This window comes from Chiloscyllium punctatum, chromosome 5 (assembly GCF_047496795.1).
Source record: "Chiloscyllium punctatum isolate Juve2018m chromosome 5, sChiPun1.3, whole genome shotgun sequence".
Taxonomy (NCBI): Eukaryota; Metazoa; Chordata; class Chondrichthyes; order Orectolobiformes; family Hemiscylliidae; genus Chiloscyllium; species Chiloscyllium punctatum.
The window spans coordinates 44014546-44128022 of NC_092743.1; the positions used below are offsets into that span (position 1 = coordinate 44014546).

Consider the following 113477-nt stretch of genomic DNA (forward strand, 5'->3'; position numbering starts at 1 on the left):
CATTTGTTCCTCAACCGATATCACTATAACAGATGTTCTGGTCATTCTCACACTGCTGTTTGGCAGAGCTTGTTGTGTGCAGATTGGTAATTTCAAAAGCACTTCATTTGCTGTAAAGTGCTTCAGCACCATCCTGGGGTCATGAAGAGTGTTATGTAAATCTATGTTCAACCTTTCCGTAATGTGCACAGCTCACATCCTCTCTAACCACCCACTGGCTTACCACCTTCTTATGTTACCAAGAGATTGACAGGGCGCTCCAAACAACACCAGTGTGATTTAATTACAGCAGCTTTCTGCCATTTCCGGGAAATATACTATCATGAAATTAAATTTCCATCACATTTTCCTCATGACATCAAAGGGACAAAGCCAGGGATGAGCGTGTCCTTTGCTAGGGGTACCCACTTGACTGGTTTAGTTGAAGAATTCTAGTGTAGCTGTATGAAGTTAGGATCATTAACAGCTTCCCATGCAAATAAACATACCTTCAGCCATGTCTGTTAGTCTTATTGATAGAGGCATTGCCAGGTACCTACTGGAATCATGTCCAATAAAGTCAACAGAAGATTTTTGAGTACTATGTAAGATTTCCATTGCTTGCACATAAATTAATAATTTATTTCCCAACAATGGTTACTGTATTTGGGTCAGCAACTAGTTAGATGTGAAGAGGCTTGTGAAGTCCTTAAGATGTGCAAGATGCAATGTAGAACTTCCTTTATATGTATTAGGAAACTACTCAAGGAGTACCAACATTAATATATTAAAGTTATCCTAGAACAAAATAGTTGAGACAAATTCTGTCCATCAGGACATAAAGGACTGTTCCTCGAAGGAGCTAACCAGTGGCTGTTACCAATTTGGTTCCAGTGCTTAATGGTAACATGTACTTTTAATTCCAGCCTGATATCTCACAAGACACCTGTGATGCAACTCAGCTCTTAATAGCGGTTATATTACAACTATGTTATAAAAAAAAAAACTTAATCTATTGTACCAATCTCTTGTACCAATGAGTTTGTGTGGGCATCCTTCTGTAATTGTGATTAGTAACTGAGATAACTGCCAATTGGTGACAGTGAATCTACCGAAATCATTTCAGAAAGTTTCAATGCACTTGATCACATTTACCATGCTGTCAGTAGTGCAGGTTTTGTCACAAACTACAGTCAAATTTATCTTTGTACATAAAGTGAACATTTAAGAGTGCAAACCCCAACAATTGTGTGCTTATCTGCAATGGCTGTAGTCATTATTTTCTCTCCACATAATAATTTTCTTTTTTCCCCAACCCCTTGACAATTGGGGCCTACAGAGCACATTGCAAAGTTGATAAGGGTAGATTATTGCAACAATTTCCTGAGTCATAAAGTTACTATGTGATATTGCCTGGAATCTTTCACAAAACATTACACCAGTAATTAGAGTTCACATAAAATTCGATTTGGAGATAGGGTGATAAACAAGTTCAGGAAGTATTACTGATTTCTGATAGGGTAAATACTTCATTTATTATGATCAAAAATGTATTTATTACAGGTTGCTGTCCCTCCAGACCCCAACCCCATTCCCAAAATACTTTGCATCTTTAATACATCTTAACAGTATCCATAGGCTGAATGAAGTCTCCTTAAGATTAGAGACCTTTCTTACTCAGGTTTTGAGCTAACATTATCTAGGGCAAATAATTGAACTGGACATTGGGGCTTGGTTCATTCAATATTTGTGGCCAGCCCTCATGAGTTCAAACCGACTATGACTTAAATCACATTGGGCAGTATTTTATGCTGTCCTGGATTTTCCCTGCCACCTTCCTATTCAGACTCTGATTAAACACTTGGCAGGAATAGCCTGTTCCTCATGCCACATGGGAAATATGACATGATGGTGGTTTATGTTCTACCGATTGGTCTTGTATACCTCCTGTTCAGACCAGTGTTCGACATTTCCACATTTTTAGTGGTTTTATCTTATGGGAGGCATTCAGTGCCTGATCAAAGGACCTGGCATAGGGAGGTCTAAGAGCCATTCCTTACATATACTGTTGATACTCTGTCACACCCACTTTCACCCATGACCCTTACTCCACGTAAACCCTCCCACCATCACAAACACATCTGACCTAGGTCAGTCTATGATGCTGGACCTTCATTGGGCGTCCCTCTGACAGCAGCCACAAGCTTCATGATGGTACTGCTGTTCAATAGGCCACCCATTCCCACTGATTGGCTCTCGAAGTCAGAACCTCTCATCCCCAGTATCCTGATCCTAAGATACACCAGTGACTTGTCAACTGCCTGATTAGGAATGTTCAAAGGATCTTGTGCCAAAAAAATGCAGTAGGGTTTCTCACCGGCTCTCTAGCCAGTGGCCAAGATCCCTGCCATCTTCATGAAACTGCCCTCATAATCTAGATTGACACTTCTGCCAGTTTTGAGGGAGCCCTACTTGTATTCACAGATGCCATCATTTCAATCAGACAAAACGGAGGTGAAACCTCATTTGTTTTTCTCTCTACGGATGCTGTCAAATCAGCTGGGTATTTTCTGTATTATGCTAACCATGGGATTTTTTTTGTTGATAAAGGAGCTGGGTATTTCCAAAATTTAGAGTCTAGACAGCTTAAGACTTGTTAAAACACATCAGTAAAATATTAAATAATATAGCATCGGCAGAAAAGAACTGTAAGCATGCCCTTTTTTAAGGGATTCTTCTAACGTTAATCCAGTCAATCGTACTTTCTTCTTCACACAATTTCTTGTCCAAAGACTGATTTCTAAAAGCTAAAATTAGTTTCACAGACACACTTTAAGGTAATACATTCCCTTTGAAATGTCAAACACACTGGGGTCAACAGTCCTCACACCTTTGTAGATAATGGCATAGCCACCTTTATTTTCACAATGTTACCACATGACCACAGTTATAAATTGCAGTTACATCAAAAAACTTTTATCATAATGGGTTCCTTATGAAAATAATTGTGTTCTCACAGGCTTGCTCTCTATGATCTACCATCTTACATCGCAAAGTGAACAGCCTTCCTTAATGGAGTTGAAGGTCAGGTAAAATTTAAAAACAGCTTCAATTTCCACTCATGCTAACCACAACCAGCCTACTTTATTTCCATTAAAACTTTTCTTCACATCACAGATGTACCCGAACCATCAGACTGCCGGTCCATCATTCAGAACTAGATGAACAGAAATGTAATCCTGAAAACTATTGGAAGACTGAAGCCATTATTTGTCCCCACCGCAGACTCTGATCCCCAGTCACCAAATTCATCCCTCTAATAGCTATTTGATGTTCAAAAGACAACTCACAATCTTAAATATCCTATTTAGTCCTGATGACTTTGCAGCTACACAACTAATCACTCTTATTTCTGCTTACATCATATCACCCACTCTGCCTTTGTTCATCTGCTACTGAACCCCACAATCATGTCTTTGTTACTTTGACATAACTGCTCTAATGGCCTCATGAACAGTCTCTCGTTAAATGAAGAACAACCCTCAACTGTCCATGTCTTAGCGTAACAAGCTCCATTTAGTTGAAATGCCAATTCTGTTTCTCCGTCCTCAGACGATGCCAGACCTGCAGAGTTTCTCCAGCAAATGTTTTTGTTCCCAATTTCCAGCATCTCCATAACTCTTGGTTTAATTTTACCCATTTACCCATCATGGTTGTACTTGAAAAATTACATTGAGGTATTTCTTAATCAGAAGCCAATGTTTACATTAATCTATTTTCAAATCCCGCACCAATGGTCTTAATCCTCTGTCTCTCTGATGTCTCTGTAAGCCTGAAACCTCTCTGAGGCTCTTGGCTTTCCTCCAATTTCTGGCCTCTTGAGCATCCCAATTTTAATCACACCACCAATTGCAGACATATTTTCAGCGAAACCTTGTTGTACACCTACTTATTTACCTCCTTTAAAATATATCTTAGAAACTACTCTTTTGACGAATCTTGTGGTTAACTGCCCTAATGTCTGTGTTAAATCCTGTTTGCTAATGTTCATGTGAGGCATCTTGGGACATTTAGCAAAGTTAAAGGCACTACATAAATACAAATTAATATTGCTTACTCTACAATTGCAACATTCCAGCCACAACCTTAGAAAAACACATCTGATGGCCTATCTAAATAAGATCATCAATTTTATGCTGAGTTTGAAAAAGCTTTGTATCATAGACTAATAGTAGCCAGAAACTGGATTAAGGTTAGGGGTGCTCATCATGCATTGGATTCAATCAAACAATGGTGACTTTTATCCAGACAGTGTGGATTCAATCCTAATGCGGGGAGTTGAAATGCATGCACCAAATTCCTTTTAACACCAGCTCCTTTATTCATTAGGATAACATATGTTGGATTTCCAGTTTCTCGCTAAACACCCAGTTGTACTCATTGTTTGGCTAATGTGCTTTTTCTGAATAATATCATTGCAACAAGAATCAATGGAAATTTAATCTAGATGCAAGTGTGCTACACCTGACCTGAGACTGGGAAATGTTTGGCTATTCAGTGCTAAGCTTGATAAGTACTAGTCACAAAAAGTTACTTTCACAAAGGCATCAATCATAGTAGGTAATTTTAACTCTATCATGGAGTGAAAAATATGCCATAAGAAATCATCATCTAATTCGGACACAACACAATTCTCTGTATAATCTTACAGTTGTCATTTGAAGGTCTCTCCAATCTCTCAAGGTTTGACAATTTGGTGTTTTGGACTCAATAATAAGTTCTTCTGTGATGGGTTTGTAATTGACAGCATCAACTTGCAGAAATAAGAGCTTATTCCTGAGTCATTCATATGATGTTACAGCTATTTTGTGATGAAAACCATTTACTATAAGATTGCAAACAAATACATCAGATTAAAAAATATAAATTCTAAAGTTGTAGTAACACAACTACCATGTTAGGAAAATTTACAGCTTTAATGCATACTTTGTATTTTGAGGGGGTGACATGGTTTTCAATTTTTTTTTAAAGAGCTGTTTTTGTGGATTTGGTGAGGAATTTCTGTTTGATAATGTAGTTATAATATGGTTTTACAAAACCTGTAGTGAAGAAGTGGGATTTTAGCAATTTAGTGCATCAAAACGTAAAGAATTAAAACTGCTGTTACTTAGTTACAAGATCCCGGAATACATAGAGATAGAAAAATCTAGAAGTTTCAGACTATGTGCTTGTGCCAGAGACAGACTGTTGAAAATTGAGTTTAGGGAACTTACGTGTGCTCTGAAGTTAAAGCAATAGTGAGTTTAGTTCAGTTTGTTTTTGGACAGTGAAGAAGGTTACCTCAGAGTACAACGGAATCTCGATCAGATGGGCCAATGGGCTGAGGAGTGGCAGATGGAGTTTAATTTAGATAAATGCGAGGTGCTGCATTTTGGAAAAGCAAATCAGAGCAGGACTTCTATTCTTTAGGACATTACCATTAAGTGTTGCTGAACAAAGAGGCCTTGAAGTGTAGGTTCATAGTTCCTTGAAAGTAGAGTCACAGATAGATAGGACAGTAAAGACAGCATTTGATACGCTTTCCTTTATTGGTCAGAGTACTGAGAATAGTAGTTGGAAGGTCATATTGTGGCTGTACAGGACATAGGTTAGGCCACTTTTGGGATATTACGTGCAATTCTAGTCTCCTTCCTATTGGAAGGACGTTGTGAAATTTGAAAGGGTTCAGAAGAGATTTACAAGGTTGTTGCCAGGGTTGGGGGAAATGAGCAATAGGGAGAGGCTGAATAGGCTGGGGCTGTGTTCCCTGGAGCATCGGAGGCTGAGGGGTAACCTTATAGAGGTTTAATAAAATCATAAGGGTCATGGATAGGATAAATAGACAAGGTCTTTCCCTGGGTGGCGTCGTCCAGAACTAGGGGGCACAGGTTTAGGGTGAGAGGGGAAAGATATAAAAAGGATCTATGGAGGAAACTTTTCCACACAGATGGTGGTGCGTTTATGGAATGAGCTGCCAAAGCAAGTGGTGGAGGCGGAAACAATTACTACATTTAAAAGGCACCTGGATAGGTATATGAATAGGAAGGGTTGAGAGGGAAATGAGCCAAGTGCTGGCAAATGGGACTAGATTAGGTTACGATATCTGGTCGGCATGGACGTGATGGACCAAAGGGCCTGCTTCTGTGGTGTATATCTTTCTGGGTGAGATGCTCTTCAGAAGGTTTGGTGTGTTCTTGATGGGCCGAATGGCCCGTTTCCACACTTTAGGTACTCTATAAGAAAAACTTTCTAAAGTATAAAATGAATCCAATATAAACAACTATAATTATTTTTAAAATGCAAATATTAAAACACATTTGCTCAATTCACCGCTTCAATTTTATATTTTATGGTGTAATTTAGTATTTTACTAATTGCAGAATTCGATGAATAGAAAACCATTTTTCCCTCACTGAGCTACTTTAGTCATATTTCAAGGACACATTTTTAAAAATATGAAAAATTGATTAACATGTGACAAACTGTAGGTGTTACTTATACTGAACTATACAAAGCAGGCCAAAATATCCAGTTAATATATTATGTCCTTACATACATCAGCAGTTATGGTGTCACTGCACTGTAAATTCAGAGACATTTCACTACCACTCCTACATTGGAGCACATCATTTTAGTATTTGAAATATGCAGATTGCTTTCAGTTAATTTTATATAACCTCTAATAATTTGGCTCATTTGAGTTTATTGGCCCTTTAATGCAGCACATTTATCATGTTAGTGCTACATCACATTTTGTGCGCTGACTGAAAGCCTAGTAAGCTTAAACCTGGACTTCCACTATCTGCATCACAAGTATAAAAATTATATGTGTGAACAGCGACTCTTATGTATTTAAGGTATAATTTCTTCAATTCCTTGAAAGAAATCAAGAATTTGCCTTTTACAAAAAAAAATGATATCCTAAAGAGGCTCCTGATTTGAAGTGGAGTGAGTGTGGAATATAGTGTGAAATATTCAATGAAGTCCAATTAAAGCAATCAGGTTATTTGATTTACCAATGGTGACCGAGATAAACATTGGTCAGGACACCAGAGAGATTAATCCAGCTTTACAAGTGATGCAATGGAATCATTTACATCCACCTGGGTTTTGATGGGGCCCCAGATCAAGATATCACCTGACAAAGCAGCACTCCTTCAGCACTGCATTTGAGCTTTAGCTTGGATTTTATGCTCAAGTTTCAAGTCAAATTGAAATGTCAACCTCCTGATGCAAAGGCAATGGTGCTACAGATTGAGTCACAAACAGCAGCGGTAATCAGCAGTTCTGTACTTAGAATTCACAAAATGAAAACCTTGGGGAGCACTGCAATATTATGTGGAATACAAACCACTGTCAATAAAAAAAAAACTTGACCCCTTGGCCTTTTCCAGTTGCAACAAACCTAACACACTTGGAAAGAATTCTTAAAACTCTTCAATAATTTGGAATGATCGAAAGGAAATTGTGCATTTTGTTCCCAAATTCAGTGGTTACAGATCGACCAGGTGGCATTTCACCCTTTATCTTATGTATTTTTAATAATCTGGATTTTGGTATTTCACTGACAATTTTAGAACTTGTGGGGGTGACTTGAAACTTGGAAAAATTGCAAACTGTGAGGACAGTGTGGAACTCCAAAAGAACACTGACAAGTTGGTGAAGGGCAAGTGAAATTCAATATGGAGTGGGTAGGTAAGGTTCAATGTGGAGATGTGTGAAATGATGTATTTTGCAGCAAGCCAAGGAACAGACAATATAAAATAAAGGATACAATTCTTAAGAGGATACAGGAGCACAGGGACCTGGATCTACACGTTCACAGATTATTAAAAGTGGCAGGACAGGTGGAGGGTGCAGTTCGTAGACTTTAATATCCTGGACTTTGTTAACAGGTCATCAAGTACAACTGCAAGGAGGTCATCTTGATCTTGTTTAAGAGACTCATTAGACCTCAACTGGATTATCTTGTATAGTTCTAGGTGTCACATTATAAGAGGGATGGGAACACACTGATAAGTGTGTAGGGTTACAAAATAAATAATGGTTCCAAGGATGAAAACCTTTAGTTATGAGGATAAATTTGACAGGTTGGGACTGTTCTCCTTGAAGAGAAGGCTGAGGGGAGATGTGATAATGATTCTCAAAATCATGAGGTCTGAATAGAGTTGATAGGGAGTACTGCTTCTGCTCCTAAAAGGATTAAGAACAAAAGGACACAGATTTAAAGTGATTTTCAAAAGTAGCAAATATGTGAGAAACAAATTTTCACACTGGAGTGCACAGTCTGCGAACACTACAGAGGTAGGTTCAAAAGAGACATTCAAGAGGGCATTATAGGATTACCTAAATACAAACAGTGGTCAAGGGTATGGGGAAAGAGGCAGAAGAATGGCACAAACTTCTAATGCTTATTTGGGGAGTTAATGCAAACACAATGGACTGAATGGCCACATTCTGCAGCACAGCACATCTGTGATTCAGGTGTTGGGCTCATGACCAAAATTAGCCAAGACAGGGAATAAAGGAAGCTACTTTGCTAAGTAGAAAGATACTAGATCAGGTTAGGACAGAGTGAAGCTTTGTAGAACAGGCAGCCTGGTGGGAGGAAGAGATGTGGTAAAAACAGCTAATCAGATTGTCTTAATCTTAGTATCAAAGAAATCTAAGAGCTCTTTTCACTTGGTAGTGATGGTGTGGTTTTTGGGGAGATAGAGAGGTAAGTTGCAATAAAACAAAGCCAGGAGTAATGTTTATATTTGTGGAGGATCTTCAAGCAGTCAGCAATTTTAGCAGTTGACAGCAGGACCTGTTCAAAATTTATTGTGGAAGGACAACTTTATTTAAATTGTCTTTAACAAATGGTCACAAATGCACCTGCCAATGACAATATTGGTTGGGATGACCACTACACAGTTGCTGTAGAGAGGAAGTCCCATCTTTACACAGAGGAGAACCTCCATTGTGTTACATGGCGTTACCATTACTGTACTAAATGGGATAGATTTCTGAACAAACGTAGCAGTTCTAAAATAAACATCCATAAGGTGCTATGGGTTGTATTCAACCATATAACTCAGCATATCCCCCACCCTACTATTACTATCAAGCCAGACTAACTCAGGTTCAATGAAGAAATTAGCACAGCATGCTAAGAGCAGTACCAACGATGTTCAAACCATGATCCATCAACCTAGTTATGATACAAAGGACTATCTGACCATTCATGAGAATTAGCATGCTATAGACAGAGCTACATTCAGTTGTGGATAGTGATGGGCAATTAAACCACTCATCGGAAGAGGAAGCTCCAGAAATATCCCATCATCAATGGTGGAGACCTGCACATCAATGAAAAAGACAAGGCTGAAGCATTCGCAAACAACTTCAGTCAGAAGTGTTGAGTGAATGATCCAACTTCACCTTCTCCTGACATTCTCAGCATCACAGATGTCAGTCTTCAGCCACTTGATTCATGCCCAAAGGCACTGGATACTGCAAAAGTACTGGGCCCTGACAATGTTCTGGCAATAGTACTGAAGACATTTGCTCCAGAACTAGCCATGCCCCTAGCCAAGCTGTTCCAGTACAGATTCAACACTGGTATCTACTAAGTAATGTGGAAAATTGGCCAAGTATGCCCAGTTCACAAAACCAGGATAAATCCAATCTGATCAATTACTGCTCCATTATTCGACACTAGTCATCTGTAAAATGGGCAATTATTGACATTGCTGTACAGTAGAACATACTCACCAAAAATCTGCATGCTGATGCTAAGCTTGCGTTCTACCCGTTCCACTTGGCACTGATCTCATTTCAGCTTTGTCCAAACATGTACATAAGAGATGAGCTCTAGAGGGGAGTAACAATCCTTGATAGCAAGACACCATTTTACCAAGTGTGGCATCAAGGAGCCCAAGCAAAACCAAGTCTGCTCTGAGGATGAATTTAATGTTCTCACCTAAAAGCAAAATAGTCAGATGCTAGGAATCTGAAATAAAAAATGTTAGAAAAACTCAGCAAGTCTGGCAACATCTCAGATGCAGCCAGACTTAGCGAATTTCTCCAGCAGTTTCTGATTTTATTTAATCTACCCTTTGACACATCACTGAAGACTCCACTATCACCATCGGGGGCTGCTACACATTTTGCATTCAGCAAGATATTTTGAGTTACAACACAAAAATGATGTAATAATGTTGAATAAGTTTCATATCAACATCCCACTTCAGCAAGTCACAGTTAACAAATGGATATGAAGCATGTTTTTTGTGTTACTGGACCTGCTTATTAGCAGCTGCCTGGAATTTTTTAAAAAAGTTATTTTGAAGCTCTTTTCAGTAGTTGACTAATTTTGCATTATAACCAAACTGGTGAAATCTTGCAAAATATTTTAGATCCCAGAAATACACTGTAGGACAATCTGATTGCTTCTCACTGTAACAACTGAGCTCAATCTGGAATACGGATTGGAAATGTGAGCTATGGAGTAAAATCAAATGTGCACATACACTTGTCTGTTAGTCAATGTTTTCATTTATGTTGGCATATCAGACCAGAAATCATTACAAAAAAAATGTGTATCTTGGTCCCTCAAAGTCAAAGACAAGGCATCAGTTCAGGATTGTTATGTATTTTTCTGTCTCAATAACCTACATTTACAAAATATCGTTAACATAATAGGAGTGCAACAAAATAACATTTTACTGAGCCATATGAAGCAATACTAGAGAAGACAGGAAAAGTTTGACCAAAGAGGAAGGTTTTAAGGAATATTTTAAGAAGAAAGGAGGATAGGTTTAGGAAGGCAATTCCATTGTTTAGGCTCTTGACAGCTGAAGGCTTCGACAATGGTGGAGGTCAAGAAGCCACAATTACATGGGTACCGACATCTCACAGGGCTGAAAGGCTGCTGGAGATTACAGATATAGGGAACAAGCCCATTTGAAAACAAATTAGGCACCAGGTTGATGAGTGAACAGGACTTGGTATAAGAACTTGGTATAAGTTATTTTTCCAGAGCACTGTATGTAGAAGTACGCTGTTATCTCTAGCTTTGTCTATTTCAGTGTCAGAGACAACTGGGAACAGATGAGCAGAGAGAGGACACAGTTGGGACTGAAAATAGGCAGATGTGGTTGGAAACTCATCTCACTATCAAATCTGATGCCAGACTGATAAACAGTCTGTTTCAACTCAGACAGTCAAGAGGGAGATGTGTGAAGTTGATAGCTAGGTCAAAGTTTGTAACAGTTCCTGAATACAAGGTCTTCACTCCACCCAATTTTTAGTTGGATAAACTTTCTGCTCATCCAGTATCAGATTGCTTGATATCCAGTAAAGGCAAAGACTTAAATATGTACTTCAAAGATTAGTGTGGATATAATGGATAACAGTTAATGGGGCACTGGCACTAGTAGTGGGTAGAAGGGATCTGTTCTGATGAGATGGGCTTGATATGAACCATTCTGGGACCAGTGTCTTGGTGAATTGAATAATTAGAGCTATGGAGAGAGCTTTAAATTAAGTAGAGATGGAGCGAGTTTGAAAGAGGGAAAATGTAGGCTTACAAAGCAAGAATATATGGCCGCAATTTGGATAATGACACCCAGAGTTTCACGGGAAGGGAAAATATTATAAATATAGAAAAATAATTTTAAATCTGGTCAAAAAGAAGAAAAGATTTTTAAAAAGACAAAATTAATGGCTCTTTACTTGAATACATGCAGTATTCAGAACAAGATAATTATCGGCACAAATACAGCTTAATGGGTATGATCTTAAAACCATTTTAAAGACATGGCTGCATGGAAGTCAAAGCTAGCAGCTAAATATTCACAGCATGGAAAGGGTGGTGGGGTAGCATTGTTAGTACAGGATGAATCAAAAGATGCAGAATATTTACGCATGAAGGGAAGAAGTTAAAAAGTGGAAGATAACTCTGGTAGGAGTAGTGTAAAGGCCCCTAACAGTAGCTACAAAGTGAGTCAGAACATTTCCCACTTGCCTCGATGAGATCAGCTCCAATAACATTCCAAGAAACCTGAATAAGACTAAAGCAAGAGATCATGATGGCAGGTAATAAAGGCAATGCATTAATTTTAGGTGACTTTAATTTTCATATAGATTGGGAAAATCAAATTGGCAGAGGTGACCATGAGGAATAATTCATTGTGCATATTCAGGACAGTTTCCCAGAACAATTTAGAATCAGAGAATCTCTACTGTGCAGAAAGAGAGGTCATTTGTTCCATCAAGGTCAGCGCTGACCCTCCAAAGACCTTCCCAGCCAGACCCAGTTCCCCATCTTACTCCCCATAACCCTGCACATCTGTGGAGTGTGGTAGCACACCAGAGCACCGGACATAAATACACACAGATACGGGGAGAATGTACAAACTTCACAGTCAGCTAAGGCTGGCACTGTGAGCCAGCAGTGTTAACCACTGAGCTACCATGCCACCGTACCAGAAGTCAGACTATTTTGGAGGTGGTGATGTTTCATGTGGTGTACTTAATAAATGATATCAGAGTAAAAGATCTCCTTGGAAAAAGTGACCTAACATGGTAAAATTTGTGTTCAGTTCAGAGGGAATAAATAAATAAAGGCAATTATAAATGAATGAAGACAAGACTGTCTGCAGTAGAAAGGAGTTCTAGCAGCAAAGACAGTTGAAGAATAATGGCAGACATTTAAGAAAATAGTTCACTGATTACAACAAAGACAGGAAAGTGGAATCTCATTCAATGGCAGAGGAGGCTTTTACTCCTATGTCTTATGGTCTTATCACCTGACTCCCCAAAGCCTCAAGCACAAGTCAAGTATCTGATGGAATATTTCCCACTTGCCTTGATGAATGCAATTCGAATAATATCCAAAAGGCTTGACTTCATTTAGGACAAAGCAGCTTGATGGATTTACATCACATCCTCACTCACTGACAGCCTCCACCACCAATGCTCAGCAACAACAGTGTGCCATCCACAAGGCGCATTGCAGAAATTCATCAAGACCCCTTCAATAGTATCTTCCAAATGTACACTCACTTCCATCTGCATAAACAAGGGATACATGGAAACATCACCATCTATTAGTTTTCCTACAAGTCACTCACTATCCAGACTTGGAAACGTATTGCTATTCCTTCAGTGTCACTACGTTAAATCCTGGGAATTCCCCCAAAAGACACTGTGGGTCTACACGCACAAATTGGACAGCAGAGGTTCAAGGCAGCTGGACATCATCTTCTCCAAAAGCTAACTAGGGCTGGACAGTAAATACTGGTTCAGCTAGCAATGCGCACATTCCCTGAACAAAAAAAAAAATTTGAGACAAAATATTTTTGGTACAAACGTTCATGATTTCATATACAAGGTCTCCGTATTTTTCTTCAACTTGACATACAGTAGGAAAACAGGAGATTTCGCAGGTCACCATTATTCAAAGCATTATTTCTGTTGTCTGCCCTTCATCCTCTTTCAATGAAGTTTGATGTTCCTCAATTATCTTCCTATATATTTAATACTGTAATTAACTTAAGTCAGAAGACATCTGTGTTGCTCAAGATCTAAGTTTTGACTAGTCAACTATTACATCATTCTCAGTACCTAAAAACTGCAACAACAGCTTCATAACATCAGCCCTTTCACAGTTGTGTAGGTTCTGCTACAGGAACAGCAGTTGCAATGCTATCTGTTCACCTGCAGACGAAAACAAAAATGTCAACTCGACCAGGTCGACTGATATCAAAAGTGGAATAAGACTCATCCAAAGACATTTTCAGGACTGCAACATTTATCAGTGTCACTGATTCTTAATATCAGTCAATAACTCAATGCAATTAGTATATCATCCTCCTCCAGCAAACGAAGTTTCAAATGTAAGTTTTCTTTGTGATTTGACTTTTGCTATAGTGCCCCTTTAAGGGCCAGTTCTCAAGTTAATTTGTTTTCACTGGGTTTTTAAAATAGTACAGTGAACTGGATCAATAAGCTAACTGCCAACTAGGTATAAAAGATTCCAATGGTCATATCAAAGGTATGTGAGATGGTCAGCTAATTGCTAAAACATTAATAGCAAGAGTTGAGACTTAAAATAAAGAGCACATTAGAATAGTGATTAGGTTAATGGACTAGTGATGCCTGAACTAACCATTAAGAAATTGAGTTAAAATCCCATTATGGCAACTAGGGAAATATATCTCTCATGACGATCTGAAACTATTAATCATCATAAAACCCTGATTCACTAATGGTCTTCAGGAGAATACATCTGCTCTCCTTTGCGGTCTAGCCTCAACAAAACTCTCAGCAATGTGACTGATTTTTAACTTCCATCTCAAATAATCTAGCTAGTCACTCAGTTGCCTTCGAGGTATTCGCTTTCCAATACCTTCTCAAAAATGAGAGCGTAATAAACATGCAATTCTCTGGCAAGTTGGAAAAAAAACCCAGCTATTTCATAAACGCTACATTGTCTGCAAAGGATATTATAAGTGGTTAAAAGATAAAATCCTGTCTAAGAATCTCTAATGACAATTAATCCAAAAAGAAGCCAAAATATCAAGTTTAGAGTAGAAGTACTCTCTAATCAGTGTCCAAATGCAAAAGTTATATTCAGATTAGAAATTTTAAAAAGGAAAGTATGGACTAGCCTGCCATATTTTGTGTTTTTTCTCCTTTGAAAGAAGATTTATAAATTGAAACATTACACGGTGTAAAAAAGTTACCCTACATGTCCTTTAAATCTTTCTCCTTAAAAGTAAACCTAATAGTTTTGAATTCCCCCACCCTCAGGAAAAGATACCTGCCATTAACCTTATCTATACTCATCGTGATTTTATAAACCTCTATAATTTCAACCCTTAACCCCCTCCAGTCCAGTGAGAAAACTCCCGTTCTACCCAGCCTCTTCTTACTTCATACCCTCTATTCCCAGCAACATCTTAGTAAATCTTTCCTGAACCCTCTCCAGCTTAACGATATCCTTCCTACAGCAGGGCGATCAGAATTGTACACAGAATTCCAGAAGAGGCTTTGCCAATGTCCTGTACAACCTCAACATGACATCCCACTTCCTATACTCAAAGGTCTCGGCAATAAAGGGAAGCATGTTAAATGCCTTCTTAACCACCCTGTCCACGTGACACAAATTTCAAATCATTGTCGGTGCCAACACTATGCTACTTCATCAGTTTTATTTATTGTCCATTCACCTATAAACTTTTCTTTTAAGAAATAACGTTTTATAAGATATTTCACCAAGTATTATGAACTCAACTTCACTATTCCAGTTGCCTTCATATTTCATGACAATATGAAAGTCCAAGACTGAAGCGTTTTATAAACAACTTCATAGTGCTGTCCTTTTCTTTATAAACTATTAGCTATACATTCCATGCTAATAGATTTTTAGTTACAAATGATAGCAAGGAATATGAATAGCACAGGATATGGTATTGAGGAACATTATCTAGAATGGTGGAGGCGGCTCAAGGGCTGAATGGTCTACTGCTGTTCTTCTGTTCCTACACTTCAAAACCCAATCCTCACCAGACTGGCAAATCCTCCCAATACCCTCTGATTTGACTCAACTCACAGGAATCAATTACTCATCTCTGTGAGCCTGTCTGCAGTCCCAACATCACCAATTAACTAGCTACCAGCCAATCAATCAGATTGACCCTCTACAGCTATCAATCTGCTGGCCAATCTTCCTCCCAGTGAGAGGCAGAAGTCCCACTTTTAATCCGAATGGCAACTGCAGCATATTATTGCTACTGAGGAAACTTTGACTTTTTATTTGGGTGAGGATGCCCTCAGCGTTTTTTCACCTCCCCCAAAAGAGATTATAATTTACAGCCCATGGTCTTATTTCTTACACATGGAATAGTTACAAATGAAAAGGGTTCACTCTGAAACTCCAACTCTGGTCTTCATTTGCAACATAATAATGTACTTATTAGATTCATAGAGAATGAATATTGGACATTTGACAAGGTCTAAAAAGGTGAAAATATCATCTACCATACAAGTAAATTACAATTTCTATCTTTAATTAATGGTAAGAATGCCATTAAATACCTCTTTAACAGCTTTATTTGGTCCCTGACAAGACTGTGAAGGAATACCTGGAAGGTTATAAATTTTACATTCATATCAATAGGTTTGTTAACAGAATTTCCTAAAAGACACATGAATGAAGGCAATGGTAATTCATCAGTGGGCCACATAATTTATTCAGTAGTTTATGTTCCCCATCTTCCAAATTAAAACGTGTCTGTTAAACTGTAAAAACCGCAGCACTTAAATTAACTGAGCTTACAAAAGACCATACATTTGTTGATATCAACCTCAAAAAATCTGCAAGACAGCAGTAAAGGAACTAGGGAACTGTAGGCACTTAATAGGCTTATGAAAAACCTGTACCTGTTGATTTTAAGAGGTCTGGTCCAAAATCTTCATTTCCTACCCAATTAAAAACAAAATTAATACAAAAAAAACTAAAATTAACGTACATCTGTGGCTGTATAAATCTACTTAAGTCACTAGTCTTTGGGTCTGTTCAGGATTATCATTATTTTATATCAGATCTTATATACAGGAGATCTGTGAATACACACGGGCACAACTTTACAGAATGTAGCCAAAAATAAACTTTGTCCTCCATTTCAGGTATTCAATTGTTCAAGATGCTTAAAGAAATCAAGCACAGTGTAAAATAAACATTGTGACACTACCGTTCTATACAAAGTAGAGATCATGTTTACATAGCTCCCAAAGCTGAAATTACATTTACACATATTATCTGAATTATTTGAAGACAAATTGCACCATGAAAACTATAGAAAGGCATTTTAACATATCCGAAAGATAAATTAATGAACAATTTACTTGCAAGATCAATTTTATATGTATTATGACTAAACTATAGAACTCTGATAGAAAATTTAAGAAAACAGAACTAGTATGTCTCACTTTAATTCTGTCTATAGCTGTAGTTATTATGGTTTCTTCCCTCGAATTTGGTAAACAATGGAGAGTAAGCCATGTTCACTGACACAATCTTAAGCATTAAGACTAGATCAAATGGCATGTTTGAGTTTAAAAAAAAACAGGAAAATGTTTTAAATACAATAGGGTTTGTTATAAGAGAGCCTGGATGTCTTTTTCATTAAGAAAAGGTCTTCATTATCTCTATGCAAAAAGCTTTAATTAATACAGTTCAGTGATCTCGGAAACAGAGATACTTTGAAGGTTTATGCATAAAACTCCTTGGTTGGTGCCTTTTGATAGGCTGCAGTGGATGGCTTTCGTTCACCAAGGTCGTAGCTGCCTTCATCCTTCTTCCTCATGCGGTACACCAACAATAAGATAAGGAAAATGGCAAACAAAAAGCCAATGACTCCTCCAGCAATAACAGCTGTAAGACAGATATTGGAATAGTAAGATAAACATCTGCAGAAATATTAAGAGATAATCCATTATAATTTATGATGTATTGAATATAGTTAGACATTTAAAAATACTGTTATGGAGAACATACAATTGAAAGTAGCCTTTTTAAAATTACTTCATGGAAGTGGGTTTCAGTGGCTGATTGCCCTGGAGAAGATGGCAGTGCGTTGGCAGAGGTTAATATTGCTTTGGCAAAATTTCAATATTTGATTTGTAAGTAACCACCATTAATGTACATCCAAGCCTCTTAAAAATTTTGCAGAAGAATTTCTGCTAGGAGTTAACTACAAATGAATTCTTGGGGTTCTATTCCTTTAGGTCTTGAACATCATAATAGGTGCCATAAGTACCATAAGATACTAGTGCACCAACATCATTACTGTCATTTGTGTCCTATCAGTCCAAGGAAAGCCTAAGGTGTTCTGGGATGTTACAGTATAATGGAGGAAATTGCAGTTGTCGAAATAGACAGGTCCAACCCAAGCTGTGCATAACATCTTGATCCCAGAAGTAGTTAAGTGAAATTGAAACAGGCAGATATCCTCGAGGTATTAATCCAAAAGAGGGCTAATGATGCACAGTTCATTTTCAGATCAGAACCCTGAATAGTGACAAATGTTTTAATGTATGAAGAAATGGAGACTGAATCTACTTGAAAACTCAAAGTGGAAAAAGCACCAAGCCCTAATGGCTTTTTGCTCCCGGAATGCCAAAGGGAAACAGCAAAGGCTCTGCTTAGATTTTTGGATATAAAATCTGGAACAAAGAATGGGTAAGTGGTCAATGGAACATCTCTGTTCCAAACAGAGAAAGAAATAAACTATTTTAACTATAGACCAAACGGTTTAACATTAGTTATGGGCAAGTTTCTACATCCTTTAGTGCAAATAATTTTATTGCTCAGATAAAAATTCACAAAGTATAAAACACATCAGTATTCCAATAAACTGATTGGTTTGCATTCACAAAAATAACCAGCAAAATGATGCTGTTTTCAAAATCAAAATTTATTAGCCACAAGTATTCAATTTGTTTATGGTGTTCTACAATTTGTTTATGGTGTTCTACAATTTAATTATGGAAGGTTAAAAAAATACAATTTAGTTATGGAAGATTAAGTAATGCACAAAACTGCCATTTACCTGCAAGCACTTCTGTTCTCTGGAAAAGGCTTTCAGAGTGTTTTTCTGCAGACACATCATTATCATCAGTATTGATTGTTGGTTTTTCAATAACAAAGTCATCTATTACCTTTGGCTCCTCTTTAACTGGGGTATCTACAGTTGCCTGAACAGGAATAAAAAAAGCAATGAACAGAAGTTCAAGAATAGAAGTAAAATACTTCTATAATTTTGGAAGAACTACAAAATACACATGCTAAAGGCTCTTTTGTCATATAATCCAGTATAATGTACTGTGGGGTGCAGTCATTTGGGATGGAAAAGGAGTGGGGGAGTAAGAAAATAAACTAGCTAGAAATTTGTAAATACATTTCACCACAATACATAATTAGAGGATGACAAAGAAAAATTAACAGCTCTTACAAAAAGATCACTTTGAGACACCTTTGTAAAATCCATTATATATCCAAAACCATTCCTTTGAACTTAACTACATTTACTTGCCTCTGTTCGGAAAGGCTTCTTGCCTATTTTTTTCCGTGTAGTTGGTTCTACTCCTACAGTCACTGATCTTGGTGTACCACCAGTTGGTTTGATGTCTGGGTTCACATGTGCAGGATTATAGGTGACCATCTGTATCTCACTTTCAAAATGCCCTGTGGACGAGAAAAATTGTATCAACGCATGTTCAAAAAAGCTCCTTGTACATTATCATAAAAGAAACAGGAGCAGGCTATTTGGCTCCTCCAGCCAGCTCTGCCATTCAATGAGATCAGGGTTGAAGTTTTACCTCAAAACGATTTTCCTACACTATGCCTGTGTCCCGATGTTTTCAAATAATTATAAATCAATCTCAGCATTTGAATAAACTGAATAATATGACTTTTCCAGCCAGCTTTGTCAGAGAATTCTAATGAAACACCAACTGAATGAAGAAATTCCCCGTCTAAATCTGAAATGACTGTTCCTCATTCTGAGTTTGGTCCTTTGCTGGTTCTAGATCCCTAGCCGAGGAAGCATCCTTCATAGATCTATCCTACTCATCACATTAAGAATGTTATATGTTTGAATAAGACCACCCTTCATTCTTCTCATCTTCAGACAACATATTCTTAGTCAGTCTAATATTTCCTCATCGGACAATCCTCCATCCCACAAATTAGTTTATAGTGAGAAAATTCAATTTGACTCATTGAAAATGAACTACTGAGTAGTGCAACAATCACTCATACATACACAAACCAGTTATCTCTAGTAATGTTTTTGTTCACTAAGAATTTTTAATATATAAAGTAAAGCGTTCCTACTCAACATTAGTGATAAACGTAGCAGATTGATCAGCCAGAAACAAAACAAAAGAAAAATCGCTGATTATCTGATTATCTAATTAACATAGAATCAGGACAAGTACATTCCCTTCACAATTTGTTTAATGACTGCTGGTTCATATATGCTACACCAAATGGTATAACTAATACCATACTGTTTATTTCCAAAACCCATCTTGAACCTAATTGTTCACCCAAACCAAATGAAGTACAATCTAAAACAAAACTACATTTATCTGGTGTGCTGGCACATCAAGTTGTGGATTTACAAACAGGAAATTAGGATCAGACCTCCAAAACTTTTCAGTTAATGTTTTCAAATTGCTTGGGGCATTCTCAGTGGGGGTTAAGTACACAGTAATAATGTGAAAATTTTCCCACGTATTACTAAGACCTAGCTGGGGAAAAAAGTCATATGGACAACAGATATAAATTTTTAAAAAAACTGTGAATGCTGGAAATCTGAAACAAAAATAAATTGCTGGAAAAACTCAGCAGGTCTGGAAGGTTCTGTAGAGAGTGTTAACTCTTCTTCAGAGCATATATAAATTAATTTCCTAGAATTTAGCAACAGCACATGAAATGTTCAATACAAAGCAACTTGTGCTTTTAGTCTTTGCATGCCATCTCAAAGCATATGTTAACTGGAAACATTTAACATACAGTGTACAACTAAAAAGCTAGTATTCATACTTCTTCAATATTATCATCTTGCTCATTTCTGTAATTAACATTATTATTTAATGAGAATAGCCTTTTCATTCAGGACAGATTTTCATTCTGAAATCAGACTGTAATGTTTACACGCAGCTTTGGGATCAATTTGATTTATTCACACTCTTGAACTCCATTTACCTTACCCACGTCCTACAAGATTTTATAAAAGGTCACCCCCAACCTCTGACACTCCAGGGAAAATGTTAACTCTGTTTCTCTTCCTGCAAATGTTGCCGACTTTGTGAAAAAGAGGGAAACATGGAAGAAGCTGGTATTAAATAGGTTGAGGTGATTAATTAAGCTACATAGGAGAAGTATTGCATTCAAACCTACTTCAGCAGATAGTCAGTGCAGAGAAGAGGGGCATCAGGTCTACTGTATTTTGGAGTTTCATAATAAAGAAATTGTCCAACTATAAACTTCACTATCAGAATAGTAACTAACTGAAAACACATTACGTGCTCATCTTCAAAACATTCAGTGTGGTGGTTTACAGGATTTAATGATATCATGAAAATTTTCAGAGATAAGAGTTTCAGAGGGGAGGTGATGGCCTAGTAGTCACTGGACCGTTAACTCAGAGACCCATGTAATGTCCTGGGTATTTGGGTTTGAATCCCATCATGGCAGATTGTGGAATTTAAATTCAATAAAAATCTGGTAATTAAGAGTCCGATGATGACCATGAACCAATTACCGATTGTCAGAAAAAGACCATCTGGAGACTAGGGAAGGAAATGATCATCCTTTTTGGTCTACATGTGACTCCAGACCCACAGCAATGGGTCTTAACTACCATCTGGGTTGAGTAATAAACACTAACCTAGTTAGTGACAGTCTCATCAATAAATGAATAAAAGAAAAAGTCACAATAAATTGTAAACCGTGAAAACACTTATTTATATTTATTCAAAATAAAGTGAACATAGTTGAAAAGTTCCAAAAGAAAAGATGGTCCTCTTCATTTTTTGGTTTGAAAGGATTACCTTTTGCAAGTCAAACATTTCCATTACCATATGATGAATTCAGAAAGTCAAACAATTTGTTCAACTAATAAAATCAATAGTTTATGCAATGTCAAACACCACCTTTTGAAGATGTCAGGGTTAATCCAAAATTGCTTGCAGCCATTTTACTAACTTAGCTCAATTAGTCTCCAACAGTGAAGCTGGCATCCTGGTTTAAGTCTAAATGGTAGTTGACAGAGTTTCCCCAGGTCCTCCAAACAATTCTTCATTCAGCCTTCTGCTGATGTGACCTTTGCCATAACCAGCATCTCCCAGCTAACCAGCCATGCCATAACATGCAGTCAGTGTAAACACAGCCGACAATTCTCTAATCTGTAACCTACACCCTCTGGACTGTCAGGATTTGGGATTGCACCCTCCTGACTTGGCTTTCCCATCTGACAGCTGGCTGTTACTCACGAAACAGAAATACTTTAACAAGTGGCTGATTATGAGCAATATAATTTAATGTTTGAATTTAGAAATCACAGATAAAATCAGCTGTAGTTTAAGCATAATATTCCACTGAAGCCATTTCACAAACTAACACCTCTTCAGAGAAAACTTAAAAAACCCTGTAAAATTGGTGAAATCAGAATATTGAAAATAATTTTTAATTTTGCAGTTATTTTCTGACACTTAGAACAGTTATAAAATAACATTGCAAATCATAAAAGTCCACTTTCATCATATATAACTTAATGAAGGTTGGATTTCAACATCAGAAAAGAAATATTGTTTGATGACGAACATGATTTCCTTGAATTGCCCGTGAACTTAAGAATAAAATAAAAACAAGCAGGAATAGGCCATTTGGCCCCTCACATTTGCTGTGCCATTTGAGCTTCTCCTTAACTCCACTTTCCACCCAGCCTCCCAATAATCTTAAACTCCTTTATTAGGTCAAAAATCTGAACAACCCAGTCTTGAATATATTAAATGACTTGGCCTCCACTGTTCTGAGGTAAAGAGTACTCTAAGGGAATTTCTTTTCACTTCCATCTTAAATGGGAAGCTCCTGATTCTGAAACTGCACTTCCAGTTTAAGAGTGACAAAAAACATCCACTCACCATCTACCCTATCAAGCACAGTCACCTCTTTAAAATGTTTCAATTAGATCACCTTTTATTCTGAACTCTAATGAGCATAGGCTCAACATTTCAAATCCCTCTTAACAACACAACGCCTGCATTCCAGGAATCAATTCAGTGAAACTTTGATGAACTGCCTCCAAAAGTCCTTGCTTAAATTACTAGATCAAACTGTTTCACAATTGCCTAACACGTGGTGCAGTATTAGCAAGACTCTGCAACTATTATATTCCTTTCCCTGTCTCCCACGAAAAGTTAACATTTCGTTTGCTTTCCTAGTTATGTACTGCACCCAAATACTACCTTTTTGTGATTGTTGTACAAGGACATTCAGAACACTGTACTGCAACATTTATGTCCATTTAAATAATATTCTGTATGCCTATGTTTCCCACCCAAGTGGAGCTCACATTTGCTTACATAATACTTCATCTGCCAAATTTTTGTCCATTCACTTAAACCACATCTTTTTGCAGATTGCCTTTACATGTCCCTCTGACAATTTACTTTCTTAACTACTTCTGTAGCATTAGCAGATTTGATTACAATATACTTCATCCCTTCAACCAAGTCTACCAACATAGATTCTAAGTGGTTAAGATGTTAACACTCTGCAGCAGGCCCCAGCCAGATACAGGTTGGCTGCTTGAAAAAGTGACGTAGGTTTCCTGACACAGTGACTAACTAGCAGGAATCAAATCTCTAATCTGGTAGCATCTTACTCCATCACGAGTTCTTAACTTGTGTAGTAAGTTTTACATGGGACCATATCAAATAGCCTTTGGAAATCTAAATACATTACATCAAGTGCTTCTCATGTATTCATTTGCTTGTTACATGCTTAGAAGAGCTCTAATGCAGTTGCCAAGGTCAAATTTTTCTTCCTCAAAACTATGTTAACTTTGCTTATTATGATTTTCTAAGTGCCCTGCAATTATTTCCTTTCCTGTAAGTTTCACCATTTTTATGCTGACAAATATTAGGAAAGATGGTTTACAGTCCTTGGCTTTCTTCCCTCTCTTCTCTTGAGTAGAGGGATTATATTTGTAGCTTTCTGATCTAGTGGGATCTTTCTAAAATCTATGCTTTGGGAAATTAAAACCATTGCATCCACCATCTCTGTAGCTACTGTAGGGTCCAAGGATGCAGCTGATCAGATAAAGGGGACTTATCAGGGGTCAGCTACAAAGGACAAAGCATCACAGAAACAGGCCTTTCGGTCTACCAAGACTGCAATGATACATGCTGCTTTTCTAAATTAAAAATATTTTGCCTCTACTCAGTTTATGTCTCTCTATTTCCTTCTTAAATCATGTATCAGTCAAGACCCCTCTTAAATACTGCTGTTATATCTGCTTCTACACCTTCTCTGCCAGTGTGTTCCAGGCACTTAACACCCTCTGTAAAACAAAACATGCCCCTCACATCTCCTTTAAAAACTTTCCCCCTTTTATCTCAAACCTATGTCCCTTAGTAATTGACACTTCTACCTGAGGAAAAAAGACTTCGACAGTTTGCCCCTCAGCCTCCGATGCTCAAGCGAAAACAAATTAATTTTGTCCCATCTTTCCTCATAGCTAGTGCCCTTCAAACCAGGCCACATCCTGGTAAAAATTTCAGTAGCCTCTCCAACAGCCCACATCTTTCTGTGAGTATGGTGATGAGGACTGTACATGATATTCCAAATATGTCTAACTAAAGTTCTGTACAGCCACAAAATGACTTGCCAAGTTTTACACTCTATGCCCTGACCAATTAAGGCAAGCATGCCACATGCCTTTATCACACCACCTTGCTCCCTGGCCAACATCAGTTTCAGGCCTGTTGCAGAGTTTCAGCAAAGCTCAGTGCAAGTTGGAACAGCCCCTCATTTTCCACCTGGGGACTCTGCAGCCCTCTGCTCTCAATATCAAGTTCAATAATTTTAGGCCTGGTGTGTGGGGTTGTGGGTTAGGACATGAGGGAGCTCAGGCCCTTGTTATCACAGTTTGCCGTTACATATTATCTATTGTTAGCCACTAAAAGTCTTGATTAACAACTATCCACTCTCCTAGCCATTAGACTGAAAGTAGAAGTTTCGTTATTCACTCCTTTGTCAGCCAACTGTTCTTCTCTCTTTTTGGGCTTTATCCCCACCTATTGTTTACTCCCTACTCCCTCCTCCCAACCTCTCTTCTACATGGAAACCAACATTTTCCTAGTTACCATCAGTTCGGAGGAAGGATCATTCGACCCAAAACATTAAGTCTGAGTTCTCTTCACAAATGCTGCCAAACCTGCTAAGCTTTTGTTTCTGATTAACAGATCTGCAGTTCTTTCGGTTCTTACACCATATGCCTGCTTGACCATCATATCCACGTGTTGCCAGTCTCAGGGAACTGTGGCCCTGTACATCTGCATGTGTATGTTAATGCTTTTAAGGGTTCAGCCATTTACTGTATACTTTCCACCTTCCAAAATGCATCACTTTGCACATGTCCTGATTAAACTTTATCTACCATTCCTCTGTCCAACTGTCCAAGTCTCCAGTCTATCTCAGACCTGCTGTAGCCTCTGGCATTCCTCTTCACTATCTGCAGCTCCCCCATTCTTTAAGTTGCCCACAACCTTACTTATCAAGTCACATACTTTCTCCTCCAAATCATTTATATACATTACTAACAGCAGGGGTCCCAGCATTGATACCAGCAGAATACCACTAGTCACAGATCTCCTGTAAGAAAAACACTCTTCCACTTCTACTTTCAGTCTATGGCCAAGCCACTTCTATGTCTACCTTACAGCTCACCACGGATCCCAAGTCTGCATGTGCCTCCACTCCCACAGCAATGTGGCAGGCCTACTGGGCAATTAATGCTGGCCTAGCCAGTGGCATCCATATCCCATCAATTTTTCTTTTTTTAAAAGCTTCATTCATTTTCAGTGATGATTATACATTCAGCCCTCCCTTGGTCACTTGATTTTATACCTATTATTGGGATACCTCTATTCTCTTTTGACCAAGAAGTAAATCGATATATTTTAAAAAAAACTTGTGTAACAGTTTGGCCATTTTTGACAAGGAAGAACCATCAGTGCAGCAAACAGCTTACCTGAACCAGATCCAGAATTATCATAATCATCGTCATCAACAGGCCAATTTCCAGATTCAACAGGCTCATTATTGTCAAAAGATTGTTCAAGATACAATTCCTCAGGCCATGGCATTTTTGTCGCGGAGACAGACTGCCTCTGCAGAACAAAAAAATGAATTTTAAAAATGGAACCCTTTCAGCACTAAATACTGTTTGCACAATAAGTTTCCATTGTCACACATCAAGGAGCTCACTAGCCCATTATGACAGGTGTACAGACAAATAAATCACATTACATGTGTATTTATTACATTCCTACAGAATGGTAGTCGAGAAGCAAATCTCCCAGATTTTCTCTAGATGCATCAATTTTAAGCATTTTGTACAGTCTTATGTATAAATAAAAATTCAAAACAACAATATTGCATTAAACAAAGTTTTAATTTGACATCAAAATAATTTATAGGATAGAAACTTCCCAGTGTTTCAGTCAGATGATTATTTTACGGTCGCCTTGCATCCAGTCCCATCAGTGCAGGCAGCACAGAAACTTTGTCCCACTTCTTCATCTGCACAATTTTAATGTATAGCCTAGGGTAACCCTTTGCTGGTAGATGGCTGAATGCTCAGACGCACGAGCAAATGTGCTATTCAACCTGCACATCTAACACAGACATCTAAATCTCCTTAAAGCAAAGTTATTTTTGTTCAATGGGCATTAAATGTCTGTAACATGAGTAGCTACATGAAGAAACCGAACAAACAGAGCATGTGGGAAAAGAGGGAGCTTTGAGATTCTTGGATGAGGAATTGGGACCTTCGTGATGGACGTTGTCAGGAGAGCTGATGTTTCTGTCAGGCATCTGTATGGACCACCTACTGAAAGGGATGACAGTAGGTAGAGGAAGGTCACTTCTCTGAATCTGTACCTAGGGATGTGGCAGCAGGATCACGAGTTCGGTTACTTGATGGAGGTGATCAAGGTCAGTGATCATTAGATGACGTCACCGAACATCACATTAGCAACATCGCAATACTTTACTCATTGCACACACATCACTCAGACAGCAACAGTTCCTAACCTTTCAGCTATCTGCCCCAGATACACCTCTCAATTTACAAACCTCCAGATATTTAGTGTGGCAAGCACATCACCCAAGCAAGCATACCACATTCACCAAGGCAAGGTGCACACAACTAATGTAAATGAAGAGTTAGGTACATTGACATCTCTGAAAGTTATGGTTGTCCACATAAATAATCTGGCCGTAACCAAGCCAATTGCATCCAGAATTGCAGAGAACATCGAGAACAATACCATGTTCTAACTTTGCAGCCAACCTTGCAAGCTGATCGCACGATCATGGATCTCTTGCTTTCCTGTCTGGACAATCCCCTTCATTCTAACCTTCCCCTTCTGATGCCTGCTTTCAAACACCAACAACTTGCCCAGCTGAAGCAACCTAAGGAGGAAGTGCAAGAGTAATATAAAACCACTGTCAAAAAGGCACCTTCATTTGACAAGATACTTGCTTTCAAGAGGGTAGATATTAACACTGCACGTTCTTTAGGAGGTTGAAGGTTGTAGTGTTGTTAGAGCTACATTCACCTGGACAAGTGAAGAGTATTCCAACTTCTAACTTGTACCTTATAGATATTGGACAGTTTTTGGTCAGAACCCCTAATTTCTGCCTTGATCTTAAAGCCATAGTTTTTTTTGCATCTCATCCAGTAAAATTTCTGCTCAATGGTGATTACGTTTAGGATGGAGGCATTAGGGGATTCAAGTCTGTTACACTGTTACATGTTAACTGTAGGTGGTTAGATTCTCTCTTGGAGATAGTCACTGCTTGGCAGTTGTCTGATCATGTTACACATCAGCTCAAGTCTGAAAATCATCCAGTTTGTATTCTGGATTGCTTCAGTATAAGAGGAGTTAGGAATGGTATGCAACGCTGTACACTCATTAGGAAGCATCTATACTTTGTCCATAGGTTTGATAGAAAGCACTGGCATTGACCAAATTCTAAAGGTGGTTCAGTCTTGCCCACTGAGTTGAGCAATGTTTCAACATGGAAATAATTACTTATTACTGTCCAATTTCACTAATATGAATATTTTTCCATTGTATTATTCAAAAAACATGGGAGCCTTCGATGAACATTTATCCATTATCCAAAACCATTCAAAATGTGACACTTTTCATTTGATTCCAGGATGACAACATCACTGGCTAGACCAGTATTTATTGCCTTGTCCTAATTGTTTAGAATGCAGGTGAGTGTCAATCGCATCGCTGAGAGTTGGGACTCAAATGTAGGCTGATCAGGTAAAATTGGCACATTTCCTTCCCTAAATGACATTAGTGATCCAAACGGGTTTCCCCAATACAGAGGGGCATCGATTATCTGAAAATCAATTATTCGAATTTCGCTGAATGTTATCTTAGTCTTCAGATAAATAATCTATAATACTCCTATGCCATCTGTCTCCCTTAATTTGGATGTTACAATGTCTCCAATGCTCTTTGTATGACTGTGCAGTGTGTAAATTTCACTCCATTACAATTATGATAACATTTCAAAAATTTTACATCAGTGAAGAGGAGTTTTGGAGTAGTCAGAGGTTGTGAAAACTATTCTACATATGTCAGCCTTCATCCATTTGTGGAGTCAGTGATTTGAATTAGCTGGAGGTGCGAATAAACCGTGTTTAATGCAGTTTCACACTATTTAACATCCTGTACAATGCAGGAGCACCAACATAAAAAAAATCACAAGCCACAAGAACAACTCTCTAAAATGCATGTATAGTACAATCTACTCAAATCACTCAAAATCAAAGTATAATCATTTAACCAAATAATCAATAATTGTGGTTTGCTTCTGGCCGATAATACATGTGTCTTCAAAGTTTCAGCTCTATTGAATACAAAGAAAGATCCATCTGGTCTCCTTCAGTGGGTTACTTCAGTGTCATAATTGCAGCAGACTGATTCTTCCATTACTGTCTGTTTATTGGTTTAACTCAATTGAACCATCTTCTTCAGAACATAAACAATGTCCATGCTGGTCAATAATTTCAATGTCTGGACTTATTAACATTAATAACTGACTTACAGCCCTGAACTGTGACAGTCATAATAGACTGCTCATACACTCAAGAGACTGGAGTTTCAAACTTGGCATCAATATCGTTGAGACATCCTCGTGGAACAAAACAGTCAAGTGCAATCGCTGTCTCTACTGGCTGGATAATGATTTTAACAGTACTAGAGAAACAAAGTAGAATTGTTTTTGTCAACAAAACCTCAGGATGGGAAGCTCGATAACTAAGTTACAGACTGAAAGATGGAAACTTGCAACTTTTTCCTCTGCCAACTATCTTAAATTTACATTGTCTTGCAAGTGACCATAATGCTCATCACAACCAGGATGGAGAATGCACACTGAAAATCAAGCCCCACTATCCCATGACTGTCACAAATGTATAAATATCAATTTCATCACCAAGACAGCTAATTAGCTGGATTTTGCTCACTAAGTTAATGAAATTTATCAGAAAACATGCATTAACAAATATATCCTTTAACAAGTAGTGAAATTGATTACTAATTACAACATGCAAACTTAAATTCGGCTGCTAGACCAGTGAGCTCCTCCAACTCTTTGTGGTTGATATTTAATTGCCCCTAGAAATCAGAGCAAAATACCCTATCCAAGGACAATTCAGGATGGGCAACAAATGCTCCGACTGACCCCCACACCCATGAAGTATTTTATTAAATTCTGGCGACTTCCTCACAGTTCTTTTTTGTCGGAGGTGAAGATATCAGTGCTGTCAACCACAGAAATCCTCAATTTGGTAGCCCATCAGCGGAACCTCTTTTTCTTGAATTACAAATTCTGCAGTCCAGATTTCTTTCAGTGATGTGTCTTTTTCACCAAAAATAGGGCAGGGAGACAAGAGTGAGAGCAAGAACATAAGAGAAAGTGGGAGCAGGAGAGCAAGTGACAGAGACGAAGGAGAGGAATCGAAGAGCAAGTGACAGAGACGAAGGAGAGGAATCGAAGAGCAAGTGACAGAGACGAAGGAGAGAAGAGCAAGTGACAGAGACGAAGGAGAGAAGAGAAGGAGAGAAGAGCAAGTGACAGAGACGAAGGAGAGAAGAGAAGGAGAGAAGAGCAAGTGACAGAGACGAAGGAGAGAAGAGAAGGAGAGAAGAGAAGGAGAGAAGAGAAGGAGAGAAGAGAAGGAGAGAAGAGAAGGAGAGAAGAGAAGAGAAGAGAAGAGAAGGAGAGAAGAGAAGAGAAGGAGAGAAGAGAAGGAGAGAAGAGAAGGAGAGAAGAGAAGGAGAGAAGAGAAGGAGAGAAGAGAAGGAGAGAAGAGAAGGAGAGAAGAGAAGGAGAGAAGAGAAGGGAAGAGAAGAGAAGGGAAGAGAAGAGAAGGGAAGAGAAGAGAAGGAGAGAAGAGAAGGAGAGAAGAGAAGGAGAGAAGGAGAGGAGAGAAGGAGAGGAGAGAAGGAGAGGAGAGAAGGAGAGGAGAGAAGGAGAGGAGAGAAGGAGAGGAGAGAAGGAGAGGAGAGAAGGGGAGGAGAGAAGGAGAGGAGAGAAGGAGAGGAGAGAAGGGGAGGAGAGAAGGGGAGGAGAGAAGGGGAGGAGAGAAGGGGAGGAGAGAAGGAGAGAAGAGAAGGAGAGAAGAGAAGGAGAGAAGAGAAGGAGAGAAGAGAAGGAGAGAAGAGAAGGAGAGAAGAGAAGGAGAGAAGAGAAGGAGAGAAGAGAAGGAGAGAAGAGAAGGAGAGAAGAGAAGGAGAGAAGAGAAGGAGAGAAGAGAAGGAGAGGAGAGAAGGAGAGGAGAGAAGGAGAGGAGAGAAGGAGAGGAGAGAAGGAGAGGAGAGAAGGAGAGGAGAGAAGGAGAGAAGAGAAGGAGAGAAGAGAAGGAGAGAAGAGAAGGAGAGAAGAGAAGGAGAGAAGAGAAGGAGAGAAGAGAAGGAGAGAAGAGAAGGAGAGAAGAGAAGGAGAGAAGAGAAGGAGAGAAGAGAAGGAGAGAAGAGAAGGAGAGAAGAGAAGGAGAGAAGAGAAGGAGAGAAGAGAAGGAGAGAAGAGAAGGAGAGAAGAGAAGGAGAGGAGAGAAGGAGAGGAGAGAAGGAGAGGAGAGAAGGAGAGGAGAGAAGGAGAGGAGAGAAGGAGAGGAGAGAAGGAGAGGAGAGAAGGAGAGGAGAGAAGGAGAGGAGAGAAGGAAAGGAGAGGAGAGAAGGAGAGGAGAGAAGGAGAGGAGAGAAGGAGAGGAGAGAAGGAGAGGAGAGAAGGAGAGGAGAGAAGGAGAGGAGAGAAGGAGAGGAGAGAAGGAGAGGAGAGAAGGAGAGGAGAGAAGGAGAGGAGAGAAGGAGAGGAGAGAAGGAGAGGAGAGAAGGAGAGGAGAGAAGGAGAGGAGAGAAGGAGAGGAGAGAAGGAGAGGAGAGAAGGAGAGGAGAGAAGGAGAGGAGAGAAGGAGAGGAGAGAAGGAGAGGAGAGAAGGAGAGGAGAGAAGGAGAGGAGAGAAGGAGAGGAGAGAAGGAGAGGAGAGAAGGAGAGGAGAGAAGGAGAGGAGAGAAGGAGAGGAGAGAAGGAGAGGAGAGAAGGAGAGGAGAGAAGGAGAGGAGAGAAGGAGAGGAGAGAAGGAGAGGAGAGAAGGAGAGGAGAGAAGGAGAGGAGAGAAGGAGAGGAGAGAAGGAGAGGAGAGAAGGAGAGGAGAGAAGGAGAGGAGAGAAGGAGAGGAGAGAAGGAGAGGAGAGAAGGAGAGGAGAGAAGGAGAGGAGAGAAGGAGAGGAGAGAAGGAGAGGAGAGAAGGAGAGGAGAGAAGGGGAGGAGAGAAGGGGAGGAGAGAAGGGGAGGAGAGAAGGGGAGGAGAGAAGGGGAGGAGAGAAGGGGAGGAGAGAAGGGGAGGAGAGAAGGGGAGGAGAGAAGGGGAGGAGAGAAGGGGAGGAGAGAAGGGGAGGAGAGAAGGGGAGGAGAGAAGGGGAGGAGAGAAGGGGAGGAGAGAAGGGGAGGAGAGAAGGGGAGGAGAGAAGGGGAGGAGAGAAGGGGAGGAGAGAAGGGGAGGAGAGAAGGGGAGGAGAGAAGGGGAGGAGAGAAGGGGAGGAGAGAAGGGGAGGAGGAGAGAAGGAGAGAAGAGAAGGAGAGAAGAGAAGGAGAGAAGAGAAGAGAAGGGGAGAAGAGAAGGGGAGAAGAGAAGGGGAGAAGAGAAGGGGAGAAGAGAAGGGGAGAAGAGAAAAGAGAAGAGAAAAGAGAAGAGAGAAGAGTGGAGAGTTCTGAGTGCAGCTAACTATTCAAAACCTACTGCTGAGCAGTTCTACTTTTGAGCTCTTAAAAAAAAAAGTGCATTCTCTGCAACCTTTGCAACTTTTACCTCGCTTGCTTTATATTTCCAAATTAAATATATGCAGTCCTAAATATGCCTCCACTCTTCGAGGAGACGAATCATTTGGTAAGACGTATTTGAAAAATTTGTTAAAACTTTTTTGAGGATTAGTAATAAGCAGAGTTGATAAAGTGGAATTAACAGATGTACTGTATTTGGATTGTCAGATGGCATTCAATAAGGTGCCGAATAAAAGGTTACTGCACAAAATAGAAGTGCTTAGTATTCAGGGTAATGTACGAACATGGATTGAGGATTCATCATTGCACAGAAGAGAGAAGAGATAGAATTACTGGGTCTTATTCAGGTTGGAAAGACAAAGAGAATGCCAGGGCTTTGGTGAGGCAACAACTGGAATATTGTGCACAGATTTAATGTATTGGTGTTAGAGGAATTCAGAAAGATTCATTTAGCGGATTCCTGGGGTGTTAGGGTTGACTTGCCAAGAATGGCTAAACAGATGGACCTTTAATTACTACAGTTCATAAAATGGGATGGGTTTATTGAAACATGGCTTGACAGCGCAGATGCTGAGATCATGTTTCCACTGGTGAGGTAGTCTTTTGTCCTCTTCTTCTGTAACTGACATTTAAAACTAAGATGCAAAGGAATTTCTTCACCCAAAATGGTAGTCACTGTATAGCAAATATCATCTGCATTCTTTGTGAAGGCTTTAATACCTTCCTAATCTGAGACACTCAAAATTGGATCCAACAATCCTGTCATGGCAGAACCAGTGTTTTATAAATGTTTAGTACAACTTCCTTGGAGGGATTTCTTCTCATAGGATGGTTAACCTTGGAATTATCAACATGAAGCTGTGGAGGCTGGGTGGTTATATTTTCAAAATGTAATTAGAGAGATTTTAAGGTCTGCAAAAATGTTAATATTTATAGGGAGGGGTTTGGAGCAGCTGAGAAAATTAATGCCATAATCATATTGTTGTATTGGATGGCAGTGTAGGCCTGAGGGAACAAATGATCTACCTATTAGACCAAAAGCAATAGGAACAGAGTAAGCTATTCAGCCTGTCAATGTTCCACCATTCAATAGGATCGTGGCTGATCTGACATTTGTCACATCCACTTTCCTGCCCTTTCCCATAACCTTTGGTTCCCACATTGATCAAGAATCTAATTCAGCCTTCAATATATATAAGCACTCTATTGGAACAGCTCTCTGTGGCAAGGAGTTCCAAAGAGCCACACCCCTCAGAATAAATTCCTTCTCATCTCAGTCTTAAATTGGCTTGCCTTTATTCTGAGACTATGCCTCTGGTCCTAGATGCTCCCATGAGAGGGAACACCCTCTCAGCATTTACTATGTCAAGTCGCTTAAGAATCCTACATGTTCTAATGATATCACATCTCATTCTTCTAAATTCCTATGAGTAAAGTCCAAACCTGCTCATTCTAGTGAACCTTCTCTGAACTGCCTCCAATATATTTTCCTAAACAAGTGGGTCAAAATTGCGCTCAGCCCTCCCGATGTGGTCTTACAGGCATCAACTGCACTAAGATTTCCCCACTTTTACACTCCAACCCTCTTGAAATAAGGGCCAACATTCATTCTGCCTTCCTGATTACCTGCTGCATTTATGTGTAGCTTTGTATTTCATGCACATTTACCAACAAGCCCCTTCACGTTGCAGCTTACTGCACTTCAACACTCTTTAGTTCTCCCTTCCAAAATGAATAACTTCACAATTTCCCACATTGTACTCCGTTTGCCAACTTTTTGCCCACTTACTTAATCTATGTCTTCTAGCAAATTGCATTCCATCTATTTAATGGCATCTGAAAGTTTGATCACAACTCATCCACTTCCCTCCTCCAAATTAATATATACTGTAAAGATTTACTGTCCCTTCACTGATCACTGTAGAACTCCACACGTCACTAACCTGAATAAGAATTCCTTACCCCAACTCGCTATTCCTTGTCCATTAACCAATTCTCTATCCATGCCAATATACTGTCTCCAACATCATGAGCTCTTACCTTACAACAACCTTTTGTGAGGTACCTTGTTGAACATTTTCTAGAAGTTTAAATACATGTCCACTCTATCCACTCTGCACATTTCTACTTTATCGATTACATTTTTTAAAACTCTACGCCTCTACTTTACAAAACAATGTGTTCTGCTGCCAAATGATTGGGTTTGTAAAACAAAAAGCATTTTATTTTAATAAAAGCTGGTTTTTTTTCATTGAATAAAGTCCAAACCTGCTCATTCTAGTGAACCAAATGTGGATGTGGGCAGCGCTGGCTGGGCCAGCATTTACTGCCCACCCCTAATTGCCCAGAAAGCAGTTAAGAGTCAACAATATTGCTGTGGGTCTGGAGTCACATGTAGACCAAACCGGGTAAGGATGGCAGTTTCCTTCCCTAAAGGACATCAGTGAACCAAATGGGTTTTTTCTGACAATGGATTCATGGTCATCATTAGACTCTTAATTCTAGATTTTACTGAGTTTAAACTACACCATCTGCTGTGGTGGGATTCAAACCCAGGTCCCCAGAACATTACCTGGATCTCTGGATTAATAGTCTAGCGATAATATCACTGGGCCATTGCCTTCCCTTTTACATGCATTTTACGGGTTGGTTGGGACAGTAACAGTCCCAGGCTACATAAACAAAACAGGTCAATTACCTGCATTAATTAACTAGAGGTCCAGCAAGATCATCAATTAATCTGTAAATATGGTGAGTACATGACAGATATTCTAAATTCAAAATATACAAATGTGTTGTCAAGCTGCTGTAATACATTGCCATTTGGGGAACTGTTTTGACAAGGAAGATATGTATATGAGAACAGTTCAGTGCATTAGAAACATAGGTGTAAAGAGAGAGAGAGAGAGAGAGAGAGAGAGAGAGAGAGAGAGAGAGAGAGGGAGAGGGAGAGGGAGAGGGAGAGGGAGAATGTGCTTTGCCTAGCAACAAGGTGTCCTATGATACAGGAGGCAGAAACAAGTTCATCTAGAAAGGCAGAGCAGGCAGGTTTCTTTCAGATAAAAGCAGGACATTCAGAGAAAATAAAAGGCTGCAACAGCTGCAGTTTTGATTAACAGTCTCCAAATCAATTAGAACAAAAGTCAAGTCATCCTGAGTGACTTTGAATGGCATTGCAGATATGCTTACATCAAATGGACTACAATGGTTTAAGGCATCTGCCCATCATCTTAGAGGGATGGGCAATAATTACCAACCCAGCAAGAGATGCCCACATCCCAAGAGTGAACAAAAAGAAAACTGAGCGGTTGTTGAGGGCTGAATCTTTGTTCTAGTATTTTTAATATGACCATTTCAAGTAGTTCTTGTGAACTATAGAATACATAAGCTAGTTTCAGTTTTATGTACAGTAAACTTTTAATTAAAAAAAATTAAAGTATACTGGCAGCCTCTTATGAATATGTTAAATGGCTGGCCACTGTGGAAAGCAAATTATAAGAATAAACCTAGCCAGGTCTCTCACTGGGATAGATTTGTCCAGAATTACAATTAGCTGGAATCATAACTGAATAGAAAAAAAAATTACTGCAGAATTATAACTCTGCCAACTTTTGTCACGTAGCTAGGAGGTGTACCCGTGCATCAATGACACTTTTCTGCAATTGGTTTCACTGTAAATGCTAGAGATTGGCATCTATCCCTGAACAATATCCAAATGACATAACAGAACAACTCAAGCTAAGCACTGGTCCAATAAAGGTAGCAAACTAGCATTCAATAAAACGAATGCAATCAATATAAAATGTTTTCTATGTTTACAGCAATTACCTAGGAAACCTGTGATTTGGAACAGCAATTCTTTCTTTTCCCCCCAAAAGATTTTAAAAGGACCTACTTAAAATCCAACCTTCTATCTGTTTTGATGAAGTTGGATGAATGATTAAAGCTGCCTGGACTACCCCCTTTGGAATTCAGATCAATAACTCGGCAGCTAATAGGGTTTTCACTGCCTCAATGCCCTTCTCTTCTGACATCTATTGCTGCTGCTCTACATGATCACATTTCATGATAAAATCCCTGGAAACCGATTTGGAACTGCTGAAGCTTGCCCTGTAGATGTTTTTAAAACACCAATTGTGTTCTTCTGCCTCATCAAAACTGATCACAATCAATCACCCAGGATTATATAAGTGCTGCCACATTAGATGGTCTAGTTCGCAATTCTGCAATAATTTTCCCAAGTAAAACTCATTTATGAAAACTACTCAAATGCTGCTCTTTATTAGCAGCTTTCAATCTCATGTTGAAAAAAGCCACATAAATTGCTGCAATCCAACACAAGTACAGCATGCATTGCCCATTAAAGGCACAAATTCTTAAAAGAGAAATGTTTTGACCTAAACTATATCTTACAATTTTCATCCCAACTTGAATGTCACTGAGAATAGAAGATCCAACTGGACTTGCGTACAGGATCCTGCTCCCATCTCTAAGTTAGATAATGTTCAAGGTCAACACTGGGCCTGCTAAATCTCCCTACATACACAAATCAGGCATTTTTGCTTAACCCTTATCAAAGCTTCCTGGGATCTTTTATTATGCTAACAGTTAACTAAAAAGCAGTGAAGGTCCCAAGATGTCTTCAGCTAGATGATTTAGTGATGCTAAGCAGTGAATCCTGACAGGATTACAATACAGTTGCTTCCGAACTCCAAGGCCAAAGGTAATCCACTTCTTTCAGTGAACATCTGTTTTACAAAAGGTACAGTTAACATTGGGTGGAACCTGTTGGAAGCTTCAATCTGACGTCATGGCGAACAAGTCGTCTAGCTCAAGGTCCCAAAAGGGGGTGTCAGATGTATCATTCTTGATTAGCTAGTTAATTACTAAGACAATACAACTTGTATTTATTATTATATTGCAATGAACTACATCTTATCATCAAGGTAAGTACCTGTTCGTATTAAAAGCTCATGAGTGATTCAACCACTACTACTGTTAACCAACCAGGCTCTTAGTTCCAATATAGAAAGGAAAACATGTCAATATCTCAACATTTAGGGTAGTATTGTAAAATCTATGCTCTGTTCCACTGTTAATACAAGATGGCCAAATCACCCTGCATCAGGCATAAAATACTGGCAAGATGGACTTCATAGCCTTGATAACATTTTAAAACTCTTTCAGCGTAAGGTAAAATATACTATAGAGCCACACATGCTGGAGATCTGAAACAAAGAAAGCAGAAACAGAAAATACAGTTAAAGTTTTGAGTCAAATGATCTTTCTTCAGAACTGAAAAAAGGGCTACCTGTTTATTTTCTCTATAGATGCTCCCAGACATGCTGAGTTTCTCCAGTAATTTCTGTTTTTGTTTGTTTAAACTATTCCTCAATGCTCAGTTAAAACAGATCAGCAAGGAAGCCTGATAAAATTCCTTTAGGGTCAAATCCCAAGCAACTCATTGCAATGGCAATGTAATTATATTCTACTCAACAGGGGATTCATCATGGAAATTTCAACAGGTTCATTCTTACCTACTGATAAATTGAAAATGCAGGAGCTGAGAGGAGATGCTTTTAATCCTTGAGATACTAGTTGTGTTCATGTCAACAGGAAGTAACAGGATGAGCAAGGTACATTTTTTTTAAAAAACCTGGTGTCTTGGAAATCTTCCTGTGATCTTGCTCAATTTTTTCAAGCTTCCTCTTTTTATCTTTCGAGAGTACAGCAGCACAAGGTGTCGGTTAATTACCTTCAAGTGACTGGGAAGGCATTCCTAAATTTACAGTAACAGGCTAAAAGCCCAGTGCAGGGAATAAAATATAATTGTGCCTGAAGCACTATTCAAAAATTAGCTAGATGTAAGATCTATTGCTGCTTCTCTTTCAGAAGTCTGCAGAAATATTCTTCTCTCGTCTGATTTTGTGTGCTCCATAAACTTGCCTGTGTATTGATCCACAAATCCAATACTGAATACAAATACCAAGATGTTAAATACTGTTTAATCCCTTCTGTGATTCTCAAATGTTGTCATTTGAAATCTGACCTTTTTGTCCTTTTGTACATCTTAATGCAGCAAATGATAATTTGAATTAGAGTTGCTGGAGCATGCATTAAACAATGTAAAATCTGTGAACTTATTGGCAGCTCAATACAATTTCTTAAGGCTTTAGTGTTCTAAGTCACCACCAAAGTAAAATTTATGCAGCCAATCATTTCTATTAAAGTAAATGCTTTAAATATTTATAAAGAGACCAATCAGGTTAGCTCTGTAAATCAGTTTCTTTTTAAAAAGAAATTACCAAGAACTTTGTATATTCTACCTCCCTTACTAAGAGTCAGTTACACAATGACTCGACTTCTGATATTTTACATTCTTTCATGAAAAGCAATGAATAGGAAGGGTTTGGCGGGATATGGGCCAAATGCTGGCAAATGGGACTAGATTCGTTTAAGATACCTGGTTGGCATGGACAAGTTGGACTGAAGGGTCTTTTTCCATGTTGTACACCTCTGTGAGCGTTGTAGTTATTTGTTATGTAACGGTTTGTGAGCTGCAGAAGTCCACTGGGTTGTGAAATTCTTTAAGCATAGAGCTGGTCATTTATGTATGCATGTGTGTAATTATACGTACACTTGTAGATTTCCCTCCCACATTGCAACTAAGATACCTCTTTTACTTACCTTTTCTCCCCCTCATGTTTTTCGCCATCCCCTCCCTGCCATCTTTTCTCTTTGCTTGTGGCTCAGTCTTTTCTGATACTGAAAGAAAATACTTACTTTAAAGCAATAAAGAGGCACTGCTATAGATGAGCAGATTTCTTTGAGCTTTATACGTTTGGGTGGCTATAATCGTGCTAGTAGCAATATTGTGAAAATTGAAGGTGATGTTAGGTTACTATTACAGTTTGTTTTGATGCAGGATATTTTGTATACATGGCTTGATGTTTCCTTATTGCACTAATAAAAGTGAATACAACCATTTACCTGGGGCTTTCAAAACATGTACAAAGGAACAAATGAGCTATGCAAGTCAGCAATATACTGAGGTGTTCTGTCTCTGTAGCTCTAGATTTGAAATGCTTCATGTTTTGGTTGTTAGCAGCATCATGTTTCTGTTCATTTATCTGAAGATGATGCCGTAGCCTGAAAACTGAATGATTTAGTTTTTTGAACATTATCTCTCCAGTGTTGTATGTTTTAATCTTGTGCTAGTCATTTCCCTTCCACCGGAAAAAAGGTGTCACATCTCATAACTCCCAAGTTTGCATATGAACCACCAGAGTTGCTACAACTACAGAACTTGTTGGTTGTCCTGGTTGCAACAAGGGGTCATAGGAGATGGGTGGATTGGCAAAGGCGGGCTCAGTGTGGAAGGAAGGCGAAAGGTGAAGGCTGAGTGCTTTTATTACTCCTGTTACTTTTGCAAATCCCATCCCCACCAAGGAAACTCCCACCTTTTCATGCATTTTCTCCTGGAGATGGGCAGGTCAAGTGGGAAACTTCCCAATTGCAGTTACCAGTCTTTAGGAAGCATTCTGATGGAGAGATCCAAACTAAACAGGAATTCTTGAAACCTGCACTCTTTGCCATAGAATCTGCCAGATGTTCAGATATTCAAACTCTCCCAAACCCATTCCAAACCCTAGATGCCACTTATAAAATAGTGATGGAGATCAATTGATTGTTTATTTTATTGTTTGCTATATTCATACTTAGTTATTGCAAAACAAAAATAGAAATGACTTAGTACACAAAGAATAGAATGGTTTGTTGTTAGTGCTAAATGAATCACTCCTTCTCTATTACACTGTATGCAAGGGCTACAAGATATAAATCAATCAATTTAAAAGACACCATTAGTTTTTTGCACTTTATCAGGAACCACAATTTATAATTTCATTAATATTCAAAAGTGGGATTCAATTTCTTCATACCAGCAGCTTCATTTTGTAAAATATATATTTTAAGTTTTATATCCAAACATTGTTCTATTCACACCATTGGGTGCAGCTGCTTTAAGAAACTAAACTTCCAAAATAACTGAACATAAATTAAATTTAATGGGCTTCTCTCTTCCTATCTTGAGTTGGTGTGTTAGCCTCTGTTTAACTATAAATAGAATGGGCTAGATTCAGTTTTAGCACTCACCAAGCCTATTTTTAAAGGAATGTGGAGAACAGGTTTTCTGCTCCATCACCCCCAGGAGCATAGAGCATTTACAGATAATGCACAATGGCTAACCAATTATTGACAAGTCGAAAAGATAGGAAAAAACAAAAGCAGTCCAAAAAGATGTAACTTTAGCCAAACCATTCACGCTGCACCGCATGCAACAACACGGTCAATCCTCCAGACCAGTGGGCAGGAAGAGACTAAACAAAATATAGTAGACAAGAATGTTGTTGTGGTTCTGTTCACCGAGCTGGGAATTTATGTTGCAGACTTTTCGTCCCGTCTAGGTGACATCCTCAGTGCTTAGGAGCCTCCTGTGAAGCGCTTCGGTGATGTTTCCTCCGGCATTTGTAGTGGTGTGTCTCTGCCACTTCCGGTTGTCAGTTCCCGCTGTCCGCTGCAGTGGCCAGTATTCAAGCACTGAGGACGTCACCTAGACAGGGGAAGAAACGTCTGCAACACAAATTTCCAGCTCGGCGAACAGAACCACAACAACGAGCACCCGAGCTACAAATCTTCTCACAAACTTTGAAGACAAGAATGTTCTGTCAATTAATCAAATCATTTGCTGTTTCCCAGAGGATCTATGAGCTTCCTATCAAAGTTATTTCACTTTTTATTTTGATCAGTTCCGGTTTTTAATTTGAATCCCCTTGTTCTGGATTCACCCACAAAAACAGTTATACCTACCTCCAGCCTATTTCAGAATTTAAAAGGCTTGTACCAGGTCTCCTTTTCATTCATTTAAAACAAAGAATAGAGGCTCAGCCCCATTCAACCTTGTGATCGCAATACTCCCTGAATTCTGGTAAAAAACCTTGTAAATTACCTCCCTGTTTTTGTTTTCTATTCCACAAGAACTCATACACTATCACCTCATCAATTCATCTTGCAATTATTATCGTCATTTGCCTGCATTCAAATCTCTTTGCTTCTTTAATAAAAAGAGAAATATTTCGACGTCCAACATCCATGGTAAGGAGAGAAAATGCAAGAGGCAACGAGCAGGTCTGGTGACATCTGTGCAGACAGAAACTGTTAACATTTTGAGCCCATTCTGAAAATTTTGCATTTAGTTGCATTTGCCATTTCACAAACCAGTTGTTGACTCTGAATTTTGGTGTAGTTCACCATATTGAGCCACACTTCCACCAATTACTACCTTCTATTCACAGCACATAAATCATTTGGACTCCAGAGTTTGCACATGAACAGTGGTCCCTGCAGAACATTACTTAATCCTTCCTTATGTCCTACCTACTACAAAAGAAAATTGTAGCTAAATTTCAATCAAATCTTTCCATGGGTGATAAATTCACTTGCACCCACTTCTGAGGCCCCACAAGCAGAGCTCAAATGGGGAGGTTCAAGCAGCCTTTGATGTTAGTCTTTGGACCTTACCAAAGTGTCAATTACGGAGACTGAAGAACAGCGTACTCCTTGTTTGGGGTTCGATGGGGGAATCAAGTAGGTTGGTAGCAGGTCTCAGCACAGCTGCTGGTAAATATGGACCATGCAGTTAAGACTCATTGGATTGTTAGAAATGCTATTAGACAAGGGGGTCAGCAGAACCCAGCACTAGAATCAGTGACTACATGAAGCATTTACTTATATTTCTAACTTGTGTGGTGCTTAAAGGTGGTATTCCCTGAGCCAACAGTCAATTAGCTTTCTCACGGTCTTGGAGCACAAACTGGAAGCAGTTAGCTGCTTGAGTTTAATGCCTGCTTCAGAAAGGCCAATGTGTGTTTGACCTTTGCCACTACGGTACCCACTATGCTTTCTGACAGAAAAGCGTAAACATCGGAGTCTGTTTTTGATCGTTATGTGGGCATGTGGTAGCTACAGAAATGCACACTAAAGTCCATTTTAGCCATCACTCTTGATTATCTTTGTCTTGAGTTCCTTATCAAATGTTTTCTGAAAGTCTTGCCTTTGTGTATTCTTGCTGTTATTTTATCTAATAATTCAGTAAATCTGGTTAAATGTGGTCTCTCCTTTGAAATCTGAGCTAACTTAAAAATTTGATATCCAGATGTCCTTATCTTTTGGCAAAGATTACAGCATTGTTTTCTACCACCAATATTAAGGCAGCTAGCACATAACTCCCTGGATCAAAAGCAGAAAATTCTAGAAAAACACAGTATCTGTAGACTGAAAGCAGAGTTCTGAGTTCGGCGACGCTTCTTCAAAACTGTTAACAGCTAGGAGATGTGGTTTTTATGCTGAAGCTAAAGAGAGGGCAAGAGAGCAAGATACAAAAGGGCTAGGTAAACAAGGAGATTATGGATAGCAGGTCAGGGCAGAAGAAAAGCTGAAATAAGCAATAGTAAGAGCTAAGAGTAGGAGAAAACTGGTGAACTGTGTGAATGCAATCCACATATGATAATGGGCCCAGGAATGAGAATGGGTGACTGTGCTAAAAGCCACCCAGCAACTGAACACTGCAATAGGCCTGAAAACAGACATGATGGCACGTCTATAAGTGGCAGGGAACTGGAAGCTTGAGCTCATTTTGTAGACCAGAACACAGGTGTTCTACAAAGCAGTCACCTCAGTCTGCATTTCATCACACCACTGCAGGGAAGACCACTTTACGGATGCCCCTAAAGCATCCATAAGGGGGTCAAACATCCCACCAGCTCATTGGACTCCCCAACTGGCAACTGCTCATAATGACAGTGGTTGGTCTGGGAAGGCACTGCACACACCAAAATGTGTTTCAACTTTAAACATCTGTGTGATCTTGACAATCTGAGAGAGCGCTTGAACTTCCAAACACCTCATCTGCCCAACCCTTCAAGCATCTTCTGTCCTCCATGTGCCAGTCTGCAAATTGCACTTAATTTCAATTTGGTAGTTTGCAAACCTACAGATAACTAGAAAATTTGCCTTGATTTAGAAAATACTTTTAATATTAAGCGCAAGGAAAAATATAAACCTGCTTACTTTGAGCTATTGCCTAAAGTCAAATCATGAAATAGGCAACACTTGCTACTGAATCCTGTGTTATGAAAGACCACTCCAAAATAAAAGTATTTTCTCTCAGCTTTACAAATCTTCAAGATACAAACAACAGCAATGGCAATCACCATTAATTTTCCATTCATAGACAAATAATAACAGAAGTAATTATAGCCCTATCAGAAACCCACATGCAATACTGAAAATAGTGCATGAAAATCTGGAAAGGCCAATGCACAAGGACAACTCATCGGTACCAGCTATTTTATTTATGACATTTGCGGACAAGACAATGATGCAAGTCAACTATAAAACAACTAGACTCAAAATCTTATGACAATCTACTTCGCATATTTCAGTTGTTCCTTTACAGAAAATAGAACAATCCAGTTTGAATTAAAATGCAGTAATTTAACACTTGGAATCTTTGCCAGCTTAATAAAATAAGTGATGTTGAATTATGTGAAAAGGCTGGAAAACTCAGTTGAAAATTAGCTTGGAACATCATTTTGAAGAACCTTAATTACGATATTATAGTATCTGGTCCAGATACCATAAATACCCAAATAATTTGTTCTAAGTAATGCCCAAGCCTTCAAAAATCACCCTGCTGCTATATCAGTCTGCATTCATCATATGCAATATCACTGTGGAGCAGCAATAAATGTATGAATAGCTTTATTCAAAATGACATTGTGACTTAATTCAGTAACTTGCATTATACATTATTCTTGAGAAAAGCAAATTAGCAGATATTGAAGAGAATAATTCATTACATTTGCAGCAACTGGAGCAGTCTGCTTGTGATTGACCTCATACATCTGCTGAAACAAAAAGTCCTAATATCAAACTACTATGACAGTACTATTAAACTTCAGGCATGCACTAGTCTGTTCAAACTATACTTGTAACTGACACAAGCTTGGTACAGTATTTTCAAAGCACTATGGGGTATTCTATAGCATGTGCATTACTAGTCTTAGAGTGCTGTCTGCAGTCTTACCTAGAACTTGCATTCCAGATATTAGAGTGAAGGATTTTAGACCATTTAGTGAAGTAAAATGCATTGTTAGAACCAATGGAACTTAAAATTGAACCACATGCAAAGTTCAGTTGCACAACCATGTCTGAAGCATCATGTACGGCTCACCAAATTGGTGGGCAGCTGACCCTTGCAGAGTCGAAAAATCTCAGCTGGTTCTGAGTCAGCAGTACCCTCATTGCAGAAATGAAAATAAGTGTAAAGACATGAAATTCATCCAAAGGAATTAAATTAGAAGAGTAAAGTAGTTTACTTTAACTGTATTACGCCTTGGAAAGATCACATTTGGATATGGTCTATAGCTTTATTTTCCTCATCAACCAAGGAAATATATACTTGCCTGACAGAGAATGCAACAAAAAGACTACAATCAGACTACTTCAGAGAATGAAAGAGTTTGCTCATGAGGGTATTGATGGACCAATGCTATACACATTAAAATTTGAATAGATTGAAAGATCTCACTGAAACAAAAATCTTACAGGGTTTGACAGAGATGCTGGGAAGATGTGACCACTGGCTAGGAAAACATAGAACAGTTCAGTGACAGAGTGAAGAGTCTGACCAATAAGGACACAGATAAAAAGATATTTCTTCAAAGCGTTGGAATTCCCTACCCCACAGAGCTGTGGAACACAGTTGTAGAGTATATTCAATGCAGACCCCAACAAATTTATTTTTAGATACCTTTTCTTTTATTCATTCAAGGAGAGTATTTGCTTAATTCAGATTCTTTGAGAAGGTGGTATTGAGCCAACTTCTTGAACTGTTGCAGTTCAAGTGGTGTAGGCACTTTCACAGTCCTGTTAGGACCACTCAGCAACAGTGAAGGAGTCAACAGTCAAAGACCATTTAGGACTGAGATAAGGAAAGATTTCTTCACCCAGAGAGTGGTGAGCCTGAGGAATTCTTTGCCACAGAAAGCTGTTGAGGCTAAAACAGTGTGTGGAGTTAGATATAGTGCTTAGGGCCAAAGTGATTAAAGGGTATAGAGGGAAAGCAGGAGCAGGGTACTGAGTTAGATGATTAACCAGGATCATATTGAATGGTAGGGAAACCTGAAGTGCCAATGGTCAACTCCTACTCTCACTTCTTATATTTCTATGAATGGCGATATAATTTCAAGTTGCTGCAGCACATATTGTATACCATTTACAACACAATCACTTGCACTGTTGATGGAAGAAGCTGACATTCAAGTTGAGTGGATTGGGTGTCAATCGAGCTCCAGAGCCACAATATTTATACAGGTAATCAAGTTCAGTCTGGTCTACAGTAAATTCCAAGATGTTGAGAGAAGAGGAATTCAGTGATAGCAATACCACAATCTCTAAAGGGACAATGGCCAATGCCTGGCACTTGCGTGGTAGTACAATTATTCATTAAATCAACCAAAACCAAACTGCTTCCAGTCTTGATGCACACAGTCAGTCAGATTTGTCCTGTACAAGTCACCACCAATGGTACTGCACATAATGCAATCAAAAGAATGTTGAGATAGTGCAGGAAACCATGAAGGATAGAGACTCTGCCCAATCATTTTATTGAATGGCACAGCAAGATCAAGGGATAAGATATCATACTTCTAGATATTATTGGATGTCTCCTGTTAGAGTCTTCGTTGAAGTCCCCAGCTACAGGCGTAAGCAAGAAATATGCAGCAACTTTACCAATGGATACTACAACAAAATTCACTCTCAAGCTCATTGGTCTCAATGCCCCCCAGAAATAGGAACACAAAAGGATGGATATCTGGTTACTCCTATTGATCTAGTATGAGTTCACCTTAGAGTATGTATTGGATATAAGCAGGCAGGGAAAGAGTTAAGTTCTGAGTATTGTGAAACAAGAGGTTCAGCTGAGCATGACTCAGGTCAGATAAGAACTTACAGTTAATAATGGGGTGCTGCAGGCAAGGGTAATGGATTAACAAAGTGGAAAAGCAGTCATTATGTTCAGCCATTTAACAAGATGAAGTATAGCATTCAGTATGTGAGGTCAGTTTAACATGTTAAAATGTATTCATTATGTGAAGCCAGTTATTCATTGTGTAACAACAGATGGCTTAATCGTTGCTATTGACACTCGTTGATTGTAACTGTCATCAAATTAATATGTATATTGCCTTATCTGGATGCTCCTCCCTGTAAAGTGACTATACAGTTCATTCAGAAAATGCTGTTCCAGAGAAGACCGTGAACTTATGTCCTGTGCACATGGGCAATAGTTCTCTCCCCCTCCAGGGCCCGGAATAAAGACGAAGGAGGTAAAACTCCACTGTCTTTGAGCACTTTGCTTCGACTGAGGAGGGGAAAACAGGATGACGCACCTATGCAGCTTCTCCTCCCCACATGCCTAAATGCAGGAGATACTCGTGGGTTAGGCACATAATAAAGTAAGGTATTGAGATATACAGTGGAATATAACCCAACAACTCCAGAAGAAGCAGAGAAACTCACAAGACACAAGTGAATGAAGCACAAAAAATATATGCATTATCGACTCTGCTCAAAACTTAAATGATTCAAAGAACCAAACATGTTATGCAGTCAAAATAATTAAAAACTGAGCTATGACTAACATAAAAATTAAACGAACATTTAAATAATGTAAAGCGTTGTAAGGGAAAGGAGAAGAGGACTAAGAAAAGCTTTACAAAGATGTTGCCAGGGTAGGAGGATTTGAGCTATATGGACAGGCTGAGGCGGTTTTCCCTGGAGCATCGGAGGCGGAGGGGTGACCTTACAAAGGTTTATAAAATCATGAGGGATATGGATAGGATAAATCGACAAAGTCTTTTCCCTGGAGTAGGGGAGTCCAGAACTAAAGGGCATAGTTTTTGGGTGAGAGGGGTAAGATATAAAAGAGACCTAAGGGGCAACTTTTTCACACAGAGTGTGGTGAGTGTATGGAATGAGTTGCCAGAGGAAGTGGTGGAGGCTGGTACAATTGCAACATTTAAAAAGGCATCTGGATGGGTATATGAATAGGAAGGGTTTACAGCAGAGGTGGGGAACCTTTTCATGTTGGAAGGCCGCATTACATTAGTTGTAATCCAATAAGGCTGCATCCAAGAAACTTCAATTATATATTCTTCAAAATTCACATTATTTTGTAAAAATCTAACTACTATGTACTAAAAAAAAGAAAAGAAATGTTAATTCTAAAAGTTAACTAACCTTTTAATGACTTTGTTGTGACTGCTTTTTGTAGGAAAGCATTTGAACATTTGGTTCCAGCATGGACATCTGCAGTTTTAGCTGATCCTCTAGGTAGGTATCCGTCATTTGTGACCTTAAGGTCATCTTGATTTTGGTTAAGTAGAAGAATGTAGATTTGCAGCAATAAGTGGGGATTATTTCGTTGAATGTTCTTTTACTCTCTGGTATTTTAAATGCATTCATTTTAAAATAAAATTAAAATTAAAATAATAATAATAAAGGATGAAAATAAATTAATAAAAATTAAAAGATTTGTTCTGCAGAATTTAGATTCATTCAAAAGGCCACAATGGCCTAGAAGGCCGCATGCGACCTTAAGGCCGCAGGTTCCCCACCCCTGGTTTAGAGGGATACGGGCAAAGTACTGGCAAATGGGACTAGATTAGGTTGGGGTATCTGGTTGGCAAGGAGCAATGTGTGAGACACAGATGTCTCACACATTGCTCCTTGTTGATATTTAAATACAGAATCCCTAAACAGCCTTTTGCACTTCCGTTTGTGTACAAGTTTGATGCCTCCTAATCCCAAAAGAAACGTGACAATGAAATCCCTTTATCTTGCACTCAAAACATTATAATTTGGATCCTTTACTTAAAGCAAATTAATGACATTTGAATTTTAGTATGATTTGTGTGCTAAGAAACAGTTATTATAGCTGTCCAAAAGGGGTCAAAAGATTAAGACAACGATCATACTCCCACTATCACTTAGTCATAACAATATAGACAGCAGCAAACAGTTGTAGCACTGTAACAACAAGGGTAAAAAGGTTATTAACCTGCAATAGCTAATAATCCCTTTAAATTGCATAGAACACACACACACTTGAGATGACTGAGGTCTTAGGCACCAAAATGGCCCTGTATCAAATTGGTATTGTAGGAGACTGATATCATGATTTGTCTGCTGTTCATTCTTCTAGTGGCTTTGATTCTGAGCACAAGGTGAAATCTGCAATAGTAGTGGGGGGGGGGGGGGGGGGGGGGGGGGGGGGGGGGGAAGAGTCAAAAAGTGTCGCTCAAAAAGCACAGCTGGCCAGGCAGCATCCGAGGAGCAGGACAGTCAACAAGCATAACCTTCATCACATTCCTGATGAACAGCTTATGCTCGAAACGTCAACTCTCCTGCTCCTCGGATGCTGCCTGGCTGGCTGTGCTTTCCGAGCAGCACACGTTTTGACTCTGATCTCCAGCATGTGCAGTCCACACTTTCTCCTATCTGCAGTACTAGTGTCCAATGCTGACCTGATGCTATGTTAGAGGTTAAAGGACATCATAAGGGGAGCAATCAAGCCTGATTTCTCACGCTAGACTTTTGGATATACTCAATGTGATGTAAACTGCCACAGAGATTACTCTCTATTCAATAGACCCAGTTGGTTATATGTAGCTTGAAGATGAATATGCCACAAGAACACCACAAGGCGAGCAAGCAGATCTCCCTTCAAGAACTAGCACAGCTGGTATAATGATTGAATCCACAGTACTGGTTTTATTCTCGTCATCTAGTCAACTGAACGAACTGCAGCAATACAACTTACATGGAATTATTTGTTACATGGATTTCAACTCTGCATTAAAGTTAAACTAGTTTTGAAAGTGTTTGAAAAAATATTTCAGGTCCCTAGTGGATAAATAAATGCAGTAGTAAGCACTAAGCCACAGGGACATAGAAAGCCCAGTGCTGAGTTAGCTGATTCCTGCTTTGCCAATGGCAGTTAAAGCAATTTAAATGTGGTATCAAACTGATAATGTAATGGCATAATACATGAAACTACATCACTAAATATAATCTTAAGGAAATAATAAATCAAGCTTACAATTTGTGACTATAAGTGTAACATTTTCTCTGTTAAAATAGGTTTGAGGCAAAACAGACTCTCAATAACGCATTAACATGGGAATCACGAGCCATAGAATAAAGGACAAGCAGAGGTATATAAATGTTATTTTAAACTAATGCATTATTAAAAGTTCAATTTTTGGTCTAAAATTTTAACTTTGAAACATTTCTTGTTCCAGTACGCCTGTAGGGTATTAACTAGTACGCTAATACAGGATGTGGAAAATGGAGAGAAAAGAAACCTCAACTGGTTTCAAAACAAACTGTACTGACTAACATTTTCTAGGCAGGCGCCACATTCCAAGCCCTGCAGCTTCACAACAGATCACTTGTACTCATGTTTCACGTGGTCTATTCAGGAGAGGACAGATTAAACTGGACAGGAAATGTCTGCTCTGTTTCTTCCCGTTTCAGATCCCAAACATCAAAATAAAGCTGGTCTCAAGGTTCTTCAACTATGCTCTAATTAAACCAAAATATATGTAAATCCATGCGTCGTACTTAACGATACAGAAAGCCCAAGACAAAAATGATCCGACACAGGGGTACTAGACAAAATTTTCCTCCATCCCCCACTGATATATTACATTCCTTTAGTCTCTTTTACTCCATATGGTCTTTACACAATGTGATAAATTTTCTATGGACTAGTGGGAGTTGAGTAGGCTTGGTTTGCAGAAGTTGAATATTTATAATATTTTCAACCAAGTGGCACTAATAAAAAAAAAGGCAAAATTATTTCTTACATTTAAACATTTCTGCTGTCCAATCAATTCTAATGATACTGATATATTGGCAGTTTGTTCTACAGCTACCTTGCTGCTACTGGTAATACACTTCATCTATAACATTTGCCAAATGAAACAACTGATTCAAATAACCACACCTTATGCACTTCAAATTCATACCATACAATGATATAAATTTATTGCTGAAGAGGAGTTACTCTCCATAGATGCTGCAAGAACTACAGAGCTTCTCCAGCAATTTCTGTTTTTATTTCATATAGCCAAGACTGGCTTAACTGGCCATCAGATCTCACTTCGCCATAAGTTCCTCTCTAAAAGCACATCATATTATGTACTGCACAGACAGGACAAACATTTGCAAAAGAAATGGGCAAGTTGGACCAAAGGGTCTGTTTCTATGCTGTACATCTCTATGACTCTAAAGCAATTATTTCCATATAGCATCTGCCACATCCTCTTCAGGCATCACATCACAAAAGTAATAAGAAAGTCTTCAGAGAGGCTCCTTTTCTTGGGTCGCTCAATGGATTGTGTGCCAACAAGGGTGATCAAAGATCCTTTCTCGGGTGCTTAGTCTTCATCCACTGCTATCTTTTGCAAAAATCACTTGCAGGACATGGAGCCAGGAACTCCGAACTGCTGAGAAAATGTTTATTTTCTACTCTAAATCATCACATACTAACTCAGTGGTGTTCAAAGGCAATTAGGTATTGGGAACACACGTGGGGACAAGGCCTGATGGCCAGAATACATTTACATCTTCCTCTTCTTTTAAACTTCCCTCTCTTCACTCTCTTTCACCACGACCAACCGCATCCCCCCCCAACCCCCAAACGCCAAGGCTACATAACTCTGCTCCCAACTTCTGAGCAGTCTTTTAACGTTTTTGCCACATCCATTCTAAAATTTCCCTTAACCACCTTTACCTTCCTATCTTTTCCAAATCTCCCTCTCATCTTGGAAGCCTGTTAACCCCTACTTAAAACCTCTCACTCACCTTATTTCCCATTTTGACCTCTCACCCCATGACCATTCTTACTCTCTCATCTCTGAACCCCCTTCAAAAACCACTCTTCATAAATTCTCCCATTATCACCTCTGCCTAGAACCCAACCTTAGTGTACACATACATCACTACACTTAGCCTCCTTCCTTTTTAACTCTTCAAACCTTTCTACTTCTCTAAAGTCCAAGCCCCCCTTGCTTCTCCCACAAACCTACCATCATCTCTCACTATTGCTCCTATTCCCTAAATCTCTGCATAACCCCCCTCCTCACCAATTTTTCCTTACTCCCTTTATTCCCTCTCTCATTCCCCAAGTAGTCCTCTTCATAGAACGTCTCTCATCACAACCTCTTTCTCAGTCCCCTCTCTCACCACCATCCCAAATCAGACCCATTCCCCAATGCCTCTTTCATCACCCACCTCCTCCCACACTGAACCCCTCTCTGACTGTTATGATGGTCCCAGTTCATGGTATTACTGGACAAGTCAGATCTCAAACTCACCAAATACTTTACTTCCCTTGGTTCCTTATTTACTATATACACCCCTTTTCCACTTCCCCTGTAGTACCTCCTTCAACTACTGTGGACTAGATTAAACAAAACAAAACAGTTGTCTCTTCTTCAATGCCCTTCAGAGAAGTTTGGCTTAGCGCTTCATAATACAAACTGGTTTTGAAAATATAATATTCTTTAGGTGGGACAATGCGAAAGACTGTGTGCACTAATGTTCCACAAACGATAACAAGAGATAAGTAATCTGATATATGATTTGATGATGCAGAGATCAATACTAGCCAGAGTACCATGAGAACATTCTCAATCTTTTATGCGGCTAGGTAATCATTTACCTTCAACCAAACAAATAATCCATACTGAAAACAAAATATACTGGAGATCACAGGGGTTGGAGTGTGGGGGAAAAAGGATTTCTATAGTTCAGATTGCGTACACATAATCTGAACAACATCCGTTCTCCCAGCATTTGAATATCCATATTCCCACCACCACGCAACCCCCCCAACATTATCTCATAAATGCTGTCTCCTACACACTTCATTTCAGCTTTGATGAAGACTCATCTACACTTAAAACATTAGCTTGCTCGCACTCCATTAATGCTGCCTGACCTGCTGTGATCCCCAGCATTTTTTCTTTTCAGTTCAGATTCCAGCATCTGCAGTAATTTGCTCCTAAACAAACTTTTTTTAAGAAAGCCCCTTTAACAATACAATAGTCCTACACCAAAATACTAGCCTAGATCATGTGTTTATGTTCTGGCACTGGGGTTTGAACACAATCTCCTATCCCAAAGGCAAGAGCAAAATTAATTGAAACAAGAAACATCCAAAATTTCCTATTGAGTATTTTTTGAGAGAGAAACACAAGATAGGTGAAAACATACATTTCTATGTCAGCTGTGAGCATGGGTGGAGCTCGAAGTGATCAGAGAAGGTGGTGTGGTATTGGAGAGGGGGAATGTGCACAGAGGAGAGAATGAGAGATATCAGCTTCAGGTCACAGCAGTCAAGGAAGGCGTAGATCAATTGAGTAAACAAAAGGATGGAGGCGTTCTCTTCATAAAACAAATATTTGGCTGTTCCCATGTCTTCTTACTTGCAAAGCACAAGTCAGCTTTATTCAATGCCATTGCTCCATGACTCTTCTTCAAATACGATATGATTCAAGCTCACAGCTGGACACATTCCTTGGACAGTAGATCAGCCTTTTCCATCCTTCACACAGACATGCAAGCTTATACAAACTATTCCAGACAATTTATAAACCCAGAAAGATGAACTGCTCGGCTTATCTCAAGATTATTTTGCTGTAATTCAGCAACTGTAAAACACAAAAGTTTTACGTTAGGAGATTGCTACCAGTTCACTGCCAATTCTGCATGGCTCATTAAGTATCACAGCGAAATAGTCAGTGAATGTTAACTTCCGATTTCTAACACTATTTCCCTCAAAGACGAAGTTCCAGAAAGCAAGTAAAAACTATTTCAGAACTCCTAAAATCACAACTGACGAAGAAATCAGCACAAGCATTGAAACCAACTGTTCAGGACTCTCCCTAGTGACTGATCCCTGAAAAAGATGTTTTCACTACTCAGCTTTAGTCAAACCAGGAGGCAGCCTGACAGTATCTTGTTCTTTTTAACGATCAGCTGTTGTTTTTCACACTTCTCCCCTGGCCGATGACGTTCCCCTATCTTCCCCCCCCCCACCCCCAAAACCGACTGAAACACAGCATCCAGAAGCCATCCAAACATCACTGCTCACAAAAACAGATTTACCAATAGACATTAGGTCTGACCTAGTGATATGCAGAACAGTGTTGGACTTTTCACAGCCTTACATCAATCCCATTGGTTGATTGTTGCTGCAGAGGTGCCACCAGAGCAATGGTCTCCCTGACTACAATCATATTATGCAGAGAGAGAGAGAGAGAGAGAGAGAGAGAGAGAGAGAGAGAGAGGAGAGAGAGAGAGAGAGAGAGAGAGAGAGAGGTCAGAAAGAAAAAGGAAGGGAAAACATTTGCAGATTAAGTGCAGGCTATTCAATGAGAAAACTGTTGAAACATCGAAAATTGATATGCCATCAGGTTTAAAAAGTAAAGCTATAATTTGTGATACAAATCAGTATGACTGCATTAAACATAGAATTTATTCAAAATTTCATTTGGGAAATATTAATCCTACTGGAAATTAATTGCTGGATTACTTCCATTGTCAGAGGCATTCTGGATGCATTCTTGTAATGATCAAGCCAAAGTAATTTTCAGTCAAACACCAAGTCAACAAAAAGTTTCAGATTTTGTCAGGACTGTCATTTTCAGATTGTCTGTGAAAAAGCTATGGCCAGCATAGAGATCTTGTACCAAACACTCGGGAAAATCTTAAACAGAATGGCAGAAAGTCTCTGAAATAACTTCACTGTGCATTTGAGACACAGCATACATTTCAAGTAACTTCAGGTTTTCATTGCAGCCAAATCCACACTCAGTGTTGAAGGTGCAACTGAATTCAGCACACATTATTCAGTTTGATTACAATTCAGAAGTCACTGAACAGTAACGGCTCCACTCAGACAGAATAAAAGTACGCCTTCGCCTTGCTGATTCAGGGACCACCAAGGTGACTTGCAATGCCATTTACAGTCCATAATTTACTAGACCTTAAGAACAAATAACTGCAGATACTGAAAATCTGAAGCATAAAGTGCTGGAGAAACTCACTAGGTTTGGCAGACAGACAGACAGACAGACAGACAGACAGACAGAGAGAGAGAGAGAGAGAGAGAGAGAGAGAGAGAGAGAGAGAGAGAGAGAGAGAGAGAGAGAGAGAGAGAGAGGGAGAGAGAGGGAGAGAAATTAAGGTGGCCAATGTTATGTCTACAGTTCTCAATAAATATTCACAATCTTAACCTCTCTTCAAATTTACTGCTGTTCACCTCCAACCTCTCCCTCCACCTGGACCTCTCTCTGGTGTCTTACCTGCACCCAACCTGATCACGGAGTACTAAAATGTTCACTTTGTCCCAAGTTGGCCATTTACTGAATTTGCTTTAATGGAGTGCAACCTCTCTGTCAGCCAAAGAATAAGCAGAGTTTTTTCTTCATGGGATTATGGGTGTTGATGGCTAGGCCAGTGTGTATTGGCCATCTCTAATTAACCTTGAGAAGGTGGTGACTATCTGCCTTCTCGAACCACTGCAATCCACATGGTGTACAGACATGAGTGCAGTTAGCAAGGCATCCGAGGATTTTGACCCAGTAACTATGACGGAAGAGAAGCACGTGCATGGAAACACCACCACTTGCTCCTTTAAAACTAAAATGATAATTATTCATGACATGCTATCATTCCAATTTGGGAGGGGGGAGACTTTTGAATGAAGACTAAGTTAGTTAGAATACCTTTCTTCTTTTTAATTGCTTTTCTGGAATTTGATTAGCATAATACAATAAGCATTTGCCTTTTGGAGATCAACAAGGTAAAATAAACAACTTCCATCTACTGCCTTACTTTTAAAAGGGATTGTCGATTTGGCTTAGCCTCGTCAATCACCACACTAGCATATGAGCACACAAACTAGGCTGCAATGATTAATCGGCCCCTCAGGGAATTCTTTCAGTGCCCTAGCCAACAAGTAACACCGTCAAAAACAGAAAAAATAGCTACAGACTTTATATATTGAATGCGACACACCTTTTGTGCAGCTTAGTACCACTTTTACTTAAAGACGTGACTGTTTTGGAATACTTTGCAATGCTCTAAGAATGAGAGATTATATTACACAGAAGTGCACAAAGTTCTCCTTGTTTTGACATCTCATTGGGGTCTATGATTAACCGTTCTGCCATGTAGTTTTTGGTGTCACTCAAAACACAGTGACATCTCACAAACAAGCATGGTATTAACAGCTAGAAAAATCTTGTGTTCTTTGGTGATCTTGGTTGATGGAGGAATAATGTCCACTGCAATTGGACAACTTCCTTCTCTTTTCCCAAATAGTTTCAAAGAATTGGATATGTTCACAAAGCACTGGTTCGTCAAAATATCAACCCAAAGGTTAACACTTCTGATGCCGCAGCACTTGCTGGTGTGTGGTGCTACAGTAAAACTAAACCCCATAGACTTTTGATTCTATTGTAAGATTAGATTTGTTTCATGCAGAATGCATGAAAATTGAGTGAAATGCAGTCCAGAGCATTTAAATATCTAATGCTTAGCACAGCTAGACTTATACTAACTAGCTAAGGAATCTTTTATTTTGATATTTACAGACTAGCTGTGGAAAGTATTTCTAGCATTGCACTGTATGAAACAATCCATGTGTCTGGAATTTAGCTTGTAAATTTACTCCTCCAGGCTTTGTACCATACAATCTTCCAGTTGGCAGTGAGGTGGGTTAGACCATTCATTCAAGGACTCAAAACATATGTTGCTTAAACAATACTGCCTGGTTTGGCAAACATTGATGTAGTAGATTATAAAGCTTATACGTAATATACCATTTTCCAGACTACAGCTATGACTTAATCAGTGATAATGTTAACCTACCTGAATGTCCTATGTTTTAAGAAATCAAAGTTATTGACAACATTCTAGCACAGTAAGACTTATGTTTAATAGGAGCTATAAGATTACATCCTCTTGGGCATTACTTCTTTAGAAGGAAACGGAAAGGGATGGGAAAGGAAGGAAGGAAGGAATGGGAAAGGAAGGAAGGAAGGAATGAGGAAGGAAGGAAGGAATGGGAAAGGAAGGAAGGGAGAAAGGGAGAAAGGGAGAAAGGGAGAAAGGGAGAAAGGGAGAAAGGGAGAAAGGGAGAAAGGGAGAAAGGGAGAAAGGGAGAAAGGGAGAAAGGGAGAAAGGGAGAAAGGGAGAAAGGGAGAAAGGGAGAAAGGAGCGTGTAGAAACACAAAAAGAAATGGCTCAAGTTCAATTTCTGACCTTTTGATGAAGGGTCACCAGATCTGAAGCATTAAACTCTTCTTCTCTTTCTGCAGATGTTATCAAACTGCTGAGTTTCTCCAGCACTTTCTGTTTGCGTTTTCATATATCCAGAATCTGTTGTTCTTTATTTTTGTTTTAAGGTGACTGTAGGTAGACTTATCCAAAATGGCACAATGGAACTTCACTGCTCTTACAATTTTATTCAACTGAAAGCACACTACATACATAAAAGTCACACAGCATGGAAGTAGACCCTTTAATACAACTCATCCATACCAGACTAGACATCCCAATCTGACCTAGTCCCATTTGCCAGCATTTACCCATCTCCCTCTAAATCCATTTGGATACTTTTTAAGATGGTGTACCCACCTCCACTACTACTTCTTGTAGCTCATTCCATATACGCACCACCCTCTGAAAACATTACTCCTCAGGTCCTTTATAAATCCAACTCCTCTTACTTTAGACCAATGCACTCTAGTTTTGGAGTCCTCCACCCTACGAAAGAGACTTTGGCTATTCGCACTATCCATGCCCCTCATGATTTTATAATCCTCGATAAAGGTCACTCCTCAACCTTTCACGTTCCAGGGATAAAAAAGCCTCAGCCTACTCAGCCTCTCCAGTCCCAGAAAAGTTCACTTTTGAAGATTATTATAAATTCTGTTTGGACAGATCTTTTTTGCATCCAAGTGTTCAAAGATGATCAGCTTTTAAGATTGTAAATTCAGTATATTATGAAGTGCAATTTTTTTTAAAAAGGTATTATTTGTTCTTTGGATACTGATGTTGTAAAGGACATGTTTATTGCCAGAATCAAAGTTGTCAGGATAACATCCTTTTTGCACACATCCTTTAAACATTCATAAAAATGAACACAGGAGAAATCAGAATTACTTTCTAAAATTACAACTTCTAACATCACTCCTGCACCAAAACACTATATTGTTGATCGTCTTATAGCAACAGCTGTCCAGTTTCCTTGTTGAAGGAAGAGCGATAGACATGAAATCACCAGTTTAAGCGAGTATGAACAAAGAGTGCAGAGTATAGACTCTTTGTCATGTACCTGTTAGCTCATTCCATGCAACAAATAGCCTAGCTTAATCACTCATCTGTTTTTCGGCAGAAGGTGCTGTAAGAAGAGGCCATAGGCAGAAAAAAAAATGTACGAATGTGCAACTGAATAAAATGGATGAAAATCAGCACATTTACTTTAGAATTAAAAACTGTTTGAAAAACCATACTATTATTAGTTTTAATTTTGCAATTAAGAGGCAAGACAAATTGCCCAACAATTAGTTTCAAGATAGACTAACATATATACTAACCTTTGGGTAATGATCTGATTGGGCATAGTGACTTTGAAATTACCATGGGGAAGTAATGTTTCATGAACTTACACGTTTCTTTGAGGATGTTACTAGCAAAACTGAGACTTTTCAATGAACATAACATACTTGTATTTTCATAAGGCTTTTGATAAAGCACTCCCACAGCAGACAGGTTGGCAAAAGTAAAATATATGGTATGGGAGCTAACATATCGACATGGATTAAAAATTGGCTAACAGACAGAAAATGCAAAGTAGTAATAAAAAGGGGTCATTCTCATAACCACAGGCTGTAACAAATGTGGTACCACAAAGAAACAGTACTTGTGCCCCAGGTAGTCCCAACATATAAATATGAATATTATAGATATAGGGACCAAACTTAATATTTCCATATTGATGTATTATACAAAGTTAATTGAGAATGTGTTGAGAGGAAGGTATAAAGCGGCTTCAGGAGGATTTAGACAGGCTTAGATGAATGGGAAAATACATGCAGATGGAATATAATGTGGAAAACCTCAAGCCCACTTTATTCAGAGGAATGCTAAGAGGTGGGCAAAGAGTCCTAGGTACCTTTGTCAAGAAGTCACTAAAGGCAAATATGCAGGTGCAGAAAGCTATTAGGATGGCTAATGGAACGCTAGTTTTCATTGCCAGAGAATTGGATGTAGGAGTAGTGAAGTCTTGCTTCAATTGTGTAGGAGTTTGGTTAGGTTGCACCTGGAATACAGTTTGCAGGTTTGGTCTCCTTGCCTGAAGGATATTATTGCCACACAGTGAGTGCAACGAAGATCCACAAGACTTGTTCCTAGGATGATAGAACTGTCCTATGAAGAAAGAATGGGAATTCTCCAGAAGTTTCAAACAATGAGAGGTGATCTTATTGGAACATACAAAATACTTTAAGGGATAGACAAGCTCCACGGATAGGATGTAATGCTACAATAGAAGGAATGCCATTTAGAACCAAGATGTGCAGAAACTGTTTTTACCCAGTTGGTTGTGAATCTTTGGAATCCTCCACCTCACAGCACTGTGGAAGCTCAGTTATTGAGAAAGGTTTAATGTAGAGATTTACAGATTTCTGCTTACCTGTGGTTACCAGGACAATGTCAGCCAAAACAAAAATTGATCAGCCATGACCATATTAAATGGCAGAGTAGGCTCAATGGACTAAATGGCCAACTCCTATTTTTAAGCTTAATAACTGTCTGCTGCAAGCACAATCAAAAAAGTCAGTGCAATTACTTTATAAAATGGTCTTCACTGTTGAAGACAGCAACACAACTTAAAAAAAGGAACAAATTTAAGACTACCTAAGATTTTGAAACTTCCAAGTTTCCCACAGCTCTTCCATTTAAAGCACCAAGGTATGAAAGTAATCAGTTATGTTTGCACTTACTTTAATGATTTGTTATATGTAAAAATATATAAAAGGGAAGAAGCAAACTATTCTTGAAAAAGGTTTATGTCACATCCTATTTTGTGCACTTTCTGGAAGCAATTAAATAAACGTATATCAGAAGCAGCACCCTTTCTAACATTATGGAAAACTGACCATACATTAAGCAGTGTTCTCCAGAGTTTTCAAAGAAATACAGAACTTTCAAAAACAGGCTGCACTAAAAGGGATTTTGTAAACTTTGCTGAAAATGAGAAAGAGAATACAATTAGACAATACTTTGAACAAATAAAATACTACAGTTTATACTGGCTCATCAGCGCATCATAATCTCAAGCAACACATGCAACCCACCAAAAGTGGTGAGTAAAAGATTTCAGCATGCTGCATGGCCACCAATGTTTCATGCATTCAGGAATGCAACTACTCATGTGTACTATGCAATTAACTTCCTTCCACTTGACAACGATGCATCCCAGCTATGCGTGTGTGCAAAATCCAGTGAGGTGAAACAACCCTGATTGACTGTGTTTATGGTCACCACTTTGGCCATGGTCTGGAGAGATAGAATTTGTGAAGCAGTGAAATAAGCCAAAGTAATTAAGCTTCACTTCTGGAATGGTGGCTAGCTAGCATAGATGCTGATGTACAAGTCAACGACTGAAGCTTCCAAAACATATTTGAAAAATGGGGATTGCTGATAGAGTATAAAATGTGAACTGATGTGGGTATCTTCCATTTTGAAATTTTAAAAAAAGAGGAACACCAGTAATTCATAAAATCAATACTGCACAGCTTATTGAATAAATAAATTGTACAAGGATAATTTTACATCTTGCCTTTAACTCTAACAATGAAAGCATTTTAACATCCATTAAATTCATCACCTTCAATTATCCAACACCAAAGTTTAATCAAATTCTGCTGACTCACTTGGATATTGGCATCATTGCAAGGACCTCACTTTGGATCAGGTGTGGCATACTTGGTTTCAGAACCATGTCTCTTCAAATCATCGTCCTCTCTACCTAGAGGCTGCACAACCCAATGATAGTTTGTGCCTTAACAGCATCCCACAAGTTGATGATAAAAACACAATACATTACACACCAGGCAGCACACAAATTTCCACTCCTTGTGAAGGGTTTTCCTCTGTCAATCATGTACTCACTTCGTGATCATGAGGCATGACCATGATCCTTGAATGTCTTGATCAAGTACATACGAGTAGGTTGCGCAATGCAGTTAAACTCCCAAGTGTCAGCAGGGGTCTCAATCTCAGTCATATGGCAATTGAACCTATCTCATGTTTAAAAAAGTGCATTATTATGCAGATCACAGGGATGTCTATTTCACAACACCAATCTCAGCTCGTACACCATAAACCAGATGGTTGTTCTGTTATTGATGCAAAAATTGCCCAAACAAACTATATTAAAATTCACGAATTATTCATGGAGATTTTGAATGCCAGTTTTTGATTTTCACTGAAGTTATCTGCATGTCAAAAAAATTGAATTTAACACCTCAGCAAAAGGAACTAAACAGTAAGACAACACCTGCATTGTTCCATTCTATAGGGTGTTCTGAATTTCTTCTCCATTAATCATCATATTTAGTGCAGCTTTTTAATGGCAACGAAAAATGCTGGGCTTTTACTTTTTTTAAAATAAGAAATTGCATTTTCCAGCTGTTAAGTGTATTAAGGGACTGAACATCCTGCTCTAGGTGAGCCCTTCCAAGCTAAATAAATAGAATAGGCAGCTTCTCATTTTTGGGAACATTTCCTTTTTGCTAATGCTGCAAATAAATGTATGCCAAAACAAAATCTAGCTTTACAGGCTATTTCTGAACAAAGCTGGCTCTCAATCCACCTACTATGCAATATACTGAACTGTGTTTATGTACTGGCTGATACAGTCATTGAGTAAGCTTTTATAGCAGTTTATTAAAATTCTAGTCAGCAAGAGAAATGAAATTGCAGGAAGTTTTGCAAAGTGAACAGTAGAGGGAAATAAAGCAGTATGGACAGCCTCTCAAACAGTCACATGCTAAGTGACAGTACCAAATATTTCACCCTCAAACCTCTGATTCTTCATCCATGAACTTCGATGAGGAGTTGATGGACTGTTTTCTATTAGTATTGAGGTTCAGACCAAGAAAACCAGCAGAGCAATATGTACGAACTCATTTCTTACAGCTTCACTAATCAAGAGGAACTGAAGTCAAAATGTAGCATTGTCGTCATTATCAGAACCAACGCTGGCTAATACAGCAAAAATCACAAACTGAAAGATTCTCTCAATGACTACTGATCTGGAATACATTAGTGTAGCCATGTAGCAAAATGCTTAAGTTTAAGTCCATGCACTATTGAAACCCCGCTCAACATTTGTTAAAGCCCATTCAAAAAAAGGTCTCATTTTTTAAAAAAATCCCAACACTCATTATGATGATAATGGGATAGTGTAGGGGAATGGGATTAGATTAGTTCACAGGTCGGCACAACCTAGAGGCCAAAGGGCCCATTCTGTGCTGTACTGTTCATGTTTTTTTTCTAATAAGGCAAATAGCAAGTAAGGCAGAGACACCAGAACGTAAAGCCATCTTAGAATTAATATTTACACTATCTCACCTTTGTTCAGGAATATTTTTAAGCATATTCCAAATTATTCTACTTTAATTACCACTTTCAGTGCACAGGCTAAGAACACCAATCTCTTGCTAATAACTCAAATTATTTTTTTGACGGACCGTATCTTGTTTAATATTCATTACTGTACTTGGGACATTATTACGCCACTTTCGATCACTAATCAACTTTAACGCTAAATGCGGAAACTCACTCAATCGTGGATGATAATGCGGACTCCACTATATAATAAATTCAGTTTACTAGTAGAGAGTAAAGGAGGCATAAAAAATTGTGAAGCACATTCTTGTTTTGGTGTCATGAGGTCACAGTGTTCAAATATTAGAATTTAGTTCGGTTATGTAGTTAATTTTACACTCAGACACATACAGTTGCAATCAGTGTTATGGCAGAAGATACAGCTCCCACCCTCCTAGCTTGTGAAAAAGAACAGCATGCTGAGAGATAAAGCTTTTCTGATTAGAAGAACTGAGTAAAAGCTTTTCAAAGAGTTAATGATTAGAATACCACTGCCTCACTTCTCCCTTCCCCAAAGAAATCACATAGAAGTCTTAGAAACAATCATTTAGAAAAGGATCAATTGTAGCATAGGCATTAAAAACTCTGAAATCCCACGTTAATTTACAAGCAGGGAAGACATAGTACAGATCTTGCCAGCAGGGAAGAGTTTCTTATTGATTCCCATTCCTCAGAATTGTCAATTGAGGTGTTATTTCATTCAAAATCTTTGTCACACCCAGAGAAACAAAACTGACTGCTTAGTTACTGAAGTGGCTCTCAACAGTCAAATAGGGGCACAACAAAGGAATCTTGCAATGTGCATGAATACCAATGTTAAAAAAGGGAATTCAAATATTGTAACACAAATTTAGTTTCCTAAACGATTTGTATCCAGTACTAAACATTGCTCCTGAGAGCGATATCAATCAAAAGATTCAACGTTTGCTCAGTTTTCTAAATCTGCTGCCTAATTTACATATATTTGTCAGCCACAGGTTAGATTTCTGGCTTTGCACCCAGTAGTATTTGATCTAGCACTTTGGAATTGGCTACAACTGCATTGTTTCTACACCAGTTTTGTCAAGGGAGGAAGCATGCAGGAAATCTTTGTGGCTTAATATGGTGTATTTGGCATTGAGAAATCAAGAAATTAAAAAAGCACATAAGCCAGTGCTTTTCAATGCTTCCAGTGGTGCTAAAATTGCAAACACAAATCCGAAAAAAAAGACAGTCTCCGTACAAAGCACAGATAGACAATCCCAAAAATAATGCATTATATTACAGGGAAAATTTATCATTTGCAACTACCCCAAATAAAATGTTCTATATTAAACATGCTCAACAACTGAATCTGCAAAAGATAAACTCCATCTAAAAGAGGAGCGCCATAAATACATTTGGTCAAACACATGGTATTTGTGGAACACTTCACACTGGGAAAATGTTTTAAGTATTTAATGAGAAAATCCCTCACTAGCCCCAGATATTTCCCAGCAAGTGAGGTTAAAAACTTCAATTTTCTAAGTGGATTTTCTAAGTGGCATGGAATCTCTTTAATTAAAGGATAATTTTTGGGCTAGGATTAGAGAGATGCAGGAATTCTGGCATTAAGTCCAAGAATAACATCCTGAAAAGTCAATGGCAAACTTAATGGAGAACCAAACTGGGAAGAGACAAAGACACACATGGGAGTTGGATCCACAAGAAGAAACAAAAAACTACCCAATTTAAACAAAGTTTAACCACGATATAAAGTATAAAAAGCTTTCACACAGTAAGCTTACAATTGGCTACATGGCACTGAACACAGTTGAGCAACGTATCAGTTGAGATGCTTGCACTGGTTTTGAAACAGAATATCACTGCTCAAATCTATTAACACAGCAAAAACATAAAAACAAGCAAAACTAGTACTGCTGAAATGTGTAACCTCAACACAAAACAGTACCCAATCTTCAGCAGGTGTTAAACCAGTAATCATAGCACCAGCTACACAATTTACAGGTGAACATTCCGTCAGAGCATGGGCACTTCAGCAAAAGCACCAATCTTACTCACCCCAGTAATTATAGCAACACATACAGTTTTAGTTTAAAACAAGGGAATAGCAAGAAATATAAGCATTTAAAATGTCCCCTTTGGAAGCAGTTCTCCTCAATTACAACAAATAATCACTGTCCCGGTAGGAATGCACACTAAACCGCAGGAAGAATAAAAAATAGCTTAAGTTAAAAAAAAACCTCATCGCTGGTAACGCGTGTACAAGGTGGTCCAAACTATGCATGCAGTCAACATTTAAAATACATTACTAGCAGCTGGACATGGATTGAACATTATATAACTCAGGCAAATTGCTAGCTGTTTTGCACATGTCCACAGTGGCGAAAATTAATTAAAATCGATAGCAGCTATACATGTACATAAACAAAAGCACTGTATATAAGCAAAAAGGAATTATTTCCCCCTTCAATTCTTTAAAATGATGTTTAACCTGACTTTTTTTTCGAAGCATGGAAAGTTGAATGCAAGAGATGGATAGAATTAATAATCAAATAATGTTGTTAACAAATCAAGAATTAAAATATTTATTTTTCTTTGAGAGATTCTCATGTAAAATATATACAATATTGATGTACTTCTATTTTAACATAAACAGTTTGTCAGGCAGGTTGGACACAAACAGCTAGAGATTTAAATGGATGGGCAATAGATGGTGGCATACACATAGACTCCCAAATCCCACGAATGAATAAAAACAGGATTTGAGAGAGCTATTTCACAGGGTTTAAATCATTTGCTGGGAGTGTTGGAACCAGGCAATAATACTAGACAGTATTAAGGTGCAGAGAATGCAGGAAAAGGTAGATAACACTGCACTGCACACTCTAGATACTAGAGTAGGCAATACTGAAGTATTAAGTGGGATCAGCATAAAGGGGGGAATTAATAAAGTCAAAATTGAGGTTATGGTTCATGTATGTGAACATATAGACCAAGATAAGCAAATCTGGAGAGATGTAGGTGCAGAAGGCCAAATAGAAGCATGATGTTGTGGCAATAATAGAAACCTGCTTAAAGAATCTTTTAATCTATTCGGTTAGAGCAAAGGTTTTAAAAACAGGACCTCGACATTGCTTTGGAAGGTCTATAGGCTAAGCAATTAGTGGGAAAGATATGGAGGACAAAACATGTAAGAAAATTAGAGAAGTGTATAATTGATAGTTATAATGGGAGACTATATGTTGATTGGCCTAATAACGGTATGAAGTGTTGAGGGTGGCAAGATTTCCTTGAACGTGTTGAAGGGAATTTCCTGCTGATGCATGTTTCAGGCCAATGAACTAATGGTATATCTGATTCTTGAGAATGAAGTGAAGCAAAGTACAGTTGAGCTATATATAGGAGAAAGCAATTATTGTACCGTTAAAAAGTTTAGGTTGACTGTAGGAAAAGACAAGTAACAATCCAGAATGGGAATTAATTAACGTGGGGTGGGGTAGGGTAGGAGACAGAGAGAGACAGAGAGAGACAGAGAGAGACAGAGAGAGACAGAGAGAGACAGAGAGAGACAGAGAGAGACAGAGAGAGACAGAGAGAGACAGAGAGAGACAGAGAGAGACAGAGAGAGACAGAGAGAGACAGAGAGAGACAGAGAGAGACAGCGTGCAAAAGAGAGAGGGAGAGAATATGCCAACTTTAATGATGTTAGAATAGATCTGACTTTTAAACCTGCATCAGGCATTAGCAAGCAAAATTATACCTGAACAATGGACTACCTTAAAAGCAGAGATGGTTTGGACATAGTCAAGATATAGCTCCATGCAGGGCAAACATACATAGTTGTCATCAGATGACAAAGAGATAGACAAGTCAAAAAAAGAATAAAACCAGAAACAGTGGCATACTTAGCCCTGAAAATCTGCAGTCCTCGCTAACATCTGGGGCTGATTCAAAAATTGAGAGCTATCCCACAAACTAGTCAACCACACGATAAACAATGTTGCAGACTCCACTGTCAGCATCTTGATTATATCCTTTCCAACAAGCATGACAGAGACCAGAAATGGCAGGATAGAGGCATACAGTCGTAAAAGATTGGTCCCAGGTGTCCTCAACAGTGACTCTAGACCCTATTAGGTCTCATGGCATCAGATCAAAATGGGCAAGGGAATATTTTCTAACTACCAGCCATGCAGCTCATGGGTCAGTCCTCCATGTTGAACACCATTTGGGGAAGCACTGAGGGCAGCAAAGATGTAGAGTTTGCTCTGAGTGGGGAATTTCAGTGCTCATCACCCAGCGGGAATCTGCAGAGCCAAGGGCAGATGGTGAGAATATGTATAGGGTATAAGCAGGCAGGGAAAGAGTTACATTTGAGCGTTGTGAAACAAGAGGTTTGGCTGAGCATGACTCAGCTCAGGTAAGAACTTACAGTTAACAATGGGGTGCTGGAGGCAAGGGTAATGGGTTAACAAGATGGAAAACCAGTCATTATGTATAGCCATTTAACAATATTGGAAGGATTCAATATGTAAGGTCAGCTAACATAGGTAAAGTATCTATTGTATAAATCCAGTTAACAACGTTAAGAACATTGCATATCAGATAAAGGCTTGGTCTCTGCTCTTGATACTCATTGATTATAACGGTCACCCAATTAATATGTATGTTGCCTTATCTGGATGCTCCTCCCTGTAAAATGACTTTACAGTTCATTGAGAAACTGCTATTTTAGAGAAGACCGTGAACTCATGTTCCTGTGCACATGGGCAATCATTCTCTCCCCCTCCAGGGCCCAGAATAAAGATGAAGGAGGTAAAACTACACTGTGTCTCTGAGTGTTTTGCTTTAGCCGAGGTGGGGGAATGCATAATTGAGAGGATCCAAACTGATAGTTAAGATTGGGAGACACCCTTTCGCAAATGAGCTGGCATGCAGAGGCTTGGGTCTACTGCGCTGCACTGGGGGGAGGGGAGTGCAATCGAGGTTCGAGTTCTCTGTGTGGTACTGGGGTTTGAGTCTACTGGGTGGGTTGATCTGAGGTTCAAGTCCTCCACACTGTGCTGAGGTTCGAGCTTTCCGTGTCTAAGTGGGATTCGGGTTCTCGGTGTCTAAGTGGGGTTCCAGCCCCTGTGAGGAGTAAAGTAAGAAAGGGGTTAAAGTCTCCTAGTGGCAATATTTGAGGTTCTGCGAGTCTTTGTTCTGGGGGAAAGAGTGGCTTGGGTTGCGGTGCCATGTGGTCCACTGCAAGGGCTTTCTCTAAGTGTAACTTCAATGAGAGGATGCAAAAAAGAAAACAAATGCTGAAATTAAGGCAGTACTTGGGTTGAAAAAGGAAAGTTTCAATGTAAATTGTGCCATGCTGAGTATGATGTTTAAAAATTTTGGTTTGTTAAAATCCTGGTTTTAAATCCTTTTAAGTAACTGGTTTGCCTGAATCCCCATTCAATAGGTTTTGTGGGTTATGAAATGGGGCAGATTTTGCTTTTACATTAAAATTGAACAACATTGTCCTTTTTAAAATTATCCAACTTGTAACCTAAAAACAAAAATTGATTGAGTGCCTTAGCCCCAGATGTGTTTTAAATTCTACAATGCCGGATTTTAAAAAAAGTTGGGTCAGTGGTCATCTTTAGCCACATGACAGTATTGTATTAAAATATCTTTGCTGCTGTGCTTTTAATGCAGAGTGTTCACAAAAGGAGTGCATTTTTAGCTTGACATTTTGTTAAGATTTTCTAGAGAAAATTAGGACTTGAGGTTGAGCTGCTTAAATTCTGTTAATTATTGTTAAAAACTTTATTGGTCCCCTTCATATTGCAAATTCAATGAATGCTGATCTCTACCAAAGTTGCCACTGTAATTCCCACTGTTTTATTTGGGAAGTTTCATTTGGAGATAATACTTTAAAATATTTAGCATTTGTTTCCCACCAATCTTTGAGATTTAAATATGAGCTGAAGCTTCCTCTTCGACTGCTAAAACACAGGAAATATTTTGATGTTTTCTTACTGTTCTGGACTTTTGAAATACTTTTCCTGACAGCTTTCACATATGCCAAGTATCAATTTGTTAAAAGAATATAATATTTGAATAACCTGAATGGGGTCCCCCAAGGGTTTGATTTTAAGACCATTGATTGCGGTTTGTAAAAGATTGAATTGCTTAGGCAGTACAATTTAGAAGCTTATGGATTGTACAAAACTTGATAATGTCATAAATAATGATGAGTAACAGGTTTCAAAAATTTAAAGAATGTTGAAATAGGCAGACAAAATTTAGTACAGTTAAATGTGTGACTGTCTTCATACTGATAACCACCTTGGCAAGGAAGGAATGAGAGAGGAAATGCAGATACTTTCAGAAGCTAGCATCATCTCTAGAGTTTCTCCATCCATAGGTAAAACAGACGTTCAGACCACCACTCACCCCTCCACAACCTGATCCAATGGATTCAATCAGCTCCCCAGTCATGAGCACAAAAAGTGAAGCAATTAACAACAAAGAAGAGTTTGGTATGCTTTTTGTCAGTGGCCTTCCTATGGACATTAAACCAAGTGAGCTTTACCTTATCTTTCAATCATTTAAAGGATATGAAGGTTCACAGATCAAAGCTAACATCACAACAGCCAGTTGGCTTTGTTATATTTAACAGCACAGTGGGAACAAGGTTTGTAGCTCAGGTTGAGGTTTACTCGCCGAGCTGTAGGTTTGATATCCAGACGTTTCATTACCTGGCTAGGTAACATCATCAGTGGCAACCTTCAAGTGAAGCGAAGCTGTTGTCTCCTGCTTTCCATTTATATCTTTCTCCTGGATGGGGTTCCTGGGGTTTGTGGTGATGTCATTTCCTGTTTGTTTTCTGGAGGGGTTGATAGATGGCATCTAGACCTATGTGTTCGTTTATGGCGCTGTGGTTGGAGTGCCAGGCCTCTAGGAATTCTCTGGCATGTCTTTGCTTAGCCTGTCCCAGGATAGAAGTGTTGTCCCAGTCGAAATGGTGTTTTTTTTCATCCATGTGTAGGGCTACGAGGGAGAGAGGGTTGTGTCTTTTTGTGGCTAGCTGGTGACTAACTTTCTTCCTGTTTGACCTACGTAGGACAAACAGGAAGTTAGCCACCAGGATACACGAACACCAGCTAGCCACAAAAAGACACGACCCTCTCTCCCTCGTAGCCCTACACGCTGATGAAAAAAACCACCATTTCAACTGGGACAGGCTAAGCAAAGACATGCCAGAGAATTCCTAGAGGCCTGGCACTCCAACCACAACGCCATAAACAAACACATAGATCTAGATGCCATCTATCAACCCCTCAGAAAACAAACAGGAAATGACATCACCACAAACCCCAGGAACCCTATCCAGGAGAAAGATATAAATGGAAAGCAGGAGACAACAGCTTCGCTTCACCTGGAGGTTGCCACTGCTGATGTTACCTAGCCAGGTAATGAAATGTCTGGATATCAAACCTACAGCTCAGCGAGCAAACCTACACCCTAGAGTGGGAGCAGACACAGAAAAGAATGCTGCATTCAAGTAGCCTGCTGCTACAGCGCACACTCAGATGCACTGGTATCCAACATCTGAAGCATCTCCGGAAAAATAGAAGTCTCGTCAGTTTTGTGAATCATTTAACCGCCCTTCTCCAAGAAATCAGATTTCTCCGTGGAGTGACGCACAAAGACTGACTGAATGTATTTTTTCAGGTTGGACTTTACTAAAGGAGATTTTGGAAAACTAGTTTGTTTCCACTTGACTTAGAGGGATGGAGTGATCACTAAGGACTGTTTATTTAAGAACTTTACTGGTGAATTTTTTTCCCCACAGAGGAGGATTCTTCAAATTCCACTTACTGTAACGGACTAGTAATTTTTGTTGTTATAATCATTGTATGCTGTGTGTCAATAACTTGCTTAAATATTGGCTGTCAGAGTCTTATGAAAGCTGGTAATGCCATTGGTTATCATGAAATAATAAAGGAGGGAATGGCAATGTGTATAGAGTAGAAGCTGGCAGGGAAAGAGTTAAGTTCGGAGTTTTGTGAAACAAGTGGTTCAGCTGAGCATGACTCAGATCAGATAAGAACTTGCAGTTAACAATGGGGTGCTGGAGGCAAGGGTATTGGGTTAACAAGGTGGAAAAGCAGTCATTATGTACAGTCATTTAACAATATTGAAAGAATTCAGTATGCAAGGTTAGCTAACAAGGGAAAAGGATCCATTGCATGAATCCAGTTAACAAGGTTAAGAACATTCGTTCCACAACAATAAAGGGCTTCGTCTCTGCTATTGATACTCATTGATTGTAATGATCACCCAATTTATGTTTGTTGCTTTATCTGGATGCTCCTCCCTGTAAAATGACTATACAGTTCATTGAGAAACTGCTATTTTAGAGAAGACCGTGAACTCATGTTCCTGTGCACATGGGCGATCATTCTCTCCCCCTTCAGGGCCCAGAATAAAGATGAAGGAGGTAAAACTATACTGTGTCTTGGAGTGTTTTGCTTCGACTGGTGGTGGTGGGGAGAAATGGACATGACAATGGCACTGCACCTACAGGCTCACCGATTTTGTACAGTTACATTTGGTCCTATTGCCATCAATGGTTATCCTTCTGCACCTTGTCCAATTAACTGGATACCAATGCAATCACGAAGGTCAGTGCATGGAAGGAGATGCGCTGAGGAATCTAGTATTTCTAGATCTTAGGCACTTCTACTAGTTTCATTACTCTATTAACTTACATCACTATTTTAGGATAAGTGAGTTTCAGACATAGAACACAGTGAGCAGCATCTAGGAACATTAACATTTTCACAAAGTCTCCCTCACTGATGAACGTGCAATCTCCAAGAACCAATACAGAATTACAGAGTTGCTTTCAAAGCTCCTGCCATTTTATTTCAGGATTAGGATGCATAACCATGCTACAGGTACAGAACTCCCTCAAATGAATAACAGGGCAAGAGTTGATGCTTCAAGCATTTACGCAAGCACTACATTTTGAAGTTGCCCCGGAGAATATAGCACCTGGAGTTACTTTCTCAATCCCTTAATGTGCTGTTTGAATATAGGGTCCACAGTGACTCAAAGTGTCTCAGTGTTCGAATTGTAAGTAACCCATTTGTGTCTTAAAGGAACTGGCAATCCTGGAAAAGTTAGTTATATATTCAGGCAACGGTTCATGTATGTTGACCCAATGTTAACCCAAAGTCCTTCAATAACCTGTGTATTTAAAGTACAGCAGAGCCAATTAAATATTATGTACATGATTTCTCCATCAGCATGTTTAAATAATGATGTCAGTGACACAGCAGCCTTCTTGGTAATCCTTAGTTTTTGAACAGATGGACTGGCTGGAATTTCAATTTTTTGTGAAGCATAATTTTCCCTATTTGTTTTAATAAACAGGAAAATTAGGGATGATAAGTGCTCAATGGAAACACTGACCAGGAAAATTCAGTCATGCTGTTACTGCAACACCAAATGGACTGCCTTCTTCCTGTTCAAGTTACTAATAAGAAATTCCTAGGTTGCTTGAAACAAGCTATCCTCCAACTGCCTCCACATAGAAGACTTTAAACAAACTAGAAACATGAAAGACATACTTTGAGCACCAAATGAATTAAAACACAAAAGTGAAGATATGATCTGGCTGATCATAGACTTCAAATGCCTTTTACACTCACACTATTGCCATATTATTTGTATCACTGGTACTGAGAAATTTATGAACCTCTACTTTAAGCATACTCAAATAACTGAGCTCCCATACCCCTCTGGGGTACAGCATTCCAAAGATTCACAATCTGGAGCAGAAAAAAAAATTTCATCTTAATCCTAAATTGGTTCTGGACTTCCAAAGCAGGGGAAACATCTTACCTGCATCGACCTTGTCTATCCCTTTGTTGGCTTCAATGAAATTACCTCTTATTCTTCAAAACTGTAGGAGAAACATTTTTCCACCCAACCGCCCTTCACAGATCAGTCCCACCAATGAGGAACAAGCCTGGTGAACATTTGCTGCGTTTCCTCTACGACAAAAATATTTTCCTAAAGGGATCAATACTGCAGTCAGGAATCTGTACAAATGCTAATCTCTTAACATTATGTTCTCAACAACTGTTCTTCTATCAGAGTAGATAACCTCACATTTTTCCACATTAAGTTCCATCCTGCCATGACCTTGCCCATCACGAAGTCTGTTGAAAACCGCATGAAGCTACTTTGTATCTTCCCCACATTATTGGGGCAGCTGGGACCCAAATGATGATCCTTGCAGTATCCTAGGAACCACAATCCATCATCATTAAAATGACCCGTTTATTCCTACTTTTCTTCTTGCTGTTAATCCTTAATCCATGTCAATACATTACCTCCTATCCCATCTGCCATCCTATTTAATCAACCTTGTGTGAGGGACTTTCCCAAAAACCTTCTGAAAATCCAAGTATACCATGTAGACCAACACCTTTTATAACAGGTCCAGAGGTTCCCTATTCTCTCTCTCCCACTCTTCTTAAAATCTGCTATCTTCTAACCTGTGGGAACCATTTCAGAACGTGTCAAAGTTTGAAAGTTAATCACTGATACATCCACTATCATAACAGCTACCTCCTTCTCTAAGATGTAGAATATATCAGGTCCCATAGGCTTTACAATCTTCAATCCCATTCATTTCTCCAACACAACCACCACTCTACCCCTCCTTAAATTTCTAATTTGAAGCATTCTCTTGCATTGCATCTTCCTCAGTGAAAACAGAGTAATCATTTAACTCCTCAGCAACCACTCTAGTCTACAATATAAAATTCTAATTGTGCTAATAAAGAACTCACTCTTCTCACACTTTCCATCGCCGAACATACATTTTATGAACCTATAGAAGTTTTACAGTCTGGTTTTATGTTTCTGCTAGATTTCATTCATATTCTATTTTCCATTTTATCAATTTTGATTTTTTGTTGAATTTTAACCTAAGTGTATTAATATTTACAGCAACTTTATACATTTTTAAAAATATTATATACAGACCATTACTTTTTTTGTTAGCCACAGTTGATTCATTTAATTAGATTTTTGTGGCTTGAAAAAATGTATAATTTCTGTGAACACTGCACAAATTATTTGAAGAATATCTTTTGAATGTACCTTTGTACCTTGTTAAATTATTATCCCTATTCACTTTCGCCAATATAACCCCCCTCCCCATACTTGCATAATTTCCTTAGTTCAAATTTATCACCTTTGGCTTTGGATTGAACTACCTCAATTTCAAACACAATGTAAAATCCTATCATACTCAGTTCCTGGTCTTGCAGTCATTTTTCCACAACAGCAATTAGGTCATAGCAATTTACTTCTATTGCCCCTGAGAACGGTCTATCTTAATAAAAATGCTGCATGCAGGCAGGCAGAACACCCTTAATTTGAAGCGTTATGATATTATTCTAGCTTAGCTAATGCTTGCTTTCTTTTGCCTGCCTGCTAATTTCACTTGCCAATTCTTTTATTTCCCATTACCAGCTTGACTCTAATGTGGGGTACCACTCAGCTTCCTACTCCCAGACAAGGTAGCTTTGAATCTCCCCAACAGCAGTAGCAAATCTCCCTGTGAGAACTCTAATCCCAATACTGTTAAAAGTACAGTTTGCACTCGCCCCATCTGCAGCAAAGCCTGTCCCAATCCCTCAGAAAACTGATACCTCCCTTTGACAAATTCTCTAGCCATTTGTTCAATCAACTAATCCTTCCTATTCTTATGGTCACTAGCGTGTGACACAAGGAATAAGCTAATTCTTGCTTTCGATTTCCTTCCAAACTCAAAATCCAATTTCAGGAACTTCTCCCTCTTCCTACTTTATGTTGTTGGCCCTAATAATGGACTATGACGTCTAATTGCTCAGCATCCCCTCACTTTGGCTGAGCTGATCTGCAATACCGTAAATTTAAAAACAGACTCATTTCAATTGGAACAAGTAGAATTACTTACCGATTAGTCACCAGCTTGTTCCCTGTATAGACACAAGAACCAATTACTGGTTGGTGAAAATGGTAGAAAATGATAGGATCATTTCCTCCTCTTCTTTCCCCGAACTCCCCCAACATTAGCTAAACACTAAACATACACTGTCCAAACCAAAACAGCACTGAGGGAGCCTTTTTAAATTAATCAACCTATTTAGATAAGTCATAACATAGCTCTGATGTAGGTGAGTCTTAAACCCAGACTTGGCATAAAAAACATAGGGACACAACAACTGCACCCAAGATCCTCAAAAAGGTCTTTATTTTATGTTCCCTGAAAAATAGCTGAATTTAAGCTTTTGTTAAACAGTCTCCTCATGAACCAGCTGCAATTTCTCTCAGAGCTTGTACAACATTGTATGGAGCACGGAATTAAAAATTTAAAAGACTTTTAAAAAAAAAAAGTTAGTTACTATAAAAAAAAGAAATTTCAATTTTGGACAGATGTAATCTATTAAAAACTCTCACTCACTAGTTCAGTGCAAATCATCCAAAATAAGTCACTATGTTAAAATTTATCATAGACCTAGCAACCCACTACAAAAGGAGAGAGAAGGAAATCTGGAAAAAAACCTTAAATGAGTTACAAACTACCAACATCTGAGGACATTTAGTTATTAATGTCTTATACTTGAAGCAATGCCTCATTTAGATCTCAGTCATCTATTCAGTTAGTACGAGAAGAAAAATGGCCCTTCAGTCAGCAAGATGTGCTTTTTGTATTGTACTTTATCTACTTAAGTGTTCACGTTTGAGTTTACCACAATCTTCACAAATAAAAATACTATTCAATAAAGGGGGACAAAAAAGCATTACAAAGAACACTCTGCTTTTATACAAAAACCCATGTTTGTCAAATGCCAGAGATACCATCTGACCTATTGCCTGTGTGAAAATCTGTTAATTACATGATGTAAAATAGTCTCAAATATTTTACCCAATTGCTGCAAAACACTATGGTTAAGAGAATCTATTACTGTGGCTGCCTGTTAATAAAATGTGGAATAGAGACTGAAATAGTTAAGCCCATGATCTATCAATTGAAAAAAAGAGAGTGTTACCATCACAATTAAAACGGCTTACAGGTAGCAAATCATTATCCTTCAAAAGAAATAAAGTTCAATACAGCTCTTGATTTGAATAATATTGTACATGTTTTACATCTCTCTACAAAGGATATAAAGAATTCCTACCAAGCAATTCTCTTCAGCAGTACGATCCAATATAACAAAACGCAAGTCATAAAGGTTACAATACTCATGTACTTCAAATTTACTTTGGCTAGTCCTTAACATTCCCTCCCTTTTCTCAACTGGACTTTGATTTTTGTTGCCACTTTAAGAAACAACACTGGAAAAACTTCCCAATGTTCTACAATTTTTCCATCCAGCCAGTGTGTCTGGAAGTGTTCCACTCAATTACACTAAAACAAATAGCATATGTTATCACAAGTGGTGTTGAAAGTTCCCAGACCAAATGTCTTTTTCATAAAGCAATGCTTCAAAAAGGTGACATTTTAAAAGTCACAACTAAAGAATTTAGCAAAACCACCCAAAGAGATCAAATTATATTTGGCAATACCTGCTGGGGATAAAACACTTAAATTTTAGGCTGACTTCAAGCAATGAGTTTTTTTAAAATGGCAGTTTCCACGCGACCAGTTTGCCTCCAGGTGTATCCAGATCACAGTGAGGGAGGTAGGGGAGGTTTGAAGTCAACACAAAAGACATATTCACAATACACCCAGAGGGAGAAAACAAACAGAAGAAAACCAGTAAAACTTGGTACTGAACAGAGTGGTCATTTTAAAGCTCGATTTAAGTATATGAGGCAAGTCGGACGAGTACGTCTCATACAGTTATCTCAGTAGAATATTTTTATCTTCAGACTGAATGAGACTTCAGTGAGGACTATGAAGTTTCAATGTCCTTAATTTGACAATCTGACTAAATACAAATAATTTATAGATATGGCAGATTTAAAACTAAACAAAAAGTGACATTTATTTCCAATTCTGTAGAGAATCTAGATTGTTCCACAGAGATTGAATGAACTTCAGCTAAAAATTGTTTGGTTCTCATTTGAGTGTATGAGGATCATGATTTTTGGCTTGCTCTCACCCATGCAAATACTTGGGTTAGGCACAGGAACCCAAGCTTAATTGGGGATAAACTGGAATGTGAAACTCAGGCCTCAAACAGATCAGGGATAATCTTGGCTAATGGCAGAGTAGGCTTGAAGGACCAAATGGCCTACACCTGCTCCGTAACGATTTCAGTGTTCAGTCAAGTTGCTCTGCTGGCTGAATGCAGTTCAACAGGAAACTGAAGGTTTATTGGGTTAGGAACAACAGGTGTAGGAATAGGCACACATTTATATTTCATGTGCCTAATTTACTACACTGAGCCACAGGAGGCTTTTGCTGACTACCAGAGCTGCATGTGGAAATAAGGAAAATAAAATGTCATCAATTCAGGCAGGGGGCTTGGCAGTTTCCAGATGTTGCACTGACCCCTTAGTCATGCGCTGGACAGGATGTGCAAAGCCATGTTTCCACAAGGAGCCAGGAAGCCACCAAGGAATGTCCATTGAAGGGAATGGGAACAGATGGCCAGGCAATCTGGCCCAGAGACCTAGCAGCACTGCCAGAAATTGCTTAATGATCTCATATGAGTGGTCAAGGTCAGTGAATGCACCTTGACATCATTCACACACTTCTCCAACAAATCTTTCCTGCTGCTCAATTTACGATACTCACATCATAGTTTACTCAGCAGCACTCTCTCGTAATCAGGACTCATACCTAACATTTAGATACTTCACCTCACCCGCCTTCCCACAGATCCCAGTCTCTCACCCAATTCTCAGTGTCACCTGTCAGCTATGGCAAGTACACCATCCCAACCACAGACTGCAACACAATCACTGATATTCTTTCCATTTTATTGCAAGGAAACACGAGCACAAAAGGGAGTAGAAATAAATTGGGAACCATTTTCACCTTCATTTACTGAACCTGACAAAGAAGATGGTTCTCTACATTATTTGGCCCAGCCACCAAAAAAAAAAGACATCAACTTCACAAGCAGCCCTCTCTATTAATCAGCGGTTTTGGTAGCCACTAATTCAGATACTGTGTACTTAATGCCAAAGAGCGAAATAGAAAATTAAATAAAGGATACAATTCTGAGTGGGATGCAGGAGTAGAGGTACCAGGGTGCACATGTATACAATCATTGAAAGCGACAGGCCTAGTAGAGACAGCATCAACTAAAACATCAACTTTATTAACAGGGTAGAGCAGCTGAGCTCGGAGGCAATGTTAACTTTTATAAAATATTTGTTAGACTTCAACTGGAATATTGTGGGCACCACATTATAGGAAAAAAATGTGAAGGCATTATAGAAAGTGCAGAGGTCATTTCCAATAATGATTCTAGGGATAAAGAACTTCAGTTCAAGACAGACTGAAGTTGGGACAGTGCTCCTTCAACAGAAGAGGGCTAAGAGGAGATCAGACAGAGGTTTACAAAATCATGAGCAGGCTGGATGGAATACAGGGGTAGAATTGTTCCCACTTATAAAAGAAACAAGAACAAAAAAAAACAGATTTAAAACGATCTACGAAAGAAGCGAGAGTAAATTGAGGAAAAATATTTTCCCACAAGGGAATGGATTGCACTACCTGGAAGCATGGTGCAGGCTGCCTCAATTAAAGTTTTCAAGAGGGCACTGGACATGTGCCATCTTGCATAAGAATAGTATGCATGACATTGGGGAAAATATAGAAGATCGGCACTAGGTAATTTTATTCATTTAAAAAGCCAGTGTAGGCTTAATGGGCCTAATGGCCTTCTTCTCTGCTATAACACTTGTGAGATTTGGTATGTAATATCAAGAGAAGATCTGCATATGGTGAGTCACAGTGCACAAACAGACCCTTCAGTCCAGCTCGTCCATCCCGACCAGATATCTTAACTTAATCTAGTCCCATTTGCCAGCACTTGGCCCACATCCCTCTAAACCTTTCTTATTCATATACCCATCCAGATGCCTTTTAAATGTTGCAATTGTACCATCCTCCACCACTTCCTCTGGCAGCTCATTCCATACACGTACCATCCCCTGCGTGAAAATGCTGCCCCTTAGGTCCCTTTTAAAATCTTTCCTCCTCACACAAAACCTATGTCCTCGAGTTCTGGACTCCCCCAACCCAGGGAAAAGACCTTGCCCATTTACCCCATCCATGCCCCTCATGATTTTTATAATCCTCTATAAGGTCACCCCTCAGCCTCTGACACTCCAGGAAAAACAGTCCCAGCCCGTTCACCCTCACCCTATAGCTCAAGCCCTCCAAACCCAGCAACATCCTTGTAAATCTTTCTGAACCATTTCAAGTTTCACAACATTCTTCCAATAGGAGACCAGGATTGCACACAATACTCCAAAGTGGCCTAACCAATGTCCTGTACAGCCGAACATGACCTCCCAACTCCTATTCTTGATGCTCTGTCCAATAAAGGAAAGCATACCAAATGCCTTCTTCACTATCCTATCTTCAAGGAACTATGAACCTGCACCCAAGGTCTCTTTGTTCAGCATCACTTCATTGAACATAAAAGGGCTATGCTCAGGCGAGGGTCAAAAAGACAGCATGTGTGTCAGCTTGCATACAACCTGTCAAATGAGAAGTTCCATAGGTGGCAAGCAGGAGAATGGTGATGACAATGTATGAATCACTGATGCATTAACAGATGTGCCAGGCAGCTTCAAGCCTCCTTTCTACTTCCTAAAAGGGAGTGGTTCCAACTCGGCACAGAGTACGGTGCAGAAATAATAGTTTCCTGCTGAAAGTGGCGGCCAACTCCAGGAGAGCACAAGCAGACACATCAGTGGTGCACAATCTGGAAGTCACAAGTCCCAATGCAATCCTAACATTGTCTATGCCATGCTGAAGCCTATATTTATCCTCATATTCATTACCAACTACTTTTACAATTTCCATATGTTCTGTAAACTTATTTGTGTAGCAAACAACAACATAAAGTTGCTTATCGAATATAAAGAAAAACGAAAAACGAAAAACTGACTCCTGAGGAACACCACTGCTAAATACATCCTAGTTTGAAAAACATACATCTACAATTTGTCTCCAGTAACTGAGCCATTTCTTTTTATTCATTCCACCACTTTCCCCCATGTCCATGGCTTTCTATCTTCTAAACGAGCTTCCTATGCAGCACTTTAGCAAATGTCTTCTGGAGGTCCACTTTCTATATCTATTGCAGAACCTTGAACAGCCTTCTCCGACTTCCAAAGATTTAAACCAAGTTAGTCAGACATTTCTTTCCCTTTAAAAAACGTTGTTGGCTCTCCTTAATAAGCTCATTCATACCAAATACAAGTTGCTTTTCTCCCCCCCAGTAACGTTTTTACAGAATTTCCCCATCATTGATATTAGCCTGACTGGGCTACAGCTGCCTAATTAACCTCCTTTCCTTCTGTTATTGTAGTGAAACATTACAAACACTCCAATACTCCAACATTCTCCTGGTTCAATGAGGATTGAAAGATCATGACAATCTCTTCTATAGTTTAATTGGCTTTTTCTTAACATCCAAGAATACATCTGACCTGACAAGGTAACATATTGATTTTTAGCGATACCAGTATTTTTAAATTAGCTCAATGCATTGCTATCTGATCCATAATTTTCCTTTCCTATTTCCAAGTAACATTGCAGAAACCACTTTCTTTGTAGGAACCAATGCAAAGTACTGATTTAATGCTTTAATCATTTGATCAGGACCTCTGTCTCAAAAAAGGATCTTCTTTAGCTCCTTCTCAAAGTCAACTTTTTCCTCAGCTAACCACTTCAGAGTTCAATAAAATACTGCCACCCAACATTCCTTGGCATCTTTCCTTACACTAAACATCTTTTCTGCTGTCTCTTGTAATTTACATAATCCCTCTGGTTATTAATTAAGCCTTGTTTCTGTCTGGTCATAAGTTTAATTTTTAAATCTCTCCTGCCATTTAAGGTACATCAGCTTTCAATTCTCAACTTTTCCTTTTCAAGGAATAGATCTAACAATCTCTTCCTTCGGTTTTTTTTTGCTCCAAATTCAAATGGTAGTTATTATTGGTCAAAACAGAAACACACAGGAAACATTCTGCAGGTGAGGAAACATTCATGAACGTGGAAGAAATGTTATTATTTCAGATCAAGGACCATTTGCAAAACTAGAAGAAGGGAAAACAATTTTTGATCAAGTACAGAGGCTAGGAAAGGTTGACAGGGAGATCAGAAAGAGCTAAAGGTAAGGTCTGTGATAGAACTGAAGGTAGGATGAGTAATTAAATGAAAAAGGGAGGAATGACACAAGGGAAAATGGGACAGAAATGAGATAAGTAAAGAAAGATAGGTAAGTCAAGAGGTCAGAGCCACAAATGACAACAGCAGAAATAAAATCAACTCATTATCTGAAAAAAAATGAGCAACAGTTATGGTCACAAAGGTTTGAACACAATGCCAAGTCCAGAAGGTTGTAATTTAGAAAGCTTCCGAAAACTGTTACACTGGATAATGTGCAAGTACCCCCAACAGCACAAAATATCTTCCAAACTCCAGATGCATTGCAATAAAAGAATCACTATATTTGGGAAGGGCTAAAATATTTACAACAAATTTTAGCACAAATCAGAAAAACCTCCACATCAGCATGACTGGATAAGGTACAAGAAAATCTATACAAGAATTTGCTCAGGCCTCAAAATAATTTCAAAAACAAAATCCATCTTCAAGTTATCTTCAGTTCAGACTGAAAGCACTAAATACAAAGACCCAGGGCAAATTAGTCCACTGGTACAACTGCTCTAGCTTATCTTCAGTATAAGAGGAAACTGTATTCTCACCTCTTGCAGGTTTTTTTTCTGAAGATGTCACTGATGTGAATCTTGTATTTTCTTTTAAAAGAAGGATGAGCAGAAATAGCCACCCTATAATCTAAACCTCAAGTCACAGCTTGAAAAACAGACACCCAGCTTCAAGCAGTGGCAAAATGTGAGGATGGGAGGCGGAATGGAACTGAAAGGGGAGAAAAAGCAGCAAGTCTCACATTACAAAATTTTTGGGTGTGAAGGATTTCACATTATTGCCTCAAGCTCAAAACATTCCACAAATTGGGATTCCCATACTTAAGAGGATATTTAATAAAATCTTTTTGTAGTACTTTTACATTGGAACTGGAAAAAAATTGTTAATTTACATTTGCATTTGCTGATTGTTCCAAGCATTCTTTTCACACAGCAGAAACAGGGTTCACTAAAAATACAAACCACAACAGATTAGATAATGTTCACTTTAAACATTTCAACTTGATGAACAATCTTGCAGTGTAAGAGGATGAACAAAAATGTTATCTCAAATTAAGCCAGAGAGTTTGCCTCCATTATAAATGACTAAAAAGAAAAAATCATTGCAAATGCCAAACCCGATCTCTTCTAAATCTGACACACAGTGATCAATCAACAAACCTTAAAAGATCATAGATCATGCTTGCAGGAAACCACTGCATTCCCAAACCACATTTTACTGCTGTTCCAAGCTGTCTTATTTGTACCCTTTGTAACATTTCACAGATTGCTCAGCAGACTATTTATTTTTAAACAACTTAACAACTGGAAAATAGACATCACGTTTTTCAGCATTTCACACAAAAATGTCAAGCAATTAATGACACCCTAAGAAAACCCTTGGACTTGGAAAATAGTTCCGATTTTTAGAGATACATTAGCATTGCAGTAAGTAGCCTTTTATAACAACAATGACATTTACGGTTTAAATTAACCAGGGATAGAGGAACTGATGGACAAAAATCGCTATAGCATTACACTATACAGCAAGTCTTCATTTAAACCAACCCCATTCAAAGTTATTTTGCTTTAACATCGCTAAGCTTTTCAAAAATATTCATTCACAGCATGTGGACAACACTAGCTAGGCCAGCAATTATTGCCCATCCCTAACTGATCTAGTCAGAAAGCATGGAAACAGACCCTTCAGTCCAAACTGTCCATGCTGACCAGATATCCCAATCTGACATAATTCTATTTGCCAGCATTTGGCCCGTATCCCTCCAAACCCTTCCTATTCATATACCCATCAAGATGCCTTTTAAGTGTTGTAATTGTACCAGCCTCCATCACTTCCTCTGAAGCTCATTCTATACATGCACCACACTCTGCGTGAAAAAGTTACCCCTCAGGTCCTTTTTAAATCTTGCCTCTCTCACCTTAAATATATGCCCTCTAGTTTTGGACTCCACCACACCAAGAAAAAGATGCTGGTTATTCACCCTATCCATGCCCCTTATGATTTTATAACCCTCTATGGTCACCACTCAGCCTCCAAGGCTCGAGGGAACAAAAAAGTCCCAGCCTATTCAGCCTCTCCCTATGACTCAAATCCTCCAGTCCCAGCAACATCCTTGCAAAGCTTTTCTGCACCTCTCAAATCTAGCATTTTCCTTATAGAAGGACAATCTATACTCAGTGTTCTGACCAATGAAGGCAAACATGTCAAATGCCTTCTTCACCACCCTGTCTGTGACTCCACTTTCACGGAACTATGTACCTGTAGTCCTACATTACCAGTGTGTCACTTTTCTCTCCTGGACTTCTGACGTGATGGTTCAGAAATGCTGGGCTTTTATGCCACCTGTGTTTATAAAAACACACACAATTTCAACAGTATTGTGTACAGTGCTGAGCAACATACTATAAGAAGGATGTGAGTGTATTGGAGAGTGCAGAAGAGGTTATGAGAATGATTTCAATGATGAGATTCATCAGTTATGAGGGAAGATGGAGAAGAGGGACTGTTTTCATTGAGATGTGAAGGCTAAGCTGAGATTTGACAAAAAATTTCAAATTAATGAGTAGTGGATAGGAAAAATCTGTTCCCACTCTCTCAAGTGGACTGAGAATCAGATGACACAGCTCAAAGTGTTTTACAGAAGAAGCAAACATTAGGATGAGGGAGGCCAAGAAATATTTCACACAGCAAGTAGTTACAGTCTGGAGTGCAGTGCCAGGAAATGTGATGGAGGCAGTTCAACGGAGGCATTAAGGAAGGTGTTGGATGGTTATTCAAGGAGATATAACTACCCAATGTGCAATGATATAGGGAAAGGGCAGTAGAGTGGCACAAAGTTAAAATGCTCAGAAGACTAATGCATATAGAGGGGCTGAATGCCCTCCTTTCGCATCTTCCCTATTCTCGGATTCTGACTGCATCACGGTGATAGGATCATACTTCTCACAGCTATCTTTCTCTTTTGCTGTAACTCCTTTTTCTGTTCTGTGTCTCTCATGATTTTTTTTTCTCCTTTCTGTTCTTTCTCAAACAAGCCAATTTAGGAGGACTGTCCTGAAAAGTGATCGTAGGAGCAATGTATTCCCCAGGGGAAGGATAGACTCAAAGACAAACCATTGTGTTGTCACCTGCCTCTTAATACCTGATTCTAGGCTGAAAACCAAACATCCTACAGTATTTCAAAAGTAATATTAACTTCCTTGCCAAACCTTTGAAATGAATACAGCTGGGATAATTTAGATTTTAATCATTGTGACTGATTAACTGGTTAGTTTTTGTTTGGAGATTGGTCCTGAGGAACAGGGAGCAAGTTTATTTCCATAATAATTTGATGACCTAATCTTAGACAGGTTTATTTACCTTTCTTCCTGAACTACAATTTGTTCATCTAATTACTGGCAATTGATGAATAACTACAGACCTCAAAGCTGGTCTATTTGACCTCCAGCACATAACAGCAAACAGAAGTCAAACGAATCCACTTTCATTTACTATATAGTGGTTAAGTTTCCCTCTTCTTTCCATCCATGTAAAAATCTGACTAAAACCCAGCAAGAGATCTAACTGGTATCTTATTGTTCATCATAACCACCTGTTCTTGTAAGACATACCACTATTTATGAAGTTCTAGAATACTTTTGTTTGTATGTTTTATTAACCATGCCCTTTACAGAATTACACTTTAACAAAAATAACCTGGAATGAAATTAAAAGAAAAACAAAAATGCTAGCGAAAGTTCTGACAAAGATTCACTGGACTTGTAATTCTGATTTCTTCCCATAGATGCTGCAAGATTGCTGAGTTTCGCCAGCAATTTTGGTTTTTGTTCCAGATTGCCAGCATCCCAAGTTCTTTATTTTATTTTAATGAATTAAAAGAACTTGTGAAGCTTCCAATTTTTAACACATTTTCTTTGGAGATTGTTATGGGTTTTTATACAAGAGTAAAAAATTCAGAATAGGCCTTTGACTAAAATCAGCAGGAAATCCCAGTTCAACAAGCCCCACAAGGAACACCACTTTGTGATTTGAGTTGGACAGTATTTAGTGTTTACTGGCAGAACCCCTGACAGCACCTTACTGCCCAGTACTTCACTGCCCAGTACTTCAACCTAAAATCTTGCCCTGAAATAGTTTGAGTGAGGCTTGAACCCAAGACTTTCTCTTGCAGGAGCAAGTGACAACATCCAACCAAGGCTGACATTTAGGTGAATGCTGTCTACAAGATATCAACAGCTGTCGATCATAATACTGAATCGAACAGACTTTGAGGAGTCAGGTGGTGAATCATTCCCCGCAGGATTCCTAGTCACTGACCAGCTCTTGTTGCCACTATTTTGATATGGTTGGACCATATTACCATCAGCAATGGTAATGCCACTTAATGTCAAGTGGCAATGGTTATGTTGCAGATCATGAATGCTTGGCACTGGGGTGGAGCAAATGCTGTTTGACACTTGTCAGCTTAACCCAATATTGGTCCATGGCTGTTTCAGTATCTGAGAAATCACGAATGGTACTGAACATTACATAGTGAACACCCCCACCTCTGGCTTTTATCCAAAAGGTCCTGAAGAAGCAGCTGAAGATGGATGGCCCTTGAACACCACACTGAGGAACTTCTGCAGAGGTATCCTGGAGTTCAAATGACTGACCTCTAAAAACCACAAGCATCTACCTTTGTATTAGGTTTGTCTCCAATCAGTGGAGAGTCAAATGTTGTCTTCAAGTTAATGGATGCACGGAGACTTCTTTGCATTGTTCAACATTTCTCTTGCATCTGTCAACAAAGGTAGCACTTGCATATCAACACAAGTCTTACTATATAAACCAGTTGATGACATCATGCTCCCATACCACTGACAGAATTGGAATGTTTACCAGCAACACAAGCCTGCAGAAATACCATCAGCAATGTCTCTGCTGCAACCTCTTACTTCAATGGGAGGACTGTTGACAAAAGTTATAGTCTTCATAGTTCTGAGCATTCAAGCAAAACTCCTACAAAACCAACAACAATGAACTGGACACAGGTCTTCATAGACAGAAAATGTCTCCTCTGTCAGATCTGATTTTCTGAACTCTCAAATGGCCATGAGCACCATGAACATTCATAACTTGAGGACTCTAGTACCAGTTATTCAACACAGCAACTTGTCCATCAAGTTGGATCAAGTTCAGGTTCCAACAGCTTCATGACAAATCAGAAAAGCAGAGAAAAGGGAGACAGATGCTATAACCTAAATCCCTCCCGTGCGCTCAACGATATATGGGTCAAGAATCAAGGACAAAGAGTTCTCATCTTATTGAAACCAATCTTTAATAAGCACACATTTTATAAACTACAGTGAACCCTTTCTGAGGGGGTGCAATTTCTGATGTCACAAACAGATTATTGCAGTAGAGCGAGCTCACTCTTGAATCCTTATTTTGTACAAAGAAGCCAAGTTTATTTTAAGATTTTAGTACAAGATATTTAAAATCATCTTTTGCAAAAGATAATCTGGAGTTCTTACTTTTCTCACATTTGTCAGGTGTCTGGTCCTCATTTTCGAGAGCTCTTCCTTAATGCTTCTACTTCATATTGAGATTTTAAAATAATTTCCTGAAAATCTACCTTGCGACCATGATTTTGGACAACTCTCCTAATTCCTCATTTCCACTTTGTGTTTTGCTCTTACAAGAAGGACGTTAGAAAATTCTACACCATGAACGCTGACATTTAACCAAATGTAAAATTCAAACCAAGTAGCTTAAACTCTAGGTTATCCTTTCCTGCAGTAACATGCTGGTTTTGAAAACCCAAGATTAGTCTCATGTGGCAGTACTTCATAAATTACTATCTTCAACCTCGGTGCTGTTTTACAAGTACTTATATCTCAACTAATAGGAAACCTGAATCGCCAATGTTAAAGGAAGAATATATCAGTAGTTTAATATTTACGTGGAAGCAAAGAGATCAGGAACTTTATGGGTTATAAACTGCTTTGGGATCTCCTTGTGTCATAATAAGGTGCTATTTGCAGTAATTGGTATCTTTCCTCCTGATTAGAACCTTTCAAACCAGGCTGGCATTTAAGACTGTGTAGTCACTCAATCTGCAGTCAACATGCCCAGGCTAATATGGTCATGTCATGTCTCCTGTCAGTCACACTCCAATTCATGCGAAAATCAGAAGGGCTCGGTCTGTTTCAGCAAGAATGGACTTCCTGTTTGTTTTGGCATTAATGCTCGTTGAGAGAAGTCCCTTGGTGAACCTTCTTGATCAAAATAGCCTTAATATTCAATGCACTTTTTTGTAGCAGAGATAGAGTTAAAAGAGGAAGTGAAGAAAGCTAATGCAAGGTCACTTACACATCTGCAAGCTATTTTCTGCAACCATTGATCAATGCTAACTAGGAATTGTGTGACTCCATCAGTACAATTTTCCCACAATTATAACTGGCCACTTAAGACCAATTTTTTTTTAAATTTTCCTATCCCAAGAAAGGTCAAGATGTACAATCGAGGAACTGAAAATAATATAAAGATTTCCAAGCATTTCCTTTTGTTGATGTGGAGGGTAGAGGCTGAGGCAGAGGGCAATAAGGGGCAAACACAAGATAAAATATTTTATACTCAAAAGCCAGTCTATAAACAAAGGTTTAATTCAATTAGGCAAAAGACTGCTCAGAGAATGCATGGCAGAGTTCAGGTGTGCCCTTTCCTGCCAAAATTAGTTTCCAAAAGCAGAATTCCCTTATGAACTAAAAGAAATATAAATTGCACCCAGTTCTAGAAGCAGCTGGGTAGCAAGTCCTGTTGTTATTATCACTGTTGAGAGAAGCCCATTGTGAACCCCGTTTGTCTTGTCCAGTGGATAACTCTGTTTATCTAGGCATGTTTGAATGTACAGACCTCTCTCATAAATGGTTAAAATTTAACCATTTAGTACATAGATCTCAAAAATTCTTCCATTTGCTATGTTAGATTGAACTCAAGTAGATCCAATTCCATGATAGAATTCCAGGGTATATTGTCTCAAAAGGAAAGACAAAATTCCAGAACTCCTGGATAACAAAGAGGAAAGTTACTTTTAAAAAAAAGTGCACTTACGCCAAGGGTCAGATAGAAAACAAACTGAGAACCAACCTGGAAACAGAAGATTCAAGGGAAGAAAGAAAGCAACTATGAGAACCCAAAGAGGGATTGTGAAAAAAAGACTGGCAGCTAGTGTAAATGGAAATCCCAAAGTCTTCTATAAGCACAATAACTGTAAAGGCTGCATGTGCTGACACCAGCTCAAAACATACTGTGCACTGCTTTAAATCACACATATGCATTTAAACAGTTTAGGGGAATGTGGCCCAAGACCCAAAATAGAGGGGGTTCAGAAGCTGTCAGTTGATAAGACATCCAGACTAGATGAGGTGCATTCAAGAATGTTGAAGAAAGAATTGCAGAGCCATTAGCAATTACCTTTCAATCTTTCGTGGATTACAGGTTGGTGCCAGAGGATTTGAAAATGTCAAACGTTACAACCTTTTTTTTGAGCAAAGACAAAGACTAGTCCAGCAATTACAGATTAATCATTTAACTTTGGTAGTGAGAAAACTTCTATGAACAATTATTTAGGATAGAATTAATTGTCACATGGAAGAGGGACAGTTGATTCAGAATAGACAGCAGGAATTTGTTATGCGGGTAAAAAAAAAGTCATGTCTAACTAAATAACGAAGTATTTTTTTAAAAAAGGGAAAAAAAGTTACAGGGAGGATTGAGGAGGATAAAGCTGTCGACATGGTGTTCATAGACGTTCAAAAGGCCTAGGATACAGAACAATAGAACAGACTCATGGGGAAGTGATAATCATGAAATAAAGGAGACAAAAGCAGTGTGGAATGGGAAACAGAAATGGTATCGTATTTACTTTCTGAGCTGGAACAAAGTTTGTAGAGGAGTTTCCCAGGCGACAATATTGGGACCCTTGCTATATTTTGTATATATATATATAGAAATGATCTAGATCTTGATATACAGTGTACAATTTCAAAGGTTTCAGACAACACACTTGTAAGTACTGTAAACTATGAGAAAGACAGTATAGAACTTCAAAAGAGCACTGACATATTGGAGGAGTGGGTGGATAGATGGCAAGTGAAGTTCAAAGGAGAAATCTGAGAGAGATACTTGGGAACAAAGAACATGGAGAGTCAGAATAGTATAGTACTCTTTCCTTTAAAGCATGTGCAGGAGCAGAAAGACCTGGGAGTATATAACTCAAATGTGGCAGGACAAGTAGGCACAGCTGTTAAATGCTCTAAGCTCCATAAATAGGGTAATAGAATACTGGAGCAGAGAAATAATGAACCTATTATATATCAGTAGTTGATCGCAGATAGAGTATGGTCTACAGCCCTGGGTTCCACATTATTGGATAGATTTACCAGACAGAATGCAGAACAAGTTTTTAAGAATGGTTTCAAGGAAAGACTGAAAACATTGGGATTGCTCCCCTTGGCAACAGAAGGCCAAGAGTAAATTTGATAGTCATTTTCAAAACCATGCCAGTTATGACTGGGTAGATAGGGAAAAACTGTTCCATCTTAAAATGGACCAAGAATTAGAAGGATAGAGTTTTAAGAGACAACTGCAAGAAAGAAAGAACTGAGGTCAGAGATGGCATTTGAGTTTAAATCCTGCGAGCACCAGACATGATGTATCACATTATCTCCTCCTGCATCACAATGATTCATATCAAAACAGATATGACAGATCACAGAATTTCAATTCTTCAGAATGTCAAAATCAAAGCAAAGCAATCTGTGATGCCTTCCTCCAAGAAATCCTACTTGTGATGGGCAGAATCTGGTAGGATCCTATTCTGGCATTATATGCAAAATTTAATGGTGTTAATATTAATTTATACAAAAAGTAATTTACAATATAAATGCACATTTACATTACTCAAATTGAATTGTGAACTCTGAACTGAAACATAAGAACAATGCTGGTAAGAATTCAATCATGGAAGTGGCTTTCAGAAAAAAAAATCCTTCACCCCCAAGAAATGACTGACGTCTGGACCAGCTTTATAAAGCATTTAGGAAATGATGAATTAATGCCTTGGGGAAAGTAATCTCTCCCAAGCTTGGATAACTCTGGTTAAATTTCCAAAAATGCATAAAGTACATAAACAATGAGTAAAATATTCATGGAATATATAATTGAAAAGGAGTGTTCAAAATTAATGACCCAAAAATCACTGTGGGGGAGCAAAGTTTTCAGAGCTGGCAAAATATATTCCCAGCCCATGAAGCTAAGCAGCGAAGATAAATATCATTTACATTATGATTACAGATGTACTGAGTCTAATAGACTAAATATGGTAAACCAGTCAAGGCCAACTTGATTATTTTGGGGTTACAAAGCCTATGACATCAAAGAACAATTACAGGATTTTCCACAAAGAACATTGAATTAGCAACATGGAAGCAGGAGTAATTCATTTAGCTCAAGGTACTCATCCCTTCTAGACCATGAGTTATCATGTAGCTCAATCCCATCTTTCTTGGATTGCCTATTTCCAGCAAAGCTATTTCTAAAGATCAAATCAATTTCTATCATGCACTTAATGACTAAACTTCCACTGCTCTTTGATGCAGAGGATTCCAGAGACTCACCATCCTGATTAAAGAAATTCCTCCTCCTCCCAGTCCTAAATACTTTGTCCCTTCTTCCGAGTCTGTGTCCCCTGGTTGTAGACTACCCACCCAAGGAAAACATCCTTCCTGTATAAGAATTTTCTAAGCTTTCATCAGGTATTATCTCCAACAGATCAGGTGGTAAGCAACTTGTGGAAAAGATATGGATTGACTGGTCTTGCACACTATATTCAACATAAGAGTTCTCTTTACACCCTGAAAGGCATGATTTATTTGAGTGACTACTATTGAAACAATTGGCCAAGTGGCTTGCTATTTGTCTCAAAAGATTAATGCAGTGATTAAAGAAAAGTCGTAATTACCTTTTCAGAGTAATCAACAATGGATAATGTATGAATGCAACATTAATACACTGAGAATAAAATAAATACAGCACAGCTAAAATAAACTTAATAATTAAACATTAAACCAACTGCAGCAACTGTTACAGCTTTTAACAATTCTCCCTAACTTAATTCAACCAATGAGACAAATAGATTTGTTGTACCATAATATGGCTTTAGACAGACAGGCAAAATTGACACAAAAACTGACTTCAGTCACACTTCTAAAAGAAACTTTTAATATTTTCCGCAAAATGACCCAAGTGCACAAGCAGACAAAAGCAGTAGAAACTGATCTTGAATTTGTACCCTTTGTTATAAAACCCTCCAGAAATATGACAATTTGTCTCACATCTATTATGAAATTGAACAGAATAGTAATTTATTGTCACTTGTATTTTTACAAAAGGTAGTGAGAAATGTTAAAGTCACTATACTCTGTGCTATAATAACAACAGAAATCATACTAAAAAAAATTAAGACAAAGTCTATCTTTGTTCAATTCACGACTCATGGGTTCCAAGGTTGTTTATATGTTTAGATTACAAGAGCAGCGATATAGTCTTTGATTGCAGAATTATTAATGGTAAATGTTTGATCAAAGGCAGTAATATCTTTCCCCATAAGGTTCAACACCATTAGGCTCTCAGTTTGTCTGTGGATTTCAAAAGACACTGTTTTAATGTCAATATGTAGCCATTGTGAAAAATTCGATCAAAATTCATGTTATGCATACAAAACTGCATTATGAAAATGAAAGAAAGATTTTTATGTTGGGTCATTTCTAAAGTTATTTATAAAAGGATTTCTAATACTTAAATCCCATTGTTTTAAACTGTATATGTATATTAGCATGAATTAATTCAATCAGATGCATTTCCTAGTATTCTTGGTTTTTAATCTGGTATTTTCAATCTTTCACAGGAGTAAAGAGAATGTGGTGTGCACATTCCATGGCTTCCAGTAGCTGATATTCTAATAAAAGGATCATTGTTAATCCTCGACATACCATCTCAGACATATTTACTGGTGCAAGTTTTGGTTTATATAAGGCACTGACTGCTTGCAGAAATTGCCTTCATTGGCCAACTGGGTAAAAACAAATTTCCTTGCCTCAAGTGTTAGGATAAAGCCTCAACTGCAACAATCTCAGCATCTAACAACAACAATTTATATATGCATACAAAGAAAGTTATTCACGTGGTTAAAAAACATCAAGCAAATAGTTCACTTCCTCTCAAAATAAATATAAATATACAATGGCAGGATAGCAAAGTACAGAATGAGAAGCAAATGAAATTAGGTCACAGATAATGTTGGCCCTCAAGCACTGATTCTGTTGGCACTATAACGTTCCCCCAAGGTCCACACGAGACTAATGTGTATTTTTACCATGCAAACTTGATCTCGTCTTTCCAAGATTCATGTGCCAAACCTTTTTGGACTACTTTGATCTCAAGTCAAGGTTGAATCATCAGTTCCCTTGAGAATATTTATTTTGAGTAAGCTGGCAACACACTAGAAGGTACAGAGTTACGTGACAGCTTCCCAAACAAATTTGACATTCCTTTAACATTTTACCATTAAAATCCCATTCTTTAGCACAACATACAACTTGCAAACAACTCCAGGCAGGGCAGTTCTCAAAACAGAAGTCTAACTTACCTAGCTACTTTTCAGAGATAAAATCCTAATTTAATCAAACAATTTTCTATTTATGTTTTAAATACTGAAACTGCAGATTAAGAAAAACAAATTTTAATGATTGGAAATTCTTCAGAGTAAATCATTGTCCACATTTAATATCTTAATTTAATACGAGAGGATCTGTTTCATTTAAAAATGTTTATTACTCCTGAGTATTTTTAATACTAAGGCATCAGTTCTAACATAAAACCTTGCTGCTTTAGTTATTGGATCATCCAAATCAAAATGGTACTGTCAAAATTATCCAAAGTTAAAAAGGTTACATTCAAATCCCTTAATTTCAATAAAAAGACTACACCATATGAAGGTATGGTTTTGAAAGGATTAATGCTGGACACTGCATTAGACTCCACCCAATCCAATGATGTTAAACTATCTTTGCTGGTTAATTCGAGTGTCTAGCTCAAGATTCCTTTTAGGATCAGGCACGTCAGCTTGACTCCTGACACATCTTCGCAATAATGCCAAATTAAACAATATAACATGCAGTCATGCAATAAAATACATCTTGTTGTTAAGACAAATGCCACTAATGTATCAGGCTCTACCCAAGCAAACCAAAAAGGGCCCTTAGATTCAGTAAAGAAAGGGTTAGTGACAGCACCTAATAGCTACTAACCTTTGACAGAGAAAGAGGCTCTTGTAGTGCAGGGGTGTCTCTATCTGAACCAGGAGGTGTGGGTTCAAGTCCTACCTGTGTCACAGGTGTATAATAACATTTCTGAACAGATTGATTTGAAAATATTTTGATAGAAAAACCAATTACATGTAATAGTGTATTCAACCTAAAATTGAAGATACCAGAACTTGCCATGTAAAAGCACAACTACAAGGAAAAATCAAGAAGTTAAGAAATGACATTGACCGGATGTGCACACATAATAGGAAAGCAACAGGTAAAGAAATAACGAAATGTATATTCCATCTTTGACGTATGTGGACTGCAAAGTCCCAAATATAGTAGAGGCAGGAATGGACTCTAGATAATTCAGCTCTGAAAGGCTTGAACTATTATATCCATACATCAAGTTCAAAAAGTTCTCTTTGGAATAACTCCCATTTGATGAGCAGAATTGTCCAAAATGGTACACTTACTCCCTTGGAATGATCCATGTATATTTTTCTGAATTCTCAAGTGTTGGGGTGTTTTTAAATTGAAGGTGGGGCATCCAAACCAGCTCAATACATTGCAATTATAGCTTACTGAAACAAACCTCTTATAAACCAAAAGTGAAAATGTACAAAATATAATCAATGTAACCAAATTAACTATGTGGTCAGATGTCTAAATAGTACTTATCCCACTGTAATTCTACTACTTCAAACATTGCATAATGGGAGGATTCAAATGAATCTTCATAACCTTGCTGCTTAATAGATATTGAAAGAGCTCCAGTTTTTCTTCATAAATATATCTTCGACAGAAAGTAATAAGGTTCTCCCAAATTTTGTAACCAACTAGATTCAGACCTTTTTCTATCTCAACTCTTACTTGTCATCTAATCAACCCTAGACATTAAATGGAGACATGATTTAATTGAAGACACGCGACCTAGTGAGTTGCAAAATCACTATTCAATTAGTCAAATTTATACAAGTTTGCCTTTGAAAAGTCCATAATAAGAGCATAGTAAGGATACCCGTACTGAACTGTCCCAGAGAGCACATCTAAATTTTCATTTTCTGGCAAATCAAAGATGAAAAAGGAGAAGCAAAGAAGAAAATAACTGATCCCACCACAATCCCTTACCTTCCTACCCAGCCCTCAACTTTGAAGTTGTTAATGATAGGAATGACAAAGTTAATACTTTCGTGGCCTCACCTCTAACAATAAGCACTTTCATTGATTTTGGTATCTTCCCAGAGAATTTATCAATTAAAATAGGAAGACCACGTTTAAACTGACGTTCTGCGATACCTGACTATTTCTGGAAATATTTGTTGTTGTCTGGGGAGTACCCAGAGCAAAGAAGAAATCAAAGTGAGTGCACTGACCTCCAAGATTCAATATTTCAAATAAAAGTTAGATTTACTTGTGAATGGATACATTGATAAATGTTCGACAGAAATTAGTTGTTCACTCAAGTGAGCAACAGTTTAAGAAAAATGCTGGCCAAGAAGGGCCAGCTGTAAAAATATGTTTTTGCTCAATGTGGTCGGACAGTCCTTGAAGCCCATGTACACATACCACTTGTTCTCCCTGCAAGCATTTTCTTCTCAACATCACCTCTTCGTCACATTTTTGGGGGTAGGACTGATGACAGTGTTCGGTTCTATCCAAAATTGTTCTATCAATGGAGTTAACCATCTTAATCTACTCCACCTCTGACTTACAAGGGCTGCAGTGTACAATTCACACATATATATTTCAGTAACTCACTAAGAGAGTTTTGACAGTACTGCTCATCTACCACCAGCATCACCAAGAAGGACAGGTGCATCAACATCAAACAGCACATTATCACTTTCAATGTCCTGCGTTTCAGACACATACTGTCATTCTATTGATTGCTGGATTAAATTTCCTGGAAGTTCTAATATCTTGATGGAAGTACCTTCAGGATAGGACTGCAATTATTTAAGGATAAATAACAGCATTTTCCCCAAATGACTTTGGATGGACAATAGGTGGCATGGTGTCTTAATAGTTAATACTACTACTTCACAAGACCAGGGACCTGGGTTCAATTCCACCCTTGGGCAACTGTCTGCATGTACTTTACATATTCTGTATCTACATGGGTTTTCTCCAAATGTTCTGATCAAAAATGTGCAAGTTAGGTGGATTGACCATTGTAAATGCAGGGTTAAAAGGGATAAAGGTTGGGGTGGTTATGGGTGGGATGGTCTTCAGATGAGAGGGGTGGACTCAATGGGCCAAATGGCCTGCTTTCATACTGTAGGGATCTATGACTGTAGAAAAGTAGCTTTGCCTATATACCCCAAAAAAAACTTTCCTTTTCTTAGTCTTATTTGCATTTATGCTAACTAACTCAAATTCAAAAATTCAGTTCAGCTGGCAATATGAACTTCAGAGTTTGAGAGAAGATTTGTAGCTCGGGTGCTCGTTGTTGTGGTTCTGTTCGCCAAGCTAGGAATTTGTGTTGCAGACGTTTCGTCCCCTGTCTAGGTGACATCCTCAGTGCTTGGGAGCCTCCTGTGAAGCGCTTCTTGTCATCTTTCCTCCTCCATTTGCAGTGGTTTGAATCTGCCGCTTCCGGTTGTCAGTTCCAGCTGTCCGTTGCAGTGGTCGGGACATTGAATCTGTGGATGAGTGCCATGCCTCTAGGAATTCCCTGGCTGTTCTCTGTACAGAGAACAGCCAGGGAATTCCTAGAGGCATAGCACTCATCCACAGATTCAAATCAATAAGCACATCGACCTGGACCCAATGTCCCGACCACTGCAACGGACAGCTGGAACTGACAACCGGAAGCGGCAGATTCAAACCACTGCAAATGGCGGAGGAAAGATCACAGAAGCGCTTCACAGGAGGCTCCAAAGCATTGAGAATGTCACCTAGACAGGGGACGAAACGTCTGCAACACAAATTGCCAGCTCGGCGAACAGAACCACAACAATGAACTTCAGACATTAATTTTAACACACAGCAGTTGTAAAAAAAAGTTAATTGCAGCTGATTTTTTTTATTTCATGCTGCTGAAAGATGCTGCATATTACAGCAAGGAAAACAAAATATCAAATTCTAAAATAAAAGGCACAAAATCAAAATTAATTTTAAAAATGCAGCACTGGAAAATTAACATAATTGCATGTAAATTTATTGACTGAAATTAAATCTACAAAGTTCAGTGATTGTCATTTCATATATCACAGAGGCACTGGATTATTTGCTTTAAAATATAAGCTGTTAAGGAATTACAGAAAATCTTTCCTTTCATATTGTCCCATATCCTCAAATGGTTTAGTTTCACCAAATGTGGACATTTGGTGAATGGTTCAATTTTTTCATTCAAAAACAAAAATGTTTTTTAAAAGGATGGAAAGGTTTAAATAGATAAGCTCTCCATAAAAATGATTTCCTTGTGGTGTATTGAATGAAGTGAATCTAATAAAAGACAGTAGTATTGACTGATGCCTGGATGGGTGTCATGTTGTAGAATGTACTCTGTTGTTGTCCTGCCTAACTCAAGATCCAACTTCAAGCTTACAGAGCACGAAACAAAAATCAAAGCTGCTACTCCAGTGCAGTATCTGCAGTGCTGCACTGCCAGAGATGCCACAGGTAAAACAATCGACAGGACCATTGTGAAGAAGAGCAAGGGAATTAATCCTGCTGTTTTGGGCAATATTTACCCTCAAACACCAGTTTTTCTGATCTTTATCACATTGTTGTTTGAGAAACACTTGAGCGCTCATATTGGCTGCTGCAAATTGTACTACACTGCAACAGAGATTACATTTCAAAAAGTACATAGTAAGGCAAATGGAAATTTGGCCTTTATTTCAAAGGGAATGCAGTAAAAAAGCAGTGGTGTTGTTAAAAGTATACAAGTCACCAGTCAAGACCACAGCTGACATACTGTAAACAGTTGTGGGCCCTTTCAAAAATGAAAGATATACTAGCATTGGAAACAGTCCAGAGAAGTTTTACTCAGCCGATACCAGTCAGAAGAGGGACTGTTTTGTGAGGAGAGGTTGAGTGGTTCGGGCTTGTACTCATTGGAAAATACAAGAATGGAAGACAACCTTATTGAAACATACAAGATTCTTAAAAGGATTGGATAGGGCAGAGGAGGCCACGTTGTTTTTCCTCAAGGGTGACTCTAGGACCAGAAGGCATAGTCGCAGAATAAGCAGTCAGACCTTTATGATAGAGATGGAGGAATTTTTCTCTCAGAGGATAGTGAATCCGTGGAATGCTTCACCACTGAAGGCTGCTGAGGCTGGATCATCATGTATATTCACAGCTGAGATAGCTGCTTTTAATAAGAGAATTAAGTGTTATGGGGAAAAGGCAGGAAACTGAAGTTGAGTATTATGAAATCAACTGTAATCTCAGTGAATGGTGGAGCAGAATTGATGAGCTGAATGACTGAAGTCCACCATGTATAGTCTTATGAAACATGCTTCAAATCATCTAGCAGCCTTGAAAAAGAGCTATATAAATGCAAGTCTTTTCCCTACATTTCATTTGGGATTTTCACCCTCTTAAGTTTACTTTCTCAATTAAAAGATGTGGAGGCTCATACAGGGGACAAAACAAACAATAAGCAGCAGAGAAAAAAATAATGAGAATATTGTATTTTTAAACTTCATTTGAAACAGAAATATTCCCAACAAGCAAGAATTCAGAGATTTAATCTTTTTTTTTAAAAATGCAAGTTACTTGAGTATCTTCCCTTCAGTAAATTCAAATTAGTGAATCTTTTGAGTATTCACTTTATTAGTTCAAACATCTGTCTTAACTATACTTGAAAGTTTCACTTTTCACCACCATCTCAAAAGATGCAGATCTTAAATCAAGATTCCCCCCAAAAGGCTGAATTTGCTGTAGGCATTTGACAGGCATACAAACCAAGACAGACTTTCCCTTGCCTAATACATATCCTCAAGAGAGAGAGAGAGAGAGAGAGAGAGAGAGAGACTTCCCCCACACAGTCTGGAAAATCAAGACACAGATCAACAAGTTGAGACTTCAGGATTGGTTACTGCTCAATTAATGAGTTAAAATGCTCAATTTATGCGCCATTTGTTCAGAGGCCAGCCTTGGGACATCCAAGTCAGAAAAATCCTGCTCCTGAGTTCCATCAGTGAATCAAACCGCTTGATCAGTTCCTTTGGCTGCAGGGGATCTACTTGTTTCAAGATTACTAAATTGGACACAAAGGACTGCCTTGATTCCAACTGTCCCTGCCAGGTTATGCCACTTTGAGACACCTATATGCCAAAGATGCTCACTTAACAATAGACATTAATTGGCCAGAAAACTGATGTGTAGATTTGAGACTTCAATATGTAATATGAAGAGCTTCTACCAAGTAGCACATAAGCAATGCAAGATGCACATGTTAACTAGTATTGCTTTCCTCATCCACTTGAGCATGAATCACAGCGCATTCAATGGCAGTTCCACAGTTCCAAGTGCAGAGATTGAACACCAGTTGCTTGTCTTTTTGCACTCCAATGTTGGTAGACTTCACAAACCGGATACAGATTTACTACTTTTGTACTTGGTCTTCAAGTGATGCATTCCAGCATTATCAAGTCACAACTTCCCTATCAGTTACAAGCTGGAAATACTCAGCTGAAGTATGGAACATCAGAAACAGGAGAAGTAGACCATTCAGCCCTTCAGTGAGATCCTAGCAGATCTGTTACTTGCAACACTTTTCCTGCTCTACCTCTGTATCCATTAAATGTTTTTAATATGTAGAAATCTATCAAACCCTCAGTCTTGACCATATTCGGTAATTTAATGTCCACAGCTCTCTAGACCAAAAAATTCCAAAGATTCATCATACATCCTCTCTCATTTCAGAGCTAATTACTCATGACCTGAGACTATTATCCCCTGGTTCTAGATCTTCCAACTAGTTAAACAGGGACGCACTAAGAACACGTGTAATGCAAAGTAGACAGACACAAGACATGATGCAGAAAATCTGTCTAAGAAGAAATTTTACACAAGTATATTACCATTTCTGCCAAAAACAAGCAGCAATTTTGTACTAAAATTGTGTCAGACAGAATGCTAACAGTATTCAAGACAGGTTCAGTCCGATTTGTAACTTGATCGATTTCTGGTGGTCATTCACATTTATTAGAAACTAATTCAGACTTTTTTTCTGCTTTAAATTAAATTTACGGCAGAGTTCCAGTGGAAAATACATTTATCAGTCAGAACACAAATACATTTACTTCATTCAAAACAAAGTTTTAGGATATTTTTAAACTTTTACATTTAAAAATATTTATCTTCCAAAAATACTATCAAAAATGAGGTAGTAATTTTTAAGCAAGTGGAAAAATTGTAATTGATAATTCTTGTGCTATTTCTTAGTGAAAATTACTAAGTAGTAGTACTTATTGAAAGGAATTCTACAAAGATAGCCTGCACTCCTCTACTTTCTAGAATGTGCTGGAAAGATCAAATATATTTTACAGGAATTGTGTTACAAACCATGTTTTAGGAATGTCATCCAGTTTTCAAAAATAATAAATTACTGGGCATAGCAATGTTTCCAACACAGTAAAGGTGATATAGGGCTGAATGGGCCAAATGGCCTTTTCTTGTTCAAGTTCCTTCAGTTTTTATGAAATATTTTCAAAGTAATATATAATATGCCCTCTAGTAAACTATACAAAACTGAATTGATAATAACGCTACAGTAGTTCAGCACAGTTCTTATTCAGAGATAAAAGACAGAAATCAATTTCATTTAGGGAAATGATTTATATTTAAAGGAGTAACAAGTTCTTCAGTGTCTTTCGAATTATGCAGTTACTGGAATAGCCTGCTGCACAAATTATATTTAGAAGCCGCCAGACTGGCTGACAAATATTCACACTGCGGCAGGTCTATTCTTCGGTGAGCTATGCATAGTTAAATTCTTATTCACGGATCAAAAACAGTTGTCACTGAGAACATCCATGTCAAATATTTTATTTTCCAGTGCAGAAGATACTCGATGCAGAACAGAAATGGTTTCAGTGTTTAAATTTCAAATTTGAACTACAGGTAATTGTACGTATTCCGTTTATTCGATCTTTGTAATTCTTAGTCGGCAACGTTGAATTTTCCTCTATTCAAAGAGCTTTAAGTCATGCAGAGATAGCCTAACGCATAACTGAACAATATCCCACACAATGCAGAAAATTACTGATGCAACAACTTGGTTGCAGCAAGTTAACATTTGTGGTGTTGTACATTCCAACAGTCCTGTATTTTAGATAAAACTAGGCGCTAAGAAATCTCAGGCGCCATCTAAAGGCTTTGCACAGCAGTCCCAAAAACAGAGCCCACCTGCACTTCCCCACCCACACACACACACACACACACACACAGCAACTTTGTGCCCAAGTTGTCTCCCGCCCCCACCAAGCTCTCCTTACTTCCGGAGCTCATTATACGCTTCGCTCCTCTTTTAACAGGTTAGCCTGTGCCTTGATCCTTTCAGTCGGCGACCAGGGGAATTAATTTGATGCAATCTGCTTTCCACAGCCTCAGGCGAAACTACTTCTGTCCTCCCGTTGTACGGTGGGGGATTAAAGGATGTATACAGTACATGAGGGAATGTTACAGCGCTCTGTAAAAGACTCGCCATAGTGTCCTATATCGATCCCTTTATTTGGTTCCAATTCACCCAATCGGGCCATAACCAAAAACAAACTAAGGGGTGGGGGGTGGAATAAGGGTCGAAAATTCCGAATATGATGAGGATGAAGTCTAAACAGGAGGGCAACCCAGACACAGAAGGTTAGTTCATATTCAATCCAAAATGTGATTTATTTTCACACTGGACTTGTCAAAGTCTGTTGTCTATCACGACCGCTCAGAAGTTTGAAGCCCGTTTCTTTCAGTAACGATCGGAAACATGTATGAGGAGAGAGATGAACCGTACCCTTCAGAGAAAGTTACAAAAATGTGTGGTGACGAGTGTCTTCTCTCTCTCTCACACACACAGTTATCCCTCGGCGATCCTGCACATCTCCCTCTGACTCCTGCACATCAGGGGGGGGGGGGGGGGGGGGAAGTTCTCCCACCTCTCTCCCCGCCCCCCCCCCATCAGCAGCGCGGGGCAGAAGGGGGGGGGGGGGAACTGAAGACTCTTGTGTGTGTGTGTGTGTTTTTAAAGCACTTACCAGCTCTCCGTGTGCCAGAGTACAGAGTGTGAGGGTCAGGAGCCAGGCGATCTCCATCCTGCAGCCGCTGACCGTTGGGCTCGCGGCACGGGGCGCTCGCGCGTCTCGAATGTCCCGGGGATCACGCCGCGTTCTCTGGGCGAAGCCCGGCTTCTCCCGGCCGAGCCTGCAGCCTCGCGAGTCCACAAACTCTCCCGCAAAGAAACCTCCTCCTCCTCCTCCTCCTGGACAGAAATATTCTTCCGCGGACTTTATCCTCGCGCAGTCCACCTCAAATTCTCCCGCCCTAGTTCAAGGCAATGCAATGCAAATCGTGAGCATGTATCTCAAGTAACAGCGCTTCGATCGGCACAACTGCACGCAGACCGAAGAAAACCACTAAAGGCGACGCTCTCTTCTCCAGAGACTGTGGCGCGTCTTACCTAAAGCTCCCGGAGCAACCTCCTCTGAGCCTCGGCAGCTCGATTGAAGTGGGGGGGGGGGGGGGGGAACGCTCATTGAGTGGAGCAGACGCGTGCGCAGCTCGTCTGAACGGGGGCAGCTTGATTTTGCTTGACATGGCCAATGGCGATAAAGCATTGCAGCGCCGCCCAGATAGCGGACTGGGGAGGTGAGTCGCAGCGTTGCAGGGTATTTTATTTTGTCCAGTCCATTGCACGAGATGGGTGCTGAATAGATACAGGGGGGGGGGGGCACCTAAACTAGCTGCTTAAAAATAGAAATTGCTGGAGAAACTCAGCGGGTCCGGCAGTATCTGTGGGCAGAAAGCAGAGTTAAACATCTCGGCTCTTCCCCAGAACTCTTCAGTGTGAACTCATTTGACTCTGCTTTCTTCCCCCCCCACAGATACCGCCAGACCTGCGGAGTTTCTCCAGCAATTTCTGCTGGTGTTTCAGCTCTCCAGCATTTTCTTTTTGTCGTTTTAGTTCAAAATGGAGTTGCGCACTTCAGGGGGGGAAGAGGCTGGTGTTTCTTCAGGAGGAGTGACCGACGAAAGGTTGTTGACTGAAGTTTCCCACCTTTCTCTCAATAAAACTAAAATGTTGGTCAAACATTTTTGGTTCATTACACAGCCTCGTGCGCGTTGTGTTTTCTTTTTTCAGGGGACCCTCTTGTTGAAGTGAAGATTCATTGCCTACAGAAACCAATGGATTTTCTTTTAAAAAAGAAAAAAAAGAAAAAGTTTTGTGAATCTGACAATCTAACTGCGCTAAGACTGATAGGGTACTTCTTCCTACAAATTACATGAATGTACAAATATGAACAAACAAGTGCTCCGAGTAGAAAAGTGGAAACAATTTACATTTTGCTTATCTTTTAAACAGATCAGGCACAGACCGATATTCAGATTTCTTGAAAGACCGTACTTCATGTTCGTACATATTTTGAAATGTTTTCAAAGGACGTGCGTCAAAAAATAAACTTAATGTCGCAAAATACCGCTACGCATGGCCCGATGTTTGCAACAAATGGCATGGGCTGCGTAAACGTTTATTTTTAGAATTTCACTTTGGGTGAAGTTGCTTCTCTACTACAAATATCATTATTTTTCTGTCGTCCAGAATTGAATTTAAATTCACCAATAACTTTACTGTTAATAACTCCTCAAGTATCCCCATCCTCGACATTGGGGGAGCCCAGTATAGCAGTGCAAAAGGTAAAGTTAAAGCATTCACAACTATGTTCAGTCCAGTAGATGATTCATCTCAACCTCCTCTGGTGGTTTGATTTGTTTCCAGTTTAAGTTTGATTCCAGTTTTCAGCTGGTTTGATTTACTCCACCCCATGGCAGGAAAAGTCTGGAGGCACTAGATACTGCAAAGGCTATTGGCCCTGGCAACATTATGGCAATAATACTGAAGACTTGTGCTCCAGAACCTGCCATGTCTGCAGCCAATGCAGTTACATTACTGGCATCTAACCATCAATACAGAAAATTGCCCTGGTATGTCATTTGCATGAAAAGCAAGCCAAATTCAATTCAATTATGACCCATTAGTCTACCCTTGTCATCTATAAAAGTGATGGAAAGTGTCATCAACAGTGTTATCAATCAACACTTGCTTAATAATAACTTGCTCACCTCAATGACTCCATGATACATAGTTTGGGTTCCATATAAACCACTCAGCTCCCTGAACTCATTACAGCTTAAGTTCAAACATGGACAAAAGAGTTAAATTTCAGAGATGAAATGAGAATGGTAACAAAGCCACATTTGACTAAGTGTGACATTAAGGAGCTCTGGCAAAACTGGAGTCAATGGGAATCAGGAAAACTCTCAGCTGGTCAGAATCATACCTGGCACATAGGAGGTTGGTTGTGATTATTGGAGGTTGGTCATCTCAACTCCAGAACATTTCTGTAGTGATTCCTCAGCGGGCTGTCCTGGACACAATCACCTTATGATGCATCATCAACAACCTCCCCTCTATCATAGGGTCACATTGGGGATGGGGACTGATGATTGAACAATTTTCAGCACCATTCATAACTCCTCACATACCAAAGTAATCCACATCCAAATGAGGCAAGACCTGAACCATATCCAGGTTTGAGCTGATGAGTGGAAAATTTATTTGCATGACACAGGGCCAGGCAATGACCATCTACAGCAACAGAAAATCCAACCATCACCCATTGATATTCAATGGCACTTCCATTACTGAATCCCTACTTTCAAAGTTTTGAGGGTTACTAATGACAAAAAACTAAAGTAGACAAGCCATACAAATGCTGTGACTCCAAGTGTAAGTCAGAAACTATGAGTCCTTTGCGTAATTTACCTCCTGACTCCCCAGAACTTGGCACAATCCACAAGGCACAAATCAAGAAAGTTATGGACTCCTCCCTAGGTGCTTTGTTGAATGCAGCTCTAAAAACATTCAAGAACCTTACCACTATCCAGGACGAAGCAGCTTCCTTGACTGATACCACAACCATGAACAATCGCTACCTCCATCACTGCCGCTAGTGGCAGCAGTATGTACCATCCACAAGGTGCACTGCAGAAACTCACCAAGGCTCCAGAGACAGCACCTTTCAAACCTATGATCACTATCATCTAAAGGATAAGGACAGCAAATACATAGAAACACCAACTGCTGGTTTCTTACTAAGTCATTCCCAGTCTGATTTACTGTTCCTTCAGTGTTGCTGGGTCAAAATCCTAAAATTTTTAAGGAGCATTTTTAGTGAGGAAGGGACAGTTTTAGAAAAGGAATCCGAGAGATTAGAGCTTCAGCAGCTAATAGTGAGAATGCACTGATCGTTATATTTATGAACTGAGACTACAACAATAGATTTTGTATTTTCGTGGTTGGTTCTGATAAAAGTTCTGAAACATTCACCCTGTTTCCGTCTGCGCAGATGCCATCATGGTGCTGAGTCTTTCCAGCACTTTCTGCTTTTATTTCAGTTTTCTGACATCAGCAACATATTGTTCTAGTAGTGAAGATGGGCTTTTTTTTAGTTATGGCAATATCTACCTGAAACCACTTTATACTTCTAGATATGTGCTTCAGTGCATGATATAATGTAAAGCAGTTTACATTGCTGTTTTCGTATCAAACTCACAGGTGTCTACAGTTTGGACATGTTGTGTAATTTGAATATGTATCTCTTATTGCAAGTAGCACTGCTTTTTACTACTCTAGACAACAAGGTAATATGCAACACTAGCCCAGAGCACTTGATCTATATAACAATAAAACAAGGAAAAATTTGGCATCAGGTATAGCCAAATGACTTACTTTGGAATTTTGCTAATCATGACAGTGGACAAGAAAACTGTTCGAACATAGTACATTCTCCAACATTGCCTTTATAAATGCGAACATTACCAAAACTGTCAATTATAAAATTATCCTAAACAAGAAAGTTATTAAACTAGTTAACTACATCATTTTCAATTTTCTTCATAATTGTCAAACATTTTTCAAAATAGCAGTTAATGCTCAGAAATGATGTAGATTAATTGACTTTGTTTGGAAGCACATACCCAGATAAATTCTCAATTCTGGATTTCAGACACTAGGGACTCCAAACTTTATTTTCAGTGAAGGCAGCCAGTCAGGCAAGTGGCTAGCTGCCACAGTGAATTGCACATGTGTAAATCTCAGGCCACCTCATGAAAATGAGAAAAGCCAATGCCAGGATTGTGGTGGGACTTAGAATTTTTGAGAGGTCCTCTGTTATGGCAAAAAGTTTGACCATTCTGGATTCTATGGCAGGAGATACAAGGTAATAATTCCATTGAGAGAAACACAAGATTTAGCTGGTAATTATGAGAACCAATTTGAATCACTCACCATGATTTCTGAGGAAACATATCCTTGGCTTCAACTTCACCAGAGAAGCAGTAACTATACTGTTGCCAAGATTACTGTTGGCAAGTAATCTTCAATCTACCTTGAACATTACCATGACTATTTACATCTGATAGCTGTATAATGAATACTGTCAGCAGAGGGAATAAGCTAATTGACTACACAGAGATTCATAAAACAGCTACCAATTTCGGAGGAGCAACATCTTCATGACTTGCCAGTTGGAAAGAATCCAACCTCTGTCCAAATTCTCACTAAGGAGGGTGAACTGTGGTGTCCTATACACGTTGAAGAATATTGGGGAGTCCTGAAATATTAGTGCAAATTCTTACTTTCTTCTTGTGTGCTGACCCTCAGGTCAAACTCACCAACAGTCATCTCTCTCTCTAAGGAGACTGTAGTCCAAAGATCCTCTCTGACTCTGGAAACTAGAAGACCTTACTACTTTTGCTGACATGAGCAAGATAATTAGTATTGATTACTGTATATGATAGCCCACTTCAGGAGAACTATCAGTGCCTCTTATATTCTGGAATAACATATAAGGCATTCCATAGAATGAATGGTTGGCTTTTGATGATCTGTTTAAATTGGGAGTTGATGCATTGTAAGCAGAGGCATGGGACTTCCTTGTGAAACACAAAGGAGCAGTCTCAACTTCCTGACCCATAAGGGATTCCAAAATAAGACTTTTAAACTTAGTTCTGAGCCTCCTCTGACCAATTATTTACCTTCCATCATTGATGCATTGCTCAAGCCTTCAACTGACATCGCAAGTTGAGTCCAAATGGCACCATTAGTCCTGATCTGCTTCTTAAAGTAGGACCTAGCTTCCTTCCTGTGAGTGTCTTCCTCAAAACAGCAAGTTACTGTTAGAGCAAGGAAGCAAGGCAAAGTGGGTGATTTCACTTTATTGAGTAGCATTCCTTCCCAATTCTTCACATTCCCATCTCCACGACATCATCTGGTTTCTACCAGGCAAGAGCTGTTACAATTGGAGTCAGATTTTCTGTATCTCTAGGGTGAGGAGAAGATGTCCACCTGGCCAAAGAGCTGAATGTTGGAATCTTGAAATTTACCTGAGCAAGATGATTAGTATTGATTACTGTATATGATAGCCCACTTCAGGAGAACTATTGGTGCCTCTTATATTCTGGAACAACATATAAGGCATTCCATAGAATGAATGGTTGGCTTTTGATGAATGAATGTTTTCCTTTTCCGTCCTGCTTATGACTGCCAACTGGAGCCCTCATACAGACACAATGAGATGAGATTCAAAGAAGTCCTTGCTACCAGCAGAATGGTTGTATCTTATGCCTTACATATATTCAAATAGTGTTTTTAGTGTTAGGACCACGATTAAGGATGGTGCACTCTAGCAAAGCTGAACAATACTGTCATCATATGTGGGATTGAGTGTGCAGCAGGTTTGAGAGAATCAAGGACCTAGTCATAGTGGTCACCAGAGTCAGAGAGGATCTTAGGACTACACTCTTCTTAGAGAGAGAGATGACTGTTGGTGAGTTTGACCTGAGGGGTCAGCACACAAGAAGAATTTGCACTAATATTTCAGGACTTCCCAGAAAATGTCACAGTCCATGAAGTATTTCTGAAGCCAAACACAATAACTAATTTATGCACGATAAAATCCCACAAATAGTGCTGTGCAAATTACCAGATAATCAGATTTTCTTTGTGGGATTGGTTGATTATTGATTGTTGTCATCAATGCCCTCCATGAATTTTTCTCCAAAAAAGGGGAAATTCTGTCTCCTCATAAGTCTGTGCTGGTTGAGTAGAACTGGATCATTTCCCATTGACTCCTTCTCAGTAGCTGTGTTCACATTTCTTCTACAAGCAGAACATTTTGCTCATGATGTCAAAAATGGCTAATCATGAGAAACACTGATTATGTCTTATCCACCATCTCCATTTCTTGGTTATACCTCCCATTGGTTTGCTTATATTCTCTGCTACCATATTCTTTCATTTGTATTATGTGAAGAGCTCTACACATGGAATGGTTTTCCTGATTGACAATGTTCAATGAAGTCACTGTAGAACATGCTGAACAAGGAAAGGGACAATACAGCATGGGATTATGCAACTGATCCCCCGGAGCTTATAACAAAAATTACATTCCATGTAATTAAGGAGAATGTGCATATATTCAAAAGTTGCTTGTTGGGTGGGAGGGTGAGCTGCGAGGTGGGTACAGAGATGTTTCAGTGTGATTTAGACAAGCTGAGTCGGAAAATGCATGGCAGATGAGGTATAATGTGGAGAAATGTGAGATTGTCCACTTTGAGAGTAAAAACAGGAAGGCAATTATGTGAATGACTGTAAATTGAGAGCAGGGAATTTATGAGACCTGCATGTCCTTGTACAAGTCACCAGATAATCAGATTTTCTTTGTGGGATTGGTTGATTATTGGTTGTTGTCATCAATGCCTTCCATGAATTTTTCTCCATAAAAGGGGAAATTCTGTCTCCTCATAGGTCTGTGCTGGTTGAGTAGAACTGCATCACTAAAGATGAGCATGAAAATGTAGCATATAGTCAGAAGGAAAACAGTATATTGGTCTTCATACTGAGAGGATTTGAGCACAGGAGTGAGGATGTCTTGCTACAATAATGGAGCATTGATGAGACCACATCTGGAATATGTGCACAGGTTGGTCTCCTTATCTGAGGAAGTGCAGTCTTCCTATAAATGGAGTGCAGCAGAGGTTTACTAGACTGATTCCTGGCACGGGGGTACTGACATGTGAGGATGAGTTGAATCAGTTTGGACTGTTTTTGCTCGGGTTCAGAAGAATGAAAGAGAGCTCATGGAAACCTATAAAATTCTAACAGGGCTAATTAGGGTGAATGCAGGAAGGATGTTCTTGATACTGGGAAAGCCTAGAACTAGAGGTTACTGTCTAAATATATAGGGTAAAGCATTTAGGACTGAGATGAGCAGAAATTTCTTCATTAAAGATAGTGGTGAGCCTATGGAGTTCTCTGCCACAGAAAGAGGTCAAGGTCAACACATTGTATGATTTCACTGTGCCATGGTACACGTGAAAATAAATTCAATTCAATTCAATGATTTCAAGAAGGAGTTGGAGAGAGCATTTGGGGCTAAAGGTATCAAAGGATATAGGAGAAAAGTGAGAACAGATTATTGAATTACATAATCAGCCATGAGCATTGTGAATGGCAGAGCAGGCTTAAAGATCCAAATGATTTACTCATATCATAGTTCCATTTTCTATCTTTCTAGGTTTGCTAAACTTACTCGTTAAACTCTCAAGCGTGGTGGCTCAGTGGTTAGCATTGTAGCCTTACAACACCAGGGACCTCAGTTCGATTCCAGCCTTGGACAACTGTCTGTGAGAAGTTTGCACATTCTCCCTGTGTCTGTGCGGGTTTCCTCCCACAATTCAAAGGTGAATTGGCCATGCTAAATTGTCCATAGTGTTAGGTGCATTAGTCAGAGGGAGATGGGCCTGGGTGGGTTGCTCATCGGAGGATCTGTGTGAACGGGCCTGTTTCCGCACTGTAGGGAATCTAATCTTACTTCATTATTGATGATGAGCCCCTTCATCACTTGTTATCTTGGATGGTAGATTTGAGTGAATGCAAGGATTTGTTCCTCCTACTCCACCTAAATAATTTGAGTCTGTGCTTTCTGTGTTCAATATCTTCATCTGCAGAATTGGCCAACTTCTTTCGCCACACCTCCTATAGTGAAATCTCCTAAGCATTAGTCCCATGTCAAGCATTGCACTCCATTTCACCAGTTTGCAGTATTCCCATTCACATGGAGAAACTCCCCTTTTGCACCAGAAACAGCCTTCACAATACCTGGTTGAGCAATTCTTTAACTAACTTCCAGCTTTACTCACCTTACATGTTTTCTTTCACATCAACATGTACAGTCCCATTTTCCTAAATTTGGAAAATAGGGCTTATCATTTGGTTTCTTGATGTGGAAGTGCAGCTGGAAGCACAGGTAAGACAGATGTACTGCAGTAATTGTATAGGTATAATCACAATTATGTCATTCGAGCTGCAGATGAATAGGATTCAGAAGGTTTACTGGACCAATATCTGGAATGGGCAAGTTGCATTTTGAGGAAAGGCTCATATCCACTGGAATTTATAGAGTTGACTTGGTTGAAATCTATAAGATCCTGAAGGGTCTTGGCAAGGAGCATGTGGAAAGATCGTTTCCTCTTGTGGGAGATTCTAGAACTAGGGGTCAATGTTTAAAATTAAAATTAAACTTTAAGACAGAGATTACGAGAAATGTGTTTTTTTTAGAACTCTCTCCTTTTAAAGGCAATACAAGCAGAGCCTTTGAATACTTTTAAGGAAGAGATGGATAGATTCTTGATAAGCAAGAGAGTGAAAGGTTATTGGGGTAGGGTGAAGAAATCTGAGCACGCTTGGTTTTATTGAATGGCAGAGACAGCTTGAGGGACTAAGTGACTCAGTCCTGCTTGTAATGCATACATTTGTATGTAGATCATTCAAGCTGGTTCTGTAACAGTGCCTGGAATCTTTAACATCCCTCCGTTACAGTGGAAGATTTCAGTCACTACATTTATCACAAGGTGACTGAGAAACAACAAACACAGTGACATTTCTATGAATATTAACCATATGGAGCTGTCAGGTTGTAGGCTACATGCTCATGTTGCAGAGGTTTTCCCATCGGTCTGTGAAATCTGTTTTGAATTGTTGATATCATAAATATTTCTGTTTTGTCCTTGGGAACATAGTAAAGGTGATATAATGCCTCAAGGATAGTAACACATAAATCACTCATAGTGAACCAACTCTGGGACTCCTAGTTTTAATGAGCATTTAGTCATACAAATACCAATTTTGGTAGTAGATAAAATGATTTTAAAAAGTTTCTCAGCAATTATGTTTTGCTGAGGTTCCCCATTTACACAGAGCTGCATTGCCTGGTTTTGGAATAAGAAAGTGGTATGCTGTTTCTACTGTTACAATAGGCCGGGGGAAAGCAGCAAGCAGTGTGACATTGATGGTCGCCAATAGATAAGAGAAAGAATGGAGAAGAAAAGCAAATTGTATATTCCTCTGACTGATTTTATTTTGGACTGCACACAGTGTTTTAATCAGTGCAAAATATTTGCCATAGTATAAGTATATTATGTTACTTTCCAACTATTGTTGTAATTATTTTTTTCACTCATGACACTTTTGCAGGCAGAATTTCTTAAAATAATTGTCAGAGCTACAGCACCACCTAATGGTAGGTCAAAGGATATCAAAATGAAACATTGCACTGTTAAAAACAACTTTATAATGTGGTACTTTTTTGCTCATATTAAGACTTCAATTATTTGAACTTTTTCTTTATTATCTCTGCCTAAGTTTTACTGTGCTACTAATTTCCACCATTATTCATTATTCCACTTAAACTTTTTGTTTCATTCATATGACTGGGAAGGCTATTTCTTGTTCAATATGGAAGTTAACCATCTAATTAATGGCTTGAGCTGGCAACTTGTTCATGATTGTGAATGGATCTTTCAGGCAGAGTTTAGTACATAGGCAATGGTCTTACTTGGATGACCATTTGCTTTCCAAATTTGTTTGCTGACAGTTTTCAGCCCCTGGTCTGTGGTTAATATTATGCTGCCATAGTGTCCACTATTGCCATCATTATCAGTGAAATCAATGCACTCCTGTTTCTTCGGGTATTCAGACAAGGTGTGACCTTGGCTGTTTGAGAAATCACAATCATTGTAGCAGTGTGCTGCACCTGCACTCCCCTTCACATGTGGGAAGGCCATGAGCTTGAAGTCTCTGAGGATGCAAGTTTGATTGCCCAGTAGTGTTTCTTTTTCTGTAACACATGCTCATGGGTCTACACCTTATTGAAAGGTTGCATGAAGTGAAGTTGTTCTGTTATGATGTTGATTAGCAGTTGCCTAGAGGTAAATGAAAACCTTTATTATTTCTCAGGAGGATTACTCTGGAGGGATGTATACCCATCACTTGGCTTCAATGCTGAGTTAAACGTACCTCAGTGAAGTTGTAACATGGACAAGTCTTGGTGAGACCATAAACATCTGGAATACTTGTAAGTGAAGTTTGGCCCATTGTCAGAGATAATTACATATGAGAATCCACCTGTGTAAATACCCTCCTACAAGGAACTGCTTGTAATGTTATGTACTGGCCTGTTTTGCTTCTGGTGCTAGGACTACAACTACTGGCTAATCAATTTGGCAAGCAGCACTCCAAGGCAGAACTCTTCCCCCTACAGAGTTAAATAACACCAGAGCTGCTGTGATTATGGGGCTACCATAAACACTTTGGAGGTAGGTTGGAAAACTCTGCCGTGTAAAAGATGCTTCCCATAAAATGATATTAGCACCAAAGGAGGATACTTGGCCCTCCCTAAAAGCCAGGAGATAGTGACTACAGATCTGGACAGTTAGAGTTGATTAAGTGTGGCGCTGGAAAAGGCACAGCAGGTCAGGCAGCATCTGAGAAGCAAGAGAGTTGACGTTTTGGGCAATGAGGAGGTCCTTGATTTTAGATCTTACTCCTCTGAGATCCTAAGCTGTTCGCTTCACAAGTCCATATGACATCAAAGTGGTGGTGCTTATTGGCACTCCTCAGTATTAACCCTTTCAAGCCAATATACTTCATCTCACCCCTTCCAGACTGTTTTCCCCATTATTAGGATTATACATTTGTATATAAGATCACATTTACCACGACCCAATGTCAATTCAATTTTCTGCCTTTACAAATTCAGACAATCTGAAGGCTTCATTATTTTCTTAAAATGGATTTTATTCATCCTTGTGAGATTGCCTGTTTGCTGGCTGGAAGATTGTTAATTTTGATTCTTTTCTTGGTGGTTTGATGGCTTTAGGTCTCTATAAATTGGGGTAACCAGTGATCTTTTGGATTTCCCTTACAGAGACGTCTTCCTGCTGAAAGAGGCATTTTCCACTCTGTAGTATTCTAAATCTACAAAAGTGGCAACTTCTTCTTTAGAGTACCTTGAACTGGTGGACATTGGCCATCCTTTCTCACGTGACTTCCATGGAGTTGCATGTACCATTGTCTTCAATCTGTCAGCAGATTTTTATTCTCAATTTGCCTGTAGGTCTGTGCTGAACAATGTAGACTCTTTACAACTTATTGATCATTTTGGATATCATGTATCAGCACAGTCTTGGTGAGCCAAAGGGCCTGTTCTTGTACTGTAGAACAACTTCTTTGCTCTTGGTAATAGTACTAAAGACTGGTGGTCCAGCCATGCCACTAGCCAAGTTGTTCCAGTACAGCTACAGTTACCTTCCTGACAATTTGGGATATTGTCCAGGTATGTTCCGTGCTCAAAAGCAGGGCAAATCCAATCTAGCTAATTACTGACCTACTAGTCCACTCCTGTTCATCAGCAAAATAATGAAAGAGATTATTAACAATGCTATCAAGACACAAACTTACAAAATAGTAGTTTGATTAGATTGGATTCCACCGAGATCACAGCCCTGTTCTTAACATGAATCAAAGAGATGAACAGCAGTGAAGTGAGTGATTTGCCTTCGTACAAAAAGTTGCGTTTAACACTATATAGCATCAAGGAGTCCTAGCAAAACCAGAGTTAATAGGCATTGGAAGAAATCTCCCCATGAGTTAAAGTCAAACCTAGTACAAAGTAAGATGGTCATTGGAAATCAATCATCTCAGCCCCAGCACATCAATGAAGGAGTTCCTCAGGGTAGTGTTCTTGGTCTAACCACCTCCAACTGTTTCCATCCATCTTAAGGTGATAACTGGGGAGATTCATTGTTAGCAATTTTTGAGAAGATTTGTAGCTCAGATTGATGATAAGTTTGTGAGTTAGTTTGCTCAGCTTGAAGGTTTGTTTTCAGACATTTCATCACCATACTTGGTAACATCATCAGTGAGTCTCTGGTGAAGCACTGCTGATATGTTCTGCCTCTCTATTTATATGTCTTGGTTTCTTAGGGTGGGTGATGTAAATTCCGGTTCCTTTTTTCATACCACCAGCACTTCACCAGACTGTCACTAATGTTACCTAGTATGGTGACAAAACTTCTGAAAACAAACCTCCAAGCTCAGTGAGCTAACTTA

The 113477-nt window shown here is 38.9% G+C and overlaps 1 protein-coding gene across 2 annotated transcripts; it reads right to left on the reverse strand.

Annotated features, from left to right (window-relative positions):
• Window positions 1-16235: 16235 nt before the first annotated feature.
• Window positions 16236-101578, reverse strand: sdc2 (syndecan 2). Of its 2 annotated transcripts, XM_072570148.1 has the most exons (7): window positions 101427-101578; window positions 101005-101290; window positions 92798-92872; window positions 25836-25974; window positions 19104-19255; window positions 18621-18765; window positions 16236-17443 (listed from the first exon to the last, which is right to left on the reverse strand). In XM_072570148.1, the coding sequence occupies exons 1-7, from the start codon at window positions 101561-101563 to the stop codon at window positions 17280-17282; spliced, it is 1098 nt and encodes a 365-aa protein (XP_072426249.1). In that variant the 5' UTR covers window positions 101564-101578; the 3' UTR covers window positions 16236-17279. The 2 variants fall into 2 exon arrangements, with proteins under 2 accessions (XP_072426249.1, XP_072426250.1); XM_072570149.1 differs by lacking the exon at window positions 92798-92872.
• Window positions 101579-113477: the final 11899 nt, after the last annotated feature.

Excerpts from the sequence above, each read along its gene's own strand:
- sdc2 (XM_072570148.1), bottom strand. The coding sequence starts at position 101,563 with ATGTCAAGCAAAATCAAGCTGCCCCCGTTCAGACGAGCTGCGCACGCG. Across the intron at positions 92,873-101,004 it reads CTCTGGCACACGGAGAGCTG|GTAGGACTTGAACCCACACC; the intron begins GTAAGTGCTTTA and ends CCTGTGACACAG. Across the intron at positions 19,256-25,835 it reads TAATTCTGGATCTGGTTCAG|GGCATTTTGAAAGTGAGATA; the intron begins GTAAGCTGTTTG and ends TCTCGTCCACAG.